This window comes from Nycticebus coucang, chromosome 7, assembly GCF_027406575.1.
Source record: "Nycticebus coucang isolate mNycCou1 chromosome 7, mNycCou1.pri, whole genome shotgun sequence".
NCBI classification, from domain to species: Eukaryota; Metazoa; Chordata; class Mammalia; order Primates; family Lorisidae; genus Nycticebus; species Nycticebus coucang.
Window position 1 is genome coordinate 76,596,595 of NC_069786.1, and position 144,179 is coordinate 76,740,773.

General features: G+C 36.3%; 1 protein-coding gene across 2 annotated transcripts; it reads right to left on the reverse strand.

Moving 5' to 3' along the window:
- Positions 1-1,855: 1,855 nt before the first annotated feature.
- CWC22 (CWC22 spliceosome associated protein homolog) lies at positions 1,856-78,817 on the reverse strand. Of its 2 annotated transcripts, none has more exons than XM_053597697.1 (20): positions 78,760-78,817; positions 55,878-56,008; positions 49,397-49,464; positions 47,835-47,945; positions 38,286-38,531; positions 35,004-35,132; positions 31,000-31,168; positions 30,277-30,330; positions 27,656-27,791; positions 27,360-27,566; positions 27,209-27,271; positions 23,173-23,277; positions 21,760-21,841; positions 15,433-15,493; positions 11,545-11,622; positions 10,579-10,731; positions 8,218-8,345; positions 7,516-7,617; positions 7,203-7,423; positions 1,856-2,703 (listed from the first exon to the last, which is right to left on the reverse strand). In XM_053597697.1, exons 2-20 carry the CDS (start codon positions 55,902-55,904, stop codon positions 2,117-2,119), a joined length of 2,727 nt encoding a protein of 908 aa, XP_053453672.1. In that variant the 5' UTR covers positions 55,905-56,008; positions 78,760-78,817; the 3' UTR covers positions 1,856-2,116. The 2 variants fall into 2 exon arrangements, with proteins under 2 accessions (XP_053453672.1, XP_053453671.1); XM_053597696.1 differs by having other exon boundaries at positions 38,286-38,546; positions 78,760-78,799.
- Between the last annotated feature and the right edge of the window lie 65,362 nt (positions 78,818-144,179).

A 144,179-nucleotide genomic window follows, 5' to 3' on the forward strand; every position in this document is an offset into this window, starting at 1 on the left:
TGCACGCAAAATACAACTTAGTTGATCCTTAAGAGATGCTAGTTCTAGAACTAGTGTAAAACATTGGAAATAGCAAACACAGGCAACACCTTGGCTATATATTAAAAGAATGAAGGCTGAAAAGACTGCAAGTGAACACAAACCAGTTGGTGCTGGAGAAGTGCATTTTAAAGGCGTAACGGTGCAATTCTTCACTCCAGCTCCGACTCACCTTCTCCTCATGACTCACTTATACTCCATACTTCTGCTGGTCACACTTAGGTATTCTGCTAATTGTTTTTCTAAGAGTAAATAAAATAGGAAAAAAAAAAATCTAAATAGAAAAAATTAGCAAAAATTTCCGGGCAATATTTACTATCAATAAACATCTGTACCTCAGCTGTTCCTATGTCTAGAAGGTTCTTTCCCCCAGGAATACACAAAGCTCAAACCCTACTTCCTTCCGATACCTGGGCAAACATCACCTTCCCAGAGAATTTTTCTAACCTTTGCACTCCCCTCCAACCCCAGTCACTCCCTCACTCCTTTTTCTGCTTTACTTTTCTTCATAGCACCTGTCATCACTGGATGAGAAGCAGATTTATTCATATCCTCCCTCCCCTGAACTGTAACGTAAGTCCTATAAGACAGGAGACTTTGTTCACTGTTTTATCTCTAATATCTAAAACCGACCTGGGCACATTGTAGATACAGAATAAATACTTGTAATAGTTTTAAAATAATCTACTTTAAAATTCTTTAAGGGCTTAAGTGCTCAATAAAAAGTATGGTTTCCCATTTTTACATTTAGAAGTTAGGAACTAAGGTTAAACTGAAGAAAGTAAACTAAAACTTCTAATCTACTAATTTTTCTTTTTTACCACTCTTGAAGATCAGGGTTCAGGTAAAAAAACAAAATCTTATTTACTTCCTTTAGGGCTCATAGCCACGTGTTCAGCGCATAGTTGTGTGAAATGCATCTATGCCTCTGATAGTCCCTTACCAATGACACTCACCACCTTGTAACCACCACGACAGGAGAAAACACTAAAAAGAATTTTTCCAAGCTATCTTACTCAATTGGAGAGAAGGAAAGGCTAATATATTTTATTTATACATGGACTTTATTATTACTTATATAGAAAACATAAATCAGCGTATGCCTGAAAGCTAAACCTAAAGATGGTAGTTATACTATTTTCAGATCCACACATAGGCAAAAATGCACTGAATTTTAAGAAAGGTCAAATATTTGTCAGCAAATCTAAGATCTCAGAGACAATATTTTATTTCAAAAGTAATAAATAATATGATCACATATTAACTGGTGAGAGGTACAACTCTTACAAAAAACTGGAATTAGTTCACAGGCTGCTCACATAGCTTATGACTCTGTTTTCCAATGACCTATTAAATTCAAAATTAAGTACACATTAACTCACCAATAATGACATAATTTTAAGGCTGAGAAAAAGCACTGATCACAAATCATTTCAGTTAATTATCAAGCAGTATAGAAGTCCTAACTATCAACAATACAGTGCATAGCAGTTGAAAGACTTAATATACACCTAGCTTCACCAAAACATGTTTGAAAAAAATATGTTATCTATTTTGTTCAAAATATAATATAAAATTTGTAACAAATTTTTTTTTTTAAGGGTGATCACCTGAAAAAGGTTTCTTTTTAGCACCATTCTGATACCTATCTCATAGCAAAGTAAAAATGTTTTAAACCAAAAAGGATTCACCTATTTTGGCCTTCCGTTACAACTGAAAAGCAACTAATATTCATTATAATAATTTCATAAATAATTAGAAACATTATCAGAAAGACACTTGACACTTTGTCCATGAAAAAAAGTCTCTGATTCAATGAGTATTTGATCATTTTATTCACAAAATATAAGCAAGACTTACATCCTTTTCTGATGAAACTGTTCTCTTCAAATAATTTTATGGGGAGGGCCTTGAGATGTATCAGTTATAAAACATGTTATAAAGAAAACATTTTAAAATTTACAAATACAAATCAGTACTTTATACAAGAATTCTCTACAAAGTTTACCAATCAATGTAAAAAATAATCTGTTTCAACTTAATATAAGGCATGCCCAGTTTATGTCATTTTGTAGAATTATTTTTGCTTTGTGGGAGACTTTTCTCTTCGCCAATCCTGATTTTTCCTTGCTTCTCTGGAATGTTCAGCGTATCTGCTAGATTTTTCCCAATGCCTCTCTGAACCATTCTGATATCTATCTTCATCACTTCTAGAGCCTGAATGCTTTCTATCTGTTTCCCTTGACTTTGATCTATCTCTTCTTCCAACATTTTCACTGTCCTTATTTCGATGTCTGTGCTTCTCATTTTCAGAAAAAGAATTTCTTCTCTCTCCTCTTTTCTTTTTGTGATCACCACGCTTATTCTCCAAATCTCTGTGCATTTCTTGATCTCTGTCATTCACAACTCTACTGTAATTATTTCGTTCAGGGGGAACACTTCTGTTGAACATGTGCTTTGTTATGGGATCTCTACCATTTGAATCTTTTGAATTTCGATCTCTGTGTTTTTCTGACCGTCTGTCTCTGTCAGTCCTTGTTTCCTGGTGCCTGTGTTCTGGTCTTCTTTCTTCATGTTTTCTATCATTTGTTTGTTGGCTCCTGATGAATTTATCTACTCCTTTACTTCTGGTCTTCCTTTGTCTCTTCTTCTTTATGTCTTTAGCTGCATTTGTAAAATAAAACAAAGTTAGCTTTTGTTTTAATCTTAATTTCATAATTTCACAATCAGATTTACTGATACAATATAGGCTTACTAATTCATATATACTAGATGCAAAGTTAAGGTGATTGAATAGAAAGTCTGATGACAGAACATTTTAAAAAATGCATAATTTTTAAACATATACAATAGCTCAATATTAGTTAACCAAAATACTATTTTGATCCTTAGACTCAAAAGAGTAAGCAGAAATTTTAAATAAACTATAGAAAATGTTATAAAAATGTGTATGAAGTGACTAGAATGGTACATTTCTTTTTTCTTTTTAGAATGGTACATTTCCACTTACAAAATTTAACTAAAAATGAAAATCCTAGCCAATGTACATATAACATATGAAATATTATGACAGACTTGGTATACCATTATACACACCAGCAATGTCACTTCCTGAATGTGAGAGGAGGAGGACTGGGTGTGCTTGGCACTTCTCAGAGGAAAACCTCTTCCTACAGAAACAACAGTTCTGCTCTCTGATGCTACTGGAAAGGCGCTGACTGCAATGGTAAGAGAAGATATGTGGAGATCTAATCAAGGCCGCAAGGCCTTGGTTCTGAAAGAAACTCTTCTAAAAAGGCCTTGGATAATTTATTGATCTAGTCACAAGTATAAATACAATTATACTGAAATAACTTACTACTTCAAGCAGTAAAACAAATTTAATCACTTCATCTGTTTTTTAATTTGGGTATATAAATCAAGGTGTTGAAATGACCAAGATTTCTGTCAAGCTCATATATGCACAGAAAGAAGAAAATAAAGTAGAAAATTGCCTTTTCTCATCCTAATTCTGCCCCAAAACTCACTGTGCCAACCCATTTCTTCTGCTAAATGCCTACCTTTGACACACAGTATAATTGGTTGGTTTGCCACTGAGGACCTGTTTCTCTGGTTCCTATCAGACAGCTCAGCTGAGCTGCAGCTCCCCAGCAGAAACCATCTGGCTCTGTGCTCAACCAACATCTCTCTGACCCTGCTCTACATCACTTTCAGAGCTTTACTGATATTAAAATCCATCCATTTAACAACATAAAATTTCCTCTCCCTTTGTTATGCTTGCTTTATAATTTCCTAATTTGGGGACAGTTTATACTGCTTTCATGCTATTTAATACTTTATTAATAAAACAAAATTCTCTACTGAAATTGTATCATAAGTTGAATTAATTTTGAATCAGCAAGCTTCCTTATTGCAGCAATTCATGCTGTGTTATCATCTGTTCTCAAACGGATATGATGAAATAACAAATTCTGTAGAATTTTAAGAGGAGAATGTTAAATGAACAATGTTTGTATATTTCAATTCAAGAATAAAAGTTCTTGTAAGCAAATGAAATCTTGCTGTGATAAAACAAAACACAGAGAGCTCCATATTTCTGGTTGCCATAGAGTACGTATAAAAAAATCTTTGAAATGTGAGTAACAAGCGAGGGAACACAAGTATAAAGATCAGCCTGCTAACTTAAGGCTCCAGGGAAAGTACTACCTCAATGAAGCAGGGCACAAAAAGAGCAAAACAAGAAGGATGTGCACTTTGGACAAGCAGACAATCCTCACTTGGATCAAGATAGTATAATGAAAAAAAGCACAGTTGACCTTGTGCAAAACAACACAGACCTTTTCAGAAAATGTGAACCAGAATCAAACTTTGAAAAGAATCGTTTACTGCAGCATTTCTACTTCTAAGTAGGATAGAGAAGACAGAAAATAAAACCTGTGCTCCTTTTGAAAACAACTGGAAATGCCAGATACATTATTTAAATCTTCCCTTGAAAGGCACTAAAGATCTGAATAACTTGTAATACTATAATGGAAGGAAGTACTCAAAAGGATGGGGATAGGTCAAAAGTACACAGAAGTCATGCTGAAGGAACTCCTAGCTGTCAAACATGAAATGATTTGAACAAATGACTGTACTGAACTTAACCCCCCCAAATAAAATAATCTTGAGTCCACAGTGATATAAATATATAGTTGAATAAATAAAAGAATGAGGGAAGAATAACTCTTTCTTACAGAGGAAATGCAATTACTAAATGTAGAAGAAAACAGACAAACAGAAAATCACCAAGTGAAAAACATCATAGCAATAAACATTGCAGACAAGATCCAAAAATGAATATCAAAATTAGTAGGTACAAGCTGAAAGAGAAAGATTTGCACAGTATCAAATTATCTCCCTACAAGGTATTAATTTTACAGTGAACAGTTTCCATAAAGACATCCAACAGACACCACCTTACTCAAGTGATCAAGGTCAAGGTCACCAAAAAAAAAAAAAAAAAAAAAAAAAAGTATGAATATTATAAACCTCTTGATGAGATGCACTAAGAAGGATACACCATTTCTATGGGTTCTTGCCCCAAATGCCTAACCTCAGTCTAATCATGAGAAAACATCAAACAAACCTCCATACTGAGGGACAGGCTGCAAAAATACATGACCCGAGGACTTCAGAAGTGTCAAGGCAAATCAAAACAAAGGAAGACTAGAAGTATCACATACTGCAGAAGAGAATACAATTAAATGTAAGAATCCTAAAATAAGAAAAGGACATTAGGGAAATACTGGTGAAATTCAAATAAGATCTGTAGACTACTTTAAAATAATGTTTCCCAATGTTAATTTCCATCACTGTAGTATGGTTGTGTAAGATGCTACCATTAGGGGATGCTAGATGAGGGGTATATGGAAATTCTCTATACTATCTTTGCAACTTTGCTATAAAATTAGTTTAAAAAAAAGTTAAAAAGGAAAAAATAAGTTAAGTCATCAGAGAACTAGTGAAATAAAATGAGACTAAGAAGAGCCAAAAATGATGAGAAGGCAGAAGCATAGAGAAGCTGACATTCTACAATCACTTTCTTCCTGGCAACATCTGCTGATTCAGGGCTGGTGCTGAGGGGCAGAAAGACAGCAGAGCTCTGGCAGCCTCATAGGGCCAGAAAGACAAGAACGAGGCTAGTTATTTGCAATATGTACATATGCAAAGGATGCATATCTGAAACACATAAAGATCTCCCACAAAAAAAAAAGACAATTAAAAAATTGTCAAAAGATTTGAGAAGTCACTTAACAACAACAAAAACTCAAATGGCCAACAATATATAAAATGGTGCTCAATTTCAATAGTGATCAGGAAATGCACATTAAAACTAAACCACAATGTAATATCATTACACACCAACAGAATGGCTAAAACAAAAAAAGACAGCCAGTTTTATGTGTTACTGAGGCTGAAAGCTACGGGAACTCTCCCATGTGGCTGGTGGGAGTGTATAAGGGCATAACCACATGATAAACTGGCAGTATTTACTAAAGCTAAATATATGCATACCCTACAACACAGTGATTCTGCCTATAGGTATATACCTAATAAAAAGCATGCACACATAAATAAATACATAAATACTACAGAAGAGTACACGTGATTTGTACATTTAGATTTACAGAGTGAAAAATATAAAGATACTATGGTATATTCATAACTAGAAAACCCATTACACAATATTGAAAGAAATAAGCCAGACATACAGGAGTTCATAATGTATAATTCTAAAGTTAAAAACAGGCAAAACTAACCTATGGAATTATAAGTTAGAACAGCAGCCACCATAAGGATGGGAGAGTAGTAAGTGGGAAAGGGAACATGAAGTAGCTCTGGGGTACTGGTAGTTCTTCTGGGTGCTAGTCATATTAGATGTGTTCTCTTTATGAAAATTCACACACTATGTGAGGTATATCCCAAATGTGTGGGACATGTCAATTACAAACATAAAGCTTTACTATTAAAAGAAACCTTAATATTTATGTAATATAAAAATATCAGGGTAGCTCTTATAAACTAGATTATACACGATTATGCATGTTATAGGCATATGGCATTTCAGTCAACAGTCCAATAAATATTTGCCAATGAAATAATCTTCTTTTCTATGAAGAGGATTCCAAAAGATAATCTCAGCATTTTAGATGTTGTAAGACACTACAGACTGTGACAGTGATAGATGAATATGATCATTTATATATTATTAATTGTGGCTTTTAATCAACTGAACTATAAAATAAATAAGCAGTCAAATTTTCTTCTCTTATTATAAATATCACAAGAAATATACTTGTTAGAAAAGGGTGGTGCCTGTGGCTCAGTGAGTAGGGCACGGGCCCCATAGACCGAGGGTGGCGGGTTCAAACCCAGCCCCGGCGAACTGCAACAAAAAAATAGCGGGGCGTTGTGGTGGGCACCTGTAGTCCCAGCTGCTCGGGAGGCTGAGGCAGGAGAATCGTGGAAGCCCAAGAGCTGGAGGTTCCTGTGAGCCCTGTGACGTCATGGCACTCTACTACTCTACCGAGGGCAGTGAAGTGAGACTCTGTCGCTACAAAAAAAAAAAAAAAAAAAAAAAAATGAAAAGAACAAGATACGTTATAAATGAGCTGCACTACCTGAGGCAGAGCTGTGACTGCTGGTAGATGAAGAATCACTCTCTTCACTGGAAGACTCTGAGCTGCTATTGCTGCTGTCAGAATCAGAGTCGGAGGAGTCAGACTCTGAAGAGGAGGACGCTGAAGAGGAAGAAGATGGGGAGGATTTATTTTTCTCAACATCTGGTTTCTGTGCCACGATGACCTTTGGCGTATTTTTGAGATGCTCACGCAATTCATCCCTAATTAAAAACATAATCTGTTAGGTTTTGCTTCAAAGGCAACTGTGAGTAATTTTGCAAGTTGAAAATGAAATTACAAAAATAGTTCTTACGTTAAACCCCCAAGACCTATCGAAGTAAAGAAGTTAATTGCAAATCGAGTGTTTCTTGGATTATCTCGGGGTAATAATCCTTCAAAGAATGGCTGTAGAGTTCTAAAAAGGAAAAAAAAATGAACAAAAGAGTAGATTGCTTAAAGTCAAAAAGGTAAGATTCTTTACCACAGCCCATTTTCAATTTTCTATATATTAAATCAGTAAATGGAAGTTGTTTATTCCACTTATTAGGAATGAAATGAATACATGAAATGAATAGATCAAGCAATAATTTACTAACTGATTTCTATAGTTATGCAACAGAGGTGATTTTGTTAACAAATTTTTTGTATGCAAACTACCCACACATAAAAAGGTAAATGTAGAGACACATATATGCATATATACATGTGAATAAATGTACAGTATGTATACATGTATATGTATATAGTTTGTATGAAAAATCTTAAAAACCTCTATAGTGTGTGCATATATTATATATACACACATAGCACTGTGCAAAGTACTAGAGGAGAAGGGAAGTAGTCAACAAAAGGGGATGTCAAAGGTGATAAACACATCCACTCACATCTACATGACTAATGGATGACGTCCTAGAGGACTTAACATTTGCTTTTGTAATCAGAGGTGGACTTGTACCTGTTAAAGAAGGGGAAAGCCCAAAGTCAGGAGGAATACAAAGAGCTTAATGAAACTTACTCATCCTTTAATCTTGCATTCAGTTTAGGGAGACCCATGTATTCACATAGTTCCTGAAAAAATATTTTGACGAAAATTCTACTGGATGATGTGGTGGTTTCTTCGCTCAGTTTTATACATTCAAGAACCTGAAAATTTAAAAAGGATAATTTTATTTTGATTTTCAAAAGACAAGACATAGTGACCAATATGGATTAAGTTTAAGAGTTTCCCAAAATTATGATTTTTCACCTTCAAGCACAATCATCTCTGAATACCTTCCCTTATAGTGACAAAGTTTAAGATTAATTCTCTATACTAATTTTCAAAATGTTAACATGTTACAGAAATAGATTTCATTTTCTTTCTTGAGTAATGTGCTTTTTATAGCAGGAAAGTTATCTACTCTTGAGCATATAAAGTTGAAGAAAAGATTATAAGCCCCTAAACCTCACTCTTCAAAATGTGGTGTATATGAGGTCTTGGGACAAATTGTCACTTACAGTATTAGGCAATAGTTTTGTATAGTACATATAATACACAATTAAAGTAGGCAGAAAGAATGATTGTTTATTCTCAATACTAAGATTGGGGCTTGAAAACTGAAACTCCCTAAAGATATTTTAGGGCAAATAAAAATAAAAGTAATCTCCAATTTTTATGGGCTATGTGCTCTAGAAACCTATTTGTCAATTGTTTAAAACTCTGACTTCATTTTCTCAAAGAAGGTTAAAAAAAAGTAAAAAATTATTATAATGAGGCTCCAGTATTAGCTTACAAATATCTATTAAAGTAGCTGTCCAGGATTAGATGGCTGGACTAGTACAGGGATGGAGCTAACATTCAGGAATTGCAAGGCTGGTGTAGTAGGCTGAAAAGCAGACCCACAAAAGATAACTACATCCTAATCCCTGGAACCCTAGGCAGCCCATCCCAAAAAAGTCTTTGTATAAGTGGTTAAGCCAAGGATCTTGAGAAGGGGAGATTATCCAGGTTTATGTGGGTTGTTCCTCAAAGCTACCATGTGTACCTTTGTAACAGGGAAGCAGAGGGAGATACTATACACCCAGAATAGCAGAAGGCCATGTGACCATAGAGGCAGAGACTAATACAAGGTGGCCACAAGCCAAGGAATGCTGACAGCCACTGGAACAGTGGTTCTCAACCTTCCTAATGCCACAACCCTTTCATACAGTTCCTCATGTTGTGGTGACCCCCAACCATAAAATTATTTTCGTTACTACTTCATAACTGTAATTTTGCTACTGTTATGAATTGTAATATAAATATCTTATATGCAGGATATATTCTCATTGTTACAAATTGAACATTAAAGCATAGTGATTAATCAAAAAAGCAGTATATAATTATATATTGTGAAATATTTATTTCTAATTACAAATAAATGAAATTTTGTCTTGAAAAAATAAAAAGTAGCTGGATATACTCAGTACTTAAAAATACTACAAAACTTATCCAATGTTTATAAGCTTGATGACATTGCCTGGTTATACCATTAGGTATGGTATTCTACAATATGATCCTCATATTTCCTCTTAGATGTAATCCTCTTTTCTTTTTTTAAAAAATAATTCCTTTAGTAACTTAGTTTTTATAAAGTACCTATACACTTTTTTTTTGTACTATCACTGAAGGCATATTTTACCTCTGCTCTTGTACAGTAACCTTGAAAGCAGGGACCATATATAATTTACTCTAAATATTACACAGTATCCTTCTCTGTGAATGGGAACACAGGCTAAATAATGATGGTTGAATGAACAGTAGCTATACAACAAATGCCAGCTTAATGAATACATTTGAAATTCTGATCCAGAGCACATTTCCGCATCAAGAATGTATCTTTCCTTATCTAACTATCAATGCAGGATATCTTCCCTACCGTTTACCCAACCTCAACGTCTGCTAAAAAAGAAAACATTCTGTCAGGAAAGTCATTTTTCTTGAACCCTAACAAGAGGACTCAGGGAGAATTACTCCCTTAGGATACAGGGACAGTAATTCAGAGACACATTTGTCACCAAAATAATGTCATAACTGGAGTGGGCACACGTACGTGTATACACAAATCAGATGAAAATCTGTAATATTGTCCCTGAAAATATTCCTAGCCATCACTATTGAAACATACTGTGATGTTTAGTCTAAATATAAGAAATAATATTCCTTTTATATTATTTACTTTGCTTTTTGATTTCATGTTACATGAACAGAATCTCAAAGACAGCAGTTCTACTATAAGTTTACTATACATTGCATTTTAAAGCACATTTCCTAACGGGAATACTGTGAGCTTACACTACTATTTATTAAATAACAGGAAATTAGAAAGCAAGTATAAATTTTGACCCATCTACTTACACTCCATGGAAGTGAATCAGTGTACAAAAGGTGAGCAAACATCTTAGCAACATTTCTCAATTTGTTTGTTTCCAAGCGATGGATGGTATCATATTGTTCTTTGAATATACTTTCAAAGGATTCCATGTACTCTTTTTTTAGCATACAAAATCTCTAATAAATAAAAAAACTGAACATCAGCACCATTAGAAATTCAATGTCAATATAATCATGAACACATTAAACCTTTCTATATTTACTGAATCAAACAAAAATCGATATATGTATCATCAAAGAACATAAATCATATCACTAAATCTTTTTGTAGTGTATGATGGCTTCATGTACCTAAGATTTGTATGCTAAAACAAAATGATACATGTAGCTGATCAGAGACACATACATTTGTATATATACACATATATTTTTACCATCCTGTGGGCAGCGCTTGGATTTAAAAAAATATTTTAGCTCATGCTTTACTTGTGTTGCTTGAACATGTGCTTAACATTGGTAACTACTGTGAGAGTTTGACAAGATAGCATTTAATTGTCCTCTTGGGAAATTGTTATGAAGCATTTAGATGTCAAAAAGTTCTAGAAAATGATATGCAAAGTTAAGGCACTGCAAAAATAAAGTGACAAAGGAAGATGCTGAAGACACTGGGAACCCCAAGAAAAGAGAGAATAGTTTACTTTTAGCAAAGATATGTCATTATATTAGGTCATACCACAAAAAGAATCATTAATTCAAAATATTCACGTTAAGAATTCCCTTTAGTAGGGAGGGGGGTGGGGCTTTGGTGTGTGTCACACTTTATGGGGGCAAGACATGATTGCAAGAGGGACTTTGCCTAACAATTGCAATCAGTGTAACCTGGCTTATTGTACCCTCAATGAATCCCCAACAATAAAAAAAAAAAAAAAAAGAATTCCCTTTAGTGCATCTATTAAATTCTAGCATTAAAAAAAAAAGAATGGAACTCACCCCAGCTAATAAGCCAAAAAATTTCTCATATGTCCTTTGTTGAGCACAGCAATCAAGTATCATGTTGCAGAGTTCTTTCTGTTTGGATAAAATATTACATTAATGATTTGAAAAACAATGGGGATGTATACTGTATGATAATTTACCAATATGATAGCAGTTGATAGCAACTGCCTGCATTTTTAAATAAGGCTTTAAAATACTTTAAAAATTCTGTGAACTTCAGTAATTAGAACAAAATAAAAACGTCAGTCAGTGATAAGCATACTTTTTGAAAGCCTTTGGTCTGACAGCTTCTACAGTCATTTATGTTAGTTAGATTAATTATAAAATCCTAAATTTGCATATGTATGAACCACTTCAAACAAACCTAGGATATGAAACAGATACATCAGGGAAAGATGGCATATACTGTATTCTTAAAGGATCCTATGTAGAATTCTCTTAAATATAGTTTCACCAACACAACATCTAACAATACATATCCCAAAAATACAGACTCAGCAGCTGAGGAATATATTTAGTTAGTATGGGAACAGCAGAACATGACGAATCTATACAGAAAACTCATAAATGGACACAACTTCGATGTTAACATAAATTACCTTTGTTTGATAAAGAAAAAAATGTACACTTGTACTTGAATGTCTATTGCAGCACAATTCACAATTGCAAATTATGCCCATCAATACGTGAACAGATTAATAAAATGTAGTATATGTATAACGAAGTACTACTCAGTCATAAAAAAGGTGAACTAATACCTTTTGCAACAAACTGGATGGAACTGGAGACCACTCTTCTAAGTGAAATACCACAAAAATGGAAAACCAAACACTGTATGTTCTCACTATTAAACTGGAACTAATCAATCAACATTCATGTGCACATATCTAAGTAAACTCAACAAAGAGGGAATGGGTAAAATTACTCCTACTGGGCACAATGCACACTATCTGGATGATAGGTACACTTATAACTTTGATTCTAACTGTACAAAAGCAATTCATGTAGCCAAAACATTTGTGCTCCCTTTAGTTAACAGTCTGAAGTAAATAGCACTTCCAGGATAAAAAAGAAAAAGAAAAATGTATTTAAAGGAATAACAACAAAAAAACCACCTCTGGCTGAATTTTCTCACCTCGAAGTAAGTATTATGCGTGTAGATCTATCTATACATAGATTTATACAGATAATCATTGTGTAACTGCTAGAATAATATGTCGTCCAATCAGCTATTTAGCTACCTTGACAACCTTTCTGTGAAAATTCTGTTGAATTAATAATCAGGAAGTACCTTCACCACAAATGATTCATACTTAATAAGAAATTTTTAATTAACAAATATTATTAGTTCCTGAAATAATCCTAATAAAGTATTGACTATAGTATTTTCACAGGTGAAGAAAATCAAGTAACATAAAATTAATAGAGACAAAATGAAAAAGTTACATACTCATTCTCTGATCACCAGTATACAATCAACTAAACCTTTTTCCTTTAAACACTTATCAGAAAGTTAAACAAATGTTTCCCCAAACATACAAACTGCAACATATTTATTTACTTTCTATAAACAGAAAACAAGTCTATAAAAATGTATATTCTTTTAGTTAATTTTTACCTTTATATTTTCAATTAACAATTTTAACGTACTGTCATATTTAAAAATATGGAATGCAACCTAAGTAAAAACTGTAAATATTAAAAAAAGCAAGGTCAATAGGTATTTATTATACATATCTATATAAATAATTGTGTCAGAGACTCCAAAGGAAGGAGTTCTCAGGGCAAGAACCCAGAAGCAGCTCAAAATTGTGCTAACAGGGTAGCCACTAGCCACATGTGGTTATTTAAATATAAATTACCTATTTAAATTTCAGTCTCTTAATCACATCAGTCATATTTAGATTACTAAAAAGCCATATATGACTAGTGGCTACAGTAGTGGATGGTACAGAATATATTAATTTCCATCACTGCAAAAAGATCAATTGGATGGCACTTGTTCTTGGTATTAGTTTACTCATGGAACCATCCACTCAAATGCCTCATGTTAAAACATAGGGTGACTTTCAGATGCCATTATACTGCCAGATTTTAAAAACAGATTAATTTCAAGCTATTTCAATTAAAAAAAGTTTATAAATACGTAAGTTCTGAAAGGTGTACTGTATCAAAATTTTATACAGTACTAAAAACTTTAAAAAATGAGGCTTTTCTAAATTCTTCCCCATTATGTTAACTTGATATATTAAATTAAACTTCACTTTCAACTTTTTCTACCAACATTATGTTTTGTAATAGTATAGCAGTTAATTGGGTTTTAAACAATAAGACAGGGTAATATGCTGATAGCACTGCTAATAGTACTTGCAAAACAAATTACTCTCTTTCCTAGACTCAATGCAATTATAAATTATTCCCTCTGGCTTATAATTAAATATTTTAACATTTTAATTAAATATTACAGCAACGTTAGAAGTCTTCTGAGTGCATGAAAATAGAAGCACTAACATTCTTACAAATATTATCAAACTATGTTGAGGTTAGTTCTGGGAATAACTATCTTCTAGATTAATATTAATAAAATTTGTAATTACTTGGCTATATTCCTTAAATGACAAGATCATACACTCATTTTAGTGTCAATTATAATTTTAAAGATAATTTACTAATTTATTTCCTTCCAATGATGATATACCAAGGGCATGCAGCCAGAGTATAAATAGGTACTATATTATTAATATACTAATAAAGGAAATTTAAAAGGGAAAAAAAGAATGCTTTAAATTTGGAAAGAATAAACTTTCCTTAAAATTCTACACCACGGCATTTCCAGAATTTTCCACGAGGGACCAGAAAGTAAATATTTTACTTCTGATAAAACTACTTATTCATGCTGTGATACGAAAATGGCCACACACAATACATCAGTGACTGAGTATAGCTATGTTCTAATAAAACATTATTTGTAAAAAAAGGCAGCAGGCTTGGGCAACACAGTCTGTCCCAATAATACATCATATTTAAGTTTTTAAGACAAAGAACTTATATCCAGAAGAACCAGAAACTAAATGGCCTATTAGGGCTCATACATTCACTCTGGCATCTGTGCCAGGTCTACCTCATGTAAAGCAAGGTGTGAAAAACAAAATCACCTGAGTGTTGGCACAGGTTCTAAAGGCCTAAAGTCTGGATGGACAGAGAGCAATACATACACAATATGTACAAAAAAGCTAGAAGAAAAAATAAGATAATCTTATCAACTGTTCTTTATTATCCTTGTCATTAAATTTGATAATTTGAATAGAGAAGTAGACCAAGACAATGAGTTCCACAAGGCTAAGTGGGAGCTATATTTACTTTACAGACTGCTAAATCATTGACATCTTGCACATTGTATAAACTGAATACATTTTTTTGTTGAATGAACATGATGAATGAAAAAAATAATACAGATTCCTTTATATCCAACTATAGCAACATTAACAACATGTGCTGTCACCTTGTAATTTCTACCACAGAAGAATGCTTTTTTTAGTGTATAAAGAAGATGGATCAGGTAATTCATTAAAGAACAAATTTTCTATTGTAATAATGTTACAACTTGATTTATAGGAAAGCGTTCAAATATTCTATGTAAAGTGTCATGTTTCAGGTCTTTTTCTCTATTCCCACATCTCATTCAAGCAGACAAGGTAATTCATTGGAGTAACTTCTACACCCCAGTTTTTAGTTATTTTAAAATTATAATAAGCTACTTTTAAAAATGAATATTCAGGACAGAGGATTGCTTCAATTCATGAAACCTAGCTATTAACTCTCTTAAATGTTTTTATAACCAACATATATTTCCCAATAGGAAAAAAAAAACTATTAACATACTGTTTGACTTTCAGGGAATTCCATTTTCAGCAATTTGTGAGCACATTCCTCAAAATCTAAACTGTGGGGATAAGAACACAATAGGTTAAAAGCTTACAGCATAAAAGGTAGCGATCTTTTATATATAAGAATCTTGTTTTAATGATTGTTTTGAATAATCTTTTAACTACAATTTCACATAATTATATTATGTATATAAATAAAGCATAGCTCTTAACTTTAAAAGAAGGAAGTACCAACATGGGTGAACCTTGAATTATGTTAAGTAAAAGAAGCCAGGCACAAAAGGCCACAAAGAGTATAATTCCATTGACATAAAATATCTAGGCAAATCCACAGACATAGAAAGTAGATTAAGGAAACAAGGAGTTCAAGGTGTTTCAGAATGATCAAATGTTCAGGAATTAGATAGTGGTGGTGATTGTACAACTTTGTGAATATGCTAAAATCAGCCATAATCATGTATCACTTAACGTGATTTCACCGTTGTGCAAACACCACACAGTCCACTAAAATAAACCTAGATGGTATGATCTGCTACAACACATAGGCTATATGGCACAACCTGCTGTACTGACTATTGTAGGCAACTGTAACACAATGGTAAGTGTTTGTGTATCCAGACATATCTAAACACAGTAAAGTTATAGTAGGGCAGTGCCTGTGGCTCAGTGAGTAAGGCACAGGCCCCATATACGGAGGGTGGTGGGCTCGAACCTGGCCCCAGCCAAACTGCAACCAAAAAAAAAAAAAAAGAGAAAGAAAGAAAAGGTACAGTAAAATTACAATATGATAATCTGAAGGGACCACCACCGTACAAGGGTTCTGTTGTTACCTGAAATGTATTATGTAGAACATGAATGTCATCATACATTACATTTTAAAAGGGTACATTTTATGGTATGTGAATAAAATCTGAATTTAAAAGAAGCAAAAGTAAAAATAAAAAAGATGAAAATACATATTTTTTTTATTATTCCCTCAAAACAACCAACCTCAAACCATAGCTAGTCAGAGAAAAAGGTTTGTATTATATATGATTTTCTTCATTTTAGTTGGAAAAAAGCAATAAAAAAGTGTGTAAGTTCTTTTTGTTACTGCAATCATGTTATGGTTATCTTCTGCTCGAACTGGTCACTGAAGGACAATAGTAGTAAATTCTGAGATATCAGCCATATCTTTTCCTTCCAACATTATAGGGTAACAATGGCACATGAAGAATTTATTAACAATTCTGATTTGAAAATCTAGTGTTATAAGACAAACCTAAGAACACTAACTCTGGGTAACTAGGTCTCATATCTCAATGAGTGCTTTCTAATGCTCAGGGTATTCATGAGAGTTAGGTACCCTGTTCAACATTATTTTGGTAAATCTAAGAAAGGAAAAGACTAATAACTATATTCAAAAGCTTAGATAAAGCAATGGGTAGGATGCTTAACACAAAAACAAAGAACTAAAAGCTTTAAAGGGTTAGTACTTTCTTCTTAAACATTTATAACTATCTAAAATGTTTTTTTTTTTTTAAAAACAGTCACAAATACACACTTAAATTGCTAACAATAACTGGAGGTAAAAACACCTATCAGATACTATCTTGACTTAGGTTTATACAGTTAAACAATTTCAGTTTTCAGAAGGTTTCAGAGACACTCTGTGCAATCCTCTCATTTTTGCAGCTGAGACAAAAAGAGATCAACCATAGATCAAGTCTCTCACACACTAAAATTTCAGTGTGGAAGAGTAAACAATATATTCTATCATACTGTGACCACATCTACTTTTACTAGATATTGCAAACTTATGTATTTCTCTTCCAAGTTGGGAAGAGGTGAAAGAGGTTTCAGATGCTCAGCATGATATTCACTGCTTAATTACTGTTTTTACAAGTTATCTTGGTTCACACCCAATTACAAGGGTTCTACATTTTATAAAAACTAACTATAAAAATAGTAAATAAAACAAAATAACTTGCAAGGAAAAAATACGCTTTTACAGCATTCATATGAATTGAATTGAAAATATCTTCAATATACTTCACCTAAGAAATTAGCAAACTCAATTTGCTATTTGCTTAGTGATTCAGAAATAATGCTAATATATTTATATCTTCTGTAGAAAGTTCAAACTCTCCTTTTCTTTTAATACCAGCAGTTTAAAATCATCACCCACTGAAATATAATGAATATGAATTTAGTTTTGCCATTCATCTGTATTTCTCAGCTTCCATTACTTATTGGGTTTCATAAGCACAACAAGGTAATAATCCAGGATGGTATAAGGCAATCAAATAAAAAACTAGCAAAAATAAAAAAGAAAGTTACTAGGTAAGAGATTTTATAACAGGTAATATTAAATAATAATTTAACAATATTAAACTATAGTTGACAACCTTCAATAATAAAGCAATACCAAAAGTATGAAAAAAAGATGTGACTTTTTTCCCTAGCTTTTGTTAAGAATAGAATTAGTATGCACACACAAACATTGAAATTTATGAAAAACAGGCTGTTATGGTCAGATTCTGTTATAAAATGCCATCCCAAGGAAAATAGTCTTTTTTACACATTAAAAAAAAAAAAAAAAAGAAAGAAAGAAAAACAGGCTGGGGCATGGTGGCTCACACCCATAATTTCAGCACTTTGGGAGGCTGAGGTCAGGAGTTTAAGACTAGCCTGGGCAACAAAATGATACCTGTCTTTACAAAAAATTAAAAAAAAAAAAATTAGCCAGGCATAATTGTGAATGCCTATAGTCCTAGCTACTCTTGAGGCTGAAGTAGGAGGACTGCTTGAGTCCAGGAGTTGAAGTCTGCAGTGAGTTATTATTGTTCCACTGCACTCTAGCCCAGGCATATGACCTTGTCTCTCAAATCCAAACAAACAAACAAAAAAAAATAACCAAAAGAAAAAAAATAAATTTGTGAAAAGCAAGTGATTGATGAAGAAACTTACTTTACTACATTCTTTTTATCTACTAAGTATCAAAGAGAAATGTAAATGTAGCTAAATATTCCTTTTTGTTGTTTTATTTTAATGATCCCCTACACCAAGATCATTTTTAAGTTACAGCAACTATAAATATTAAATGAATTAAAATTTCTTGGTATTTCAGTCTTAGGTTACTAAATGAAATGTATTCCAAGTTTAACACAAATTCAGTGATTGAAGGAAGGGTAAAGAAAAAGAAGACATTTACTAAATTACTATCTTCTTTAAATGATGCCAGTTTTTAAGTTGTCTGTACAAACAGTTTTGCTGATTTGTCCAACTGATATAAATTTATACTGGGGGGGAACACAGTGGTCCATCTGCCCCAATGTTACAGCTTTGATACTGCAGTCAGACTAGAATATCATTTAAAAGCAAGAACAGAAAAACATTATTTTCAATAGCAAAGACAATTGTGTAGTTTTATGCAAATAGAGTAATTTAAGGAGCCATAACAGTGAGAAGGTAAGAGTATTGGAGAGATTAGTCAACAAAAAGAAATAATGAAATCCTCACACAAATCAGTTGCTAGAAACAGTTTTGTTCACAAGATTTTCTTTTCTTTTCTTTTTTTTTTTTTTTGAGACAAAGTCTCACTGTGTTGCCCTCAGTAGAGTGCTATGGCATCACAGTTCACAGCAACCTCAAACTCCTGGGCTCAAGCAATTCTCTTGCCTCAGCCTCCCCAGTAGCTGGGATTACAGGTGCCCGCCACGATGCATGTCTTTTTTTTAGAGATGGGATCTCACTCTGGTTCAGGCTGGTCTTAAATCCATGAGCTCAGGCAACCCACTCGGCCTCCCAGAGTGCTGGGATTACAGGTGCCTGCCACAACATTCGCCTTTTTTTTGGGATTTGGCAGGCTCATTTTCAAAGGTGAACTGATTATATGAGATGCCCTCATAGTCATCTGACTTGAAAATTACATTCTATTCTTAATTCCTAGCCTGGTTATTATAAAAATAACATTTTTAATAAATACAAAAAACTTGGGAAAAAGACACTATAAAATCTATAATCCAACCACCCACAAGATTTCTTCTGTTGATATGTTTATACATTATTTCTAGAATCTGCTTATTTTTATAGTTAAAATAATATCATAAGCACAGTTCTACATATAGTTTTTCCTCTCTTTAACACTATATCAGACCATCTGTCCACATTTAAAACCATTCTCCAATAATTTGATTTTCACTGGTGGCAGAGATTGGACACTTTATTTTTGCTGAAAAATAAGATTCTCTCCCTTTTTCTTTTCTTTTTTTTGGCACTAAACAATTCTGCATATAATACCCTGTCAATATTTATTTCTTTAGAAAACATAATAATGAAAAACAAAAGTCAAATGGCATGGACAGTAAGTCCTTGGTTCACATTACACAGCAGGGTGACTTAGGAAATAACAATGTAACCAGATGGGAAGATTTTTGAATGCTGACACCATAAAAAAAAGAAAAATGTTTAAAGTGATGATTTGGTAATTACCCAGATTTGATCATTATGCAATGTATACATATACTGAAACATTACACTGTTCCCCATGAATATGTACAATTATGTCAATTATAAATTAATAATTTAAATAATTAAAATTAATAATTTTTAAAACAAAAAAACCCCCAACATACAAGATAGCAATAACTGCTACTAGAACCGGTACCATTGTATAATAGTAGCTGTTACTTGTTTCTTTTTTTTTTTTTTGAGACAGAGTCTCAAGCTGTCACCCTAGGTAGAGTGCCATTGCATCATAGCTTACAGCAGCCTCAAACTTTGGTCTTAAGTGATTCTCTTGCCTCAGCCTCCCAAGTAGCTGGGACTACAGGTGCCCACCACAACACCCGGCTTTTTTTCTTAATTGTAGTTGTTGTTGTTTGGCAGGCCTGGGCTGGATTGGAACCCACAAGTTCCTGTATATGTGCCTGGCACCCTAGCCGCTGAGCTATAGGCGCTGAGCCTGTTACTTGTTTCTTAATGTTTAAATTTTTCAAGTCTATTGTGTAATTCATGGATTATCAAGGTTAGGATTCTTTTAATTAACTATTCAAAGGGCTCCACTGCAACCCTTCAAACTTAATGGTCATAGTGATAGTAGATATTAAGTCTGCTGCTAAGAACTGATTATGATTATATTTCTAAAAAAAGCACAAATGAAAGAACAAACCCTACTGACATATACCTATAATAAACTACTTATCTTTTATTTTAGGTGTATATGAAAAAAATTTAATAGTTTTCTTTTTCATATGATGAAAAAAATGAAATAAAGATAAATCCCTCACCCCCCCCCCAAATTCCAATCAATGTTTTGCTGTTTAACACTCTTCTATTTGAAGATGTATCTAAGCCAAAAAATTTTCAGACTGAAAACAAGACAACTCCTGCTCATGAATCATTATTGGTATTACATCATGCTAAACAAAAATATACTTAACCTAGTAACAAAACAAGAACACAGGCTCAGTGCCTATAGCTCAGCAGCTAGGGTGCCAGCCACATAGACCAGAGCTGGTGGGTTTGATTCAAGGCTGCCAAACAATGACAAGTTACCCAAAAAATAGCCCAGCCTTGGTGGCGGGAGCCTGTAGTCCCAGCTACTTCGGAAGCTGAAGCAACAGAATTTCTTAAGCCCAAGAGTTTGAGGTTGCTGTGAGCTATGACAGCTAAAGACTCTTCTCCTCCAGTGTAAAATGTAAACACTGTGCCCAAAATTAATAGTTTGATTTGTATACAAAACAGATGTGGTAAGAATTTAATATTCTCATTTCTCTTTAAAACCAAATTCACAGCCTTCCAAGGGAATAGGTTTTGTTTTTATGATATCATTGTAGTTCTCTTAACATTACTTCAAAACCTCAAAACCTAAACCTGATTCCTATTTCCATGTACAGTATATGCATTTACATCTACATAGCAAATCAGTGTTCAAAAGTCATCAAAATAGCACTTCTCTCCTTAGAAGCAGAATTAGAAACCAAATTAGGAAAAAAATTTACATTTCCTGTGCTACCTTGCAATAGAGTTGTTTTCAGATTTTTATTAGTGATATTTAATTATAAGAAATGACACAGTTAAAAAATCATTTAATTCTGTAACACAAGTAGACTTTCCAAATAAGTAAAGCATTTTTTAAAGCAAAGAACTAACTATAGGAAACTATGTGTATGGGTAGGGGATAAAGGTAGAGAACTACGTGGTTTGAGAATGCTAAAATGGTATTTAGTTTTCTGTTATCATATTCTAAAATGTATCCCTGATCTCCTTATCAATAAATAATATCTATCAATTAATCAATCATTCAATAAATAAAGGATCAACTAAGCTAATGTCTTACCTTGACTGAATAGCAAGATAAATTGTACGACGAAATGAGACCAGATTAATTTCTGTTTTGTCATGAATAGTCACTTTTTGTCCTGAAAGAAATTCAACATAAAAAAATTGCAAAATTGCAAGAATAAATGTGAAGAACTTAAAATGTATCTCTATATTATTTTCTTTAATAAATCTACTAAGAATTTCTCAAACTTAGTAATACAGGTAGCCCCCAGGTTACAAACGAAGACAGGTTCTGTAGGTTTATTCTTAAGTTGAATTTGTTATGTAAGTTGGAACAGGTATATTTACATATTACCTGTAATAGCCTCCATTTGTAAATGCTAGTTGTATGTAAGCTGGATGTTTGTAACTTGCAGACTGTACTCTTTTCTGTTAGTATTATAGTACAAAATCAGTTATTAGTAATATAATTAATATTTATAGAATTCAAAGCAACTATTTCAAGTCTTTTGCTTTATTATAATGTTAGTGCGAAGTCAAAAAAGCTATTTTTGTTTCTGTGTCTCATCATTCACACAAAAGGCCAGACTCATGCTGCTGTTCGGTAAAATATTATTTTGAGAGTTATAAACAATATATTGATAATTTGGCAGAAGTGTAATTTATGAGTAGAAATTCAGTTTCAGAAAACACTGGATTATCATGACAGGTAAAATGGATCCAATATATAATAAATACACGTATTTGTCAAAATGTTCTCATTTAAAACAGGAAAATTTTCCTTATAAATATTTATATGTACACATAAATATAAATAGTTTTATTTGAACAGTATCTTCACATAAAACACAGAAATTCTGAAATAAAATATAGTACATGGATAATTAAAAGATGATTTCAATAAAGAAATCATTAAAAAAAACTTAAATAGTTTTTACAAAATGTTATAACAGAACTACATTATACCCTAAAAGAGAAAGCTATACTTTTTATATTTTCAAATATATAACACACACAGTACTGACCAATTTATGCATATTCTCATGTTTTAACTATTTTTCTGTGAAATAATGTAATCAAGACTGAAAAGAGAGCGAGCGCATCACCACGTCTGCTTCTGCAGATGTAGCTTTTAGCTCCCCCCACCCTATTTTGCCAAATCAATGGCAAATATCCAGTCAGTTCGCACTGTAATCAAAACCATAATATGCCTTTGATACTTTGAGAGCAGAGTTTCTCAATTTTGGCAATACTGGCATTTCAACCTGCATCTTTTTTATTGTTCAGCACAGAGTCCTGTCACCTGTGGGATGTTTCACAGCATCCCTCATCTTTACCCGCTAAATGCTGAGCCGCATTCCTCCCAAGCCCCCTCACAGATTGAGAACCACTATTTTAGAGGGTTACTTTAGAATTAGTGTAATTTTAGGGTATTTTACAATATTATCTGAATAAACTGCACTTTCACCTTCTTCATCTTCTTCTCCTTCTTCCTCCTCTTCTTCCTCTTCTTCCTCACTACTTCCAACATCTTGGTCTGTGTTTGAATCACTGTCTCCTTCATCAAGAATTTCTGTATGAACAAAGTGTAGGAAAAAAACAATTAAGCAACAAGTGATATCCATGTATCCCATTCTGAAAAGATAGTTCTCAGTTCACTGAAATCCACCGTGGTGTTAACAGTTTACAAGTCAACAAGGATGATCATATAAGCCTTTTGTTGTTGGCTAAGTGGTTAGAGAGCATTTTAACTTACTGGACTAGAAAGAGCCGTATGTCATTTTTTTGCCAGATAAAAATGGGTATGAAACAAAGAGGAGATGAGAAAAACAGAGAAAAAGTGGATGAAGGTTTTCCAAAAGAGCAAGAACACTGGAAAAATGCTGGAAACTGCATATGGGAATGAAAATACTATTCTATCCTAAAAAAACAAGACAGTCTATTATAAAAAGTTAAGCTCATATAAAGGAAGCAGGAATTTAGGGTAAGAATATATTTGGAAAGACAAAAAAGACAGAGGAAATAATTACATAATTTAGTGTTCACTTTAAATAAATGAGATTTTTATTAAAATGGATACCTGAACATTATGAATCAATCCAAAGACTTTTTATGTGTAAAACAGAAATACAAGTTTAAAAGCCTTTAAGAAAAATGGTAAGACAGGACCTTTATTGGACTGCTTCTTAAAATACAACTAAACTTGAATGAAAATAGCAATACATATAGTCTCTTAAGACTACATAAGACCAGTCACTATGACAAAAACTAAAATTATATTTTGCTTAATAGTGTTCTGTTAGCTTAATAAAGATTTTATAAACCTGGCTAATTCTTCACTTTTGCATTTCTACTATAATGAGAGAGCTGTTGGGGGCCAACTCACTTTTAGAAAAATTCTATAATCTTTACACTTAACTAAATAGCATAAATTAGAAGACACATACTTATTGCTGGCAGAGAACTTCATCCTATAGGAACAAATCATTTTACGAGAATGTACAGTTGTCCTTCTGCCCTCATCTGACAGATACATCTCAAGAATATTCCTGACAAATGTGAATTCAAGAAATAACATGAAGAATCTAGTTTATTATTATGCAACACGGCTTAGACTTTTAAAAGAAGTAATTATTTAGTATTCAACAGTAGGAAGACAGGCACTCCTGCTGTTTTCCCAGATGCTGTCATACTTAAAATACAAGTATACCTGGGTCACTGTAAGGTGCTAATTACTAAAGCTGTGCCTACTTCCTGCTGTGGCCATTTTTTATGCCAGCTCTAGAAGCGCATCTTACAAAAGAATGAAGGTCAGATGACTTGTCTTATCATTTACATCATGCTCTTCTCATCTCTCCACTTTAGAATCTACATATCAGAATCACTTAGGCAATTACAACTGGATTTCATTAACTGAATAAAGCACTGCTTTCAAAGAATGGTCTATGAGTCCCTGGGGATCACTGAGTACTGTCAGTGGTCTATGAGATCAGAATTACTTTCATAAAATACTAAGACATTATCTGCCCCCACTGACTGCTATGATAATAGTTCAAAAGCAATGGGGTTAAAATTGCTGTCATCCAAGCACCAATCAAATCGCCAAACTGTACTAGCAGTCAGTGCATTTACTGCCATGTTCTTGCAAAAGGAAAAAAAAAGTTTCACTTAAGAAATGTGAAAAAATAAAATATTAATTTTATTAAATCTCATCCCTTGAGTATAGGCCTTTATCTTAATTTGAGTGACAAAATATGCAGTTCATATAGACAGTACTTCTGTTGAAGAGATACATGCAAAGGTGATGGTTTTCTCAGTGAAAAGCACTTGGGTGATTATTTAAATTTCAAGATGAATTAGCTACTTTATTACTATTTTTAAATAACTGGCCCACAAACTATAGTTATTAGGCATTTGGCAAACATTTACTCAAATGTAAATAAGAGTTTTCAAGAGAAAATTCAAATTTTGAGAAACCTGCATCCATCCTTCGAGCTTGACAGCTTGCTGATACATAGAATTTTCAGATAAGATAATTGGTAATATCAATAAATGTGATTTTTGATAGTATATCCATGTGTTAATTTGATTCTGATAATGTTAACATGTTAACATTTAAAATAGAAGTTCATAACTCAGTGAATCAGTACTCTCGAAATGACTAATGCAACATTACAAAATCCCAAATAGGTAAAAGATCTATTCAAAGTGACAAGCAATGGATTTTAATGTAACAGAGAATGAAAATTCATTGATATTGTTTCAAATTTCACACTGAAATTAATCTTTAGGAAACCACTAGGTGTTAAATATTGGTATAGTATCAGGGAAAAATACAATTATTTGACACGACCATTAAAATACTCTTCCCTTTTCTAAATACATCATGTGTCTAAAGCCTAGATTTCTTTCATGTACTTCAATCAAAGTAACTTACTGTAATAGATTTTCTGTAGAAAGAGACATGAGAATACAGCTGTTTCCTATTAGGCCAAACATAAAACTTATGCCATTTTTCTCACTAATTTTCTTTGTAAGATTATTTTCATAAAAATATATAATTTATGTTAACATACACTAAGTTTACTATTATTTTGAAATGATTTAATAAATATTGTTTTATATTCTGTTTTCTACTATAGTAAATGTAAATAGATGTGACCTACATAAACAAAAGCTCTTGGGAGTCCTCAATAATTTTCAATAGTGTAAAGGCTTCTGGAGACTGAAGAATTTGAGAACTGCTGTAATAAAGGTAGTGCTACTTTCCAGGTATTGGACAATTGCCTAGACTCTAATGAAATGAGTAAGAAATTCCCAAATTTAAAAAAGAAAAAATCATTTACTAGGAGTGACAAGATTTCATAAAAACTATTTGGCATCTTTTAGGGAAACTGGAAAAAAAAAGTTCCTGGGCGGCGCCTGTGGCTCAAGGGAGTAGGGGGCCGGCCCCATATGCGGAAGGTGGCGAGTTCAAACCCAGCCCTGGCCAAAAACTGCAAAAAAAAAAAAGGGGGGGTGCGGTTCTTGAGAAAAGAAGGCTAAATGGGTCTAAGGAATCTGGCCAGTTGCAGTGGAAAGCCCTTAGGAAATTAGCATCTTAAAAGTCCCAGACTTTTAGGGTAATGTATAGAAATGGAAGACTTCTACCCTTACCTTCTCCTTCTAAGCATGACTGAAGCATAGAATATAGGCAAAGGGAGAATCTAGACCTCTGCTTTCTCCTCCCAGGAGCTTCCAGAGCAGTAAATACTTCTCAGGCAAAATCACAACTCAAGGGAAATAAACTCATAAAACCATTAAGTTTGCCCGAATACTAGCTTTAAGAAAAAAACAACAATGTGAAAATTGTAACAGCCATCATTGCCTATGGCAATACAAAGCACTGTATTTTACTTATTCTTCCATTGATTAAGTTAACATTTACTATTGCATAAAACAAGCACCTTTTACAGGTATCTTAGCTATTAACGTCAAAGGCAAAATAAAATCCAAAATCTAGTGAAAGTTAGTACTTATACTACTGATGTATAAGTGATAATAATTAATTATCAATTTATCAGGCACCAATAGTGTAAATCTTATCAGAAGGATGTCTACCTGACCTAAAGGAATATTAAAGTATAGCATCTTACAATAAATTATACCACCTAATCAATTTTATTAAACTGGGTAGCATATGCTGTGTGTGGTAGATAAGTTAAACAAAGGCTACTAGTAATCTGTGAAGATTTCTTAAGAGGGATGAGACTTATGGATTGCATACTTTAAATAGAGGAAAAGAGAAGTACAATGAGATAAATAATTTAGAATAAAGCAATACCATGGCCAAGTATTAGGAAAAAAATAATTCCTGGGGAAAGAGTGAAGAGAATGACATTAGAAGAACAGAGATTTCACTGGTGGGGATTGGTGATATATACATATTTCCCTTTCACCAGTATTATATAACTACCTAAATTGTTCCTACTTTTTCCAAAATAATTTTATAAAATTTTACATACCCTTCTTAATAGTTTTGTACTTCTCTTCATTCTCCATAAAATTAGGATCCATCTTGAAAACATCTTAAAAAAAAATTAAAAGTTAAGTGTTTATTTTCTGTTTACATTTATTGGTGCCCCTCCTCCTGTCCCCCAACCCACCCCAACTTACTAAGAACATCTTCTGGATTGTAGTCATCCTCCAAAGGGAGCATATGGGTGAATTGATCATCTTCCTCCACTAAGTCAAGTCCTTCTAGGATAATGGGGTGGTCCTTGAATCCATCCTTCCGTACAGCGAACATTACTTCAATCATATATTGAACTCTTTTATCAATTTCAGACTCATGCAGAATGTTTCGAAGGCGTTCAAATATAGCTAAAGTTAAAAAGAAAGTCAGTAACATAAGCAATAAATATTATAATACTCAAAAAAGGTTCAAGATCAAACTAAGAATATACCCTTACCATTGATTCCTCTTGGTGACACTTGTGTTAATTTGAGGCCACATTCCTTGAGAAAACCAATAGCTACTTCAACACTATCATCTGTTGGTCTTTCCAGGAGCAAAGTGAGCATCTCTAAGCATAAAACCTCATGTGCCTTAAAGAGAATGTAGACATACGGAAGAGAGAAAATGCTTTTACATACATTAATATACTGTCGAAAATAATTTCCATAAATTAGTAAATCTGTTTGTAATAATTATATTGCACATATAACTGGCAAAGTTTTATTCTGATATTCAAAATATGGCACACAATTTTTCTATATTTTCATTATATATCTGTTAAAATTTTTCAGATTACTCTAAAAATCTTGTTTACTATGCTGAATACAACTATTTGAATTATCTCCAGAAGAGATTTTTTTCAGAAGAAATAGTTTTCTTAGACATTTTGTATAGAAAATGTCATCAAACTCAAAATTCAAGTTAAAAAATCATATGCTAATTTTTAATCTGATAATTATTTTCATAATCCCTGTATGAGGAATAGTAATGATTCTGATTCTTTTTATAATACTTTTCTCCATGACCACAGATATTTATTTCCATTCCCCAATTTATTCTGTCCAAGACTCTATTAGCAAATAGTCCTTAATTTTATCACAAAATATTTTAACAGTTTCTGGCACACAGTAACAGTTTTGAGTATTTCCTTTTTCTTCACATTAAATCAAACTATTTATACTGGTTATGTTAAAAAATTAACACTAATAGACAACATCAGGTAGAATAGGAACACAATTCTACTGAGAACCTTTGCTGTAAGATAAGAAGAAAATGAACCAGGAAGAATGTTCAAAACACCAAACACATGCCTTTCTAAAACACTTATTTGAGACTGAGAGGGTAGTCTGAATTTCGCCTCAGGAGAATACGCTCTTCACACAGTGCACAACATCAAAAATACATACAGGATTTTTTCCCATGGGGAAGAGTACAAACAGTCTTAAATCAGTGATAAGAAAATACTGCCTAGCACCACAGTTGGGAAGATGTAAAATATTTACCATTTTAACTATTTTATAGTAATGCCAAAAATCTCTCGGTAACAAGGCTGGCCAAAAAGAATCCAGCCACTGTTAATACCGGTTTTCACTTGGGCTGTGCTTGTGGCTCAGTGTGTAGGGCGCCAGCCCCATATACCGAGGGTTGTGGGTTCAAATGTGGCCATGGTCACCTAAAACAGCAGTGAGAACCGCAACAAAAAGTAGCCGGGAGTTGTGGCGGGCTCCTGTCATCCCAGCTACTTGGGAAGCTGAGGCAAGAGAATCATCTAAGCCCAAGACTTGGAGGTTGCTGTGAGCTGTGACACCACAGCTCTCTACTGAGGGCAACAAAGTGAGACTCTGTCTCAAAAGAAAAAACAACAACTGTTTTTCACATTGCTGGATACTTTCCATACATCCCTCACAACATGCATTCAAAAACAGAAACAAGGCTGGGTGCGGTGTATCACGCCTATAATCCTAGCACTCTGGAAGGCCGAGGTAGATAGATTGCCTAAGCTCACAGGTTCAAGACCAGCCTGAGCAAGAGGTGAGACCCCCATCTCTAAAAATATCTGGGTGTTGTGGCGGGTGCCTGTAGTCCCAGCTCCTTGGGAGGCTGAGGCAAGGGAATCACTTAAGCCCAAGAGTTTGAGGTTGCTATGAGCTGTGATGCCACGGCACTCTTACCCAGGGTGACAGCTTGAGACTCTGTCTCAAAAAAGAAAAACAACAACAACAACAACAACAAAACAGAAACATTATCTCTTTCATTGTTATAGACATGGAAAATTAAGTTTCCCTGGTCTTACGTAGCAAGGTATCATTGTACTAGGACTACTAATTAGGTTAAAATCTGTAAGATTTCTGAGAAAGATCACTAGAACCAATTTCACAGTAAGAATTATAATAGTGTTAGAAAAATAAAATTAAGGACTTCAAAATCTTGCTCTTTTATATTGATATTAAATTAAAAATGATAATATACACATAAAGGAAATCTCTGAGTATGAATAAGGACAGTTTTACTTTTTTAAGGTGAAACAGAAGCTAAATCTAAACCATGAAATAGTGGATGAATACAAATAAAATGCAAACTGAATAAAACTATAAGATTATGTGCATTTAAAATAGATTAAAATGATTTAATCTATTGTATTTTATAAACTGATTCTAATAATATTATGTTTATACCTATATAGTTGTAGGAAACAGAGGTTTTTGTAGAATACCAGACATTAACTAGGTTTTCATGAACACTGGGTACAGGGAAAGAAATAAAAGAGATACCAGCTTTATTGTTTTATAAAAAGGATTAAATTTTATCCTTCGAAGGCATAATTTATATTCAAGTAACTATTTAACCCAGGTATTAAGTTAGATCAATTTGAAAAATATCTAGAAGTATTCCAATTCCCCTTTATGCTAAAAAATACTAAATATTCTTACTTATTTTCATTTTAAAATTAAAATATCTCCAAGATACTTACACTAACAAATATAAACCAAGAAATAGAGAAGTATCACTGATGTGACATCAAGGCTATAGTCTAATGCCACCGAATGGGACAGAGTTCTAAAGATAATTACTTACCACATTTTGGTTAATAAGATGTGCCACAAATTTTGAAGCAGTCAGGCAAAGTTGCTAAAAAGCAAAAGTGGAGCGAGACAGATTTAATCTATAAACTAACAACAATTTTCATTCATCTGTTAGAACCTACAGTCTACTGATATATTCTTTATTTAAAACATGTAACACACAATGATAATTTTTATATTATAAAGTTACAAAATAAAAATACTACACACGAAAATATGCCATTTCTGCCTATGTAGTTATAATTCTATAGTGATAGGCATCATAATTGTGGCTCACGATTAGTGGTCAGGGATATTTACTAGAACCAAAAAGTTCTCATCAAGTTAGTTTTTAAAACACATTCCCATGTAGAAATCACTATAGCTTATTCCTTTGTTTTTTTGTTTTTGATACAGAGTATCACTATGCTGCCCTCGGTAGAGTGCCATGGCATCACAGCTCACAGCAACCTCCAATACTTGGGCTTAAGGGATTCTCTTGCCTCAGCCTCCCAAGTATCTGGGACTACAGGCACCCACCACAATGCCTGGCCCTTTTTTGCTGCAGTTGTCACTGTTGTTTTAGCTGGCGTGGGTTGGGTTCAAACCTGCCAGCCTGAGTATATATGATTGGCATCATAACCACTGTGCTACAGGCACTGAGCCAATATTGCTTATTCTTATTGACACTGTTCCCATGAGTCAGTCTAAGTGCTTACAAACTATTCATATATACCTTATCATTTCTTCGATATCCTTTTCGAAAATTAAGAATTAACCTTCTGAGGATTAATTCCCCAATTTGTGGAAATTTTGAGTTGATAATTGCCACTAATGCTGCATAAACATGGGTGAATATTGGAGATGCACTCTGTGCTTGTAAAATAGATCTCGACAGCAGACCTCTGTTTAAAAAAGAATTTTTTAAAAAAGAGTTAATAACAACCAACAAATTAATTAGAAGAAAGAAACGTATTTAAAACCCAGTAATAGTACTCCTCTGTAAATTACCCTAAAAACTAAATCAAGACTAAATGGAAAGAGCTTGTCGTATTAATAAATAAAAACTGCATTTCAGAAAATGCAGTTGAACTGCACTTGAACTTGTAATTCTTTAAAACAAATGAGGTCTTACTCCAATTTTTCTTCCAATTTTTTTCTCTCTAAAGAGATTTTTCTTTTTCTAATCTATTATATCTAATCATGAATTTGAGGCTTTTTTTTTTTTTTTTGTATGAAAGGTTTTTATTGGTGAGGGAGGGATGTTGCAGAGCAGCACCAAGAAGGAGAGAAAGGGAGAGAGAGAGAGGAGAGAAAAGAGACAGAGAGGAAAGGGGGGGAGGGGAAGAAGAGGAGAGAGAGAGGAGAGACCAAGAGAGACAGAGAGAGAGAAGAGAAAGGAGAGAGGAGGGGAGAGAGAGGAATTTGAGGCTTTTTAATGTCCATAAAAATAATTTCTTTAACATATCCAAGAAAGTGAAGGAAAAAAGGCCTATTTCACAAGTACAAAATTAAACAATATGAAGTTTCTACTACGGGTCAATCATCTATATAAAATTAATTAATTCTGTGATTAGAGATTAATTGGGGTTGTTTACATCTTTTAGACTAAATACTCCGATAAGAGATAAAGACACAATAAAATCACTGCAAGATTAATGCTAAAACAATAACAGGAAAATAAAAGGTGCCTACTTGTAAGTCATTTTGAAATGGTCGTGCATTTGATGTGAAAGGGAAGAGATGCAAAGTAGGATATCTGAAGTTATTTTTAGAAATGGAATGAGAAATAATTATTAGATTGCTAAAAGTCAGAAAAAATGCCTTAATAGTTAGGTTTAGGTATGACAATTGAATCACTAGAGTAGAAAATGAGAAAAATAAACTCAGTTTGTGAATTATACTACCTTAAATAATCCATATAACTTCTCTAAGTCTGCTTTTTTTCTAAGTAAAATAGAAATACCACTGCCTACCTCTGAGGATAATGGCTACCTCTTGGTCAATTTTCTGTATCTTTGCACTTAACTTTATATCCCCAATTTTTAAAAGATGGATCAAGGTTATGTGAAATAACATGAGAAAATAGGCTTCAAATTGTAAAATAAACAGAATACGAAACATTTCTATTTTCTGAACCTTTTAAATATCAACAGCAAATTAAAACCATATACAATATGGTGATTCCTTTTTGCTTTTCTAAAATAGATTGCTTATCTTTTCCATTTCTCTCACATTCTTACTTTGCCTTCATTAGCAAATAAATTGGAATAAAGGCCATATCAACAAGACCAAAGATAACGTACTCAAGAGTAAAAATTAAAAAATTTTCCTTTGAAATCTGAAACAAGAGAAGGAAGCCCATTCTTACCACTGCCATTCAACATAGTACCAGAAGTTCTAACCAGAGTAATTAGACAAGAGAAAGAAAGAGCAAGTCTGTTTATAGTAGACATAATCTTATATAGAGAAACTCTAGAGTCCACCACAAAACTGTTAGAATAAGCAAGTTCAATAAAGTTGCAGGATACAAAATCAAGATAAAAAAATCTAGTGTTTCTCTATACTGATAATAAACTATCTGAAAAAGAAATCAAGGAAACAATCCATTTACAATAACTACCAAAAAAATACTTAGGAATAAATTTAACTGTAGCAGTGAAAGACCTGTATACTAAATACTGTAAACTGTTGATAAGATAGACAAAAATCCAAAATTCATATTGAACCACAAAGACAATGAATAGCCAAAGCAATTTTGAACAAAATTCCAGAGCAAAGCTTTAGGGCCAGAAAAACTGGGTATCCAAGCAGAAGAATGAAAATCAACCTTAATCTCACACCATATACAAACATCAACTCAAAATGGATTAAACATAAGACCTGAAGCTGTAAAACTACTAGAAGAAAACAAGGGCAAAGCTCTATGACACTGGTTTACTCTAAGCAATAATTTTTTAGATATGATTCCTAAAGTACAGGCAACAAAAGTAAACAGACGAATGGGACGGCTTCATCTAAAAAGCTGCATAGCAAAGGAAACAACACGGTGAAGAGACAACCCAGAGAATGAGAAAATATTTAGAAACCGTACCTGTGATAAAGAGATTGATATCTAAAATATACAAAGAACTCAAACAACAACAGTATGAAAATAACACAATTTCAAAAATTGGCCAAAGAACTAACAGTCATTTCTCAAAAGGTGTACACATGGCCAGTGGGTATGTGAAAAGATGCCAAATATCACCAATTATCATCAGGTAAATGCAAATTAAAACCACAGATAGATATCATCTCACACCTGTTAGAATGTTATTATAAAAGTAAATAATAGCAAAGTGTTGCCTAAGATGTAGGGAAAAGCAAGTATTTGTGTACTGTTGGTTGAAACATAAATTAATACAGTCATTAAGGAGAACAGTATGGAGGTTCCTCGGAAAAGTAAAAATAACTGAACAGTATGGAGGTTCCTCGGAAAAGTAAAAATAACTACCATATTATCCAGCAATCTAATTACTGAGAGTGTGTATGTGTGTATTCAAAGAAAACAAAATTAGTACAGATATCAAACAGATATCTGTACTGCCAGATTCACTGCAGTAGCAAAGAATGGAAACAAGCTAAGTGTCTGTTGATGGATAAACAGACAAAGAAAATGTGTATATACATAATGAAATACTATCCAGCCTTAAGAAGGATATTTGCAACATGGATGAGCCTGGAGGACATTGTGCTAAATGAAAGAAATCAGACACAGAAAGAAAAATACAACAGAACCTCCATAGCAGACCATCTCCCTACACTGATCACCTCCTTGGAAATCAGACATAGTAAGAAAAATACAGAACCTCCATAGCTGACCACCTCCCTACACTGACCACCTCTTTAAATTGACCTAATTTTCATAGACCAGGCATGCACCATATCTACATATCAATACAGAAGGCCTAGTTCCTTATGTTGACTACCTCTGTATGTTGACCAGTTGGTTACAGTCCCTTGGGTGGTCAACTTACAGAAGTTCTACTGTGCTGCTTCATCTCACTAATAATGTAGAATCTAAAAAAAATTAAACTCATAGAAACAGAGTGTAAAATGGTGGTTACCACAGCCCGAGGTGGGGGGAGTTGAGAAGATGTTGATTAATGCAAACATTTCAGATGGACAGGAGGAATAAATTCTAGAGATCTATAATATAGTATGTTGCCTAAAGTTAATAACAAAATATTGCATAATTGAAAACTGATAAAAGAGTAGATTTTAACTGTTCTCATCACAACAACATGATGGGTGTATACATATGTTAAACAGCTTAATTATGCATTCCAGACTGTATACATGTATCAAAACATCATGTTATACAACACAAATATATATAATATTTACTTGTCAATTAAGAAAAGAAAGAAAAAAATTAGTTTGGGGTATTACATATTAATATTTATTATTCCTCGTGGGTTTAAATTACTGGAGGCATTAAGTAGACAAAAGTCTGCGCAAAAATCATTACGTGAAATCAAAGTTTTTCAAAAGGAAAAAGTCTAGGTAAGCTCTAATAGAGAGGCTATATCTTTATAGCCTACATTTTTATAAGAACTGAATTTTAAATAATTATTCTCAACTACCCTTAAAATAAAGTGGCACACAAAACACACTGATTATTGTTCATATAGATATTATTATGTTCCTTTGAATAAATTACTTATTTATACTACATAGAAAGTAGCCAACACTTACCTTCCTCTAACTATATTTTCTTGAAGAAGCTCTTGAATAATAATACTTATATTGGAAATGTTGACTTTGTTGATAAGACCATTGATTGACTTCTTTAGGGCCTCCCAGCTCATCCTCTGGTATGCTAAGCTAAAAAGAATTGATTTCAGTAAGTATTAAAACTTTGTCAACAATTATAACAAGAGTCTATATAATAAGAATGTAAAACTACATATTGTTCCTTTATTTTTAAAATTATATTCACCAAATTACCCCAAAGTGCATGCAGGAAACTATATGATGTCTATAAAAACAAGCAGATTATAACTCAAAGCATATTTTATCTTTTTGTACATATACTGCTTAATATAGACCACTTCCTTTTAGTAAAACTGTAAGATTATGTAAGGACAAGGATGTTTTGTTCTTATGTCAATGCCTATGAGTCATTCAATTTATGCTTATTTTACATTAAAATGCTTCACTTTAATTATCTTTAATGGAAACCTTTTAAAATAAATATAACTCAAAAAACTTTTGAATTACAACATGACATACTCAAATAGAAGCCACAAAAAGGAAATGTTTATTATGTTCTTTCTCATAAACAGGTAACAGAGACAACAAAATTAAATGTTTTAAACCACAAAAAAATGATAATAACTACGAGAAAAAGAAAAGTCTGAATTTTAAAGACTATCTCTGTATTTCCATAGTAGTCTTACACCTGTACCTGCTGATGCTATTTTTCACCTTAGATTTTGGGTCAATTAACAGGGAGTTCCTTGAGATTGAACTGATAATGCTTACAGTCTTTTCAAGCTACATAAGTCAATGGAAATTAAACTCTTTCTGTGGAATCTGATCTTAGGTGCAGGAAGTTTTAACCTCTTCTCTTCCATATATATCTCCATAAGTTTGGTGAAGCCAGTAAATTTCTCGGAATAATGTATACATGAAAAGAACAGAAGTTGCATGTAGTATTCTATGTACTTAACACATTAAATAACAAGAAGTGGTGGTAGGTCTAATAACTACTCTGATTTCCAAATAGCACAACCATGAACAATATTATGAAGTATCCACAATAAATAAGACTGTTAATACTATGAAATGTTGCCTCCATTCTCAATATGAAAATAATGCTAAATGTTAGAAAATAGTAAAAAAGAAGGTTCAATTTTTTTCCCATACATGTTCATGGACTAACTAACTGAACTCTACCCATAGACCCCTCGAAGGTCTGTATGTTAAGAATCCCTGTTCTCATGTATTACCAAGGAAAGATACACAGATTAGCCAACAGACAATGAGGACAAAAAAAAAACAAAAAAAAAAACAGACTAACTTGCAGTTAATCTTATTATTGTTTCTAAATTTTCTATAAACCATGTATCTCTTTACTATCTATACCCAAGACCACTCTGCTGTCCCACAACTCCAACTCTTTGTTATGCCACTATCTCTAGAAAAATATCACCTAACAACTAGATTGATCAGTAAGATGCTGCTGTTATGTAATTACAACCTCTCCTATTTAACTGATTATAAGACTATTATCAAATACAATCATATAATCTAATTAGGAAACCTACAATTCACCTGATTACAGCAAAGACGCTAGACTTCTCTTAAAGAAGCCTGCTTCTCCCTTGCACCCTCTGAAGCCTATGAACCGATCTTTGCTGTCTATAAAATAATCTTCCGGGAATCTGCTTAAAATTGCATATATTGCTCACTCGCCCTTGCTCATTTTATTTATAAGGAAGTAAGACTAGGATTAAAATTTCTACTCTTTCACAATTAGGACTGCTTTGGACTGGATTAGAGAAATTGAGTACTTCTCACTAATGCTCCCAGTACTGCCTACTGCCAAGAGCAAAATACCTATATAATCATAAAGTTCCCCCTAACTACATAGCTATCTCCAAATTCCTTCTCACACAAAGTTCCAAATACTACTAGCAAGTGCTAGAATATGACACATAAAGAGAAACTTAATTTTTAGTTTTGAATTTGTCATCCAATGCCCCTTTCTAGCTCTTTATATATTTTGTTTTAATTTATTTCAAATATTCAGTTTCTTGTATATAAATGATATTTCTATTTCTAGCCAATCCTTAAAACAAATTTAGAATATATAATATTCTAAATATTATAGGCAAACAAAATTCATACATGAACAATCATACTCAAAACTGATTTCATTTATATATGGTTCTCAAGCACTTTTCAAGCTGCCATTGAAACACTCATGAAAAGATGTGGAAACATTCCTCCTGGCTCACCTTAAATCTGCTTTTTTTTTTTTGGTTTTTGGCCGGGGCTGGGTTTGAACCCGCCACCTCTGGCATATGGGACCGGCACCCTACTCCTTGAGCCACAGGTGCTGCCCAAATCTGTTTTTTTGAAGTGTAGCTACCTTCTATCTCAATCTTTTTACTGACTAGCAAAGACTGACTGACGTTTTACTGACTATTGTCCATGGCTGAGTAACTATTTCAATCTATTTTCCTAGCTATCATCCTTTAAGTTCATCAGAGGAAACATCTTTAAGGATTTACCTATACTTTCCTAAATAGTTTCTCATCATCTCAATTATTGTGAAAAGAAAAGGGTGTTTTGAGTATGAATGTCCATGTATGAATTTTGTTTGCTTCAGAGTAGACTGAGACATTATGGTCCGAGAAAAGGTAGAAACAAAGAAAACTGCCAACTTATTTTTATAGATTAGTATAGAGGTTGGCAAACTATACCCATGAGCCAAATGCAGACTACTACCTACTTTTGTATATAAACCTTCACTAGAATACAGTCACACTCACTTGTTTACACATTATCTGTGACTATTTTCACATTGCAATGGTGGAGTGAGCAGCATCAACAGAGAAAAAATGACTCATAGCCTAAAATATTTACTATCTGGCCTTCTATAGAAAAAGTTTTCTGACTCCTGCTTTAATACAACTAAAAAGATCCAGTAAGACCTAAATTATCAATAGAACTCTTGATTATCTTGACGCTATGAATGCACATTTATGCATGAGATAGTGAAAGGAACAATAATTTGAAAATACTAAAAAAAGAGTAAGTAATCTTTTCCTCCAACTCCTTAATTCATTCATGCCAAATAAATATATAAATAAATAAATAAATAAATAAAAGATTTATGAGCCACTGCAGTGCTTGCTCCTAAGGAGCTTATGGAATCTAAAGAAAAGGGGTCGCCAATTTGAGGTCTCCATCATTGTGGACTTTCTATGAGCATACCAATGCCTTGTGTATTAAGTGATATCAACATGCCTGTTTTTATCTGTAATCTGTTCTTGCATCATCCTGAGCTTTGCAGGGGGAATGTATGCTCCACCAGTGCGAGTAAGGAGAGGATCCAGCTCATCTTTTTTCTTCTTTGCAGTAGGTTCATCCTGAGCAGAGGAACTCTGGGTTACTGACGATTCTGGGCTTCTTCTCCCAGGAGATGGAGATTTCCGCAACCTTTTCCGATCCGCATTTCTTTCTCTTTCTCTGCGTTTTTCTCGGTCTCTATTACTATGATATTCATTTTTTTTAAAAAAAAGAAGAGTAAAGACAATCAATATAAAATCCATTCTTACAATGAACTACATATCAAGTGAGTGAGACCATAGGTAGAACCCACAAATTCAGACTAGAAAAAGTTGTTTATAATGGTAAGGAAGTGTTTCACAGAGAAAATGTTAACTTAATTAAGTCTGGAAGGCTTGATAGGATTTAAGCTGGGGGCAAGTGGGGAAAAAAGGTAGAGAGGAGGGTAGCATTTTGCAACTAATAGAAAAGGTGATTAACTACTGAAAATCTAAGGAAGGGAGTTAAGGTCAGAATGAGGAGAACAATCAGAAAACAAAGAAGAATATATTTGAAAAGATGAGTTTAAGTTAGACTCTGAAATTTTAAAAGACAAGCAGATTTTTACACTTAACACCTTAAGATTTTTACACTGGAGGTGACAGGGAGTCATAGAAATTTGTAAATAGGAGAATGACATGAAAATAGTGTTTTGAGATAGCAAATTGGCCGATAGGTATATATAATAAATTGTATAAAAGAGAAACCAGGGTTTAATTCCAACAGTGACAATTTCAGGTGTAACACTGCAATAAAAAATGCTTTGTTTTTAAACTATTTCTTGATGGAATTGGTATTCTTATTAGGTAACTCAAAACATCAGAACCTACTGGCTATTTGCAACAATGTGAAAAAAATTTCTAACCACAGTAACTATTTTCTGCTAACATAAAGTGATTACCCTTTCTTAAACTAACACTTTTTAAAATAATCAAGAGAGTGCAGCCTAAGACTATGCTTATTCCTGGAGATGTCTTAGGCGATGCAGGACACTGTTGGTGTGTAGACTACAGCTGGAGTAACAAGATCTCCTTCCTGTAACTTCCAGTCTATCAGAAAAGGAAGACAAGAACATGCATTGCAGTAACACAGTGACTGCCCGGGATCCTGAGAATCCAAAGGACAATGTTGCTGCATCCCAAGTAGAAAGGAAGGCCCGCCCGGATCTCTGTAAAAGCTGCACCAGACCGTGATCGGTGCCCACCGGGAGCTCTGTAAGAGCTGTGCCACGACCGTTATCAGCGCCTGCCCGGACCTCTGTAAGAGCTGCACTGCAACCTGTGTCAAACGCCCTGACCAGAAACTGCGGGAGGGACACAACCGCGTGTCCTCCCTCCTGTACCCTCACTGCCTCCACACTGGCCCGCTTGTCTGCCAAGGGACTCTGTTAGCTACATGCCCTCCGGAGCCCTCCCTACCTCTGCCTGGAGCCCTTCTCCTGGCCAGAGACTGCTGAAGCCTTGGGTTCTCTGTGCCAAATGCACTGTGCACCAGACACTCCCAGAACCATGTGCACCACACCCTGCCCTGTTGCTGGATCCAGGTATGTCACACTCCGGACCTGCTCCCACAAACAGAACCCCCTGGCTGGGGCAGCCCCAAAGGAGCTACACAGGGTCACTCCCTACAAAGATCCAGCAACAATAGAGTGATCCTGCCAGGGTCTAACTTAGAGAGACGCCTCCCCAACTCTGAGGACGGACAGAGGCAACGGTGAAAAACAATCATGAGGCGAAATCAACAGAAAAACTCTGGCAATATGAATAATCAGAGTAGATCAACTCCTGCAAGGAACAATGGGGCAGACACAGCACAAGATCCCATGCACAAATAGCTGAGATGTTAGAAATCGAATTCAGAATCTGGACAGCAAATAAGATCGAATTGGAATTCCAAGCAGTAACCCAAAAGATACCTCAAGAATTCAATGAATTCAAAGACCAAATGACCAAAGATTTTGAAACATTGAGACAAGAAGTTGCAGCCCTCAAAGATCTGAGAAACACAGTAGAATCCATCAGTAACAGAATGGAGCAAGCAGAAGAAAGGATTTCTGATATTGAAGACAAAGCTTTCGATGCTCCCAAACTCTCAAAGACAAAGAAATGGAGGGCAAAAACAGATCATTCTCCCAGAGAGCTCTGGGATAATTAGAAGAAAACCAATATTCATCTCATAGGAATCCTCGAAAGCGACAAAGTGGCTTCACAAGGCACAGAGTCTCTTCTCCATCACATTATGAAGGAGAACTTTCCAAACATGCCAAGTGATTCTGAAATCCAGATAGCAGACAGTCTCAGAAGTCCAGCACGACTCAACCCAAATAAGACATCCCCCAGACACATCATAATCAATTTCACTAAAGTTAATATGAAGGAGAAAATTCTGAAAGCAGGCAGACAAAAGAAAACCATCACCTACAAGGGGAAGAATATTAGAATAACTGCAGATCTCTCGCTGAAACCTTTTAAGCTAGAAGAAGATGGTCGACTTTTAATCTCCTAAAACAAAATAATTTTCAACTCAGGATCCAGTCCCAGCTAAACTGAGTTTCATTTATGATGGAGAAATTAAATAATTTAATGACATTCACATGTTGAAGAAATTTGCCATAACTAAACCAGCACTCCAGGATATTCTCAGACATATACTTCATAAAGACCAGCGTAATCTTCCACCACAAAAATAAACCCACCCAGAAAATATTGATCAAATTCCAACTCCCACAGTCGCAAAAGAATTAAAAATGTTCACCAGACTCTTGAAACGCTTATCAATATTCTCAATTAAAGTGAATGGTTGTCTTCTAAAGAGGCACAGGTTTGCTGGCTGGATACAAAACCTCAAGCCAGATTAAAAGACAAATATAGATTCAAGGTGAAGGGATGGTAATCTATACTCCAGGCAAATGGAAAGCAGAAAAAAGCAGGTGTTGCAGACGCAATAGGCTTTACAACAACCAAAATAAGGAAGGCTAAGGATGGACACTTCATATTTGTTAAAGGTAACTAAATATAATGAGATTTCAATTATTAATATTTATGCACCCAACCAGAATGCACCTCAATTTATAAGAGAAACTCTAACAGACATGAGCAACTTGATTTCCTCCAGTTCCATCGTAGTTGGAGATTTTAACACCCTTTTAACAGTGCTGGATAGATCCTCCAAAAAGAAGCTAAGAAAGAAAGTTTAGATTTAAACTTAACCATTCAACATTTGGACTTAACAGACATCTACAGAACATTTCATCCCAACAAAACTGAATAAACATTCTTCTCATCAGCCCACGGAAATACTCCAAAATCGACCACATCCTAGGCAACAAACCTAACCTCAGAAATTTAAAAAACAGAAATTATTCCTTGCATCTTCACAGACCATCATGGAATAAAAGTTGAACTCAATAACAACAGGAATCTGCATACACATACAAAAACATGGAAGCTAAACAACCTTATGCTGAAGGATAGATAGGTTATAGACAAGATTAAGACGGAAATCACCAAATTTTTGGAACAAAACAAAATGAAGACACAAATGATCAGAATCTGGGATACTGCAAAGGCAGTTCTAAGAGGGAAATTTATAGCACTGCAAGCCTTCCTCAACAAAACGGAAAGAGAGGAAGTTAATAACTTAATGAGATATCTCAAGCAACTAGAGAAGGAAGAACATTCCAACCCCAAACCCAGCAGAAGGAAAGAAATAACCAAAATCAGAGCAGAATTAAAGGAAATTAAAAACAAAAGAATTATACAACAGATCAATAAATCCAAAACTTGCTTTTTGAAAAGATCAATAAAATAAATAAACCTTTGGCCAAACTAACCAGGAAAAAAAGAGTAAAATCCCTAATTTCATCAATCAGAAATGGTAATGATGAAATAACAACAGACCCCTTAGAAATTCAAAAAATCCTTAACGAATATTGCAAGAAACTCTACTTTCAGAAGTATGAAAATCTGAAAGAAATCGACCAATACCTGGAAGTACGCCACCTACCAAGACTTAGCCAGAACGAAGTGGAAATGTTGAACAGGCCTATATCAAGTTATGAAATGGCATCAACTATACAAAATCTCCCTAAAAAGAAAAGCCCAGGACCAGATGGCTTTACATCAGAATTCTACCAATTCTACCTAAAAGAAGAACTAGTACCTATATTACTAAACCTCTTCCAAAATATAGAAAAAGAAGGAATCCTAACCAACACATTCTACAAAGCAAACATTACCTTGATCCCTAAACCAGGGAAAGACTGAACAAGAAAAGAAAATTATAGACCAATATCATTAATGAATATTGATGTAAAAATGCTCAATAAGATCCTAACAAACAGAATCCAACAACACATCAAAATTTATACACCATGACCAAGTGGGATTTATCCCAGGCTCTCAAGGCTTGTTCAATATAAATGTACAAATGTAATTATACATAAATGTATAAATGTATTTACATTTGTAAATATAAATCTATAAATGTAATTCAGCACATAAACAAACTAAAAAATAAAGATCATATGATTCTCCCAATTGATGCAGAAAAAGCTTTTGATAATATCTAGCATCCCTTCATGATCAGAACACTTAAGAACATCTATACTAAAACTGGTATAGAAGGAACACTTCTTAAAGCAATAGGCCATCTACAGCAAACCCATAGCCAATGTCGTATTGAATAGAATTAAATTGAAATCATTTCCACTTAGATCAGGCTAGGTTGCCCATTGTCTCCATTGCTCTTTAACATTGTAATGGAAGTTTCAGCCATTGCAATAAGGGAAGAAAAGGCAATCAAGGGTATACGCGTAGGGTGAGAAGAGATCAAACTTTCACTCTTTGCAGATGATATGATTGTATATCTGGAAAACACTAGGGATTCTACTACAAAACTTTTAGAAGTGATCAAGGAATACAGCAAAGTCTCAGGCTATAAAATCTACACCCATAAATCTGTAGCCTTTACATATACCAACAATAACCAAGCTGAAAAAACAGTCAAGGACTCTATCCCTTTCACAGTAGTGCCAAAGAAGATGAAATATTTGGGAGTATACCTAACAAAGGATGTGAAAGATCTCTACAAAGAGAACTATGAAACTTTAAGAAAAGAAATAGCTGAAGATGTTAACAAATGGAAAAACATACCATGCTCATGGCTGGGAAGAATCAACATTGTTAAAATGTCTATACTACCCAAAGCAATATATAATTTTAATACAATTCCTATTAAAGCTCCATTGTCATATTTTAAAGATCTTGAAAAAATAATACTTCGTTTTAGGGCGGCGCCTGTGGCTCAGTGAGTAGGGCGCCAGCCCCATATGCCGAGGGTGGCGGGTTCAAACCCAGCCCCGGCCAAACTGCAACCAAAAAATAGCCGGGCGTTGTGGCGGGCGCCTGTAGTCCCAGCTGCTCGGGAGGCTGAGGCAAGAGAATCGCGTAAGCCCAAGAGTTAAGAGGTTGCTGTGAGCCGTGTGACGCCACGGCACTCTACCCGAGGGCGGTACAGTGAGACTCTGTCTCTACAAAAAAAAAAAAAAAAAAAAAATAATACTTCGTTTTACATGGAATCAGAAAAAACCTCGAATAACCAAAACATTACTCAGAAATAAAAACAAAGCAGGAGGAATCACCCTATCAGACCTGAGACTGTAATATAAATCGATAGTGATCAAAACAGCATGGTACTGGCACAAAAACAGAGAAGTAGATGCCTGGAACAGAATAGAGAACCAGGAGATGGATCCAGCCACTTACCGTTATTTGATCTTTGACAAGCCAATTAAAAATATTCAGTGGGGAAAAGATTCCCTATTTAACAAATGGTGCTGGGTAAACTGGCTGGCAATCTGTAAAAGACTGAAACTGGACCCACACCTTTCACCATTAACTAAGATAGACTCTCACTGGATAAAAGATTTAAACTTAAGACATGAAACTATAAAAATACTTCTTAAAGTACAGGGAAAACTCTTGAAGGAATTGGCCTGGGTGAGTATTTTATGAGGAGGACTCCCCAGGCAATTGAAGCAGTATCAAAAATACACTACTGGGACCTGATCAAACTAAAAAGCTTCTGCACAGCCAAGAACATAGTAAGTAAAGCAAGTAGACAGCCCTCAGAATGGGAGAAAATATTTGCAGGTTATGTCTCCGACAAAGGTTTAATAACCAGAATCCACAGAGAACTCAAACGCATTAGCAAGACTAGAACAAGGGATCCCATCGCAGGCTGGGCAAGGGATTTGAAGAGAAACTTCTCTGAAGAAGACAGGAGCACGGCCTTCAGACATATGAAAAAATGCTCATCATCTTTAATCATCAGAGAAATGCAAATCAAAACTACTTTGAGATACCATCTAACTCCAGTGAGACTAGCCTATATCACAAAATCCCAAAACCAGAGATGTTGGCGTGGATGTGGAGAAAAGGGCACACTTCTACACTGCTGGTGTGAATGTACACTAATACGTTCCTTCTGGAAGGATGTTTGGAGAATAGAGACCTAAAAATAAACCTGCCATTCGATCCTATAATTCCTTTACTAGGTTTATACCCAGAAGACCAAAAATCACAATATAACAAAGACATCTGTACCAGAATGTTTATTGCAGCCCAATTCATAATTGCTAAGTCATGGAAGAAGCCCAAGTGCCCATCGACCCACGAATAGACTAGCAAATTGTGGTACATGTATACCATGGAATATTATGCCGCCTTAAAGAAAGATGGAGACTTTACTTCCTTCATGTTTACATGGATAGAGCTGGAACATATTCTTCTTAGCAAAGTATGTCATGAATGGAAGAAAAAGTATGCAATGTACTCAGCCCTACTATGAAGCTAATTTATAGCTTTCACATGAAGGCTATAACCCAACTATAGCACAAGAATATGGGGAAAGGGCCAAGGGAGGGGAAGGGAGTGGGGAGGTTAGAGTGGAGGGAGGGAAAGAAGTGGGGCCACACCTACAGTGCATCTTAGAATGGGTACAGGCGAAAGGCAGAATCCAAATGTCTACATACAATAACTAAGAAAATGCCATGAAGGCTACGTTGAACAGTTAGATGAGAATATTTCAGATTGTATATGAAACCAGCACAGATTGTATATGAAACCAACCCCTTGATTGCACTAATGAATACAGCTATGATTTAACAATAAAAAATAATAATAAAAAAAAGTCTTTTGTAAAAAAAAGACACATAGACCAATGAAGCAGAATAGAAAACCCAGAAATAAATGCAAACATGTACAGTCATCTAATTTTTGATAAGATCACCAAAAAAACAGTGGGGAAAAAATAGTCTATGAAATAAATCGTGGTGGAAAAACTAGATCTCTACATACAAAAGAATGAAGTTGGACCCTTCTCTTACACACAAAAATTAACTAAAAATGGATTAATGACCCAAATGTAAGACCTGAAACGCAAAACTCCTAGAAGAAAATGTAGAGAAAAATCTCCTTGATAGTGGTCTTGGTGATGATATTTTTGGAGATCACAGCAAAACGATAGGCAACAAAACCAAAATAAAATAAGTGGGACTACATCAAACTAAAAATCTTCTGCACAGCAAAGAAAATAATCAAGAGAAAAGGCAGCCTGGGGATTGGGAAAATATTTGTAAACCATGTATCTGATAAGGGGTTAATTTCTATACATGGAAGTCACACAACTTAATAGCAATTGATTAAATAATCCAATTTTTAAAAAATGGGCACAGGAACTTAATGGACTCTTCCCCCAAGGAAGAAGTAAAAATACTCAACAGGTGTATGAAAAGGTGTCCGACATCATTAATCATTAGAGAAATAGAAATCAAAACCACAATGAGGTATCAGCTCACACCTGTTAGGAAGGCTATTATCAAAAAAAGATAACGTTTGTTGGTTGAGGGTCAAAATTGGAAATAGAACTAATAGAACCTATAACCCAGCACGCCCTCATCAGAGGAAATGACATCAGCACCTGAAGAGGTGTATGAACTCATAGCAGCATTCTTCACAATGGCCAAGATACGGAAACAACATATGGAAACAAGAGATATGAATGAATAGAGAAAATGTGCAATCTATCTACTCATCTGTCTTACAAAAGAAGAAGATGTTGCCGTTTGTGATAACATGATGAATCTGGAGGCAAGCAAGTTAAGTGAAATAAGCCAGACATGGAAAGAAAAACATGGCCTGATCTCACGTCTTTGTATCATCTAAAAAATGCTGAGTATTTACAAAAGAGAATAAAATGGTGCTATACCAGGAACAGGGAATGGGGCAGCAGACAAAAATGGGAAGTGGTAGATCCAGGGATACAAACTTGCAATTATGCAGGATAAACAGGTGTAGAGATCTAATGCGTACAGCAGCAGCATGAGGGCTGTACGGTTAGCAATATTGTGTACTGAAACTCTGCTAACGACCACAACAAAAAGGCAATCATGTGAGGTGATGCATATGTTAATTTTCTTGACTGTAGTTATTTTACTACATGTATGTATAAACATCATGCTGAAAGAAAAGAAAAGAAATTAATCAACAAAAAAAGAGCAAATAATCCCATCTATCGCTGGGCAAGAGACATGAACAGAATCTTCTGTGAAGACAGACAAATGACTAACAAACAAATGAAAAAATGCCCATTGTTCCCCTGAGATATCACCTAACCCCAGTGAGAATAGTCCACATCACAAAGTCCCAAAGCTGCAGATGCTGGCACAGATGTGGTGAGAAGGGAACATTTTGTACACTGTCGTGGGACTGCAAACTAATACAGCCTCTTTAGAAAGAAGTGTGAAGAATCCTCAAAGAACTCAAATTAGATCTCCCATTTGACCCAGCAATCCCACTACTAGACATCTACTCAGAAGAAAAAAATCATTTTATCATACAGGCATTTGTAGACAATTTATTACGGCTCAATTTACAACTGCCAAAATGTCCTGTCATTATGCAGGAAAGTCAATTTACTTCACTTTATATCACACAATAAAAATTTCTTTCAATTAGTAAAATGTCACAAAATAAATCATATAAGCCAACCCTTTTTGCAGTACAATTAATTAGTAACAGCTTTGGTTTTAGAGTCAGACGAACCTGGACTTGCCAGTGTTATGCTTCAGAAACACAAATAAATTACTAAACCTATTTAGGTGCCTAAACACAAATAAGTCATAAACTTATTTAAATTTTATCATAGGTATGTTTGATTAATTTATTTGTGTTAATTTATTTGTGTTTAGGCCTAATGATAACATCCCTGTGATAAAGGTTTAGATATAACACTATCTACTTCACCTACTTACTGCAATATGGAGTTAATTCACATGAAGTGCTTATTAGGAAGTCCAGCACCTAAGAACATCTAATTATTGCTGTTATTGTTATTATTTTTATCATAAAGGACTAAGGAAACTTAAACAAATACAATTTCTGTATAATTAAAATTCCCAATACTAACCGTGACTCCATGCTACCATCATGAGAATGACCTCTTCTCGAATGCTCCTGGTCTGACCTGCTGTAATCAAAGTAATCTCTATCCCGTGGGGATCTTTCTTGTTCTACATATCTAAATATAAAGTAAGAAAACCAAAATTTTAATTTTAAACAGTTAAGTTATAAATACTTAGGAAAGTCATATATAAATACTTAGGAAAGTCATATACTGACATTAATGCTGCTCTAAGAATGAACAAGATCTTGTCAAACTGTTTTTTGAGAAACGTCTCATTTTGCTGATACTCATTAAGTCAGGATTACAAAAACTTTCAGTTTATATACAGTTAAACATTTCTTAGAATTCATCAATCTTGTTCATCTTGTTTCATACTACTATCCTTAGCAGGAGACATAGCTGCATATCATATATGGTTGGCAGAAAAAAAGGCTATCTTGCAAGTAAGTCCTTTTATCAGTCAGCTCATTTATCAAAATACTGAACAAATGAGACCAATGACATCAGTCGGCCTAAATAAGGACCACTTTACTCCAAAAAACTGTATTTATCAGCTGTTACTCTTGAAAATGCATTATTAGATAGCAGTGAGACTAAGAGAATAGATTGAAATTATTAGCAAACAAGGATGGATAGAAACAAATCTGTTACTTGAATCTTAAAATGATAGAGCCTTAAGAAAAGTTAAAAACATATATAATAAAAATACATAGTGACATAATCCATATTTTATGTACATATCTGCAATTAAGTTATACACACACATATCTATGTTTATGTATATATGTGTGTGTAGAGAAGAAGATACATTTTTTTTAATGTAGGGGGTACATAGATAAGTGGTGAAGGGCAGTAAGTAGTCACAAACCAGGGAGGGCAATTAATCTGATATCCATAAAGCAAAGGTTTTTAGAGATATTTAGTAGAGTGAATAAGAAGAAAGTAAACAGGAAATAAGGAAGAGCTCAGACAACCAAAAAAAGTTTAGAGGATCCTTCTCCCTTCATAAATTATTTTTAATAGTCAGAAAAAATTTTTATAAAGTCACTATTTATAATAGACCATATTTTTGATGATCTTTTAATAGTCCAAAGTGAAATAATGGTAGTCCTAATATAAATGCATGATGCACATTAAAAGTAACATTTTCGAATCATTGATCTTAACATAATTATAAGATGATATAATATGCACAAAAATATTTTGAGAACTATAAAGAGCTACATAAATTTAATGGGAAGCAATAACAGCAAAAAAAGCACTTCAAAGTAGTATAATTTTAACTCCATTTTCCATTTTATAAACTCTCATTCTACTAATATTTGAGATACTAAAATTATTCCCTTTCACCTAAAAATTATGTAAAATCTAGAATTGTTTACAGGAAACTCCCAGAATAGTCATTCAATGATGATTCCTTTTTTGTAGCTCACTCCAGTAATATTAGTTACAACACCATTAAAAACAAGTTGTTCACCCTAAAATTAGAAGCAAAGAGCTAAATTATTATATAAGCTTACCATGAAAAATTAAAATTGCATTCAGAATATATCAAAATCATTTACCTGTCTTCTGGAGAGGAGGTCCTCTGATACGAATTATGGTTTTCCCTTCTGTCATGACCAGAATAATGCTTTAAAAGTGAAAAAGGGAGAGGGAACATTTCAAAAATTATTTATGTTACATATACAGACCAAGAATATATGTCTCAGAAAACTGAAGTACTTTAGAAATTACAACAAAACTTTTTTTTTTTTTTTTTTTGTAGAGACAGAGTTTCACTTTATTGCCCTTGGTAGAGTGCCGTGGCATCACACAGCTCACACAACCTCCAACTCCTGGGCTTAGGCGATTCTCCTGCCTCAGCCTCCTGAGTAGCTGGGACTACAGGCGCCCGCCACAACGCCTGGCTATTTTTTTGTTGCAGTTTGGCCAGGGCTGGGTTTGAACCCGCCACCCTCGGCATATGGGGCCAGCGCCCTGCTCACTGAGCCACAGGCACCACCCAACAAAACATTTTTTAATCATAGGAATAGTTATGTTCAGGCCATCCTAGATGGGCATGTCTGTAGCAGATAAAAAAATTCAAGGCAGAAGAAGATAATTCTCAAACTTTTGACAACACTTAGTTCATTATTTTATTTCTATGTAAAAAGTTATAAATTTTTAAAACAGCATTTTTATAATGGCCTCCTCCAGGTGAAAAATAAGACCAAGGCCAGAGGTTTTCTAGAAAGAGGTCAATTTTACGGTTATGCTTAAGTTTCACAACACTGCACTTACCTTCTATCTCCTTTGGCTTATGAAAACCAGAAGAAACTAACTGACTCTAACATATTTACGAAAATTCATTTTTGTTTTCAACAAACATTACTTTTTTTGAGACAGAGTCTCACTGTGCCACCCTCAGTAGAGTGCCATGGTGTCACAACTCACAGCAATCTCAAACTCTTGGGCTCAAGCAATTCTCTTGCCTCAGCCTCCCACGTAGCTGGGACTACAGGCAGCTGTCAAAATGCCCGGCTATTTTTTTATTGCAGTTGCCATTGTTGTTTAGCTGGCTCTGGCCAGGTTCAAACTCACCAGCCTCGGTGTATGTGGCTGATGCCCTAACCACTGTGCTATGGATGCTGAGCCTTCAACCAACAAAATGTGAGTGTCTGATATGGCTAGTACTATGTTAGGCTCTAGGAATTGAAAAAACAGGTCTTTTAATATAGAAGTTCTATGTCAAATCCTTTTAAAAATAACTGATACACAAATATAAGAAACTTCATGTAACATGAGATTGGTAAGACCTGTATCACGAGGCAGAAATATAAAACATCCAGTTTGAGAACATATCTTAATCTAAAAATACAAATATATTGAAGAAATCAAAAGACTTACCTCCATATATAGGCAAAATTTTTTATATAATTGGCCAATGTTAACACTGACAAGCTTTTTTTAAAAAATTAAAATAATTTTAATTAACCTTACTGGAAAGAAAAACAGTGTTAAGAAAGTCTAAGAAAAAATAAATCAAACAAGTAACTTGTTCTGGAAACTCATATGCTTGACTTCCTAATGAGAAAAAGATGCATTTTAAAATAGAAAATTATTTGGAGTAGAAATGTAAATAAGATCCAACTTCCTTTGATTTTATGACTATCTAATTAACAGCAGTTTGAGGCTAAACAGTCACAAGTATATTGCCAAAAGAGTCTCATTAACTATTGAAATTTTTTGAACAGTATGCAAAAACTCATATATGCAGGTGAGTAAGTAAGTAATCTACGTAGGTAAGTAAGTAAGTAATCGATATTTATAATTTAAAGTAGCCATAGTTTGGCTGTTATTTTACATTCAATCCTACTATCTTAAAATCTTGTTTCTTCCCAGTCCTGCCACTTAAGACATGTTATGTGGTAAAATACAAGAGGGCACACAAGAAAAGTCCCACTTTCCGTCTCCCAATCAGCAATCCTCTCTTGGAACAATCATTGTTTAGATACTTCTGTATGTATCTTTTTAGAAGTATGTTAAGCATATGCAAAATTTCTTTCTCTTTTTGTACATAAATGGAATCACATCATACATAGAGGCTGTACCCTAATTTATTCAATTTATATGTATCTTATCATTCCACATTAGAACACATACACAGTAGATCACTGTGTTCTAATTAACAATCCCCTACTATTGGACATTTAGGTTGTTTTCCGTCTGTATTACCTTTACTTGTAAAAGCTATTTAAAAGTCTAGGCTCATTTGCTTTTATGCAAACAAATATGTCCACATATATTACATAAATAAAATTGTGGATTAAAGAATATGTATTTTTTAAATGTGATAGCTATTGACAAATCACCCTTAAGTGAATATCCTACCAATAGTGTATGAGTATACATGTTACTTTCCAATTTTTATGTTACAAATATTTTGATCAAAACTACACTAGAAAAAGTTGCTTGAAGAAAAAAAATCACTTAGGGAGACAGTAAATTAAAAAAATCACCTATGCATACAGTATACCTTTTTGATACTGGCATTTAAGGATTTAGGGCCAGGCAAAGTAGCTCGTGCCTGTAATCCTAGCACTTTGGGAGGCCAAGCAGGAAGATCACTTGAGGCCAAGAGTTCGAGACCAGCCTGAGCAAGACTAAGAAACTTTCAGTACAAGACATAGAAAACAGCCAAATATGGTGATGTGAGCCTCCCTGCTATTTGGGAAGCTGAGGCAGTAGGATTACTTGTGCCTAGGTGTTTGAAGATGTAGTGAGCTATGGGGATGCCAGTGTACTACAGCTCTGCCTCAAGAAAAAAAAAAAAAAGAAAGAAAGACAAGACAAGACTTAGGAAACAAAAAGCAGTCTTCTTTTTTGAGGCAGAGTGTCATTCCATACTCTGTCACCCCAGGTAAGCATGTGGTGGCGTCATCATAGCTCACAGCAATCTCCAACTTCTGGGCTCAATCAATCCTCTTGTCCTGCCTCAGCCTCCCAAGTAGATGGGACTACAGGCCCACCATGCTACGTCCAGCTAATTTTTTTCTAAAAAAATCAGTATTCTTAGTATTGCAACTTATAAAATGGTAAAAAAAAATGCACAAATACTAAATGATTCATTAAGAAGAATGACAGAATGTGACTAGAGATTTTCAAGTTCCATTTCTCACATTTAGTTTTTTTTGTTAACTCATTTGGTGAGTCTTGTGTTTAGGTATGTGTATATGTATGGTGAGAGATAAATAAATAATTTTTGTCCATAAAGAGCATAATCATTTATTGATTATTCTACCCTTCTGCCTTTGCTTTGACTCCCTATATCATATATCAAGGACTCATTGAGTTACCTTTTGGGCTTTATTCTGCTCAATTTGTCTGCTTGTGATTGATTATTGTACAAATATTTATTCTGTAAATGGCAATAAATACATATGTGTACATGTGTATTTATTGAGATTTACATAATGGCAATATTATAGGTTCCAGATAAAGACAAATCTCCTTAGTTAAAAAATATTCTGTTTCTAAGACATACAAAAAAATTTTCAAAATTATTTCATTGAGAGATACAATGAAGTAGACTTATTAAATATGTACTATATAGGTTTCTATAAAGCTTAATATCAATGTCTTAAGCCATAAAGAGCACAAGATTCACTCAATTCAATGGTAACATAAAATATAGTATTTATACTGATTATTTCTTATAAGACATAGTCCTTCCTATGTAGAAATTCTGAAGGATACAAATGATATAAAAGACCCCCCAGGCGCTTATGAGCTTGTAGGAAAGAGATGGTTATTTTCACAATTAAACACATCAGATTTTATGTTCCAGGGGTGAAGGTTGTGGGGAAAAGGAAGAGGAGAGGAAGCAGATAAAGAGGAAGAAAAGAGCGGGGAAGAGAGGCGAAAAGAGAAGAGAAGAGACTGAGAATAAGAGGGAATTATTTTGATTATATTAGGGAGAAAGCCTCAATTCTGTGCTAATGATTTTTAACACATCCCCACAACATATGTTGTGAGCAAGAGGGAGAAACCAAAAATATTGAAGTCGTGAATCAGAGGATTTCATAAATATTACCAAGTAACAAATGACTGGCATGCATAGTAAATGCTAACAGGAAATCTTGACTAGATTTCACTGAGGCAGAATACTAAGGGATGAAAGTAAAGGGGACGTGAATTTGGCTTCAGTGAATGAGGAAGTTAAGAGTCATTTGGGGGTTATGGTCCAAATATTAAGAACCTAAGTCTCCCTAGTTCCCTTATCATAGAGTTTGGATTATAAGTCACAGCAATAGTTCAAAAATTTACATAGTACAAATTGCCTTTAAAAATTTTCTAAATTGTTCATTAAGCAAAACAAATATGATGACACAGGGAGTCACTCGCCGCCTCTAACACAGAGAGCAGTATGAGACCAGAGGGAAAGGAAGCCAGAGTCCAGAGGTTCTGAGGATCCACTAGGCTCAGAGAACAAGCCTTTCTTTTTTCTTTTTGGAGACAAGAGTCTTATGATATTGCCCTCAGTCGAGTGTCCTAGTGTCACAGCTCACAGCAACCTTAAACTCTCGGGCTTAAGCTATTTCTCTTGCCTCAGCCTCCCATGTAGCTGGGACTACAGGTGCCCACGACAACACCTGGCTATTTTTTTGTTGTTGTTGTAATTATCATTGTTGTTTAGCAGGCCCGAGCAGGGTTCAAACCCACCAGCCCGGGTGTATGTAGCCACTGAAGCTACAGGTGCCAAGCCAGAGAACAAGTCTTTAAGAGGAAGAGAAAGGAGGGCCGAAAGAGGCAGAGAGTTTGCTTCCAGCTAGCTAAAGAAGCTGCAGTAAGGTTCAAGGGAAAAATGGATCCTCTGCTGAAGACTTATGCACCTGACAGATGAGTCTTCAGAACAACGGAAGACATTTACCTGAAAAAAGAATGGGCCCCAACCCAGCTAGTGGACAGGCTGTGGCTAACAAAAAGGAGAGATGGGCATGCTGACTGAAGTCACCCACTCCTGGGCCGACAGGCGATGCTACAAAGGACCCATCAGGACCACAAGCAGGAAACCTAGAGCAGCAGAACAGGATTCTGAGAAAGACTAAACATTTCTCTGTTAAAAGGCACCAGTCTAAACACTGTAGTGCTCTTGTCTGTGTTCTGGACATGGAGTCTTCTCTTTTTATCCTTAGCTCTTAACACAGAATATGCCACTTACTGGGCTCTCAATAAATTCATTGTTTAAGTAACAACAGACCAAAAAGCCCCAAAGGGGCAGATTTCAGAACAATATAGGAGGGTATCTACTGCCAGACAGAACAAGCTTAGGAGACAGCGAGACCCTTGGCAATGGAGGTCCACAAGCAGAGGCTGGGAGTCTAACTAAAAGGGAGCCTGGAGAGTGTGTTCTCACACTAGAGGGAGGTTGAAAAAGATGACAACAGAGGCTGCCTCAGTCTACAAATCTATCAGTTCTGTTTAATAGCACTTACCACATACCAGGTCTTATACCTAATGCCTGCTGCCAAGGAGCTCTACTGGTTCTCTTCAAAGAAGGAAGTTTAGGGTGCACAGCTAGTGGAAGAGAGGTAGTGAGACACGCCTATGTGTATAAGCAAATAAAAATACACCTTCCCCTTTACTGACTCCAAAGCCCAGGAAGTGATATGCTTGTTTGAAAAGAAAAGGAAGTTGAGTGGTTTGCTCTTCTGCCAAGTCCACTCACAGGCTTGAAAGCAGATGGAATTACTGGTCGGTCACTGCTCAGACATCACATCCTACAACTTTTCCCTTCTCATAACTCCAGACTCTCTGCCTTTGTACTTGCTGGTCCCTTTGCCTGGCATACTCTTCTCCTAAATATCTGCATGGTTAACTCTCATCTCCTTCAAGTCTCTACTTAAATGGTTACCTTTGCAATGGCCTCATACTTTCTCTCAGTGCTACTGATCCCTCTCACCCTATGCTATTTTTCTCCATAGCAGAAAGTACTCTTAACACCATATAACTTACTTATGTACCAAGTTTATGATTATTTTCTGTCCTACCAACTAGAATGCAAACCCTATGAGAATAAGAATTTCTGTTGTGTTCACTATTTTGCTCAAAGTTCTTAAAATAGTCATTGTAACAGTTAGAATTCAGTATGTATTTGTTGACTAAATTAATGGGTATTATCTAAAGTACATCAAAGAATAAAGAGCTCATCTAAGCATATGAAATATGTGACAAGAGGGTCATGTTGTTAAACAGACATGCAGGAATTTTCCCACATTGTATGTTATTTTTCTTTTATATGTGGCCACACACGATTCACGCAGGTACAGATGTGGTATGTGCAAGTGTGTATACACACACAAGTCCCCTGTATATTTAACTGCTTTCTTGCTCACTGCTACTCACATCTGGCCAGCTATCTACATTTGAAATTATGTGAGGTGTACGCATGATGGCATTCTACTGTCTGATTCTAATGTTCTAATTCTTTAAATGCATTTTTATTTAAAGGATAGGTAATTGACTAAAAGTTTGCATCTTCTATTATCAGTTTCAAATACTTACTTTTATCTGTGCCACACTACTTTTCATTTTCTGTTGTGGTTGATAAATAAATCAAAGATTCCTCAAATTGGTACAAGTACTCAATGGTCTGAATTCCTGGCCAGTTTACTTCTTCTGTCTGCAAATATCACCTGCAAAATATACCAAAGAAAGCTTTATTACACTGATAAAGTGTATGAAATAACAATATATTCTTTCAACATAACAAACATTTGACCACTTTATTTTTCTTAATTAGCAAGTATATAATTAATAAACATTTTAAAAATCTTTAAATAGATCCACATTGCAATCTATACAGCAGAAAAATTCCATGAAAAAGAGAGCAAATAGAAAGTTTTATCCTAATAACTGAGAGAAACAAAAGGTAATTTAAAAACAGATGTCCTAGTCTTTAGCGAAAATGTTCTCTCAGTAAGGGAGACCTATTCCTACATCATGAAATAGTACTGTGATATTATAAAAAAAGAAACTGAGAAAACTAATAAGAGAAATTCTATATAACCTGAGTAAAAAAAATCCAATGTTCCTATGTAAGCTAAGAATGAAATATCCAATGTTCTTGTAATAATGCTCATTCAGAAATAAATATACTTTACACAGAAATATGTGATCTATTAAAGGCACAGGCTTCAGCTTCAGATGTATATACATATGAGAACTAAGGATAGCTGAAAATAAACCAAGATATCAATGTTAAATGCTAAAATGTCTTTGAATATTCTTCTGGTAAGTAAATTGTAGCAATTCTGGCAAAATGCTGAATTGACAAATATGTTCACAGAGAACTGCCATTCAAGCATGTGGTATAAAGTAAAGAAATCACAAAAATGAAATGAAATAGAAGAGGTTTGAGTGGTTTGCTCAAGAGATGGCTGACTGAAGCCAGCTTTCCACAGAGGCTCCCATCCAGAAGGAGAGTTAAAGGACAGAAATTTAGCAAGTAACCAGGTGGATTAGAGCTGCACCAAGAGAGAAGGTTGAAGAACTAACATCAACCTCGCTGAGGCGAGCTGTGACCCCAAGGATACAAACAAAAGGTACAAAATCCATCACCAAGTGGGCGGGAGTCCACTGCTCCATGAGAATGGCTCGGAGTGCCCCACAAACAAACGAGCAGAGTTCAAAATTCCTCCCACTATACTCCACGGGAGAGATCCTCTAAAAACTGGACCTACCTCCCTACTAGGGTGCCATGGCGCTCTCTTGCCAGGCATAAAACTGTGTAAAACTATATATATTCTCTACCTGCAATTCTGAGCTCCCAGAACTCCCCTCCACTCTTACTCTGAGGTCTGGAGACCTGTCCCCCAAAATCCAGATTCTTGGGTGATTTCTCGAGGGGTGTGGATAGGGCCTGGACTGCAGCTGGTCAGTGCTGATTCTGCGGCATGAGAGTGAGGAGAGGATGGTCGGCTGAGAGGGAATCACGCCAGAGCGGTGGTGGCCCAAGGCACAGAGCAGCAGCCATTTTTGGCAATAATAGGGCTCACCTGCAGATATTCCAGAGTCACACCCCCTATCTCTCTGGGCAACCAGAGGAGGCCAGGCATCTTCTTAGGTGGCAGCCACCAGGGAACAGATCTGGGACGGAAATGCAGGCCCCGTGAGTAAAGGGTTTGCCTGAGGCAGTACCGGCCTGGGTGGGGCGCGGGGACTAGAAAATGCACACGCAGAGCTGCGAGATTCCCAGGGAGGGGCTGACCTAGAGGACCACTTTACTGAGCCAAAGATGCACTCAGCCCCCAGGGGACCGTCAGATAAAACAAAGGAGGGCAGGCAGAGGCTGGATCTGACAGGTAACCGTGCTCTGAATACAAACTACAGCTGAGACGGTACAGCAGCACAGACAGGGCCTGAGGCACAGGTTCTGGGAACTCAAAACAGCTTCTCTTCTGCAGGGAAATTTAGGTGGGACAGAAATAAATTCCCTCAAAGTTGTTCTGTTCTGTCAGTAACATCAACCATGGGCAGGGCTGGAATTGAGTGAACAACCCCAGCCTCCCAAGGTTGTTAGGCCTCACCTCCCCCTGCCAAACAGAGGCAGAGTGCAGCAGCCTGGCAGAGCAGAAATAGATCTCCTTGTGATTTAGGCAAGTGCAAACTCCTAGAGAATCTGCTCATTGGAGGCAAGTACGTCACAGCCCTGTGGGGTTATCAGTGACTGGGTGTGACAGAGGTGCAAGGTGGGGTAAGACGCATCAACCTCCCCAGACTAATCTATTTGCTGGATGGGTCCTCTTGACTTCACGGAGCACCGAAGCAAGTCATATTGAGTTGTCAGCAGACCCCTGCAATCTAGTTGCCAGAGACCTTTTAAACTCTTCCACCTGAGACAGGTGCTGACTGAGCCAATTGATTTGGACCTTTTGAACTGAGCCAATAGCCCGAGGACTATCCAAGTGGTGCCCTGGGTGTGTGGTTGTAGGAAGGTTTGATTTTCCTTTTCCAATTGTTACCTGTGGGGGGCAGGGTGACTTAATTACTGGTATTTCTCCACAGTTGAGACTTTAACCCAGAGTAACTGTTTCACTAGGGTCGGACAGAGACCAGCTGAAAATAAGACAAAGCCACTAAGCCCCACAACACCAAACAGGTCCCAAGTTTCTCAGGCCGTAGCACTGTATGGGTCCTTGACAAAGCCCCACAGGAAAAGTCAAACGGTGTAAAATAATCATGGGGCGGAATCAGCAGAAGAATTCTGGTAACGTGAATAACCAGAATAGATCAACCTCACAAAGGAAAGATATGGCACATGTAACTGGAGATCCCATTCATAAACAGCTGGCCGAGATGTCAGAAATTGAATTCAGAATTTGGATTACAAACAAGATTAACAGAATGGAGGAAAATTTGGAATTAGAAATTCGAGCAGCAATTCAAAAGTTGTCTCAAGAGTTCAACCAATTTAAAGAGAAAACCACCAAAGATTTTGACACACCGAAGCAAGAATTTGCAGCCCTCAAAGATCTGAAAAATACAGTAGAATCCCTCAGTAACAGAGTTGAGCAAGCAGAAGAAAGGATTTCTGACATTGAAGACAAAGCTTTTGAACACACCCAAACTCTCAAATAGGAAGAGAAATGGAGAGCAAAAACAGATCATTCACTCAGAGAGCTCTGGGATAATTCAAAGAAGGCTAATATCCACCTCATTGGAATCCCTGAAAACGATGAAGTGGCTACGCAAGGCACAGAGGCCCTTCTCCGTGAAATTATGAAAGAGAATTTCCAGACATACCAAGAGATTCTGAAATTCAGATAGCAGACAGTTTCAGAACCTCAGCACGACTCAATCGGAATAAGACATCCCCCAGGCATATCATAATTAACTTCACTAAAGTTAATATGAAGGAGAAAATTCTCAAAGCAGGCAGATGTAAGAAATCCATTACCTACAAAGGGAAGAATACTGGAACGACTGCAGATCACTCTACTGAAACTTTTCAAGCCAGAAGAGGGTGGTCATCGACTTTTAATCTCCTAAAGCAAAATAACTTTCAACCCTGGATCCTGTATCCAGCTAAACTGAGTTTCATTTATGATGGAGAAATTCAATACTTTAATGACATTCATATGTTGAAGAAATTTGCCATAACCAAACCAGCTCTTCAGGATATTCTCAGACCTATCATCCATAATGACCAGCCCAATCCTCTACCAAAAAAGTAAACTCACTCAGAAACTTTCGATCAAACTCCAACTTCCACAGTGGTGACAGGATTAACAATGTCCACTGGACTTTCAAAAAACTCGATACCCAAAATTTTACCAGACTTATCAATATTCTCCATTAATGTGAATGGCTTAAACTGTCCTCAAAAAAGGCACAGGTTGGCTGACGGGATACAAAAACTCAGGCCAGATATTTGCTGCACACGAGAGTCACATCATACCTTAAAGATAAATGTAGACTGAGGGTGAAAGGATGGTCGTCCAAATTTCAGGCAAATGTAATCAGAAAAAAGCAGGTGTTGCAATTCTATTTGCAGATACAATAGGCTTTAAACCAACAAAAGTAAGGAAAAATAAGAATGCTCACTTCATATTTGTAAAGGGTAATACACAATATGATGAGATTTCAATAATTAATATTTATGCACCTAAACAGAATGCACCACAATTTATAAAAGAAACTCTAACAGACATCAGCAACTTGATTTCCTCCAGCTCCATAATAGTCGGGAGATTTCAACACTCCTTTGGCAGTATTGGACAGATCCTCCAATAAGAAGCAGAGCAAAGAAATTTTAGATTTGAACCTAACCATCCAACATTTGGATTTAGCAGACATCTACAGAACATTTCATCCCCAAAAAACTGAAAACACATACTTCTCATCAGCCCACGGAACATACTCCAAAATCTAACACATCTGAGGTCACAAATCTAACCTCTGTAAATTTAAAGGAATAGAAATTATTCCTTGCATCTTCTCGGACCACCATGGAATAAAAGTTGAACTCAGTAACAAAAGGAATATGCATACTCATACAAAAACATAGGAGTTAAATAACTTTATGCTGAATGATAGCTGGGTCAGAGATGAGATTAAGAAGGAAACTGCCAAATTTTTGAAACAAAACAACAATGAAGACACGAATTATCAGAACCTCTGGGATACCGCAAAGGCAGTCCTAAGAGGGACTTTTGTAGCACTGCAAGCCTTCCTCAAGAGAACGGAAAGAGAGGAAGTTAACAACTTAATGGACATCTCAAGCAACTGGAAAAGAAAGAACATTCCAACCCCAAACCCAGTAGAAGAAAAGAAATAACCAAAATTAGAGAATTAAATGGAATTGAAAACAAAAAAATTACACAACAGATCAATAAATCAAAGAGTTGGTTTTTTGAAAAGGTCAATAAAATAAACCTTTGGCTAACCTAACCAGGAAAAAAAAAAAAGAGTAAAATCTCTAATTTCATCAATCAGAAATGACAAAGATGAAATAACAACAGACTCCTCAGAAATTCAAAAAATCCTTAATAAACATTACAAGAAACTTTATTCTCAGAAATATGAAAATCTGAAGGAAATTGACCAATACTTGGAAGCACGTCACTCTCCAAGACTTAGCCAGAATCAAGTGGAAATGTTGAACAGGCCCATATCAAGTTTGGAAATAGCATCAACAATACAAAACCTCCCTAAAAAGAAAAGCCCGGGACCAGATGGCTTCACCTCAGAGTTCTACTAAACCTTTAAAGAGGAATTAGTACCTATATTACTCAACCTGTTCCAAAAGGTAGAAAAAGAAGGTAGACTACCCAACACGTTCTATGAAGCAAACATCACCCTGATCCCCAAACCAGTAAAAGACCAAACAAGAAAATTATAGATCAATATTACTAATGAATATAGATGCAAATATATTCAACAAGATACTAACAAACAGAATCCAGCAACACATTAAACAAATGATACATCATGACCAAGTCAGTTTTATCCCAGCGTCTCAAGGCTGGTTCAATATATGTAAATCTATAAATATAATTAGCACATAAACAAATTAAAAAACAAAGACCACATGATTCCCTCAATTGATGCAGAAAAAGCTTTTGATAATATCCAGCATCCCTTCATGATCAGAACACTTAAGAAAATTGGTGTAGAAAGGACATTTCTTAAACTAATAGAGGCCATCTACAGCAAACCTGCAGCCAATATCATATTGAATGGAGTTAAATTGAAATCATTTCCACTCAGATCAGGAACCAGACAAGGCTGCCCATTGACTCCAGTGCTCTTTAACATTGTAATGGAAGTTTTACCCATCGCAATTAGGGAAGAAAAGGTGATCAAGGGTATCCATATAGGGTCAGAAGAGATCAAATTTTCCCTCTTCGCAGATAATATGATTGTATATCTGGAAAACACCAGGGATTCTACTACAAAACTCTTAGAAATGATCAAGAAATAAAGCAGCATCTCAGGTTAAAAAATCAACATTCATAAATTGGTAGCCTTTATATATACCAACAATAGTCAACCTGAAAAAAACAGTTAAGTACTCTATTCCATTCGCAGTAGTGCCAAAGATGAAACATTTGGGAGTTTATCTAACCAAGGACGTGAAAGATCTCTATAAAGAGAACTATGAAACTCTAACAAAAGAAATAGCTGAAAATGTTAACAAACGGAAAAACATACCATGCTCATGGCTGGGAAGAATCAACATTGTTAAAATGTCCATACTACTCAAAGCAATATACAATTTTAATGCAATCCCTATTAAAGCTCCGCTGTCATACTTTAAAGATCTTGAAAAAATAATACTTGGTTTTATATGGAATCAGAAAAAACCTCAAATAGCCAAGACATTACTCAGAAATAAAAACAAAGCAGGAGGAATCACGCTACCGGACCTCAGACTATACTATAAATCAACAATGATAAAACAGCATGGTACTGGTACAAAAACTGACAGGTAGATTTATGGAACAGAATAGACAACCAAGAGATTAAACCAGCTACGTACCGTTATTTGATCTTTGACAAACCAATTAAAAACATTCAGTGGGGAAAAGATTCCCTATTTAACAAATGGTGCTGAGTGAACTGGCTGGCAATCTGTAGAAGACTGAAACTGGACCTACACCTTTCGCCATTACTAAGATAGACTCTCACTGGATTAAAGATTTAAACTTAAGACATGAAACTATAAAAATACTAGAAGAGAGTACAGGGAAAACTCTTGAAGAAATCGGTCTGGGTGAGTATTTTATGAGGAGGACCCCCAGGGCAATCGAAGCAGCTTCAAAAATACACTACTGGGACCTGATCAAACTAAAAAGCTTCTGCACTGCCAAGAACACGGTAAGTAAAGCAAGCAGACAGCCCTCAGAATGGGAGAAGATCATCTAACTTCAGTAAGATTAGCCCATATCACAAAATCCAAGACCACAGATGTTGGCATACACTGCTGGTGGGAATCCAAATTAATACATTCCTTTTGAAAAGATGTTTGGAGAACACTTAGCGAACTAAAAATAGATCTGCCATTCAATCCTATAATTTCTCTACTAGGTATGTACTCAGAAGACCAAAAATCACATTATAATAAAGATATTTGTACCAGAATGTTTATTGCCCAATTCATAATTGCTAAGTCATGGAAGAAGCCCAAGTGCCCATCGATCCATGAATGGATTAATAAATTGTGGTATATGTACACCATGGAATATTATGCAGCCTTAAAGAAAGATGGAGACTTTACCTCTTTCATGTTTACATGGATGGAGCTGGAACATATTCTTCTTAGTAAAGTATCTTAAGAATGGAAGAAAAAGTATCCAATGTACTCAGCCCTACTATGAAACTAATTTATGGCTTTCATATGAAAGCTATAACCCAGTTATAACCTAAGAATATGGGGAAGGGGGAGAGGGAGTGGAGGGAGGGTGATGGGTGGGATTACACCTGCGGTGCATCTTACAAGGGTACCTGTGAAACTTAGTAAATGTAGAATATAAATGTCTTAACACAATAACTAAGAAAATGCCAGGAAGGCTATGTAAATCAGTGTGATGAAAATGTGTCAAACAGTCTATAAAACCAGTGTATGGTGCCCCATGATTGCATTAATGTACACAGCTATGATTTAATAGTAAAAAAAAAATAAATAAAAATAATAAAAAAAAAATAGAAGAAAACAAAAGAATTAAACGATATGGAGAATACAGAGAAAGATCTGTGCTCCGTACCAAAATAACTGAATAAAATTAGGTAAAAAGTTTAATTTGGGTATTAGGAAGGGTATTACAGATTATTTAACCCAATTCCTTCCGTTTAAAGATGACAACAATGAAAGTCAGGTAAGTTGTTTTAATGTCCTAAGTTATATTACCAGTCAGAACTATAATGGAGACCTAGAATAAGGACAATGAGTTCAGTATTCTTTTTACTAGATCATGCATACAGTCATGACACTATGAAGTAATATAGGCTATCATTTAATTAGATGTGGATATACATAAATCGCTAAGTCAAAGAAAGTTTATATTACAATGGTGAGCATGGCATCAAGGTTAGTAACAGAAATATATACAAGATTCTTTACAAACTTGCCAATTTATGAAATATAATTGCAATGTAAACCACTCCAGAGCTCATACATCTGCAGCTACACTTAAATAGACTCCATGCCTAACTTTCTCTAGTGAGCCCACGAGCAGCCTCTTTTCTTCAGTTACTACTGGAATTGTGTGCAAAGCTTAGCCTTATTGTTCTGGGCTAATTGTCCCAAAACCTTCCCCCACCCTTTTTTCTTTTTTAAAAAGCTGTTCTGATCCTAACAGGCACATAACAGACCAGTCTCCCTAGGACTTCATTATGCCCAGTACGATCATAGTATTGTTTGAACTTAGTTTCAGAGTAACTTTTCCTACTGGATACTATACTTTACATAAACAAATTTTTGAAAATCTCAGGATAAGTTATGTAAAACATTGCATAAAATTTGGTTCTGTGGTGGTAGTAGTAATGAGAGAAGAGGCATGTCACCTTACTTCACGTGGTCTATGTTGACATAATACAGAAGTTACAACCTTAATAAATCTGTGTTACTGAAAGTCAAATAATGAAAATAACTGTTGCAATGGGGAAAGAAAGGTTAGAGACTAGAAAGTTTCAGACATAGGATAATTATACTATTTTCTATAAGAATTTAAATAATAAAAAGGGTTGATTTCCAGGGCCACTGCATAGCCTATGTGGCAACTTTATGCAAATTTTAAAAAAGGGTACCTTGAATTTCCATTTCTGAAATGTTAAGAAATTCCTATAGGACCCAGTCCTTTCACAGATAACCATAAACTCTTGACAAAACACACCACCACCACCACCACCACCACCACCTGACGCTCTGGAGAATGAATTAAAAAGAGGCTGATCTGAGAGGGGAGTAGATAGATGCCTGGGAGAAAGTAATGACGTGAGTGAGTTACCTCCTTTAATATGGCACGAGCCTGAGAACAAGCTGCAGTTCATACCATGCATGGGTGGCTATAACTCTGACAGAACTGTTGTAGCCCTTCTCATTTGAAGAACAGGAGAACAGAGTTTGAGGTAACCATAGCTGCTGGAAAGTGAGGGGGAATCCAGGAGGGGAGGAAGCCAGCAAAGGGGAACCCCACGTGCTGGGTATGAACTCCCCCCAAATTTCCAACTACCTTTGAACCAACACATGTACAAGACAGATACCTACTAATGAGTATAAGAACTGAACTAAAGATTTGAACTACTACTCAAGAGACTAGAGTTAATAAATGTAATTCCAACCAAGTTAACCACTGAAAAAGTCACTGCCCCTCAGGGGAGTGTAAAAGAATCCAAAGTCTCTAAAACATAAAGTAACAACATCAGGGGACAATTAAAAATAACTCATCAAAAAAAATGTGGCCCAATCTTAAGGGGAAAGACAATCAAAGAAACCAACACTGAGATGACCCAGACACATGAATTAGCATATAACGTTTTTAAAGCATATGGAAATATGCAAAGGAAAATACACCTGGAAAGTGTCAACAAAGAGAAACAATAAAACAGAAACAAACAGAAATTTCCAGTATGGAAAATATATGAAATAACTTCACAGCATAATTCACAGTCTTCAATCTAAGGAACAGAGACACCAAAAGCTGAACAGTATTAGGGATGCGTGGGACAATATTTAAAGGACGAATATATGTGTAATTAAAGTCCAAGAAAGAAAAGAGAGAAAGCCTGGGACAGAAACAAATGGTCCCCAAATTTGGTAAAGGATATCAATTTACAGCTCTGAGAAGCTCAGAGAACATCAGGCAGGATAAATATAAAGAAAACCACATCTAGTCAGATACACAGTCAACAGAGTCAAACTGCTGAAAACCAAAGCCAAGGAGAAAATCCTGAGAGCAGCAAGAGAAAAAAAACACATTGCCTACAGCAGCAGTTCTCAACCTGTGGGTCATGACCCACAGGAACTGTATTAAAGGGCCACCATGGCATTAGGAAGGTTGAGAACCACTGACCTACAGGGAAATAACAATCCAAATTACTGGTAACTCTTCACCAGAAAAGACAGCTGAAGACAGCGGAACAACTTTTATAGTGTTTAAAAAATAAAATGGTAACCTGGACTTTAACTTCAGAAAACACAATTTTTAAAGCATGAAGACAAAATAAAGTCGTTGCCTGATTAAACAAACAAATAAAAACAACCAAGAAAAACAAAGAAAATTTATCTCCAGCAGTCCTGCAGTACAACAAATGCTAAAATAACTTCTTGAGGCCAAAGGGAAATGCTACTACATGGAAACTCAAATTTTCAGAAACAAATGAAGATCACCAGAAATAACTTTCTCAGGAAATATCAAAGACTACCTTTTATATAAAAGAATGTTTATACTGTCTTGCATTATAATATTATAACGTATGTAGATGGAGTATATATTAGTACATACGTGTAGAATGGGGAACTAAATTGGACCTATACGATGCAAGGTTTCTACATTTTTTGTGAGATTATGCAACATTAAGTTGCATGTTAATCTCTAAGAAGCCTGAAAAAAGTTAAAGATATAAACAGTGTTCCTGACAGAAATGACTAAAACTGAATTTAAAAAAATACAGCTTAAAAGTCTATAAATAAATCAAAATGAAATTTAAAAAAATTCAGAAGCAGGAACAATCCTTATCTCAGCAGGACTTGAGGCCCTATTTGCCTTAACGAGATGACTTTGTATCATACACAAATTTCCTGACTGTTCAAAGGTCTTATTTCTGTGGCTACAAAGGTTTAGAGCAGGGATCCTCAAGCTACAGCCCGCAGGCCACATGTGGCCTGCCGAGGACATTTATCCAGCCTGCCAGGTGTTTTTACCACAGCTGCCTGTCCTGCTTAGCAGCCAACTCGTCCCAACCCGCCAGATGTTTTTGCTGCCCTGCTTGTCCTGCTTAGCAGCAGGCTCATCCCAGGCCACAGTGCGCATGTGTGGAATGTGCCCCACACTATCCAACTCCCCTCCTTCTCTCTGTCTCTCGACTCCTCCTCTCAGTCTCCGGTGTAATCGGAGGAGTCACCAGGTTGCCTGTGCAGAGCCTGCTGCTGCCTAAGGACCAAGGTAAGAACAAGTTAGGATTAATTTCTTTTTGAAGTTAGGAGGTCTATTTTTTTTTTGCAGTTAGGGGGGCCTTTTTTTGCAGTTAAGGGGGGCCTTTTCTTCTGAAGTCAGGAGGTCCTTTTTTTTTGCAGATAGGAGGCGCCTTTACTTTTGAAGTTAGAAGAGCCTTTTTTTTGAAGTTAGGAGAGGCTTTTTTTTTAAGTTGGTTAGTTGGTTGGGGGTGGTTTCTAGGGGGGTTGCATCACAGTGATAATGCAAATGGTCAGAGCTCAGAGGTAATGCAAATAGTCAGCACTCAGTGTTATTGCATCGGGGCCCCAAACTGGTAATCTGCCTAGGGCCCCATGGGAACTTAATCAGGCTCTGCAGACAGCCAAGGAGTAGGAAACCCAATTTAATTGACAGTAAGTGCATTTATATTCTGATTCCTATTCAGTTGTATATGATGTTGTATGTTGTGTGCTGTGTAAGCCCCGGTTCACACTGTTGCGATCTCTGAGCAGTGCAAGTTCAGCCATATGCTTGTGTGTCTGAACTCGCATTAGATTCAGAAGAAAAAAGGCATATGTGTCTTCTTTTTTCCTGCAGTGGAATCTGATCACATGGGTCTTCTCAATTGCCCCCCTTGGCAATTGCAGCAACACCAAAAATAAATAAATGGGACTTAAACTAAAAAGCTTCTGCACAGCTAAGGGTATAATAACTAAAGCAAACAGACAGCCTTCAGAATGGGAGAAGATATTTGTGTGCTATGAATCTGACAAAGGTCTGCTAACTAGAATTTATTGAGAACTCAAATTAATCAACAAAAACAGAGCAAACAATCCCATTTATAAGTGGCCAGGAGACATGAACACAACCTTCTCCCCTCGAAGACAGATGAATGCCCAACACATGAAGACATGCTCATCATCCCTAATCATCAGAAAAATGCAAATCACAACCATCTTGAGATGTCACCTAATCCCAGTAAGAATAGCCCACATCACAAAGTCCCAAAGCTACAGATGCTGGTATGAACACGAAGAAGGAAACATTTCTACACTGCTGGTGGGATTGCAAACTGATCAGCTTCTATAGAAAGAAGAACGGAGAATCTGCAAAGAGCTAAAAGTAAACCTTCCATTTGAATCTGCAATCCCATTACTAGGCATTTGCCCCAGAAGAGAAAAAAAATTGTTTTACTATAAAGACATCTGCACTAGATGTCTATCACAGCTCAATTCACAATCACCAGATGTGGAATCAACCCAAGTGACCATCAACACGTGAAAGGATTAATAAACTATGGTATATGTATACTACAGAATACTATTCAGCCATATAAAAGATAGAGTCTTTAATCTTTTGTATTAACCTAGGTGGCGCTGAAGAACATTCTTTGTAGTAAAGTATCACAAGAATGGAAAAGCAAGTATCCAGTATACACAATACTAATATGAAACCAATAGATGAACAACTAACTATATGCCCACCCAAGAGAAAAACACAATTAAATTCAAGTGAGGGGGAAGGAAGGAAAGGGGAAATGGGAGAAGGGAGGAGGACTGGTAAACTCTCACCTATTGTGCAATATAAGGGTATACAGCCCACCCCTTAGGAGAAGGGCTCAACTACAATTTGAACTTACCAAATGCCAACAATGTAACCTAATCATTTGTATCCTCTGAAAATTTAAATCTGTATTAATCTGAAAAATTAAAAAGACCAATCTATAATCATAAGTACAAGAGTAAGCCACTTAAGCAAGGATGAAGGATGAAAGGGAAATAATGATGCCTATCACCTTGGTGGTTGGGCTTCTGTTTCCCAATATGTCAGCTTCAGATCATTACTTAAATCTGTAAAACGTCACTAAGTCACTATGTTAAAATCAATTTGTATTGTGAAAATGTGCATCAAAGGAGAATTACTTGTACATATATTGTGGCCACCTGAAGACCGGTGGGATAGGGAAGAAGACAACTTGGGCACACTTGTTTTATGAAAACATTCCCACATCCCAATATCCAACTCTCACCCTAGTCTCCTCAGCTTTCCAAACGTAGAAGAAAAACACTGCTTTTCAATTGTTCTAAACCATGAGCCACTTAGGTAGAATATAGAGACCTCACTGCCTACCTACTTTATAGTGAAGAATTTAGTCCAATTCATGAACCTTATAGTGAAGAATTTAGTCCAATTCATGAACCATTGGAACAAGACATAAATTACAAATGTATCAATCAATAATTCACTGGCAAGAAAGTTACAGATATATATAGAAGAGTAACTATCAGTACTTTTTAAATCTGAGAAATTATGGGCATAATTTATGCAATACTATTTAATCCTTATAATTATCCTACCTGGATATTTTTTCAGCCTTGATTTTCAATGTGAGAACTGAGGTAAAGAGAGCTGAAGCAAAATGTCCGAGTAAATTATAGCTAGTAAATGACAGAGCTAAAATTCAAAGCCAGGTTTATCTGATGCCTAAACCATCTAATATTTTGTCCCAATGAAAATGCCAAAATTAATAAATTAAAGTCAAACTGAGAATTATAAAATGTAAACAGGTATGGTCTCTACTATCCTGAAAATAGTTCTTTTCTGAAATGATCCATTCCTTCAAAATCCAGACAGCAAAGATGGTATTTCATAAGCATACCTAGAATTCACTGTGCCCAGATATAATATAACCAATAATTATTATTATAATCACTTGACTCTACTGTACAAGATTTAGAATTGTCCTTTATCCCTCTGGGGTCTTAAACCCAGTTGCTCTTCCCAACTTGCAGTTTTTAAAAAGCAATTTTTTTACATCTTATTTCACATTACCTTACTTATTTAAAGAGTTTTCTTATTGATCAGTATCATCTTTCCCCTTTCATCTTTCATCAGCAAGTAACTTCTGGCAATCAAATACAAGTTGTTACACATCTGTGTTCTCAAAATGTTAGTGTGAAATTGACAATATTGTAAAGTTGACTATTTAACTGCAGTTCTAACAAAAAATGTATAATGTACTATCACTGTCCAGATTTATATAGAATGTGCCTGTAGGGGAATTCTGAGAGTTCAACATGTGCATACTTAGAATAATTGGAAATTCCTGCAATGAGAGCAATTCATCTAGAGTTAATAGCTCTCCCTGCTCTTCTTAGTATCATTATGTGGATTGTATGAATTATTAAATTTCTCTCCCCTTGTCACAAGCAACTCAGCAAAACCACACTGGCTCACCTCAGCAAAGAGAATATTTTACAATAGGAGATGTACCAGTTTAAAAATCAGGGAAATTTTTCACTTAATTTTAGCAAGCATCAGAAAGAAGAATATTTAATAACATTTGTAAGAAGTACTTTGGCTGAAATGCACTGCTTTCTAAATTATTTCAGTAGTATAACAACTTCTACCCCTGTCACTTTGGAATCCTCAATTCAAGTCAAAGGAACTCACTGAAACACACTGTTATAAAGAAAATGGGAATCGACAAAGTGAATTCCTTTTAAAGTGTTCCCTATATTCTACAGAATAACAAAAGCTTTGGTGAATTTCATAACAGGGTTCTTAAACAAACAAACTTAGATGCCTAATAGGAAGAATGCTAATATTAAAACAATGTCCAAACTAAAAACTATCTTAAATTTGCTCTAAATGCCAAAATGTAACGGGAGGAGGGGGGAGAGTAACAGGGTTCTCAGAAAAATCTCCCAAAAAGCCAAATCTGTGCCCTTCCAAATAATAATTTTCCTTCTCAGAAAACAAACAGGAGGAACAAACTAGTCACATGTCTTTAATAATAGAAGATTGCCATGTATTTCCCATATCTGTACTGAAGCTAGTCCCTTTTATTTAGGAAAACTATTTCTTGATATATTTTCTTGCTATTTATTTGTTGTGTACATATTAGTAAAAAATGTGTTCTATGATATACCACATAACAAAAAAATGATTTGTAATTTGATTTCAGCATAGATTCACAATTTTAAGATAATAAACAGGTCAAAACCCTCCTGTCCCTTTCTAGATTGGTTGACAATTCTGTATTGTAATTCTGAAATCTGAAAAGCTCTAAAAATACAAAGATTTTTCTTAAGCTTGTGGCAACTTATTTAGCAGCAAAGCTTGACATGTATCGACCTGAGATTTAATGTGACTCTTGACACATGGAGATATTAGTATGTTTGATTAGAGGATGCTGCCCTGGGCCTCAAAAGGCACTTTATTTAATGAGCAGTAAAATCTAAAAGATTTTGAAATTAAAACAGCTCTGTCTCCAAGAATTAAAAATAAAGAACTGTCAACCTGTACTTCCTGCCTGTCATTGCATTCACCAGGTATGCTCTCTGACTCATAAATAGCTGAATGATTAAAGATTCCTATGTTCAAATACAGGGCTACAAGTACAGAAAGTTCTGGATATTGTTTGGTTTTTATGTGGTAAGAAATATCTCCCTGGTCTTCAATTATTTGTGCAGAGATTACGGCCCAAATTTTGGGATACTTTTAACAATAAAACTCTGAGTGGAAAAAAAAAAATAAAGGACTTGTTAATGAACTTAGTGATACCAATATCTATATTGAAAACTACCCATCAAAAATGGGAATGAGGTATTAGCCCCCATTCATTCCCTATGTCATGAAGATGGTCCTTATTAGTCTGTATTTAAGCAACCAAAGAGTGATACAATCATTGAGATGCACTATTAAATTATTTTGAATTGTTTTGTTTGTTTTTTGGTAGATAGGAAGTGTGCTCAGGGTGCTCTGGGACCCCAGTATGCTCCCTTTCACGGGGATTTAGGATCTATGAGAACAGGAAGTTGTCTATTTTTATTAGTTTAACAATTCCATCAGCTAGCTCTTGACTTACAGTATAGTATTGATTTCCATGTGAGTTAGTTTTAGTGCATGTACTGCCAAAGCAGACATGTTTACTTGAGTTAGTTTTAAAGAAAAACTCTACAAGTTGAACTTCCTTACTGATTAATTTAAAAATAAACTACGAAATTTATGGGGTAAATTCCCTTTAATGTGTGCCCTCTCTAGTTCCTCTCTTTCCTTACTTAGCTGAGATATTTTTGAGTAGTCCACACTGATGTCTCTAATTCTTAACCTCCCACTAAAACCTCTTACCCGTTGTAACTTGGCCTTCTATTTCCACAGAGTTTACCAAGGTTACAGAAAAACCTTCTTGTTGCCAAATCTGGGGCAACTTCCTTCTTTTATCTCGCACTGCTGTAGCATTTGCTACTACTAATTCACTAATCCCCTTCTTGATGTTCTCACTTCCAAACTTACAGGGGTATCACCTTTTTCCTCCTCTCTTCACCATTTTAACATTTACTATATCCCTTAGAGTTTAATCTTTGCTCACAGATTTTTGTCTTTTTTGTTCATTGCTATATTCCCAACACTGGAGGCTCTTAATACTTATTTTTTAAATAAATGAATAATCTATGTTTATTCTTCCTCCATATTCTTCTAATACCACAGTTTCAACTGACATGTGAGAACAACTTTTAACTGCAGCCCAATCCTCTCTTTAGAGTTCTAAATCTTTGTGTCTCCTGTGCAGATGCAACCTAAAGGCACTTTGAACTGAGACATTCAAACTGGAACTCCTCATTTCTTCTCCCTACCTCAAACCAGCTCTTCCTCTAAAACAAGCTCTATCAAGCTTCCAAGTGGCAATTTCCTTTTCTTCACTCCCAGTACATCACCAAATCCTATTGATTATACCCCCTTAGTTAACAGAAGCAAATCTGCCCCCCCCCATCCTTTCTATTACTGAATAAAACAGTAGAATCTTTATCAGCTGACTACCCAAGGGACTGTAACCAACTGGTCAACATATAGAGGTGGCCAACATAAAGAACTCGGCCTATTATTCTGATAAGTACATGTGATGCATGGCTGGTCTATGGAAATTAAATCAACTTAAAGAGATGGTCCATGTAGGGAGCAGGTTCTACTGTGTATGAGGTTGATGGAAGACTCCATTTAGGGAAGATCCCATCATGAGACAACCTTGGCTTCAATTCAGAAGCAACTGAATTGTTTTTGACCTCTCTAACTAGATTTGTCACAAGGTTATAAGAATCTTTCCAACTTGCCTCTACAAATATAAATTCCATATGTATACTACTAACTGGTATTCCATCCATCCAGGACAAAAGAATCCTTTTAAATAGGTACAAAGCTCCCCATAGGAAAACCCAGGCTTTCAAATTAAAAGTTCTTTCCACTACAATATATTCAATACTACTTCATATTTTCCAAATGTCCTTTCTAAAGTTCTTAAAATGGAAATTTTGTTTCTGTGCCTATCACCTCAATGTGCCTATGTATATTAGTTTTTTTCTATTAAAAGAGTTCCTCAGTAACAATCCCTCTGCTAATGAATAAGTCAGACCCTAAGGGACACCCTTCCTGCTACTATACCTTCAATACCTTGTGTTTATATCCTCCTAGGCCAGTGGTTCTCAACCTTCCTAATGCCACAACCCTTTAATACAGTTCCTCATGTTGTGGTGAAATATTTAAAATTAAATAATTTTATGGTTGGGGGGTCACCACAACATGAGGAACTGTATCAAAAGGTCGCGGCATTAGGAAGGTTGAGAACCACTGGCCTAGGCCCACTTCATCTTGCTTTGAGTTTCCCTATATCTTTCTTGGTTCACAGTTCAGCTGCCTGACAGTAAGATTTAACTTTTCTCAATAACTCCAGTACCTCATTCATTGAACAAATAGCATCATTACTTTTCTTAGTCTAGTGATTTATACCCATTTTCATGGTAACAAAAATGAAACAGATCTTTAAATTTCAAGCCTATATCACACCCCACAGCACTTTGCTTAACAAAAGCCTACTGTTGAAGAAATAGCTCTAGTACTTATAATCACCCACTGAATGCAGAAAAGCCTTTATTAGGCAGTAACAATTGAAAAACTTTGTACAGGAAAAAAAAAGACCAAAAAACACTAACTTAGAACCATAATTTATATTATTACATTATATTTATATTAACTGGTTCAAAAAAGTACTCATGAGCCAGAGATGATGGCTGGTGCATGGCTATTGTCCCAAGTCCCAGCTACTCAAAAGGCTTAGGTGGGAGGACTGCTTGAACCCAGGAGTGTGACAGCAGCCTGGGCAACAGAGCAAGGCAAGACCCCATCTCAAAAAAAAAAAAAAGAAAAAAGAAAGAAAGAAAGAAAAGTATTTGCAAAGAAAATGAGGGAAATATTAAGCTTAAAGAGTATGGTCATATTCTTTTAAGTAAAGGTGGTTGGTACCTATGTAGAGTGGGGAGATACACAGTACAATCTCTGTAAGTTGATCACCCAAAGGAATGTAACAGACATGTCAACATATGGAGGTGGTCAATATAAGGAAGTAGGTCTACTGTACTGACACATATATGTAGTACATGTCCAGTCTATGAAAATCAGGTCAGCTGGAGGTGGTCAATGTAGAGAGAAGGTCAACTATGGCATTTCTACTGTATACGCTAAACAGCACACAAGGCATCAACAATCCTTGAGTGTGGCCTTTTGACTGAATCCAAATTTCTGTGAAGTTTGGATTTGATCAAGGGGCTGCACTTGGGGATCTGGTAGGCCAGCTATGGCCTTGAGGCTGCAGGTTCCCCACCCCTAGGTGAAACAGCAGTGTTATTAACACAGTACTACTGGAAAAGAAGAGGTATAACTAAGTGAGTCTGAGACATACAGAAAGAAGTGGGTCTTGAATCTGATTTCTGAAGGACAAAAAGAACTTATAAATGAAAAGATGATTCTGCAACTGAGAAAAGAGACAGAAGAGAACATGAGGGATCCCAAGTTCTTTGACTACAGTATATATATGGAAAATTAAATGTGAATGAAATAAACCATGAGAGACTCATGAAGCTATGAAGTATAAAAGGCTTTGTATGAGAACACTGGCTCCTGGAGGTTCTTGGTCACTGCTATCTCTCCAGAACCTAGGACAGTGCCTGCTACTCAGTAGGTTCTAGTTCTAAAATAAGATCAAAAAAGACAAGTGTAGAGTTTTGATGATTATTCCTATTTCTTCCTAAATAGAGCACCCTATAATACCATTTTGCCAACTTCCTTATCAAGGAGTACAAGAATACAAGAGCAGCCTTGTCCTATCTATTAACTCCTACTTCTTGGAATCACCGAGCTCTTTGTTAGCAACTGCTCAAGATAACACTCTGAGGTGCCACCCCTATTTATCTTCACTCCATGTTAACCTGGAAAGTAGCTTGAATAAACTTTCGTTAAGTAACATGGGGAAAAAAACAGTTTCTTTGCAATCACTGCAAAAGGAAATGTGACCCTGAAGGTGCAGTTCTTTCAAATTACAAAAACAAACCTAATTACTGAGTATGCCATATGCCTTGATCATACATTCACACCACTCCCCCCCACATCCCAAAACTGTTCCTTAGCTTGTCTAATTAAATATACAGGCTGAATACAGTCTACCAACTCTCACAGCACAGCTTTGAAAACGGCCTTTCTGATTAATTAGAGAGCCATTTAGTGAACCATATTCTAGTTTAAAGAAAACTTGGAGGTGTTGTTGGCCTCCACAGAGAAATTTAGGGTAGCTCCTTGACACAAAACTTTCTATTACAGAGGCTCCTGTCACCAGGTATAGGAATAATCTGTCTTGGTAAACTAAATTAAGGTAAGGAGTCACTAGGTGACTTTTCAGGTGGAAATGCTGAACTCTGCTTAGCTTGATCCGTTTATGAGTTAAGTTCAAAAATAGGTTAAACATGAGCCACCACTGGGTCTCTTCCTCACTAGCTAACCCATTCTACAATCACAAGAGCTCTCAATATATCTCCAGGCCAAGTCAGTCCATACCCCCTTTTTGGTATCTGTTCCCTGTGAAAGACTTAGCCTGGTTACAAATAGCAAAAGCTTGCTTTAATATGCTTCCTCTCCTGATACACTATTTTTGAAGAAAATGCTTTGAAAGTTTGTGTTTTGTTGTAACCATTGAAATGTCTCTTCCAATGTCCACTTCGGAAATATGTATAAGTGTGGAAGTTCGCTGAAAGTAGTACGCTTGAGGCTTTACCGTTCCATCACCTTCCCGTGGTAGGATTCTGACTTAAATAGAAAAGTAGGGAAATTCAACCATGGAACCCTCAAAGTCATCAGTAGAATCAGCTGTATTAGCAATAACCACTTCTTTCTCTACCTCTAAGCCAGCTACAAACAAGCCACAACCAAGTTAGGAATGCAGCAGGTAGTACAAAATTCAGTCTAAATACAAGTGGGTAATAAACAAAAAATACTGTTCAAGTTAAGACATGGGTATTTCAAATATACAATGTGCCACTGTGGTCTCAAGTACAAGGAATTTAGGTCACTCAGCAATGTACAATCATCACAGAAGAGAATTAACCTCTAAAATCAACAGCTGGGAAAGCTGACAGAGCTAAGAAAGTTGATCCAGAAAAGATTCAAAGTGGGGAAGGATGTGGTGGCATAATAATAAATACTGCCTGGCCAAGGATCAAATACTTTGGAGCAAGGAGGGCAGCAAACCTGATTCTGAGAGGGGTGAGGAAAAGTAAAAGTTAGCATATCCCTAGGGGAAGAGCTAGAGCAGTATTTCTCAAATTATTGGCATGAAAATCACTTGGATAGTTTGGTAAAAAAAAAACTGATGACCCCCAATCCCCAGCTTTTGGGGTGAAGCCCAATAATTTACATTGCTAACAAGTTTCAAGAAGATAACAATACTGCGCACTCTGAAGATTACATTTGGTAGCACTAGGCCAGGGTATTAGATTAAGGTTCTTGACCTTTAAAGCGTGAGCAAGACAGAGACTCAGAGCCCCAGCCAAATGAATTGGTAAAGACTCCTGAAAGGTGGCATGGACACATACAAGCAGAAGAGCAATATGCAGAACCAAAGAACAGAATTGAAGAACAGGGAGAATTATTATCATCTAAATTTTTTTCAGATAAAGAAGATAAGACTAGGGCAGCGCCTGTGGCTCAGTGGGTAGGGCGCCGGCCCCATATAGGAGGGTGGCGGGTTCAAACCCGGCCCGGCCAAACTGCAACCAAAAAAAGCCAGGCGTTGTGGCGGGCGCCTGTAGTCCCAGCTACTGGGGAGGCTGAGGCAAGACAATCGCCTAAGGCCAAGAGTTGGAGGTTGCTGTGAGCTGTGACGCCACGGCACTCTCCCGAGGGTGATAAAGTGAAACTCTGTCTCTTAAAAAAAAAAAAAGAAGCTAAGACTAGAGATGCTAGGTAACTTGCCTCAAGTGATAAGCCTAATAAATGCTAAACTAAGACTGAAATATTTGGATTACAAGTCCATCACCCAGCACCAACACAAGCAGCTTGCTTCCTTCTACAGATACGGCTTTTATCAATATCTCTCCTTGTCAAAACCATACTTTTTTTTTTTTTTTGTAGAGACAGAGTCTCACTTTATCGCCCTTCGTAGAGTGCCATGGCATCACACTGCTCACAGCAAACGCCAATTCCTGGGCTTTAGAGGGTTCTCTTGCCTCAGCCTCCGGAGTAGCTGGGACTATAGGCGTCCGCCACTAACGCCCAGCTATTTTTTTTGTTGCAGTTCGGCCGGGGCTGGGTTTGAACCCGCCACCCTCGGCATATGGGGCCGGCGCCCTAACCCCTGAGCTACAGGCACAGCCCCAAAACCATACTTTTAATATCAATTCAAATCTACCTTTCCATCATGGATGATAATTTATGTTAGCTCCTGTGTTCATAGGCAACCCTCAAGCAAGGAAAGTCTAAATACAGATAAGGAGAAAACAGGCTAACTGATCTTCTGAAGACCAAGTCTGCTTGCAGTTTATCTGCTATTTCTAGCCTGTGGAAACCTAAAAATGCGAAGGAAACCTTAGTACACTCTAAATCACCTAATTCTTGATGCAAAACGATGTCTCAAAATCCTTCATTCTCCACTTACTCTAAAGAACTGTGAGGATTATGTGAAAATGGGTAAAGTGGTTACTACAGTTAGAGTCGGTGAAATTAAACTATTACCGTTGTATGTAAGTATACTGTAGGACCCAAAGTAGAGAGGTGGAGACTGGAAACCCAAGTTTGGGAGTTATCATCCCATTGGAGGTAGTTATGGAATAAAAAAGGATACCACTAAATGAGAAACGAAGTGTCTCCAGAATTAAATACTTGAAGATAGCAGTATTTACCGGACAAATAAAAGGTAGCGACTGATGACATTTTAAAGCAGTTATATGGGTATAAGGCCGGAAAGAGGCATAAGAGTGACAGCATTTCCACTACTTTTTAAATCAACTACAGTTTGTTTATACCATCCTTTTAGCCCTGGGAACCAGCCACTAGGGAACGGTCCTTGTCAAGCCCAATCGACTCGAGCGAGAGGCTCTAGTCTAAGTAATCTGCGCCCGAAACACAGTGTACACGACAGGAAAGAGAACCAGTGTTGGTGCCGGATTCGGGAATACAGACAGAGGCTGAGGAACCTCCCTAAAAAGCTAGGTCTATCCGCGCAGGCGGAGAGCGAGTTCACGGCCGCCCACTCCCCACCGCCTGTGACTCCCCGGCCGACCCGTTCGCACACGGCAATCTCGCGGGCCCGATTATGGAGGGAGAAGACCCTTGCGCGCCCCAGAGCGTTCACAGCCATATTACCGCGCCTGCACCCACTCCTGGGTCTCTTTCACTTCCCACCCCATCCAGCAACCCGCCACCCCTAGGTGTCTGCCTTCGGCGGGTCCACGGAGTTCGATAATTACCTGAAGCTCCACCGCGCCGCCATTACATCGGATGTGCGTCACTTCCCCTTCCTGGGCACCAGCAGTGGGGAAGAAGGCGGAGCTTGAAATACATGATTAGCAGACACGAATTGGCTTTGATACGTCATCCTGTTAATTTATTTTAAATACCATAGCGTAGCGCCAGGTTCAAATTAGCCTGCGTGGCTACACCTCCTTACCAAGACGGAGACAAAAAGAGAAGCTGACACAAACTACAAAGTCCAGCATCCACCGCCTGTGAGGACGGAAATGACGACGCGCAATTGAGAGGGCCGCATGCACGCAATGTACGCTGGGAATTGTAGTTCTTACAGAGAAACGTCTGCGAATACCTTCGGTACATTTTCTCTGGAAATCTGGTAAGATTTCGCACAACATAACGTTCATATAAAACTGTAGAAATATCTCTACAGTTAGCCATAAAATGAAATAAAATGTAGTCCTTGGTTGCCATTCTTTCGTGAGAATATTGACAAGAAAGAGATCTCCAGACACTTTAAAACAGTTTGACCAAGAGCCTCGTGCAGCACCACTTTTTATGTAAAGTGGGTCCCCGTTGTATTCTGTGTTATATTGTATTCCATGCCTGTGAATCAGCATTGTGTAAACCCCCGGATACTGGTGCCATATGAATCTTAGTGAGCATAAAAGTGCAAATGCATATCCCAGATAATTAATCTGCTCCCATAAGATAGACCTGCTGCCCCTTCTAGGATGAAAAAAATTCCAATGTAGTCTATTTGCCATGAAGTGTCCATTTGATTTCCTTAAAAAAATTATGTCACGTCAAGGGCTCGGCATGAAAGCTTGAGCTTCAGATGAAGCAGAAAGTAGGTAGGTCAGTTGTGGTAGGTGGGCTGCATACAGATAGACCCCTGCATAATCTCTTTCTTTTCAGACTTCTGACTAGCCAGCCAGGCTGTTTGCCATTTCCTAAAATAAATATATTTATATTCTAACCTCGCGCCACTTCTTCTTCTACACAAAGTGGATATCCAGGTGCACCACTTAAAGCTCTTCCCAATAGGAAGACTGTTTCTCTCCACTATCTTCAAGACTATTTATTTCTCAGTGATGTAGCTGTAACATAGCTGCTGTCCAATTTCAGCTTTCATCCACATATTTAGCCAACCCATCCATAAATCGAGCTCAGCCATTTTTTTCTCTCGTTCAAGACCACACACTCTGCCCCTATGGTCATCAGTATGAGCTGAGGGAAAGACGTTGATGCACCTGTGATGTGTGATATCTAATTCTGCATTGTCTTCTCATGTAAAGTGCCTTTTGGTCTTTTTTGTGCTTGGTCCTAAATGTAACTTTCATCTTATGATGGATTGTAGCTGGGCTTCCCAGAACTTATGACATGGTGGGTCCAGCAAGGCACATTTCATTTTGTATCACTGAGTGTTACGTAGTCAAGCATGTCCTCTTTATCAGTGTGACAAAAGCTGATTTTCAAAAGACCTTCAGCCTTGATCCAGAAACCCAAGCACCTGAACTGTGATTCTCCTACTAAGATACCCATAAATTTCATTCCACTCTTTTTCTATTACTGACATCTCTAACATCATAGGATCTGCCAGATGTTACAGCCCAGACATCAAGGCTGTTTACACCACAACTCAAACCTGCTGCAGAATCCTTTCTTGTGCCACATTTCAGAGCTAGCAGTTTTTTATGTCACCTGGTGTATGAGTGGGAAAAATATTCCTACGTATGGAGTATGTTGCCTACAGAACCCAAAGCAGCCTCCTAGCCAAAGCTTTCTCCTTTCTTGGAGAGGATATAAGATGCAGCAATTTTTGTTTTAGTTTGAAATAGATGTCCTAGCAGTACTCTGACAATTAGGCTCTTAAAACTTTTAATTAAGGGGCAGGTCTTTGATTCTTCATAGGGCTTATTTCTCATTCTCTGAAGCACAAACCTTCAGCATGCTAGTCATCTCTTGCTTGACCTGTTTGATCAGCATCATGCCATTGATATAAGAGACCAATATAATATTCTACAGGATTTCCTGTAGAATCAAGATCTCTTTGTACTATATTATGACAGAAAGTAGGAGGGTTAACATAGCTCTGGGGAAGATGTTTCAATGCATATTGATGGCTGTTTATTTCATGTGGGCATGAAGTATTTCTAATTGACTTTCCTGATTAGGATGGAGAAGAATGCATTCTCCAAATTAATGGCCTCATACCACATACCTGGGGACATACTGTCCTGCTTTAGCAATGATACTATGTTTGGCATGACAACTGCAATTGGGGCTTCTACTTGGTGAACTTGTGTAGACTACTCTGGTTTCTTCAGGGCATGATGGCATGATGGAGATGTGATGAGGTCTATAATTCCTGTATTCTTGACATACTTAGGGATACAACTTATCTATACCATCCCCTTGGCATGTAATATTGTTTTAGATTTACCCTCTTGCGTAAGTGGGGCAGTTTCAAAGACTTGTTAGACTTCTTCACTATGATAGCACTCAAAAAGCCAAGGACACTTATGGAAGTTACTCCAAGTGTGAAGTATGTATACACATGAAGACTTGGTAAATGTCTACTGGGTTTACCTTGTAAACTGAGTGGCCCCATGTGAGACAGACTCTGGACAGACTCATGGACACGACCTCTATATATTTCTATTCCAGAAGAAGAGCCTTTATGTTGTTTCAGAAGTCCATAAGTCTGACTTTGTATCCAGTAGTTTCTAAGATCTGTGGATTCTCCCTTTTCTCAGGGTACTCCCTTTCAAGTAAATGGAATTGGATCTCTTTGGGGAATGACCAAGGGAATCGTTATATTATTTACTTGCACACTGTTGCAAGGTGTTTCTTCCTGAGACCCAGCCAAGTCTCAATTGAAGTCTTGAAAACTGTCAGAAATCCAGGTCCTGGAAAAGAGATTGTGACTTTTTATTAGAGTAACCACCTTGAGCTTTCTGACCATCCATTCTTTCTTTTAATTATGTGTATTAAGCAGTACCCTCATTGGATGCCCTTATATTTTGTTCCTAATGACACTGTATTTATTAACCACCTTCACAACTCCCTTTGGCTGCTGCTCTGAAACTGCTAGTTGCTATGATAATTGTCACCCCATAGCTTTGGGGGTCAAGTATTACCTCAGCCTCTGTTACATCAGGGCCCAATCATTCTCTTTGCTACTAATGAGCCAAATTTCAAGACATCCTCTCCTACAGCCAGCCCTGACCTACAGAGAAAAGTCAGCATTGGACATCTTGGTAATGATAATGTACTGTTTAGCAAATTCTTGATGGTCCTAGGGAATAATGTGTCCCCTCAGCCCTCCAATGGAAAATAATTTTCTGATGGATTTTCTCACACACTCCAGCATGTTCACCTTCCTATACTTTTTTTTTTTTTTTTTTCAGTTTTTGGCTGGGGTTGGATTTGAACTTGCCACCCCCGGCATATAGGGCTGGTGCCCTACTCCTTTGAGCCACAGGCTCCTTCCTATACTTTTTACTTCCTTCCTTCATGGTCAGCCATGGAAATTTAGGCATTTTAATTTTCTTTATCAGGTAGTATTACTTCCTCCAGGTGTATAGAGTCACCCTAGCAGAAAATTTACTCCATTTTCTTGGATCCTCTATAGCAGGGGTCCTCAAACTACGGCCCGCGGGTCACATGAGGCGGTGTGATTGTATTTATTCCCATTTAGTTTTTTTAATTTAAAATAAGATATGTGCAGTGTGCATAGGAATTTGTTCATAGATTTTTTTTAAAACTATATTCTAGGGCGGCTCCTGTGGCTCAGCGGGTAGGGCGCCGGTCCCATATGCCGGAGGTGGCGGGTTCAAACCCAGCCCCGGCCAAAAAAAAAAAACCACAAAAAAAAAAAAAAAAAAAAACAACTATATTCTAGCCTTCCAACAGTCTGAGGGACAGTGAATTGGCCCCCTGTTTAAAAAGTTTGTGGACCCCTGCTCTATAGGATGTTTAATCCTAGATCCCAAGAGAGTGCCCCAGACTCAATAAACATGTCCTTATCTAGTAGTATGTTCTAGTGTTCTCTTCCAGTGGAAAGTTTTACTGATTGGAATACTGTATTGCATCAGAAACCAATTGGATCTCACATACCACCTGGGGTGGGCTCTTCTTTGCCGTTCAGGCAATGAGGGATCTAGTCTCAAAATCTCAACTTACCACTTGCTTTTTCTGATCATTCCTGGTACTACTGTGTCAGCTGGATCATCTGAGAAGCAAACACTGAGACACAGACAGAAGTATAAAAGGTAATTAGAGAGGAACACCTGTGAAAGGAAAAGGCAGAAAAGCAAATTGAGCAAGAAAGCTGAACTCACCATAACGCAAATCTGAAAGTCTCAGAAAGCCCAATAGAGAGGTCCACAGCAAGGATTACCTATCAAAAGAGTTTCTCATTGGGTGAAATTTTAGGCCCTTGTGCCACAATTACTTGGTCCTTGGTCCTTGGGCCACCCCAAGAAGAGTATGAACTGGGTTTGAGGAAGATCTGAAGGAGTTAACAGTTGGAGGCCCAAATCAGAACATTTGAAGGGTATATTTCTTTATTACAGCAGGTGCTAGCACTAGACAGATGCTAGAAAAAAAATTAGATCTTTTGGTAAGCTCCATATTTCTTAATTAGCTCAATACTATTATAAGAGTTGCATTGGAAGAACTGTCAAATCAGAAGAAATGCTCAGTCTTTGCCCGCCTCTGACACTTACCTAAAAACCCTATTTTAGGCAACAGGCTAGTCTTTGTGTCTCCAAAAAAGATAGTTTCTGACCCCTGTAGAGAAGGCGATAGCAGTACTCTAATTTGTAGTTATTGCAAAGAGTAGACCTTTGGGTATGTTCTTCTGAGACGAGATTGCTTAGAAAACTTTCAGGCTGTAGCAGGGGGACCAAGTCAGAATTCCCAGGACTCTTTTCTTCCCAGAAGAAGTCATACTTCATCACATCCAACTGTTGAACCAAGGTCCAGTGTAATAACTAGTAACAATGGACTTAATAAACTAAAGAATTGTAATGTGTTTATTTATTCAGAATACTTTTGGTATTATTTGTGTTCTATTTTTTGTGGCTATGTGGGAAGATTTCTTTCCTTTTCTTCAGAAACAATTTCAAATCCTCAGTGTTGTAGACCTTGCCTTTGGGATCTGAATCTCACTGACAACTAAGAATTGAGAAACAATTGTCTCCTTGCTGTCATAGCAATGTAATTTTTGCACAGGATAAATAAGAATATTTCTTCCTTTGTTACCAGGGTAAAATTGGACAAATCATGTGTGCAATAAGGCCAGACTGGAAGTGCTACATTCGAGAGTAATTTTCATTTCAGCATGTGTCAACAAGGGTTGATTTTATATGTGGAGACCATCTTATGAATGACATTAATTGTTGATATTACTGTGAATGCCAGTCAGCTGAGTAATGACCATTGTTTTGGAGACCAGAGGACCCAGGAACACTGCACTGATTTAAGGAGCCTCACTAATCCCTTTGTCTGTAAAGCTTAGATGGCACCTTGGAGAAGAGGTAGGGAGAGTAGATGCATTAGGCATATTAAAAGGTTTACCAAAATACCTTAGCATTATTTAGGTGTTTTTGTTAAGGGAGGAGGACAATATTAACCTACACGGGGATATTTGGCAATATGTAAGAGCAATTAAGGTTGAGGTTATCCACCTACCAGGAGAGGCTGCTGCTGCTGGCATTTTGTATAGGAAGAAGGTAGGAAAAGGGAGATCGTAGGAGGTACTAAATGTCTGCATAGCTCTAGGAAGAACTGTCTCACTCAGCATTGTATACCATGGAACGCTGTTCAGCTGTAAAAACGGAGATTTTGTATCCTTTGATACAACTTGGACAGATCTGGAAAATACTCTCCAAAGTAAAGACTCACAAGAAAGGCAAGACAGATATCACATGTACTCAATACTAATTTGAAACTTGCAGATTAACAACCATGTGCTCACATGACTGAAAAACTCAATTGAATCTAACAAGAGGTTAGGGGAGAGCTGATGGGTTCCTTCCCAGTGGGAACAATGTGCAGGTGTATGGCACACTTCCTCTTTGAGGGACAGAGCTACAATTTAGACTTTGCCTCACAAATGCAAGCAAGATGGACTAATTGTACGTACTCTTGTGTTAATCAGAAAAAATAAAAAGATTTCTGTATTGACCAAAACAATTAAGAAACTGAGAATAAAACTAATAGTAATATAAAAAAAAACTTTTGGTTTCCAAATTTTAAAAAAAAGGGAGAAAAATATGAAAAGGTGTTGTTTAATCTTACCACCCATTTGTGTTGAGGAGAGTGGCTTAACAGTTTTCTTTTTTTCCCTGCATGCAACCTAGTGGGTGGAGTTCTTGAGGAAGACAAGATTCCTTTAAAACAAATAATTACCTTTGTTTGCCATATCCAGTTCATAACATGTCTGGTCCTGCTACAGCTATATTTAAAAGCACAATTACTCCAAATGCAAAATATTTGTAGCCATATTTTTAAAATCCAGGAGTATATATTCCTAAAGATACAAAAGGTACACATTAACTGTTTTTTTTAAGATATGTTTTTTTGCAGAGTGCCCAAATCTCAAATGATTATGTTAGTCACATTGAAAAGCTAAAGCTTTGACTCACTGTTGTGTCACTTAATTCATATCATATGTTCGATGTTTTAACAAGTCTCCGGTGCTTATGTAACCCACATGTAATAACTTAAAAGTGCTTTTGGCCCTGTTTCTGACAGTTTCTACAAAAACACTTTAATTGGGATAGCCAACATCTTTTAACTGCCACAGAGGATGTTTTGATATGGGAGGTGGGTGGGAACAAAAACAAACAAACAAAAAAAACATTAAAAAATGTTCTCTTGCCCCACCCCAAGAACCCCCAACCTATGTTTTTCTTTCTGACAGTTTCCAAAATGCTGTTTTATTTTCAGACAAATGTTAATATTTTCAGAAAGTAAATAGTGCCTTCTTCTGTAAGTAAAAGCAGAAGAGAGAAAATAGTTTATATGAAAGGGAATGAAGAAGAAAATGGAGTCTAAGAATAGAGATGAACAAAAAGGAGCATAGGAGCAGTGAAAAAAGAGAAAGTAGAGAAATGGACATAAACCAAAATGGTAACAAGAACAGATATATCTTTGGTATAGTCCAAAAGGAATTATCAATAATAACCTTGTGGTGCAAGCAAGAAAACAGGACTCTTTCTTTAGTATGAAAGAAAAAATTGATTATCATGTACACTGTGTGCTAGAAGGTTGGCACCACCTGTGCCCTTGGGAAGCAGAGCGCACCTGATAGGCCTGGCTGCAGATGGCCGCTGGGAAAGTGGCTAAGAGGAGCAATTCCAAGTCATGGGGAGTAGGAGAACATGGCGGTTAAACCATGATGTCCAATGCCAGATCATCTAAGCTTAAATTTATCAGCTGTATTAGTTATTTATTACTATATAAAACATTAAAACATTATCTCACAGTTTCTGTGGGGGCAGGACTTCAGGTACCACTTAGCTAGTTCCTCCAGGGAACTTGACCTCTCACTTGGCTGCAGTTAAGGTGTCTGCCAGTGCTGCAGTCACTTCAGGGTTCAACTGGGAAAGGACTGCTTCTGCTATGGTCTTAATGTTTGCATTCCCCCAAAATTCATATGTTAAATCCCAAGGTGTTGGGATTAGGAGGTGGAGACTTTTAGGAGGTGATTAGGCCATGAGAGCCAAGCCCTCCAGAATGGGAAGAGTGCTCTTGTAAAAGAGGCCCAAGGCAGCTTGTCTTCCCCTTTCACCATGTGAGGATGCAGCTAAAAGGTGCTTTCAGGAAAAGACACTCACCAACCACCAAAGCTGCTGATCTTGGACTTCTAGAACAGTGAGAAATAAATATTTGTTCTTTAACCAGCCAGTTTATGACATCGTTGTTTCAGCAACCTGAACAGACTAAGACAGCTTCGAAGCTCACTCATGTGGTCATTGGCAGGCCACACCCAGATCCTCACACAGAGACATCAGAGCCACACCACTGGTGTGGACCTCTCCCTCGGATAGCTCACAACATAGCACCCGGCATCCATCAGAGCCAGCAAGAAAGGAAGCTTCACCTTGAAGTGACATGCTACCATCTGTGCCATATTCTGTTTGTTAAAATCAAGTTATTGGGATCAGCTCCTGTTCAAGGGTATGAAAAGTCTTCCCTCTGTATCCTCTCATTCTGCATCCAGAGATTCATCCAGCTTCAGATAGAAAATATTTGGGGGTGGGACCGCCATACAATAACAAACAATACAGGATAACAACTATTTACATAGCATTTACATTGTGCTAGGTATTATAAGTCATCTAGAGATGATTTAAGGTATAAGTGAGGATGTATGTTGGTCATAGGCAAATACCTAGGTGACGTAAGGGACCTGAGCATCCTTGGATTTTATTATTCACAAAGATTTGTTTGGAAACAATTTCTCATGATACCCAGGGACAATTGCATCAGGAAGTCATTTCAGAGGCTGTTATATCACAACATCTAGGTAACACAACCTAGTAAGCTTCAGTTTCCTTAACTCTAAAATGAGGATGAAATAATAGCATTTACAACATTAAACAATATTATAAATAAGTTAAGGATGCATTAAGGTTATGGACAATGCTGAACATGGGATCTTACACAGAACTTTTTTCAAATAGTTACAATTTTTTCCTTCTGGTTTCTTTTCCTTTCCCCCATGCAAGCAATTGATTTACTTTGCTCATTCCTCAGAAGTGGGATATGACACAATGAGACGCTGAAGTCTTGCTGGCCTTGTTGTCTTGATTTAGTTGCCAAAATCATAGGTCATCATAGGAAAAAAAAGTTTGAGTGGAGACTAAATATTTGGGGGAAGCAGTAGACAAAGAACATGTCCCAGGAAGGAAGAGTGGGTGAATGCTCTCTCCTACTTCAATCATGTAGAACATAATAAAAAGGGTTTTGTTTTATGTTTCATTTGAATGAACAATTTGATGCCCATTATGGACATTTGAATAAGCAATCCAGGGAAGGAAAATGCTCAAACTATATCATGAAGAAGGAAGAGCTCTACAATCTCATTTGATCCTACAGCATGTATTCCATAATCCTTGGATTAGGTCAGAATGAAAATGCCCTGTGAAAGCTATAAAGGGGATTTTTACTACCTGGTTTAGGTTTAGATTGAGTGAAAAGTTAATATCACTTGGTAGCATTTTTAAAGTCAGATATCTGTAGTCAGCAAATTAGTCAATCCTACATCCGAATACTACAAATACTCTATCATACAAACAAAGCTGTGCTTGGAAAAATGCTGAACCAAAAGTCAGTGTTCAATATCCTTGGACATTTGTGTATTAAAAAGAAATAAAATACATTTTCATATCTCTATGTTTCATCTGTAAATAGGAATTATTACCAAGCACAGGTCACAGTAAGGGGCACCTTGAGGTTTGGGAAATTGTTCTCTCCTTTCAAATTTTCTACCTAGCTGAGAGCTTTTGTGAGAGAAGGACCTGAGCTTACATATGGTATCTAACTAGTTTCACCCAGATTTCTCAAATCTATATGAAATATGTACTTTTTCTAAAAACCTGTCCTGGAAGACAGGATAGTATACTGGTTAAGATTACTAGTCTAAGACTAAGTTGCCAGAATTTGTACCTTGACCCTGCCACTATCTTGATTGACTTACTTACATCTTCATACCTCAGTTTCCCTAGCTATAAAACAAGAATAATAGTATTAGTTAAATTATATGGTTATTGTGAGAATCAAATGAGATAATCTATGAAAATACTTGGAACATGTTAAGAAGAAAGGTGAACATGTTATTTTTAGCTGGTCGTGGCCAACTTTTCTCCACAAAATGACTGTTTCAGGTTTTCCCACTCATCACTCATTGCTGTAAACACTTCATCTGGTTGCTCTTTGCTTCCCACTATAATTATGCTCCAAAGATCATATAGCTCTTAACCCTTAATTGCCTAAAGCACAGCTGTAGCATTTTATAAAATGACACATGCATAGATAAGCATATAGAAGACTATAATTTAGAAAAAGAAAACTAAAATAGAGCATCAGATGGCTTTTCTCCTAGAGTTCATTAGCCATGCCCTTCCAAAGAGATTCCTCCTGGGCCATCTCTGTCCCTTCTTTTGCTTTGCTGTCATGATCCAGGGCTTGGTTCATTTTCCCCTTAATTTTGTCCTCCAGGGTTCAGGGTCCCCTGCAAATCAATCAACATCATCATAATTTCTATGGAGATTATACTCACAAGGAAAATACAGAGCAAATTTCTTTTTGTCTTAAGCATATCTATTCCCAGTTTCTTCTTTGCTTTGCATAAAGTCCCGGAGAAATGCACTTTTATTAAAGAATTGATTTTCCCAAAATATGAATTTTCTGCCACCCCCAGAACAAAAGGCACAAATTTCATACTGAATTTATCTATACCAAACCCCATCCATCAAACTGTCTTTATGATCTGTGTCACAATTTCTGAATTAGTGTTTCCAAGACAGAGGAAAGTGGGGAAGATAGTAAATCAAAATCTATATCCCAGTAACTTTTATCCTATATTAAGTTCAAGTCTTTTTTATAAATTGGTATCTAAAGACAGTTATCAGTTATGTCTTTTTATAATAGCCTGCACTCCTGAGTAAGCACCTTCACTTTCTTTACAGACCAGACTAGGAAAGCCACTCTTTAGTTCTACCAGTCCATGAACTCTAAGTGAGGTGGAAGTTAGTGTTTGACCTGAAGTGAACTTGAAAATTTTCTTGGATTCTACTTTTAATTGTATATGTCTTTCCATATTTCTTTATAAGAAGTTTCTCCTTTGTATTAGTAGGGTATAGGCTAAGCAATTGTCGCAAAGAGATCTAAAAAACACAGTGAGTTAAATCAGATAATTTACTTCCCTTTCACTGTAGAACTTGACTGGTCCATGCTGGTGGGGTGGCTCTGCTCCAGGAAGTTCAGGAGTTCAGGTTCTTCTGCCTTGTGTATCTGTTCCCTCAGGGCCCATAACCATCCCCAAGTTTGATAATTTACTAGAACTACTCCAAGAACTCAGGAAAGTGCTTCATTATTGCCAGCTTATTGCAAATTCTACACACTACTCTGAAAAACCAAATGAAACAGTTGCATAAGACAAGATATGGAGTTAGGGGGTATAGAGCTTCCAGGTCCTCTCTTGCTGTTCTACCCTCCCAGCTTGGATGCATTCTGATTCCACCATTTAGAGATTTTTATACAGGATTCTTTATGTAGATATGATTGAATCATTGACCACTGGTGATTAACTCAATCTCCTATTGCCTCTCCTCTCCATACAGGATGAGGGATGGTGCTGAAAGTTCAAGTGTCTCATCCAAACTTGGTCTTTCTGGAGCCTAGCCAGACCTTGAAGTTCATCTACTACCCTCCCCGCATCATCTCAATATCATACAAAAGACACACTCTTCTTTCCCTCTAGTGATTCAGGACAAAGACTAAAATATCTTCTTATGATATCATAATAGAATAAAAAGAAAAATCCTACAAGTACAGAATAGAAAAACCAAGTTACCCACAAAGAACAAAAATGAAAGTTATCTCTTCTCTATAGCAGTGGTCCCCAAACTTTATGGCACCAGGGACCAGTTTCATGAAAGACAAATTTTCCACTAATTGGAGGTGGGTGGTGAGGATGATTTAGGGATAATTCAAGTGCATAACATCTCCACATCAGACCATCAGCCATTAGATTCTCTTAAGGAGCACACAATCTAGATCCCTGCTCACAGTGTTGTGCCCAAGTCATGGGATCCCCCACCTAAATCACCCAGAGACCAAGTCTGATGCAAAAGCAAGAGGTTGTTTATTTACAAGCTCGAGCCTGGGCTTCCTGGTCCTGGAGCAGCAGGAGAGCAGAGAAGCTCCCATCTTGAAAAGGAGGGAGGTTTTTAAGGGTACAGAAGGGAAAAAAGGGAGGGGGTCTGAGGTGAGCTGCTGGGGCGAGTTGATAGGGTGTCTAGGGGACTGAGCAGTACTTGTCCTTGGCTGTCTGGGAGAGTGTTGCTATCGTTCGCAGCAGACGTTGTGCAAGAGCACGGATTATGGGGCAAGGACGGGGGGGTGGGGGAGGAAGCAGGTTGCCTAACGCCTTTGGTATGCAGCTGCAAAATGAAGGCTGAGGGACAAGTTGAAGTTAGTATTAACAAAAATGGAGTTAACTTGGTCCTTACAACAGCACTTTACAGTAGGGTTTGTGCTGCTAAGAGATTCGAATGTTGCCACTTTTCTGACAGGAGGCAGAGCTCAGGCAGTGATGCAAGCATTGGGGAGCAGCTGTAAATACAAATGAAGCTTAACTTGCTCTTCCAGTTCTTAACAGGTACTAGTCCATGGCCTGAGAGTTGTGGACCACAGTTCTATTGGATGAAATGACAGAAGACAATGATGTCTTTTATAAGACTTTTGAAGAATATGTTCTAGCTCCATCCATGTAAACATGAACGATGTAAAGTCTCCATATTCTTCTTAATAAAGTAGCTCAAGAATGGGAGAAAAAGTATCCAATGTACTCATCCCTACTATGAAACTAATTTATAGCTTTCATACGAAAGATGTAACCCAATTATAGCCTGAGAATATGGGGAAAGGGGAAAGGGAAGGGAGGGGATAGAGGAGGATGGGTGGAAGGAGGATAAATGGTGGGACCACACCTACAGTGTATCTTACAAGGGTACATGTGAAACTCACTAAATGTAGAATATAAATGTTTTCACACAATAACTAAGAAAAAAGCCAGACAGGCTATGTTAACCAGAGTGATGAAAATATTTCCAATTGTATATAAAACCAGCACATGGTACCCCATGATTGCATTAATGTACACAGCTATGATTTAATAAATAAATAAATTAATTAAATTAAATAAAACATAAGACTTTTGAAAAGAAATGTTACGGTACACCAAATTTATATCTGTTTAAATCATATTTTTCTTATTTTTTATTCTTTTTTTTATTTCAAATTAATATGAAGGTACAGATTTTTAGATTATATAGTTCTCACTTCCAAGGTAAAGTTCCAGTTGTAAAAGAACCCCTCACCCAGGGGGTGTGGTATTCACCCATGCCTGTGCCCATTAGGTGAGATCCCACCAAATGCCATCCCTCCTTCTGCCATTCATCCTTCCCCTTCACCCTTCCATCTCTCACTCTGCCCCCATACTAGACTGTGTTTGTGTTTTATTGTTCATGTGAGTATGTAATTGTTTCTATATTGGTTCACATTAGTATTGAGTACATTGGATATATATTTATTTTTCCTCTCTTGTGATACTTTATGTGAAGAATGTGTTTCAACTCCATAACATAAGGATGTAAAGTCTCCATCTTTTTATGGTTGAATAGTATTCCATGGTATACATATACCACAATTTATTGATCAATTCATGGGTTGATGGGCATTTGGTCTGCTTCCACAAATAAGTTGTATTATTGAATGAAGGCAAAAAATACCATTTATAGACATTCATAAATTAAGGTAATGTGTCTTTCATGTATCTATCTTTCTCAGATTTACTGAGAAAGAAATCAAAATTAAAATCATCTAAAGAGACTTGAGACCTATTCAATTTGTTTTTTAAATTCAGAGATTATTTCATAGATTCTCTAGGCCAGGAGGAAGCTTCCAACTGTTTCTCTCCCTGCCAAGGAGCAAGAAACCTAATTCTTCACTCTTCCACTTCAATCCCTATTATCAGAAGGAATATTTTGTGATGATACAGTATTAACTTTAGTTCCTCCAAAATCCAACAATGAGACAAAGGTATGGGATACAAGTAATTATGTGAGGGAGGAAAGATGTGAGACAAGAAAAGAAGGAAACTCAATAAAGAGTGCATCTATGATCCGGTTGTTACTGTGGGCAGTTGCAGCTCATTTCTTCTGAAGACCCTTGAGTAAACTGTATACAATGTCTTCCAACAAAAATGTAATGCAAGCCACATATATAATTTTAAATATCTACTAAGTAAAGTTAAAAAATAAGGGAAATTAATTTTAATAGCATATTATATATAACACTACGGTCATATTGTGTTATATATAATATATTAATATACTTTTTAATATATACATTAATATATATTAATTTTAATAGCATATTATATATAACACAGTGTGTCCATAGTGTTATAATTTTATATGTAATCAATAAAAAATTAATAAGATAGGTAATTATTTATTTATTTATTTAGAGACAGAGTCTCACTTTATTGCCCTCAATAGAGTGTTGTGGCATCACAGCTCATGGCAACCTCCAACTCCTGGGCTTAGGTGATTCTCTTGCCTCAGCCTCCTGAGTAGCTGGGAATACAGGCATCTGCCACAATGCCCAGCTATTTTGTGTTGCAGTTTGGCCGGGGCCAGGTTTGAACTGGCCACCCTTGGTATATGGGGCCGGGGCCCTACTCACTGAGCCACAGGCATTGCCCAAGATAGGTAATTCTTTTTTGCTAAGCCTTTTTGAAGTTTAGTGTGTATTTTATATGTAGAGTGCATTTTTATTTGGACCAGCTACTTTTCAAGTGCTCAAGAGCTACATTGGCTAATACCTACTATACTGGCAGCATAAAGAAGACACCTGAAAATTGCCCCCTAACAGGACAATATGGCCTTTTGCTAACTGGCGGCTGCTCTGCACTTGGGGCCAGCCTAGTGTTGTGGTGAAGCTTGCTCCTATAACCATAGAAAGGCCTCAGGCAGAGAAATGCTAGTGCTTGTGATTGAAAGTCATTAGGGAAACTGTCCACCAAGGTGCACCATCAACTCTTCAAACAGTAGCTGGCACCATTTTATTTCATTGCTAACTAAAAGTGGCTAAAGTAGTAACCAAAGTAGGACACTGTATCAGGAAAATTACTAAACAAATGTTCTTTGTTCTTCTCAACGCCAGAAGTTCTCACCAGTGAACATAAACCATAATGTACTGAATTTTTCTCCCTGTATTTTACATTTCCTCCATTTCAAATCTACAGAGGCTGCGCTTGACTCAGGGAAGGTTTGTATGAGGTCTGAAAATAGAAGCCTATTTTTCACTTACCCTAGCACTTTCCTGGCTTTTGTTTTCTAAAGGCAGGCACTGGGCACCACTGCAGGGGAGTGAAGAGGTAATGAAAGAGGAGAGAGTGTTACTAGTAAGAAAAGAGAGAAAGTGAGAGAGAGTATTAGAGGGACAGAGGTGAGTAAGGGGAACGTGAGCTCCATTCAGTGTTAGTATCAATTCCTTGGGGTGGGGGAGAAAGTAGGACCATGAGATCACTACAAGAATGACTGCCTTAGGTAGTGGCTTCCAAGCATTGGATTTTCGAAGTTGGCAAAGATTTAGTTACTGCTCAGCCTGGCACAGAAGTGGCAGTCATAGTAAGTCAGGTACCCTGGTCATCTCTGTAGTTGTCAGTGTAGACCATAGATTAGAAGGATCTGCATAGAATTATTGTTGTGTATGAGATTCCTGCACACCTGCAGGGCCATGGGCCCTAGCAAATTCACCCTCTTTTATCCTTTATTTCTGGATTAGTTACTTAAAGGTATCAGCATACTTACTACAGTGCTTTCAGGAGGGTTTCTGGAAGTATAGACAGGCATTTTTTAAATCTAAGATTTCATAAAATGAATGCAAAATTTTCATTTTTCACACTCTACAACTGTGCCTATATATATGTCTTTCTGGCTTCCTTAATTAAAAGAAAACCATTTATATGCCAAGTAGTTGATTTTCTATATACACAGACACATTTATAATATATCAAATAACACATTTCAGAAATAAGAATGAGGCTTTGAGGCAGTAGCTGAAAAATTGCATATGACTTTAAACGAATAGGTTGAATATTTGAATAGGAACTTTCCTTCATTGTTGCTGCTTTGTGTGAATTCTGAAATTACATTTTATTTTACTTTAATTTTAAATGAACATACTCCCAGCCTTGAAGAAAAGTTATAAGGCTAGCACAAAAACTCTTACATATTTTAATGAAGATTTTTCAAGTTTAATATTAGACCACATTTGTTTTCTCTCTCATTTCCCTGTCCACTCCATTCACACTACTCACCAAGGAGTACACTTGAGAGAAGCTCAAAAAATGATGCTAATTTAGACTTAAATATACTTTATTGAACCAAGATAATCTCTCACAAAATCACAGTGTAATTAACAAAATAAGACAACATTGACAAGACATTGTCATCTAATTTATAGATTTTTTTGCAAAGTTTTCCAAGTTTCTCAGTAATATTCATTGCAGAAAAGGTTTTCTTTTTTGTCTTTTATAACATTAATTTTTTGAAGAACACAAATCAGTTATTTTGTAGAAACCCTGTCAGTTTGAATTTGTCTGATCTTTTGTCATGACTATATTTCTAGATTTAGGTTATGTATGCATATTTGTTTTTGAAACAGGGTCTCACTTTGTTGCCCTTGGTAGAGTGCAGTGGCATTACAGCTCACATTACAACCTCAAACTCTTGGGCTCAAGTGATCCTCCTCCTCCCAAGTAACTGGGACTACAGGTGCCTGCCACACGGCTGGCTATTTTTAGAGGCCAGGTCTCGCTCTTGCTCAGGCTGGTCTCAAATTCCTGAGCTCAGGAAATCCACCCACCTCAGCTTTCCAAGAGTGCTAGGATTACAGGCATGAGCCACTGTGCCCAGCCCAATGTATGTATTTTGGTCAAGAAGTCTGCAGTGTGATTTTTCTCAGTGCATAATATCAGAAGGCACACGATGCCAATTTCATTGAAATCGACTGATTAATAAGTATCAGCTGAACTAAGCAATCTACCCAGTGACATAGTTGATGACATTCTAATGCAAGCTTTTTTTTCATGTTAATAACAAATAATTCATGATCTGGCATTTTGAGTAGAACTCTTATGTATGTATTTGTTAGTTGTATTCCCGGTGTCTATTTCCCAATTTATCCCCTTCATACTAGTATTTAGCTTTTATTTGGGGGTTAAACCAAACTCTATACAAATACGTTAAACACAACATAAAATTTATTTTAACCACTTTTAAGTGTACAATTCAGTAGAATTAAGTATACTTACATTGTTGTGAAGCAGATTGTCAAAACTTTTTCTTCTTGCATATCTAAAGCCATATATGTCCATTAAATAATGCAATGCACGTGTCCCCCTTTCCCCAGTTTCTGGTAACCAATGTTCTACTTTTTCTGTGAATTTGACTATTTTAGATTCCTCACTCATATAAGTGGAATCATTTCTCTTTTTGTGAGTAGCTTATTCACTGAATAAAATGTTTTCCAAATTCATTCATGATGTAACATGTGACAGGATTTCCTTCCTTTTTAAGTTAAATAATATCTCATTGTATGTACATGCTACATTTTGGTTATCCCCTCATCTGTTCCTGTAAATTTGAGTTGCTTCCTCTCCTAGGCTATTGTGAATAATGCTTCTATAATATGGATATGCAAATATCTCCTCAAGACCCTGACTTTAATTCTTTTGGTTATATGTCAAGAAGTAGGATTACTGGGTCACGCAGCAGTTCTAATTGGCATTATTTTGACAGACCTATATATTGTTTTCTATAGGGATTGCACCATTTTATAATCTTACCAACAAGGATTCCGATTCTTCCATCCTCTACATGTTATTTTCTGGGTTTTTAATAGTGGTCATCTTAATAGGTGTGAGTTAATATCTCATTGTCTCAATTTGTATTTCTTGGATGATTATTGATGTTGAGCATCTTTTCATATGTTTGTTGACCATTTATATATCTTCTCGGGGAAATGTCTGTTCAAGTTCTTTGCCTAATTTTTAAACAGATTATTTGACATTTTGTTGAGTTATAGGAGTTCTCTGTGTATTGTGAATAGTAACTCCTTAATAGATATATGACTTACAAATATTTTCTCCCATTTTGTAGTTGCCTTTTTTTTCTGTTGGTAGTGTCCTTTGGTGCACACAGTTTTCAACTTTGATATAGTGCCATTTGTTTATTTTTGCTTTTGTTGTCTGTGCTTTAGGTGTCATATCCATGAAAACGTTGCCAAGTTAAACATAATGAATTTTTTCCCCTATGTTTTCTCCTAAAGAGTTTTACAGTTTGGGGTCTTAGTACACTTAGGTCTTTAATCTATTTTTAGTTAACTTTTGTATATGATATAAGAGAAGGGTCCAACTTCATCCTTTTGTATGTGGATATATCAACACTCTTTTGTAGAAACTGTTCTTTTCCAATTAAGTAGTCATTATACTCTTGTTGAAAGTGTTAACTGTATTCACAAGGATTTATTACTGGGCTCTATATTTTATTCAATTAATCTGATTATTGGTCTGTTTTTATCCCAAAACTACACTGTTTTGATTACTGTGGATTTGTAATGTTTTGAAATCATGAAATGTTTGTCCTCCAACTTCATTCTTTTCAAGCTTATTTTGACTATTCAAGGTTTTCCTTATTATAATGTATTTGATATATGTATAATTTGTTGTCCAATTTTTTGTGAATAGGAGAACTGAGAGGTTCCAAGACTTAGGAAACTTTTTCTAGATCTCACAATCAGTAAATGAAAGATGAAGGATCCAAATCCAGGTATTTCTGTCTCCAAAGTCTTTCTTAGCTTTCTATCTTTGTGACTGGCCACATTTAAAATACTAAAACAGCTAAAGTTTTATCTTAAGGAAGAATGATATTCTATCTATACATAATTTCACTTCAGTCATTCATAGAATGACCCTACTTTTATTTATTTATTTTTGATTAAGAGAGAGGATCTCACTTTGTTGCCCAGGCTGGAATGCAGTGGCATGGGCATAGCTCATTGTAACTTCAAATTTTGGGACTCAAGAGAGACTCCTGCCTCACCCTCCACAGTAGCTAGGACTACAGCACGTACCACCCATCCACATAGTGATGGGGGTCTCACTATGTTACCCAGGCTGGCTTCAAATTCCTGGATTCAAGTGATCCTCCTGCCTTAGCCTCCCAAAATGATGGGATTACAGGTGTGAGCCCCAAAACCCAGTCTATTTTTTTCTTGACAAAAGACTTTTCTCTTCATGCAGACATTTGCATGCAAATGAGATCATTTTTTAACAATTTATCTGCTCATATTTTTCTTATTGCTTATGTGAAAGTATAAACCTCAGTGTGTGAAAGATGCCAAATAAAAAATTACTGATAAAAACCTGGAAGAGAAAGCGGAGCTAAGAGTCCCTGGAAACCAAAATGTGAGTCAAGAGGAATGGCATAGAAATCAGTAAGACTTCTTTACTGGCCAGCAGAGTCTCTGGGCATGTGCCTATGGGAAAGACAAGGAAAAAGCAGAGAAATTTTAAGACTTTGTTGGTCTCTAACACTTACTTTTGGAATTCCTGTCTCACATTTTATCAAACTCACTTAAATGTGCCCACATGCCACATTAAATGCAGTATCTGTGCTGTGAACAGAATGTAAATGCTTTTTATAGTTTTGTTTTTGAAATTGTTTAATTTATGGTTAGTTCCAATTTCTAAAGAATCATTGTGCTTACTAGGGAATTATTTTGAAATGAGACAACCTAATCTATAAATTTATTTCCAGGGTAATGAAATTATTATTAACATTAAATTTATTATTTTTATTTTTAAAAATTTACTTATTATGGGTACATGATAGTTGTGTATCTTTGCAGAGTATATGTGATATTTTGATATAGGTATGCAACGTGAATTAATCAGATAAGGTAATTGGGGTATCCATCACCTTAGCCATTTATCATTTCTTTGTGTTAGGAACATTCTAATTCCACTCTTATAGTTATTTGAAAGTATACCCTAACTTATTGTTGATAGTGTCACTTTGTTGTTCTATCTGATATTGTCTATTCTAACTATATTTTTGTACACATTACCCATCTACTCTTTATCTCCCTCTCTCCACTACCCTCCCAGCCTCTGGTAACCATTATTCTACCTTCTGCCTCCATGAGATAAAGTGTTTTTAATATTTAGCTCTCATATGAGTGAGAATATGTGAGATTTGTCTTTCTGCACTTGACTTATCCCATGAACACAATGTTCTGTAGTTCCATCCATGTTGTTACAAATGGCAGGATTTCATTCTTTTTGGGGCTATAGAATATATTCCATCATGTATATGTACCATTTCTTTATGCATTCACCCATTGATGGACACCTAGGTTGATTCCAGATCTTGGCTATTGTGAATAGTGCTGCACTAAACATGATAGTGGAGGTATCTTTTCAATATACTGATTTCCTCGCCTTCAGATATATGCTCAGCAGTAGGACCACCGGATCATGTGGTAGTTCTATTTTTAGGTTTTTTTTTTTTGTTTGTTTCATTTTGCCGGGACCGGGTTTGAACCCACCACCTCTGGCATATGGGGCCAGTGCCCTACTCCTTTGAGTCACAGGTGCCGCCCTATTTTTAGGTTTTTGAGGAACCTCCTTATAGTTCTCCATAGCGGCTTTATTAATTTACATTCTCACCAAGAGGTTCCCCTTTCTCTACATCTCTACATCCTTGCCAGCATTCATTACTGCCATGGTGTCATAGCTCACAGCAACCTCAAACTCTAGGGCTCTTATCTCGGTCTCCCCAGTAGCTGGGACTATAGGCGCTTGCCACCACACGTGGCTAGTTTTTCTATCTTTAGTAGAGATGTCTTGCTCTTGCTCAGGTATCATAGCCCCCTGCTGCTACTGCTTGTCAGAGCCCGGACTGGCTAGGTCCAGGGCCTGGCTTAACTAGGTTCTGGATGCGGACCGCTAAGCTACCTTGCTCAGGAACAATTTCTCTTAGGTGCCGGAGGGCTATCTACTTTAGCAGGAGAGACAGAGAAAGACTTAGAGTAAAGCAGTCTTCTTAGAAAGATAGATCTTAGTCTTTAGCAGAGCTTAGTGATCTTCAGCAGAAAGAAGCCGTGCTGGCATTCTGCAGGCAGGAGAGGAGACAGAGTAAACTGGTTCATGATAGAATGCGCATGCTCCCGGCTGCCTTCTCCTCCAGCCTAATATAAGGCTGATCTCGTGCCTCTCAACCCCACAGGTGTAGAGACTGCCAATTCACCACTGTTCTCATCTTGCGAGCTCCCATGCTTGTTAGAAGAGCTAAATCACTCTCCATCCCCTTTTTCACCAAGGTGTTCCATTATTGAGTATACAGGTATTTCTTACAACTCTCACTCCTCCTGGCCATAGGCTCTACAGGCTGCTACACTCAGGCTGGTCTTGAACTCCTGAACTTAAGAATTCGCTCACCTCAGCCTCCCAAAGTGTTAGTTAGGATTACAGAGGTGAGCCACCCTGTCCTTCTAATTACTGCCTGTTTTTCTGATAAAAGCCATTTTAACTGGGTGAGATGACATCTTTATTGTGGTTTCTTCCCTGATGACTAATGATGTTGAAATTTTTTTTTTCATGTACTCATTGGCCATTTGTACGTCCTCTTTTGAGAAATGTTTATTGAGATCCTTTTCCCATTTTTTAAATCAGATTATTTGAAATTTTTCCTGAGTTGTTGGACCTCCTTAAATATTCTAGCTATTTAGTACCTTGTCAGATGGGTAGTTTGCAAATATTTTCTCTTATTCTTTGGGTTGCTTAGAGCCTGTGCTTTGGAGATATTACTCAAGAAATCATTGTCTAGCCCTGAGACCAATGGCCTGAAGTATTACCCCACTGTTTGCTTTCCATAGTTTCATAGTCTCAGGTTTAAGTCTTTAATCCATTTTCATTTGGATTTTATATGGCAAGAAATAAGGATTTAGTTTCATTCTTCTGCATATTCAGTTTTCCCATCACCATTTATTGAAGAGCCCATCTTTTCCCCACTATATGTTCTTGGCAACTTTGTCAAAGTTCATTATAGATGTATGTGTTTAGTTCTGGATTCTTTGTTCTGCTCCATAGCCTATTTGTCTGTTTTTATGCCAGTACTATGCTGTTTTGATGACTACAACTCTGTAGTATAATTTGAAGTTATGTAATGTGATTCCTTCAGTTTTGTTCTTTTTGCTCAGGATAGATTTTGCTACTCTGGGTCTTTGGTGGTTCTATGTAAATTTTAGAATTATTGTTTTGATTTCTGTGAAAAAGATCTTTGGTATTTTGTTGGAGATTGCCTTGAATCTATAGATTGCTTTGAGAAGACATTTTAATGATAGAGATTCTTCCAATGTTTGAGCATGGAATATCTTTCTATTTTTGCATCCTCTTCAACTTCTTTCATCATTGTTTTATAGTTTTCTTTATAAAGATCTTTCACTTTGGTTAAGTTTATTCCTAGGTATTTTATTTGTAGCTATCTTAAATGAGATTACCTTCTTCATTTCTTTTTCAGATTGTTTACTATTGGTATACAGAAATGCTGTTGATTTTTGTATGTTGATTTTGTATCTTGCAATTATACTGAATTTGTTTATAAGTTCTAGGAGTTTTTTGTGTGTGTGTGCATCTATGTGTATATGTATGTGTGTGGAGTCATTATATTTCTCTAGATACAAGATCATATCATCTGGAAAGAACAATATTTTGGCATCCTTCTTCCCAATTTGAATGCCTTTTCCATCTTTTTTCTCATTGTTCTAGCTAGAACTTCCAGTACTGTGTTGAATAACATGGTGAAAGTGGGCATCCTTTTCTTATTCCAGATGTCAGAGGAGGGGCTTTCAGTTTTTTTCCGTTCAATATACTAGCTATGGGTCTGTCATACATGGTTTTTAGTGTGTTGAAGTAAGTTCCGTCTATATCAAATTTTTTAAGTGTTTTTTTTTTTTTATCATGAAGGGATGTTGAATTTTATTGAATGCTCTCTCAGCATCAATTGAAATGATCATATAGTTTTTGTCCTACATTTTGTTGATTGATTATGTAACGTTAAACCATCCTTGCATCCTGGGATGAATCCCACTTGATTATGATGAATAATCTTTTTAATGTGTTGTTAAATTGGTTTGCTAGTATTTTGATGAGTATTTTTGTGTCTGTGTTTATGAGAGATTTTGGTCTATGGTTTTCCTTTTTTAGTTGTGTTTTTATCTGGTTTTGGCATCAGAGTGAGACAGGTCTCATAGAATGATTTTGGGAGTGTTCCTTTTCTTCAGGAGTTAATTTGTATTAACTCTTCTTTGAATTATTGGTGGAATTCAGCAGTGAAGCAATCAGGATCTGGGATTTTCTTTGAAAGGATAATTTTTACTACTAATTCTATCTCATTATTTGTTGTTGATTCATTTCAGTTTTGAATTCCTTCCTGTTTCAATCTTGGTGGGTTGTATGTGTCTAGGAATTTAACCATTTCTTCTTGGTTTGCAATGGTTGGGCATTAGTTTCTCATAATACTCTCTAATGAGCCTTTGGATTTCTATAGTATCAGTTGTAATGTCTCCTTTCTCATCTCTGATTTTATTTATTTGGGTCTTCTCTCTTTTTTTTATTTGCCTGGCTAAAGGTATGTCAATTTTTTTCAACTTTAAAAATCCCAATGTTTTGTTTTGTTGATCTTTTGTCTTTTTTTGTTTGTTTGTTTCAATTTCATTTATTTATTTCTGCTTTTTACTATTTTTTTCTACCAATTTTAGGTTTGGTCTTATCTTGTTTTCCTTGTTCTTTGAGATATAATAGTTGGTATAATTTCAGTTTTTTGAATTTTTTCAGATTCATTTTATGGTCTAACTTATAGTCTACCCTTGAGAATGATACATAAACTGAGAAGAAAAATGTGCATTCTGTAGCTGTTGGATGAAATGTTCTGTAAATATATATTAAATCCATTTAGTCTATAGCACAGATTAAGTCAAATGTTTCTAGGTTGATTTTCTGTCTGGATGATCTGTTCAATGCTGAAAATGGAGTGTTGAGATCTCCAGTGATTATTGATTGTATTAGGGTCTATCTCTCTCTTTAGCTCTGATAATATTTGCTCTATATATCTGAGTGCTTCAGTGTTGAGTGCATACATATTTAGAATTGTTATATCTTTTGGCTGAATTGACTCCTTTATCATTATATAATTACCTTCCTTGTCTCTTTTTGTAGCTTTTTAATTATTAAATCATAGCTTTTTAACTCTTTGTTGTTTCACTTTGTATCTTTTTATTATTTTTTCTTTTTTTTTTAAATCATAGCTGTGTACATTGATATGATCATGGGGCATCATTCACTAGCTTCACAGACCATTTACCAAGTTCACTTTGTATCTTTTTAATGCTATCTATCTCTCAAGAAGGTGTTGTAGTTATTTTTGATATGTTTGGATTTCAGTCTTCCTCCTCAATATATAGGTGGTTTAAACACCTTAATTATAGCAACAGAGTATTCTGAATTTGTGCACTCAATATTACCAGTGAGTTGTATACTTTCAGGTGAGTTCTTGTTGTTCATTAATGCCCTTTTCTTTCAGATCAAATCATTCTTTTTAGTATTTCTTATGCAACCAGTTTGCTATTGATGAAATCCCTCAGCTTTTGTTTGTCTGGAAAAGTCTTTATTTCTCCTTAATGTCTGAAGGATATGTGTATTTTTTGTGGGATATATTCTAGGGTCAAAACTTTTTTCATTTAGCAGTTTAAATATGTCATGCTACTCTCCCTGGCCTGTAAGTTTTCCTCAGGGAAACCTGCTAGACATGTTAGAGCTTCATTATCTTTTTTTTTTCCCACTACTTCCCTTAGGACCTTTCCTTTATCCATGACCTTTGGGAGCCGGATCATTAAATGCATTGAGGTAGTGTTGTTTGGGTTAAATCTGCTTGGTGTTCTATGACTTTCTAGTGTCTGAATATTGATATTTTTTTCTAGGTTTAGAAAATTCTCTATTATTTCTTTGAATAAACTTTCTACCCCAATCTCTCTGTCTACTTTTTCTTCAGGCAAATAACTCTTAGATTTGCCAATTTGAGGCTATATTTTTTTTAACTCTTATAGGCATGCTTCATTCTTTTTTACCTCTTCTGAATATGTACTTTCAAATAGTTTGTTTTAAGCTCACTAATTATTTCTTCTGCTTAATCAATTGTACTGTTGAGACTAGGATTGGTCATTGCTTTCTTATTTAGTTCATTTGGTAAGGTCTTATTTTCCTGGATGTTCTTGATGCTCTGGATGTACATTGATGTCTGGGCATTGAATGGTTAGTTATTGTTTTTAATCTTTACAGTCTGGACTTGTTTCAACCAGTACATTTTGAGAAGACTGTCTAGATATTCAAAGAGAATTCAGTGTTGTGATCTAAGTCTTTGGTCACTGCAGTTGTATCAGCACCGAGGGTACCTCAAGCTCAGTAATACTGTGACTCTTGCAAACTCCTGGTCATCCCAACTTTTTAGACTTAGGTAAGACATAGACGAATTCCCTGGATTATCAGCCAATGTGTCTTACTCTTTTCCTTCACTCTTTATGTTGGGCTGGTGGAGTTAGGGGAGAGGTGACTTGGGTACTCCCTCATGGCCATCAGTTTCAGGTCACACCTAGAGCCCAGTCTCAGCCAAAGCCAATAGTGATTGTTCCTTGGCTACTTCTGATGTTTATTCAAAGCCCAAGTGCTCCTTAATCAGCAGGTGGTAAATCCTGCCAGGATTTTGTCATTCCCAACAGGACAGAATGTTTCCTTTTGGACCAAAATGGATCTAGTAATGCCATCTATGAACTCTGCCTGGATTCACGATCTTCAGGAGTCTGCTTTGTATTTTATTTTCCTGTGGCTGAACTGGTATGCATGTTGCAAAACAAAGTCCTCCAAGCTTTTCCTTTCCTTTCCTCAAGTGGAATAAGACTCTCTCTGTATCAGTAGTTCATTACTTACAATGATTGAATGATGTGCCCATTGTATGGATATATCACATTTGTTTGTATGTTCTTCTGTTTGGGTTGTTTTGACCTTTTGGTTATTATGAACAGTTCTGCTATGAACATCTGTGTTCAAGTAGTTGATTACCTGTTTTCAATTCTTTTGGGAATATACAAGGAGTGGAATTGCTGTGTCATGTGGCAACTCTATATTTAAACATTTGAGGAAATGCTGAACTCTTTTCTAAAGTGGCTGTGCAATTATATATTTTTACCAGTAGTGTAGTTCTAATTCTTCTGCAACCTGCCAACACTTGTTATATTTGGCTTTTAGTTCAGACCCACTAGTGGATGCAAAGTGACATCTCATTGTGGTTTTGATTTTCATTTCCTTGATGACTGATGTTGTTGAGCAGCTTTTCAAGTGCTCATTGGTCATTTTTACAGCTTTCTTGAAGACATGTCTATTTAGATCTTTTGTTCATTTAAAATTTGTGTTTTTCATTATTGAGTTGTGAAACTTCCTTTTCTATTTGATATACAAGACCTTTGTTAGATATATAATTTTCAAATATTTTCTCCCATATTATGGTTTGTCTTATCATTTTATCAGTGGTACCCTTTGAAGCACAAATGTTTCTAATTTTGATAGTGTTTATATTTACTTTTGTTGCTCACGCTTTTGGTATCATATTCAAGATTCGTTTGCCAAATATGAGGTCATGACATTTACTCTTTGATTTATTCTAATAGTTTTATAGTTTTAACTCTTATGTTAGGTCTTTAATTTATTTTAAATTGATTTTTGTATATGGTATTAGGAAAGGGAACAACTTCATCCTTTGGTGTGTGGCTGTCCAATAAACTCAGCATCATCTATTGAGAACACTCCATATTAAATGGTCCTGGTACCCTTGTTGAAAATAAGTTGACCACTGGACACATGATTTTTTTTGATTCTCAATTCTATTCTTTTCATCTATATGCATATCCTTTTGCCAGTACTGTACAGTGATGATTACCATTACTTGGTTGTAAGTTTTGAAATTTAGAAGTTTGAGTCTTCTTACTTTGCTCTTTTTCAAGATTGTTTGTTCTATTCTGGATTCCATGTAATTCCATATGAATTTTAAGATCACACTTTCCACACACTAGGAAGCTGGTATTATCATAGGGATTATGTTGAAAATGTGTAGATCAATTTGGGGGAATATTATTCTTATAACAATATTGATTTCCACCCTATGATGATGGTTCTTTTCCCATTAACTTAGATCTTCTTTAATTTATTTCAAAGTGTTTTATAGATTTCAAAGTATAAGTTTAACACTTCTTTTGATAAATTTATTCTCAAATATTTTATTCTTCTTGATGCAATTGTGAATTAAGTTCTATTCTTAATTTTATTTTTGGATTGTTCATTGCTAGTGTGCATAAATAATATTTATTACTGTATATTTATCTCATATCCTGCAACCTTGCTCAACTAATTTATTAATTATTAGTTCTAATAGTTTTTTAGTGGCTTCCTTAGGCCTTTCTGTTCACAGTATTATATCATCTGTGAATAGAGATAGTTTTACTTCTTCCTTTCTAATCTGGATGGTTTTTATTTCTTTTCTTGACTAAATGTCCTTGCTAAAACTTTCAATACAATGTTGAATAAAAGTGAACATTTTTTAGTCTTGCTTCTAATTGTGATATAGTATATGATATAAGAATAATATAGTAAGAAATATATATATATAGATATATAGAATATATAGAGAGATACATAGAATATATATACATATATAGATATATATACATATATAGAAATATAGATATATACAGATATATGTATACACACATGCACATATTGTGTTATTTTGACATAATAAGAAATACACACACACATATACACACACATATCTGTTCCTGGTTTCTGTCATAGAGCTCCTAAAGCTTGTTTAGATAGGGGTGCTGGGAGAACCATGTTTCAGTATTAGGTCATTGGGTCCAGATCTTGACACAGAGCTCCTAAGACCTTTGTAATTTTTTGAGGTATAAGAGCATGATGTCATTTAAATGAGGAAGCTTCTTCCAAATTTCTTTTTGAAACTTAATCCCCAATGCAAGAGTACTAAGAGGGATAACTTTAAAGGGGGATTTGAGTCATGAAGGAGCCATCTTCATAAATGGAATTAACTTTTGTAGGTCATTACAAAAGTTTTGAGATCCATAAAAATCAAGAAATGTAAAAGCCTCAAAGATGGAAACACATGAAGCCTTTTCAGCAACACAGATAAGCCAAGCAAGTTGAAGATTGCATGAATGAATCTGAAAGGGCACTGTCAACCATGTTTCTTGGACTAGAAATACTGTACCAAAACATAGTCTGTCTCAAAACGTTTGCAGAGACACCCACATAAAAGGGTTCAAGACTGAAAGGAATGCTCTGTTGGTCTTCCACCTTCTGCCATGTCAGGACACAGTGTTGTCCCTATTTTGCCTTCCTCCCCTTCTGTCCTTTGCTCTTCCAGCTTCTGCCATTTGAGTGCAGCAAGAAAGTCTTCACCAGACAACTAATGCTGGTGCCTTGAAGTTGGATTTATAAACCTTGAAAACTTTGAAAAGTGAATTTTTTTCTTTATAATTTCTTCATCTCTGATTTTCTGTTATTTAGCACAAATACACTAACAGCATCTTGACACAGAGCTCCTAAATCCCTTAGAATTTTTCTAGATGATAGGAACATCTGTGTTTCAATAAAGCAACTCTTACTGGGCTCCTTGAATGTCTCAGAATGAGGGTTAGTTGTCAGGGGAATGAACCATATGGTTAGAGAAAATTCTAGTCTCATCTCTCAACCACCTGGGAGGGGAGAGGGGCTGAAAGTTGAGATGAACACTAATGGCCAATGATTTAATCAATCATACTTTAATTAAACCTCCATGTAAACCCAAAGGATAGGGTTTGGAGAGCTTCTAGATAGCTGAGCCCATGAAGATGCTGGAAGGGTAGTGCACCTAGAAAGGCCATGAAATCTCTGCAAGCTTCTCCACCCCATCCCTTGTCCTATACATCTGTTCATCTATATTCTTTATAATATCCTTTATCATAAATGTAAACCTTAGTGCATCCCTGGTAAATGTAGGTAAATTTATTCCTGAGTCCTGTGAGCCTTCCTTGCAAATTAATTAAATCCAAATTAATTAAATCCATCTAATGTATAGCCAGTCAATCAGAAGAATAGATGACAACTTACCACTTGCAATTGGCATTTAAAGTAGGGGGAAATTATATGTAACAGCTCTCAACCTTTGGGATATGACACTATGTCTAGGTAGATAGTGTCAAATTATAGGACACCCACTTGGTGTCCACCAGAAAATTGGTTTTGGGGAAGAAAAGCCATACAAACTTTGGTGAGCAGAGTACTGTACTGTTTGGTGAGCTGTGTGAGAATGGGAAAAACACTTTAGTTTTTGTTTATCTCTTATATTGATCTTTGGGAAGATAACTGGTCTTTCCAGTTAGCTATATATTTTTCATAAAGACTCTTTATCGAATTGAGGAAGTTCCCTTCCAATCCTGGTCCCCTGAATGTCTTTTCATGAAAAGATATTGGAATTTTTCAAATGCTTTTCTGTATTTTTTGAGATAATCATGTGAATTTTTTATTCTATTGATATGCTATATTACATTAATTGATTTTCAGATGTTAAGCTTACTTGGTATTTATTCCTGAGGTAAATATCTCTTGGTTACTATATTGTATATATATTTTTATATATGTTACTGAATTCAGTTTGCTAACATTTTGCTGAGGATATTTGCATACATATGTATAAGATATATTGGTATTTTTTTTTGTTAATTGTTGTTGTGATACCTTTGTCTGATTTTGTTATTAAGGTAATACTGACCTCTTAAAAAGAGTTAGGAAGTAGTCCTTTTTTCCTATTTTTTGGAATAGTTTGTGAAGAATTGGTATCAATTCTTTATGTTTTTGGTTGAATTTACCAGTGAAGCCATCTGGGTAGTTTTATAATCACAAAAGGTAGTTTAATGATTACTAATTCAGTCTTTACGTATTGCAAGTCTATTCAGACTACATTTAAATAATTTTTTATTCTTTTCTTAAATAACTGGAACCATAGCTTACAACATAGTCTCTATTTCTTTTTGAATCAGTCTTTCTAGGAATTTGTTCATTTCATTTAAGTAATCCAATTCATTGGCATATTATTTTTTATAGTATTCCTTTATAGTACTTTTATCTGTAAAATTGGTAGTAATGGCTCGCCTTTAATTTCTGATTCTAGTAGTTTGAGTCTCTCTCTCTCTCTCTTTTTTTTCTTGGTTCATCTATCTAAAATCTGTAAATTTTGTTGGTCTTTACAAGCAACAGTTTTTGGTATGGTCCAAGTGCAGTGGTATTCACAATGAACTAATCACAACATGTTACAGGTTTCTTTGCTTCATCTCCTCTCCTGTTGCTTCAGTTAACTAGCTTAAAAAATTTTTAAATATTAAAAACACAAGAAAAGACATCCCCCCCAACCTCTCAGATTTTGGTGTCATGGATTTTCTCTACTGTTTTTGTATCCGCTATTTCCTTAATTTCTACTCTATTCTTATATTTATTTCCTCTGGTTGCTTTAGGTCTATTTTGCTCTTCTTTTTCCAGTGTTTTAAGGTGGGGGAAGTTAAGAATTTTTAATTTGAGATCTTTCTTCTCTCTTAATATAGGTATTTGCAGACATAACTTTCCATCTAAGCACTGCTTTAGCTAATTATATCCATATGTTTTGGTATGTTGTTTATTTTTATTTATCTCAAATATTTTCTTATTTCCTTTTTGATTTCTTCATTGACCTATCAGCTGTTTAGGAGCATGTTGTTTAATTTTCATGTACTTGTGATTTTCTAATATTTTTCTCTTATTAGTATCTATTTTAATTCCATTTTGGTTAGAGAATATACCTTGTATTATTTATTATCTTTAGAGTTTTTTGAGATTCATTTTATGAGCTAACATATGGTCTGTTATGGAAATCTTGCATGTGCACTTGAAAATGTATATTCTTTTATCACTGGATAAAATTATTATATAGATACTTGTTAAGTCTAGGGGTATACATTAGTGTTCTAGTCTTTTGTTGCCTTGTTACTATGTGTAGTTGCTTGTCCATTATTTAAAGTTGGGTATTAATGTCTCCAATTGTTATTGAATTGTCTATTTTTCCTTTCATTTTGTCAGCTAATAACTCTTATATATTCTCATTTTTCTTAGGTCCTTATATATTCCAGGTCAAGCTTACTGTGCTTGTGCCATCTAATGGAAAATTGGTACAAGCCTTAACCACTGATAAGGTATGAGTATCTTAATTGATATGAAATTATTTTTTGCGAAAATTATTGCTCTTGAAATCTCTGGATTTTCAATGACTTAATTTCCAATGATAAAAGAGGAACCCAAGATTCTGGGAGCAAAAAGCAGAGACAGAAAAAAATTTTTAGCTTACCAAAAGCTAAAAAAAAAAAAAGAAGAAATTCTATTGTGAGCTGGGGGAAAAAAAAGAGAGAGGTTTATTGCTTAGGTGTGGTGTCTGGAAACAACAAAATAGGAACAGAACAAGAAACAATTACAGAACAATGTAACATATTGCTAAGAAAAAGTACTGGAAAACCCAATCAAAAACCTTTGCTTTCATCAAACCCATAACCATCTAGACTCTATTGCTGTACTTAGATTCCTAAGAGGCACAATAAGGTTGGTTGAATGCAGTCTTTATTTCTAAACAGGGTTTAGATTTGGGTGGTCTGAATCTTTCCCCCACCCCCACATTTCTGCCAGGTGAATTAGACACAGATACATATTTTATACCTTAAAATTTCCTTAAAAGTCAGATCCAGGCATCCTAGTATCCTGGTTCCCTCAGCTAACTACAATGAGAGGTGGCTGAAACAAAAGCCGCATTTCCAAAGGTTTATCAAGAGAGGAAAAAGAGTGCAGCATGTAATGTCATATTCTTATAATCTTTTCATTCCATTCACAAAAACATTCTGTCTGCTTATATTGGGGGGAAAGATACTTTCAAGGCATCATTTCATGTTGGCCTCACTGTATGCTCTTACTATGGCAATGTGCCTTGATACATGATAGGATCTCTGCTTTAGGCACTTGAGATGGGGCTGCTGCTAAAAATTGCCTGGCCACTAATTTAGAAGAGGGCCTTTTGAAAAAATACTGTGGATCTTGTGAAGTTTTAAAATATATTAGTGCTCAGTAATAGAATCACTGAGTAATAATGTGTAGTAGATTTCAATGTCTTAGTAACAATTTTTAAACTAAAAATAATAACAGCTTAGTAAGGGTAGAATATACAACAAGTTTTTTTGTTTTTTTTATTAGAAATTACTGTGAAGTAAGAACCTAGGTAATGAAACCTTGCTTTGTATGAGCCAGTTGGAAGAGGATCCTGCACAGGAAGAGCCAGTCCACCAGGAGACATTAAGAGAGATTTGAGTACTGAGAGGTCTTCACAAGGAGACAAAGCATAAAATAAATGTTGTTTGGTGATGGCCAAAGAAAACTTTTGCTTTTTCATAAATTTGCTTATAGCTAACTCTGCCCTGTTGACATCCAACTGGGCATTACCAATTTCTGGATTTTAGGACACATAAAAGTCAAAATGTTATATTGGCTAATTAATTTTATAAAACACTATTTATTACTTTGGGACACTTTCTCAGATTGCATCATCCATGACAACAAGTAATGGTGGACATATTACTTGTAATGATCCAAATGAATGCTCCATATACTCCCATACTCAGTTACTCAGAGCAAGTCCTTGGCAGTAGAGGGATTCTATGAGACGTTCACTTTGGATTGCTTGTAGAGCTTTCTGATTTGATAAATGTCTTTAGAAACTCAGCAGTCTTTAGAAACATTTTTATTTCTCTGACTATAGCAATAATTCTAGAAGAGAGTGACCTTTTGGGGACTCTCTAATGCAATGTTCTCCAAGCCCCAGACTTCCCTAGAATATGTTGGCCCACATGTACAGAAACAAAGAATTAAAGACCAGACTTTTTGGGCATCGCCTCCAGAGTCTTAACGTACATTTGTTAAAATTTACAAATAAGAAAATTGAGTCTTAGGTGAATTCAAAGACTTTCCTGAGGTCTCAAACTGGCACCACTTAGGCTTTATGACTGAACTGCAGTTTTCTTTCCACTACACCATGACCACTACTTAACGCTTTATTATTTTATGTTTTATTTATTTTCTTAAAGGCTCTGGCCAAAGGTATTTCTTCACCAAAACACATGAAGTTACTCTGGTTCAAATCAAAGGAATGAAGTCTTGGGAAAATTCCCTAATAGAAAAAGAATCACATGATAGGGAAAAAGAAAACAAAATGGATTAAGAGTTATATATCAAAGACCAATAATAGTAAAGAACCAATAAGATGGTTGTTATATTAAATCTAGATTTAATTTAAAGATCTTCAAGAACCTACTGAACGAAAATTTTTGTCTGCCATTGTTTTAAAAAAGACATCTCACACAAAGATGGGGAGTTATGGGTTCCTTTGGCATCATCTTAGTTTGTCAAATACAATATCTAAATGAAAAACTTATAGGAGATGGCTTGCAAGGAGTACAGCATAAAAAATGATAACGATGAGAAGGCACGTCCCCTAGTAAGAAGAGTTTAGGAATGCTGCATATGCATATTTGCTTCTCTTCATTACCACAATTCCTTCCTTCACCCTCATTGCTTTCAGAGGGGCAGAACCATGTGTGTTCCCACTTATTATATATTTGTGTACCAGTTTCCTCACTATCTTGCCAACATTGGGTACTACAGATCCGTGTAATTTTGCCACTGTAATAAGGTAAAATCAAATATGAAATTTGAACATCACCATTGCACCCCTTGGAAGATTTCACACCTCACCTCATGAGGTAAATTGCAATCAAGAATGCAGGCATACAACACACAATTTATTCAGCACCTCTGAGCGAAGAAAGACCCTCCCACCCCCTTCACCTCCAATTATATCTTTTCTGCACATGTCCAGATTCCCACACACAAATACATCCATAAAGGGTAATAAAGTGGCACATGTGCAGGCCAAATGTGCCAATGACAAGTTTCCCTAATGCCCCACGTGAGCCCCAAACCTATGTGCACTATTACTCACTTTTTTGATTATTCTGTCCTCTTTGGTGTAAAGATATTTTTAAAAATGTCAAAAAGTCTGCATGATGCTCATAGAGTAATGCAAATATTCCAAAATTTGAAAAAAACCAATATCCAAAATACTTCTCATCCCAAATGTCTCAGATAAAGGATACTCAACCAATAATACCTAACACTTACTGTATGTATATACCATGACAATTATTTGCTAAGTCCTTTTTGTGGATTTTCTCTTTTTTTTCTGATAATATCCCTATGAGTAAGCTATCTAATCATCCTCATTTTATAAATGAAATTAAGGCAGAGAAAAATCAATGAGTTGTCCAAGGTTATGTATCCAGGAAGTGACACCCGAGATTTGAATGTAGATAGTTTGATTCCAGAGCTCCATGCTCTTAAGAACTATGAGGTCTGACACCTTTTTTAATGTATTTATCGTCCATTTTGGATTTTTTCTTTTGTGAATGATCTATACATATCCTTTGCTCTTTGTTGTATTTTCATAGCAACTTGATAACATTTTTCTTCCTAAATCAGAATAATACTTCTTAATTATGCTTCCAATGCCTTGGCTTTGTAGCCAATCAAAAGACCAAGTTGTTGAGGATCACCATTAAATAGCTTGAATTATTTTTGGAAATTCTCAGTCTTATAAAATTCTTATGTAGTAATATTTGTTTTATGTTTGGGTAATGGAGAATCTTCTAGGCTTTCATTCTCAATGTCTCTAAATAGTATTTTAGAAAATGTTTATGACATTTTAAAAAGGAATATTTAGTGATTAGTTCTACTTATGATATTTTAAGTAAAACATTTAAAAAACAGCTCATAGTTTTATTTTTCCAAGTATATGTAGTTGCCGAGAATATTTTAATTTTGGAGAATATTGCAAAATTTTAACTGGCAGAAACATTTAAACCAACCAAGTTAAAAATTCCTAAGAGAGGCTTCCAAGCAAAATCGTCAATCTCCGATGTTGACTTCCTTTTTCCTATTGACATAGTAAAGGTCATTGCTTCCAGTTAATGTGTTCTGGTTCATTTTACAGAAATGAATGCTGCAGACCAACTTCTGCACTCTCTTTCTCCTCACTTTCTTTTTTCTTATTAAATCATAGCTGTGTACATTAGTATGATCATGGGGCACCATACACTTTCTTGGATTGATTTGTTTTTTGGTAAACAGAACTTTTGCCTTTCAGTTACTTTGTATAGTTGGTTTTTCAAAGGAATTCAGAGATGTTATTTGCTTAACTGCAGCAACATAAACCAGTCAGAATAAACACACACACATGTTTATATGCATAGCCTTGTATTTGAAGCTAAATGAATTATTTCCAGTGTTATTCTCAGTTGTTTGAAATGTCTAGAATTACATGACAACAGAGACCATTGCTCATGTAGTGGCTATTCCAGAACATTGCTTTGGAAATGTTTAATGTCACCGCTATGATGATCACAGAGTGTCCACCGTGCATATAGGTGAGACATCATGAAATATTTGGCTGACAGTGGCAACACTGAGCTTTGGCCTCAACAGCTGATGGGTAACCCATCCATCAGAAGAGCTACACAGAGATAGTCACCTCTGCTCAGGTTTCTGCCTTTCTTCTGTCTACTCCAGTTTAGAATATTCTTTACCCTGCATCTTTCCTTTTCTCTTGCTTTTTCAAAATTGTCTCATTCATCTTTCATTGTCTCACTGTCTTTTAAGGTATGTTCTGTGAAAACAGGTGGGAAAAGGTTGAAGAGAGATGGGGAGAAAGTAAGCCTGCAAGCCACAGAGGCAGCTGCTTCTTGGAATACTCTTGTCCTCTCTGCCCTAAGTAATTTCAGATTTAAGAATATTCCTCATATCCTCTCTACAACTCTTTTCTTTTTCCATTCAGCTTCCTACCTAGAGATCATACCTCTGAACATGAGGAAAATTCCACTACATAAATCATCCATTATTTTTCTATTACTATACTATCTATAATTTTTAATATATTAAAACATTAAAGTATTACTATAAAGAATTTCAAACCTTACCCTTATTCTTATGTAACTACAATGTAATCTATTTTATTTTTACTTCTGGTAACTATTGGTAGGGTAGTGTGACTATTTGGCTATAAATAATCAAAAACTGAGCAAAAAAGAATAAGAAGAGTTTAAAAATAGCCTAAGAAGAAGAATCTTTCTTCTTTCCTGGTAATCTCCCTGCAAAATCAAACAGTAAGATGTCTTAACCTAATTTCCAAGGAGAAGTGGGAGAGAGCTGGGCACAGTTTGGAGAACTTTATGATCCAGAAATTTTACTTCTGCATATCCGAAAGAATTGAAATCAGTATCTTGAAGAGTTATCTTCATTCCTAAGTTCATTGCAGCACTATTCATAACAGCCAAGAAATGGAAAAAACCTAAGTGTCAACAGATGAATGGATAAAGAAAATGTGGCCTATGTGTATATACACAGACAGAATGTTATTCAACCTTAAAAAGAAGGAAATTCTGTCATTTGCAACAACATGAGTAAACTTAGAGGACATTATACTAAGTGAAATAAATCAGACAAAGAAAGATAAATACTGTATGATCTCACATGAACTTGAACTTATAGAAACAGAGAGTTCCTATAATGGCAGTTGCCAGGGGCTAGAGGGTGGGAAAATGGGTGGATTTTGATCTTTCTTTCTTTCTTTTTTTTTTTTTTTTACAGTTTTTGGCTGGGGCTGGGTTTGACCCTGCCACCTCCAGCATCTGGGGCCGGCGCCCTACTCCTTTGAACCATAGGCACCACCCAAAGGATATAGACTTTCAATACAAGATGAATATGTTCTGAAAAGCTAATGTACAGCAAGAGACTATAGTTAATATTAATGCATTGCACTTGTTCTTGAAATTTGCTGAGAAAGTAGATCTTAAGTGTTCTCACCACATGCTCAAAAAGGATAACTGTGTGAGGTGATGAATATGTTAATTAGTTTGATTATAGTAATCACTTTACAATGTGTATGTATATAAAAACATCAGGGTGTACAACTTAAATATATACAATTTTTATTTGTCAATTATACATGAGAAATGCTGGGAGGAAATCAACCAGTTTATTATTCAGGTGAAAATAAAATTTAAGTGAAAAATAGTATAATTTTTGTTGTACCTGTGAATGGTATCCAACAGAAATCAATAAGAACTGAGACAAGCCATGAGTTGTGAGTTAATAGGAGAGCTTTGGTTTCTTAAGTTCACAAACTTGTTGTGAGAATGGCTTTTTGAATACAGTAAGTTAGTGTTTGCTTGCATTATTCCATGTCAACTAAGTTTGGACATTTTCTACCTTTAAACTACGATAGCTTCAAAAAGTAGAAAAGGCAAAACAAAGAAAAAGAAACATAAACTTTGTGGTAGAGAATATTCTTGAAAATTGATACTGTCCATTGGCATCCTGTGCAATTTGAAAGCAAATATTTTAATTGGGTGGACATCAACTAAACGTCCCCGAAGGAGCTGTTTCCAAATATTATGTCATTAAGGAATAGCAGTTGATAAATTTTCTTAACCACAGTGGAAAATGTGAAGAAGAAATTTGAGTAAAAGGATACTTTTTCTGAATGATGTGGTTGACCTATAAAACCTGCTGTGATGTCATTCATAATTCTGCCCAGCTCATTTATTGTACTTTTGGGGATTTCAGTGGCCCTCATCACTAGAGAGGAGAAAGAAACTAAGACAGGGAGGGACCAAAACAAGAAAAGTGGACCTCTTTTTGATGGTGAATCTTAAATTTCTTATGGGCTATGGAACCTTAGGGAGTTTGAAGAAAATGCATTGGCATATGATCCAAACTTCAGTACATAAAGTTAATGATAGGCATCAATATATTGCTTAAAATTCATTCATGTGCAATGTAAAGTTCTCCAGACCTAGAGATCACAGCACTTGTTCTAGCATTTGCCTCCAAGTTGGATAATCAGCAATGTAATGTCCACTTTGACTCAATGGTGGTCCAGTCAAGAAGGCAGTGTCAGGAGGAGGTAGGCATGGATGACATGCACAGTTGGACAAGTAGAACAAATTCTTCAGATCATGACATGTTTCCTAATCAGACTGCAGACTGAAGCCAAGAGTGGAGGAGACAGAGCTACATCTCTCCATACATAAGCAGCCTCAAATAGTTATCCAAGTTTACAGTCATTAAACAGAAAGCCCTAGTAATAGAGTGGAATACAAAGCAAGACACTGAGCAAATTTTCTAGCCTACTAGGGATTCAGAGCACATGTGCTACTTGGAGGGCCCACTGAAGCTAAGGGCTTATTTCCGTATTTGTGGAAGCAAACTAAATTTACAAGCACCAAGAAGATTCTTTTTGGATTTCATGCCTTAGTTGTAATTGTCTTAGTAATTCCTGACCCCAAATCTGTAGGTAAAGATTTTCAGAGACTGTAGTTGCATTTGCCTAATGATGTAAGGAACAGTTAATGGTACTTGTACATTTTATATCTGTATGTGAAGTTGGATTCAATTATATAGAAAGTATGGGAGTAGCATCCACCCCTTTCACAGAAAGGAACACAGGAAGCCACTTTGTATAGAGATGGTATCTTAAGCACTGCTATTGTCTTGGGGTGAGAGGCAGATTAGAGCTTGTTATATTGTGCTACTTAGCGGACTCTCTATTAATTCAACTCTTAGACATAATCTTATTTTTTCCTCTTTTAAGTCAGTGACTGAAGCTGGGCTTTAGAGAGATCATATTTATTATTTGGTATTTTTTTTCCTCCTTCTAAATGGCTTGCATCATTGGACTTACCCCCAAGCATGGACTGGCTCAGCATGTCATCTGGCACATCCATGCCTGCCACACTGTAGTCCTGCTCTGTCATGTGCAGAAGTCTAAGCAACGTGCTGTCTAAATGGAGCGTGCTGACAGCTTTCTGTTCATTTGGATAACATCTGTGTGATTTGCATGGATTAACATTTAGATGATAAAAGTCTAGTTTTTATTTGGATAAAGAGATAAGGATTGGTTCATTGTAACCACCAGCCAGCACTAGGGAAGATTCATGTCTCTTCATAGGAATGAGTCAATGTCTGTTATTCTACCACAGGTTTTAATCTAGCCTGCTGATGCATTTAGGTCAGGGTTCTAGTATTTAAATACTAGAACTATAAATAAATACTATAAAGGAAACATCATTGCATATATAAGTAATACTATGTCTCATTATTGGGAAACTACACTTAACTAATTAAAAAGTGGTCTCAAGGGTCCTCTCTGCTCACTGCACTGGGAAAATCTACTTTTGAATCTTTAGGTTTGTCCCAATTCATTGTAACACTTATTGCATTCTTTTTTTTTATTAGCTGTGTACATTAATGTGATCATGGGGCACCATACACTGGTTTTATAGACCGTTTGATGCATTTTCATCACACTAGTTAACATAGCCTTCCTGGCATTTTCTTAGTTATTGTGTTAAGACATTTATATTCTACATTTACTAAGTTTCACATGTACCCTTGTAAGATGCACTTCAGGTGTAATCCCACCAATCACACTCCTTCCCCCCATCCTCCCCCCTCCCTCCCCTCCCTCTTTCTTAGGTTATAACTGGGTAATAGCTTTCATGTGAAAGCCATAAATTAGTTTCATAGTAGGGCTGAGCACATTGGATACTTTTTCTTCCTTTCTTGAGATACTTTACTAAGAAGAATATGTTCCAGCTCCATCCATGTAAACATGAAAGAGGTAAAGTCTCCATCTTTCTTTAAGGCTGCATAATATTCCATGGTGTACATATACCACAATTTATTAATCCATTTGTGGATCGATGGGCACTTGGGCTTTTTCCATTGCTAATCTCATAATTAGCAATTATGAATTGGGCTGCAATAAACATTCTGGTACAAATAATCTTTGTTATAATGTGATTTTTGGTCTTCTGGGTATATACCTAGTAGAGGAATGAAAGGATTGAATGGCAGATCTATTTTTAGATCTCTAAGTGTTCTCCAAACATCTTTCCAAAAGGAATGTATTAATTTGCATTCCCACCAAGCAGTGTAGAAATGTTCCCTTTTCTCCACATCCATGCCAATATCTCTGGTCTTGGGATTTTGTGATATGGGCTAATCTTATGGAGTTAAATGATATCTCAAAGTAGTTTTGATTTGCATTTCTCTGATGATTAAAGATAATGAACATTTTTTCATATGTCTGTAGGCCGTGTGCCTGTCTTCTTCAGAGAAGTTTCTCTTCAAGTCCCTTGCCCAGCCTGCGATGGGATCACTTGTTCTTTTCTTGCTTATATGTTTGAGTTCTCTGTAGATTCTGGTTATTAAACCTTTGTCGGAGACATAACCTGCAAATATCTTCTCCCATTCTGAGGGCTGTCTGCTTGCTTTACTTACTGTGTTCTTGGCTGTACAGAAGCTTTTTAGTTTGATCAGGTCCCAGTAGCGTATTTTTGAATCTGCTTCATTTGCCTGGGGGGTCCTCCTCATAAAATACTCACCCAGACCTATTTCTTCAAGAGTTTTCCCTGCACTCTCTTCTAGTATTTTTATAGTTTCATGTCTTAAGTTTAAATCTTTAATCCAGTGAGATGCATTCTTTAAAGGAATGAAATTGATGAAGCTGTGGAGGCTAGAATGACAATTGTCTTTTAAGAACTGATTTTTGATCATTCGGATAACTATTATTTAATACATGCTCTGTGACCTAAGAGAGGCTGAGAAGGATGTTGGAAGGAAATTTGGGGACCAAGATGCAGAACACAGGGGTACCTGTAAACTTTATCTGTTCTGGGAGCAGATGGCTGTGTCTCTGCTTTGGAGCATGGATATCCTGCAAAGAGCTGCCCAACTGCAGACCTGAGGATAGTTAACAGAGCACCTGTCATAGAGAGCATGGCTTTATCTAAACTTATTAGTGTAGCATAAGTAGGATAGTCTTAGGCGTGAAGCCTTGCTTTTTTAATTATTGTAAATGCTAAATAATAAATATAAGCCTAGACATAATCCTGAAGTTCTTCAACTCTATTTCCCAGGCCATCCCTAGAAAAAACTTCAGAGAAAGCAGTTTGTTGTCCTGCTTTCTTGTTTGTATTGTCAGTGCCCTCTCCCCCTCATATACCTGAACCTCAGGTCTTTATTTCTTCCTTATCCACATCAAAACCTGTATCTTTTTTTTAAAGTCAGATCATATTCGTATTAGTTTTAAGAATAACTGATAAGAGAAGGAGGAATGGGAGGAGAAAGGAAAAGGAGGGGGATGAGAGAAAGAGAAGGAGGGAGGGGGATGGGGTCTCTGTGTGACACATTTCATGCCCTCAATGAATCCCCAACTATAAAAAAAAAAAGTGGATGGGCGGCGCCTGTGGCTCAAAGGGGGCCCTATAGGCTGGAGGTGGCGGGTTCAAACCCAGCCCCGACCAAAAACTGCAAAAAAGAAAAAATGTGGAAACCTAATAAACACATGTATATGTAAAAAAGAAAGAATAACTGATAGATGATTTTGCTTCCAGCCAAGATGAAATAACAGGCACCTGATTTATGGTTCTGCCTGAAATAAACAAAAAACTGAAAAAAATGTGAAGCAATGGTTTCTAAGACATCAGACAATAAAGGACAATAGTTCCTTAGAAATAGGAAACAAAATAAATGAATGGGACATGATCAAACTAAAAAGCTTCTGCACGGCTAAGGGTGTAAAAACTAAAGCACACAGACAACTTTTAGAATAGGAGAAGATAGTTGCATGCTATGAATCTGACAAAGGGCTGATACTAGAATCTATTGAGAATTCAAATTAATCAACAAGAAAAGGGCAAACAATCCTATTAATAAGTGGGCAAGAGACAGAAACAGAACTTTCCCTGAAGCTGACAGACGAATGTCCAAAAAGCATATGAAAAAAATGCTCATGATTCCTAATAATCAGAGAAACACAAATCAAAACCATCCTGAGATATCACCTAACCCACATTAAATAGCCCACATCACAAAGTCCCAAAGCAGCCGGTGCTGGTGAGAGTATGGAGAGAAAGGGATACTTTTACGCAGCTGGTGGGACTGCAAACTAATACAGACTCTATGGAAAGTATGGAAAATCCTCAAAGAGCTAAAAGCAAACCTTCCATTTGATCCTGCAATCTCATTAGTAGGTATTTACCCAGAAGGAAAAAAAAAAAATCATTTTACCATAAGGACATTTGCACTAGAATGTTTATCACAGCTCAATTCACAATTACCAAAAATGTGGAATCAACTCAAGTGCTCATCAACTCATTAATGGATTAATAAACTTTGATATATGTGCCATGTAATATTGTTCAACCATAAAAAGATGGAGACTTTACATCTTCTGTATTTACCTAGAGTTGAAGAACATTCTTCTTAGTAAAGTATCACAAGAGTGGAAAAGCAAGTATCCAATATATGCTATACTAAGATAAGATCAATAGATAAACAACTATACCCCCACATGAGTGAAACATAAATTCAAGTGAGGGGAGGGGAGAGGAGGGAAGTGGGAGAAGTAGGAAGAAAGGGGATTGGTAAACTCTCTCCTAATGTGCACAATGTGAAGGTGTTGAGCACACCCCCTGGGTGAAGAGCTCAAATACAACTTGAACTTTACCTAACACATGCAAATAATGTAATCTCATTATTTGTACCCTCATATTAATCTGAAATAAAAACCAGTGTGATGAAAATATGTCAAATTGTATAGAAAACCAGTGTGTGGTGCCCCATGATTGCATAAATGTACACAGCTATTATTTAATTAAAACAATAAAAATCAATAAGTATTACACATATTATAGGCAAAACAAAACAAAACAAAACAAAAACAAAAAGGAAACAAATGAAGTGAGACTTATAATTGCCCTAATTTACTGCCTTGAGACAGTGTCATGTTGGGATAAGGACCCAGGGTCACCTGGCAGACTCCTGAGTTGAGAAATGAGGATATGTTTGACTGACTTTGTGACTGTGGATTCTATAGTGGATAGGAGTTGATGGGACACACTGAATAATAAAGAATTTTTCTAGCTGAGATATGTAAGCACCACTGATAAGAAATACTGATAGATGATCTCTACTGGCTGAGAATGCCAAGGAGGATTAGGGAATGCCTGTGACTCTATACTTTAATGACACTGTGACACTGATGACAGTACAATTTCTAAAAACATAGCAGCACACATATTTAGAGAAGAAAATATTATGACATATTTTGATGAATCTGAAGGCTTCAGGGAAATTTTCTTTGTTTAGGATATTGTCAAAATGCATGACTTTGAGACACCCTTTTGCTACTAAGACATTCTGATCTCTTTTGAATTTTAATTTTATGCTGGCATTGCCTTTTGTGAACAGGTGTCTTTAAGTAAAGAAATATATGGTTTTAATGTGGCTTCATGAGCCAGGAGTCATATTCCTACAGACAAAAATGGCATTTCAGGCAAAGTGCAGGCTGGCCACTGTGGAGCATTTTAATCATTAATTATAAGTAAATATTGTTTCCATCTTGGTGATAAATGACAAGAAGAAATTATCTTTATTTTATGACTGTATTAATTATGAAAGCAAAATACCCTCCAATTATATTGGAAAATAAATTTTTAATTTTAAAGATTATCTTGTTTTATAACTTATTAGCATAGATAGGAATACATACTTGTACATTAGCAGATGATTGACATATTCAAGAAAAATCCTTTTATAAATAACTTGCCTCTGTTAAGCAGAGTTGAGGGTAACTGTTGGCTATAGCATTTCGCTTCCTTCCCTTGAAGGAAGGAACCCATGCTTCTTAAGTGTGTTCTATGGAGAGAATAGAGCTAGGCGCTGAGAGGCAATGTGAAACAGATTCTACCATTGTCCTCTTCTTTCTATAATTTGCTATTAGTCCATAAAAGTGAAGTTTCATGATCTGGAGAGGCTGATTTTCAAGTTGCTTTGATGAAGAAAATGTGAACAGACAAATTACTCTAAAATACAGTGGGATTTGAGATATTGGGGAATAGTTCTGGACCCAATATAAGGCCTAAGTAAATCACTCTAACTCCCGGGCATCAGTTCCTTCATCTGTGAAATAAATGTATTGCTATTTGATCTCAAAATATTTTGTTTAAGTTTTAATTTTTGAATGTAGAAGATCTTATCTTTGCCCCGAGAAGAGAGTTTTCTTCCCAACTGCTGAGGCAAAGTTTATGTGCTAGGTAGAAAGATCATACTTTCTTTACATTTTCCTGCTACACCCTACTGTGCAAAGCAACATGCCTGAAATTGTGAAATATTTATTCTATTCTCTTGATCATTTTTTTTTTGTTGTTGGGGATTCAATGAGGGTACAATAAGCCAGGTTACACTGATTGCAATTGTTAGGTAAAGTCCCTCTTGCAGTCATGTCTTGCCCCCAGAAAGTGTGACACACATCAAGGCCCCACCCCCCTCCCTCCGTCCCTCTTTCTGCTTTTCCTTCCCCCCATAACCTTAATTGTCATTAATTGTACTAATATCAAAATTGAGTACATAGGATTCATGCTTCTCCATTCTTGTGATGCTTTACTAAGAATGATGTCTTCCACTTCCATCCAGGTTAATACGAAGGATGTAAAGTCTCCATTTTTTAAATAGCTGAATAGTATTCCATGGTGTATATATATATATATATATATATATATATATATATATATATATATTTATACCACAGCTTGTTAATCCATTCCTGGGTTGGTGGGCATTTAGGCTGTTTCCACATTTTGGCGATTGTAAATTGAGCTGCAATAAACAGTCTAGTACAAGTATCCTTATGATAAAAGGATTTCTTTCCTTCTGGGTAGATGCCCAGTAATGGGATTGTAGGATCAAATGGGAGGTCTAGCTTGAGTGCTTTGAGGTTTCTCCATACTTCCTTCCAGAAAGGTTGTACTAGTTTGCAGTCCCACCAGCAGTGTAAAAGTGTTCCCTTCTCTCCACATCCACGCCAGCATCTGCAGTTTTGAGATTTTGTGATGTGGGCCATTCTCACTGGGGTTAGATGATATCTCAGGGTTGTTTAGATTTGCATTTCTCTAATATATAGAGATGATGAACATTTTTTCATGTGTCTGTTAGCCATTCATCTGTCATCTTTAGAGAAGGTTCTATTCATGTCTCTTGTCCATTGATATATGGGATTGTTGGCTTTTTTCATGTGGATTAATTTGAGTTCTCTATAGATCCTAGTTATCAAGCTTTTGTCTGATTGAAAATATGCAAATATCCTTTCCCATTGTGTAGGTTGTCTCTTTGCTTTGGTTATTGTCTCCTTAGCTGTACAGAAGCTTTTTAGTTTCATGAAGTCCCATTTGTTTATTCTTGTTGTTGTTGCAATTGCCATGGCAGTCTTCTTCATGAAGTCTTTCCCCAGGCCAATATCTTCCAGTGTTTTTCCTATGCTTTCTTGGAGGATTTTTATTGTTTCATGCCTAAAATTTAAGTCCTTTATCCATCTTGAATCAATTTTTGTGAGTGGGGAAAGGTGTGGGTCCAGTTTCAGTCTTTTACATGTAGACATCCAGTTCTCCCAACACCATTTATTGAATAGGGAGTATTTCCCCCAAGGTAAGTTCTTGTTTGGTTTATCAAAGATGAGGTGGTTGTAAGATGTTAGTTTCATTTCTTGGTTTTCAATTCGATTCCAAGTGTCTATGTCCCTGTTTTTGTGCCAGTACCAGGCTGTCTTGACCACTATGGCTTTGTAGTACAGACTAAAATCTGGTATGCTGATGCCCCCAGCTTTATTTTTATTACTAAGAACTGCCTGAGCTATACGGGGTTTTTTCCGGTTCCATTCAAAACGCAGAATCATTTTTTCCAAATCTTGAAAGTACGATGTTGGTATTTTGATAGGAATGACATTGAATAGGTAGATTGCTTTGAGAAGTATAGACATTTTAAACAATGTTGATTCTTCCCATCCATGAGCATGGTATGTTCTTCCATTTGTTAATATCCTCTGCTATTTCCTTTCTGAGGATTTCATAATTTTCTTTATAGAGGTCCTTCACCTCCTTTGTTAGGTATATTCCTAGGTATTTCATTTTCTTTGAAACTATGGTGAAGGGAGTTGTGTCCTTAATTAGCTTCTCATCTTGACTGTTATTGGTGTATACAAAGGCTACTGACTTGTGGACATTGATTTTATATCCTGAAACATTACTGTATTTTTTGATGACTTCTAGGAGTCTTATGGTTGAGTTTTTTGGGGTTCTCTAAGTATAAGATGATGTCGTCAGCAAAGTTTGACCTCGTCTGCTCCCATTTGGATTCCCTTTATTTCCTTGTCTTGCCTAATTGTATTGGCTAGAACTTCCAGCACTATGTTGAATAGTAAAGGTGACAGAAGACAACCTTTTCTGGTTCCATTTCTAAGAGGAAAAGCTTTCAGTTTTACTCCATTCAGTAAATATTAGCTGTGGGTTTGTCATAGATAGCTTCAATCAGTTTTAGAAATGTGCCACCTATGCCTATACTCTTCAGTGCTCTAATTAGAAAAGGATGCTGGATTTTATCAAATGCTTTTTCTGCATCTATTGAGAGGATCATGTGATCTTTATTTTTACCTCTGTTAATATGGTGGATAACGTTTATGGACTTGTGTATGTTAAACCAGCCTTGCATCCCTGGGATGAAGCCTACTTGATCATGATGAATGACTTTTTTGATGATAAACTGTAATCTATTGGCTAGGATTTTGTTGAGAATTTTTGCATCTATATTCATGAGTGAGATTGGTCTGAAATTCTCCTTTTTGTTTGAGTCTTTTCCTGGTTTTGGTATCAGGGTGATGTTTGCTTCATAGAATGTGTTGGGCAGGATTCCTTCTTCCTCAATTTTTTGGAATAATTTCTGCAGTACAGGAATAAGCTGTTCCTTGAAGGTTTGATAGAATTCTTGTGTGAAGCCATCTGATACAGGGCATTTTTTGGTTGGAAGATTTTTTTATTGTTTCTTTGATCTCAGTGCTTGAAAATGGTCTGTTCAGGAGGTCTATTTCTTCCTGGCTAAGTCTAGGGAGAGGGTGTGATTCCAAATATTTATCCATTTCCTTCACATTGTCAAATTTCTGGGCATAGAGTTTCTGGTAGTATTCAGAGATGATCTCTTGTATCTCTGTGAGATCAGTTGTTATTTCCCCTTTATCATTTCTGATTGAGTTTACTAGAGATTTTACTCTTCTATTCCTCGTTAGTCTGGCCAATGGTTTATCTATTTTATTTATTTTTTCAAAAAACCAACTTCTTGTTTCATTAATTTTTTGAATGATTCTTTTGTTTTCAATTTCATTGATCACTGATTTGATTTTGGATATTTCTTTTCTTCTACTGAGTTTAGGGTTAGATTGTTCTTCTTTTTCCAATTCCATAAAATGGCTTGTGAGATTGTTGATATGCTCTCTTTCTGTTTTTTGAATGTAGGCATCTAAAGCGATGAATTTTCCTCTCAAAACTGCTTTTGCAGTATCCCACAGATTTTGGTAGCTTGTGTCTTCATTGTTGTTATGCTCAAGGAAGTTAATGATTTCCTGTTTTATTTCTTCCTGCACCCATCTGTTATTCAACAGAAGATTGTTTAATTTCCATGACTTAGGGTGGGGTTGAGCATTTTTGTTAGAGTTGAGTTCCACCTTTAGTGCCTTATGGTCTGAAAAGATACAAGGTAAAATTTCAATTCTTTTGATTCTGTTGATATTTGTTTTGTGTCCCAGGATATGATCAATTTTGGAGAATGTTCCATGGGGTGATGAGAAGAATGTATATTCTTTATCTTTGGGATGGAGTGTTCTATATGCGTCTATCAAGCACAGTTGTTCTAGGGTCTCATTTAAATCTCTTATATCTTTGTTTAATTTCTGTTTAGAAGATATGTCCAGCTCTGTAAGAGGAGTGTTAAAGTCCCCTGTCATTATGGTATTATCAGATATCATATTGCTCAGACTGAGTAAGGTCTGTTTCAAGAATCTGGGAGCATTTAAATTGGGTGCTTAAATATTTAGAATTGAAACATCTTCTTGTTGTATTTTTCCCTTGACCAATATAAAGTGACCATCTTTGTCTTTTTTGACTTTAGTTGCTTTAAATCCACATGAATCTGAAAATAAGATTGCAACTCCTCTTTTCTTCTGAATTCCATTTGCCTGAAAAATTGTCTTCCAACCCTTGACTCAGACCTTTAATTTGTCTTTTGAAGCCAGGTATGTTTCTTGCAGACAGCAAATGGATGGTTTGTGTTTTTTAATCCAGTCAGCCAATCTACGTCTCTTCAGTGGGAAATTCAAGACATTAACATTTATTGAGATAATTGATAAGTGTGGTAGTATTCTATTCGTCTTATTTTGTGAGAGTCCATTGCTTCGTTTTATCTTTTGCATCAGTGTGGAGGTTAGGTTCTGTCCTTTGATTTCTGAGTTCTTACTTTGCTGCTGATCCATTGTGGTGGTCAGTGTGCAGAACAGGTTGAAGTATTTCCTGTAGAGCTGGTCTTGTGGCGAATTTCCTCAATGTTTGTATATCCGTAAATGATTTGATTTCTCTGTCAATTTTAAAGCTTAGCTTAGCAGGGTACAGAATTCTGGGCTGGAAATTGTTCTGTTTAAGTAGCTTAAAGGTAGATGATCATTGTCTTCTTGCTTGGAAAGTTTCATTAGAGAAGTCTGCGGTCACTCTGATGGATTTGCCCCTGTAGGTCAACTGGCACTTACTCCTGGCAGCTTGCAGAATCTTTTCTTTTGTCTTGACTTTGGACAGGTTCATCACAATGTGTCTTGGAGAAGCTCAGTTCGAGTTGAGGCGACCTGGGGTCCGATATCCCTCTGAAAGCAATGTGTCAGAATCTTTGGTGATATTTGGGAGTTTTTCTTTTATAATATTCTCTAGTATGGCTTCCATTCCTCTGGGGGCATTCTTCTTCCCCTTCTGGGATTCCTATAACTCATATGTTGGAACGCTTCATAAAGTCCCATAATTCTGACAGTGAATGTTCTGCTTTCTCTCTCTTCTTTTCTGCCTCTTTTAGTATCTGAGTTATCTCAAGAACTTTGTCTTCTACCTCTGAAATTCTTTCTTCTGCATGGTCTAACTTGTTGCTGATACTTTGCATTGCATCTTTAAGTTTCCTAATTGACTGTTTCAGTTCCTTCAGCTCTGCTATATCCTTTTTATATTCTTCATATCGTTCATATCTTATTTGATTCTGTTTTTGGATTTCCTTTTGGTTATTTTCCACTTTATTAGCAGTTTCCTTCATTGTTTCCATCATTGCTTTCATTGTTTTCATCATGTGTATTTTAAATTCCCTTTCTGTCATTCCTAACATTTCTTTATAGGTGGAATCCTCTGCAGTAGCTACCTCATGGTCCCTTGGAGGGGTTGTTCTGGACTGGTTCTTCATGTTGCCTGGAGTTTTCTGCTGATTCTTCCTCGTGAGTGATTCCTTTATCTGTTTCCTTCCCCTAATTTTCCTTTCACTTCCTCTTGCTCTTTAAGTTCTCGTGCCTGTGGACTAAGGTTTAGGTGAGTCCTTTTGGTACAGGACCAGAAGGGTGAGAAAGTTGAACAGCAAGAAAGGGATGAAAGAAAGGAGCACCGAGTAAAAAGAAAAAAAAATAGTGAAAGGACAGTGGGTGGGTAAAAGGAATATTGACAAAAAGAAGAGAGGCACAGAAAGAGGGAGACAGAGCAATATAGCTGTACAGTAGGGTACTTTGACACAACCTTAAAAAAAAACCACCTTCTGGGTGTGCCTAGTTGGGTGGTTCCCTTGAGGTCAGCAGCTCTTTCCTAACCTGATCAAGACACAGTACCCCACCTCCACCAAGTAGAGAGGAAAGATAAAAATGCTATAAATCAAAGCAAAACAAGCAAACAGAAAACTTTATGGGATAATATTGGGTGAAAAAACAAATAATAGTGGTAGAAACACTAGCAAAAATGAAGTTCTAGTTATTAAAAAAGGCAGCAATGGGAAATTATAATTAAACTAGAAAAATTGAGAAAGAAAAAAGATTTGTATGGAAAAGGTTGAAATTAAAAAACAGAACAACATCAACAACATCAAAATAAACAAACAACAACAACAACAAAAAAACACAACACAACCAAAAAGAAAGCAGTATGTATATGTTGTTGAATATTGTCTGGGCAACACGTGGTCTTCTGGGGTATGAGATGTTAATCACAGTTCTGATACGACTAGAGGCTGCTGATTTCTCAAACCCCAGCAGGTAGACACCCTAAATCTCTCTTCAGCCCACTTAGAAGGCACTTTGAACTTGTAAACTTGCTGAGCAGAAGCTTTCCCAGGAAAGTGCTTGTCGCTGGAATCACTGCTGAAGTGGCTATCCACTTACCCAGTGTGCCAAAACCGGTTTCACTCTGCCCCTGAAGGTTAAGGCTGCAAGGCGGCTCAGACCCCACCCTTAGGCTACTTGGTCGCTGGGTTACCCGCTCCCACCCGATTCTAGCTCTGCAACCCTGAGGGCGGAGCTTGTCAGGGCAGATCACTCATAATGGCTCCCTGTGGCCCACAGCCAAACACTATTAGCTCCATCTGGCTCAGTGGCTCAGACTGGGGCCCTAGACAACAGCCAAAGTTCTCCGCATTCCCACTCATGCTCTCCCCAAGACAGTTCAACTGAGTGCCAAGTCCAAAGACACCAAAACAGTTCACAGGTAAGGCCTTTTTGTTTGCAGTCTCGCTGCTACTGAGCTTACAGTTTCCAGCGGTTTAGACGATTGAACACATGTGACCACTTGCCGGTTTTCCACTGTTTTAGTCCTCCTCTTGGGGTCCAGAAGTCTCTTGCTGACTCTCTGTATCCTCACAGGGGTGATGATAGGCAGATCCCACCAGCCAGAGATGCCTGGAGTCCTATCTCCCTGAACTCACCATGCCCAGATGCAAGGAAGCTGTTTCTCGGCCGCCATCTTGCTCTCCTCCCTATTCTCTTGATCTTTTTCCCCTAAGGTGAGTGCCATAGTCATTTTAGATCCTTAGGAGGCTTTTCAGAAGACTGAAGCCTCTTCCTTTCTAAATATTGTTCATACGATGTTTGAACAGGTCCAGTCTTTCTCCATATGCAATTTGTTAACAGTATCACAATCTGACTTGGCCTAACTTAATACATTTATACCTTTATTTAGTATCTTCTCTTTTATTCTATGTTAGCATTTATGCCTTGTAATTGCTTTTACATTTTCATCTAGGCATAAATAGCCTTATTTATGTATTTATTTGTCATGCCAATACTTTCAACAATGCCCAAGATGTTGTAAGCATTAGGTAAATGGTAGTCATTATTTTTTTTTATTTTCCTGATTACTAAATGCTTAGAATGCTCCAATATTTGGAAGGACAAGCATGCCTTCATATTTTAGTTTTTAAAAAATATTTATGGTGGGCTTGTAGCTCAATGTGTAGGGCGCTGGCCACATGCACCAGGGATGGTGTGTTCGAACCCAGCCACAGCCTACAAAAAAAAAAAAAAAATAGCTGGGCATTGTAGCAGGCACCTATAATCCAAGCTACTCAGGTGGCAAGAGAATTACTTAAGCTCAAGAATTTGAGGTTGCTGTGAGCTGTGATGCTACAGCACTCTACCAAGGGCAAAAAAGTGAGACTCTGTCTGAAAAATAAAATAAAATAAAATAAAATAAAATGAAATAAAAAATATTTACTATTATCACTGAATATTCTTTCAGATAACCTTAGCATACTTTCATCTAAGACCCAAGGGAGGAGCAGAAGACTGCAGAATGTTTCCCCTTCTGTTTCTTTTACCTATGACTGTGAAACAAGTCACCCCATTGTTCTTGTTTATAAAGAAGAACAACATACTGTTTCTCACAGTTCTGTGGGTTAATCAAGCTCAACTGGGCAGTTTTTCTGCTCCATGTAGTAGATGGATGCTAAGGCAGCTCACATGGCTGTATTCGATGAAGAGCTCTGTAGGAGCTGACTAGAAAGACCAAGAAGGTCTCTCTAACACTTTTGCAGCCATAGTATTCACTGTTTCTAGGATAATTTTACAGACTTGTTCCCCCCTCCACCAAATTAACAACTTAGAATTTTAACCCCAAGTGTTATGGTATTAGGAGGTGGAGTCTTTGGGAGACATTATAATTAGGTGGAGCCCTTATGAATGAGAGTAGTGTCCTTATAAAAGAGACCCCAGAAAGTTTGCTTGCTCTCTTTTCACCCTTTGAAGACATGAACCCAAAGATAAACTCTTTAGCCTGGAAGAGGGCCCTCCCTAGAACTTGACCATACTGGCATCCTGATCTCAGACTTCTAGTCTCCAAAACTGCAAGAAATAAATTTCTGTCATTTGTAAGTCACCAAGTCTGTGGTTCTTGGTTAGAGAAGCCACTGACTAAAATAAATGCTTAGGTCTTCTCCATATGGCTTTTCCCTTCTGCTAGATAGCCTGGACTTCCCTACAGCATGGTAGCATGCTTCTAAGAGGACTAAAGTAGAAGTCACCGGTTTCTTAAAGTCAGGGCTCAGGGTTTCTCAGCATCACTTTCACTGCATTCTATTGGCCAAATCAGATTACAAGTTTTGACCAGTGTCAAAGGGAGGAGAAACAAATTCTACCTGTTGATGGAAAGGGCAAAATAATGCATAAGGTAAAAGGGAAATTGATGGTGGCTCTCTTTGGAGACTACCTATCACAGTCTGTGGGTCTGCATCCAAGTATCTGGTGATGGGTGGGACCAATATTGGTGAGAATGACTAGAAGTCAAGGAAAAGAGGAGGTCATGGAGTAGATGAGAGTGAGGATAATCTGGAACTTATCAGAATCCTTGTATCTGTTCATCACTGCAAATAACTATCAGCCTCAAAGGGCCATGGATAGTGGTTAACTTTCACCTCTCAGATTTTATGCAAATACCCTTTTTGACCAGTTAAAACTCAGAAGTATGCAGAGGAGATGAACCTTGGAACCAACTAATATAACCAACTTTTGAACAGGTGGTCCAGCATACTATTCAAGGATATGGCTCATCTCTCTGTTCCTTCAAGTCTCCATTTATACCACTTAGTGGTGCTTTATAGCTTTGTTCATGTAGCTGTCTTCAACTTATTCACATGTATTTCATAAGGTTGTGTTGTCTTTATTGCTTTTCTGAATGGCATTTTTGGTTGATTGTTACATAGTGTTTTCAAAGCATATATTTATGTGTGTTGAAGGTTACTGAAATAATTCTTAACAGCATTTTAATCAATACAATTATATTGTCCAGGCAGATAATCATGTGTCATTTCAATTTCTTCTTCTCAAAACTTACACTGCCAAGGAGGCCCTCTGCTTGAGAGTCATACTTTATAGGACTCTTCCTATCTCAAGAATACACAAAAATAAATTTATTAAAGAGCTTATGAGTATTACTACCACTTGAGAGCCTATTCTCAGTGCTGATGGAGAATAATTTGTAAATTTAAACAGCTGTTTCAGCCTATTTTATGACACTGTGATGGAATACTTGAAGCTGAGTGATTTATGAAGAGGTTTATTTAGTGCATAGTTCTGCAGGTTGGGTGGTACAGAAGCACAATACCAGCTTCTCAGCTTCCAGTGAAGGCCTATTCTGTTTCCACTCATGCCAGGGAGTGGGCATGTTCAGAGATCACATGGAGAGAGAGGAAACAAGAGAGAGAAGTCAGGCTCATTACAGATGGATGCAAACACATTGAGATTGGCCTGGTGCTGAGGCCTCTGGAAAAATGACAGGGGGAAAATCCTGGAAAGTGCTTAGTTGCAATTGAGTAGTGATAAAGGTTTATGGCATAGAATCTTAGGCTAACAATGTTGTCAAAGAATACTTTAAATGTAAGAAGAAGACAAATAAAAACTTGTAGCTCATGTTAAAAGAGAAAACAGAGAGAACCAGAGTAAGTCAAATTCTTTTTTTAATTTTTTTTTTTTTTTTATTTGCTGTGTTTGGCTGAGGCTGGGTTTGAACCCACCACCTCTGGAATATGGGGCTGATGCCCTACTCCTTTGAGCCACTGACTCCACCCAGGAAGTCAAATACTTTTTAACATGCTGCTCTCACAGAAATTAACCCATTACTACAAGAGGGAGAATTCAATCAACCCCAAGGGAGGGCATTAACCTATTTATGATGGATCTTCCCTTACCATCTTACCCCCACCATCAATACCTACTGCTAAGCCCCACCTACAATCACTGGTACATTGGGGATCAAATTTCAACATGAGTTTTGATGGAGACAACCCCATCCATACCATAGCAACCCACTTTTCTGAAACACTGCTCAGGCCCTAGAGAAATTCTCCCAAACTCCTCCTGATGTTCTTGAAATGAAAGTCAATGAAAAGTTCTGTGCACTGGGTCACTGTGAAGGTTTGGGGATTGTGCCACTGCAGACATTGGATGGCCACTGCTTTGTAATGAAAGAAGACTTTAAACAATATAAATTTTTGATCATATAAGAGACATTAATTCAAAAACCTTCTCTGCCACATTACATGGATGCGATAGAATTTAGTGCAATTTTTATTTCTTTGTGGGGCTGAGCATCTATTTTCTCACTTCCTTTCATGATCTAATTCATAGTTCTAAAGGTACTTATGAATGAGCACATTTGCTACTGTTGCATATAGTAGCTGAGGGATATTTTACAATATTAAACAATTCATTTAATATATATATTTTGTATAATGTAGATATAGATATAATGTGAAGCACAAATATTTTTTACACCTGATACTGTTTTAAAGATGAAGAAAATTGTAATGTGTTATGAATTGCCATTATGAAAATAAAAATAAATATTTTGTAGTATTTTCTATAATGACAATTTTTAATATATTATCTATACAATGTTTGAACATAATATGGAGAATTCACAGACATTTCTAAATCCAGATGCTTTAAGATTTTTATCAACAGTTCCAGTTACTATTGTTAGGGAAATTTCTCCAAATTGATATTGTCAAAAAAAAAAATCTAAGATCTATGATGACTCAAAGAAGTTGTACAATTTACTGTTACTATTAATATAGTTATTTGAAAGTCTTGACCATAACAATGTAATTAGTGATTTATTGAGTTGAAATAAGAGGATGAATTTATAGAATGAATCTATAATAATTTATACATCATGTATTATTTTTATTTTATTACTTATTCAAATGTCTTTATTTCATCAACACAATACCAAGGTAGGTCCATCAATAGTTTAATCCAACTGTCTTTGATATTTTGATGACTTTTAAATTAACTAAAATCATTGATTTACATATAGTTCTTTACTTTTACTTTTTTGTCATCAGGATCGGTAGTAGGTGGGACCAAGAAGAGATCCTGAACCACAGGTGTGCCTGTGAGTCAGTTTCAATGGATAATAGTAATGCTGTGCTGGGAAGCATCCTCAGATAGTGACCTCACTCATTTGGAGAGGTATATTTGTCAACCTAAGTGGTAGAATATATATATACATATATATATTCTTTTTTGTTGTTGTTGGGGATGCATTGAGGATACAATAAACCAGATTACACTGATTGCATTTGTTAGGCAAAGTCCCTCTTGCAATCATGGTGGTAGAATATATTTATATTAAAATAATTTTACCGTGATTTGTGACTTCTGATTATTTATTTATATTTATATTTTTCTTGTTCTAATACCCACAAAGGTTGGAGGAAATACTTGCTGAGCCTAAATTAAATGAAATTAACATGGTTGAGTCCTTATTTTGTTTCTTAATTTGTTAGAAAGGATTTTATTATTTCATAATATTATCTTGGTACTAACACTCAGTTACTTTAATTTGTTATTTGATCAATTATTTTTAGTTACCAGGATTATTTCTTTGAGTAAACGTTTTACTAAGAGTTCATTATTGTTATACTTCCTGTATTACCAAGTATCTGAGCACCTTTTTTGCCCTCACAAATGATCTTTTGCTTGACTATTGAATTCTTATGTCATTATCTTTTCCTTTAAAACATTTCAGTTGCTTTTATATTTTCAGAGGACATAATAAAGCCAATCTGATATTTTTTCTCTTTCTTTCAACAATTGCTCATTGTGAGCCTATCTCTTGTGTGGACAATTGGATTGCTTCTTCTGGGATGTTTATAATTTTGATCGTTGATATCTAATTTCTTTTTAGTTGCTATGTTTGTATCTTTATTTTTTCTTCTGAGTTTGAAGATAATTTCTCTAGATGATCTCATTCATGTGCAGTATTTCTGTAGTGTGCAATCTGCTGTTTGCTCTCACCATATTTGTCATTCAGCCCTTGCTTTCATTTAAAAGCAGATTTTTCCTGACAGCAGAGTGTTCTCCTTTTATAAATGAAATACCCTCTTCAAGATCTTTGGGGATGATGAACTGATATCTTAATTATTTATTTTTTAGAAATTAATCTGTTTCATAGGAAAATATTTGCCTTATTTATCATTCATTCAACAAGTTTTACTGCATGCCTATTATGTGGTAGGCATTGCTCAAGGCACTGGGAATCTATCAATGAGCTAAAGAGATTTTACACTGATATATTTTTATTGATAAATGATGCATTGATGAGCTAAAAGCAATTTTAAAATCCCTGTTTTGAGGAGCTTATATTCTAATGGGGGAAAGAAACACTATGAGAAATGAATAGAATTTTTTTTATTTTTTTATTTCTTAATTTTTCATTGTTAAACAATAGCTGTGTATGTTTGTGCAATCAAGGGGTAAAATGTGCTGGTTTTACATACAATCTGAAATATTCTCATCAAACTGTTCAACATAGCCTTCATGACATTTTCTTAGTTATTGTATGTAGACATTTGGATTCTGCATTTAGTAGGTTTCGCCTGTACCCATTCTAAGATGCACTGTAGGTGTGGCCCCACCTATTACCCGTCCTCCACCCTGACTTCTCCCCTACCTTCCCTCGCTTGGCCCTTTCCCCATATTCTTGTGTATAGTTGGGTTATAGCCTTCATATGAAAGCTATAAATTAGCTTCATAGTAGGGCTGAGTACATTGGATACTTTTTCTTCCATTCCTGAGATACTTTGCTAAGAAGGATATGTTCCAGCTCCATCCATGTAAACATGAAGGAGGTAAAGTCTCCATCTTTCTTTAAGTCTGCATAATATTCCATGGTATACATGTACCACAATTTGCTAGTCCATTCGTGGGTTGATCGGCACTTGGGCTTCTTCCATGACTTAGCAATTATGAATTGGGCTGCAATAAACATTCTGGTACAGATGTCTTTGTCATATTGTAATTTTTGGTTTTCTGGGTATAGACCTAGTAAAGGAATTATAGGATCGAATGGCAGGTCTATTTTTAGATCTCTAAGTATTCTCCAAACATCCTTCCAGAAGGAATGTATTAGTGTGCATTCCCACCAGCAGTGTAGAAGTGTGCCCTTTTCTCTGCATCTACGCCAACATCTCTGGTTTTGGAATTTTGTTATGTGGGCTACTCTTACTGGGGTTAGGTGATATCTCAAAGTAGTTTTGATTTGCATTTCTCTGATGATTAAGGATGATGAGCTTTTTTTCATGTGTCTGTAGATCGTGCATCTGTCTTCTTTAGAGAAGTTTCTCTTCAAGTCCTTTGCCCACCCTGAGATGGGATCACTTGTTCTTTTCTTGCTAGTATGTTTGAGTTCTCTGTGGATTCTGTTTATTAAACCTAAACTGGAGGTATAACCTGCAAATATTTTCTCCCATTCTGAAGGCTGTCTGCTTGCTTTACTTACTATGTTCTTGTCTGTGCAGAAGCTTTTTAGTTTGATCAGGTCCCAGTAATGTATTTTTGATACTGCTTCAATTGCCTGGGAGTCTTCCTCATAAAATATTCACCCAGGCCCATTCCTTCAAGAGTTTTCCCTGCACTTTCTTCAAGTACTTTTATAGTTTCATGTCTTAAGTTTAAATCTTTTATCCAGTGAGAGTCTATCTTAGTTAATGGTGAAAGGTGTGGGTCCATTTTCAGTCTTCTACAGGTCAACAGCCAGTTCACCGAGCACCATTTGTTAAATAGGGAATCTTTTCTCCACTCATTGTTTTTAATTGGCATGTCAAAGATCAAATAATGGTAAGTAGCTGGATTCATCTCTTGGTTCTGAATTCTGTTCCAGACATCTACTTCTCTGTTTTTGTGCCAGTATCATGCTGTTTTGATCACTATCAATTTATAGTATAGTCTCAAGTCTGGTAGTGTGATTCCTCCTGCTTTGTTTTTATTTCTGAATAATGTTTTGGCTATTCGAGTTTTTTTCTGATTCCATATAAAACGAAGTATTATTTTTTCAAGATCTTTAAAACATGACAATGGAGCTTTGATAGGAATTGCATTAAAATTATATATTGCTTTGGGTAGTATAGACATTTTAACAATGTTGATTCTTCCCAGCCATGAGCATGGTATGTTTTTCCATCTGTTAACATCTTCAGCTATTTCTTTTCTTAAAGTTTCATAGTTCTCTTTATAGAGATCTTTAGTGTCCTTTGTTAGATAAACTTCCAAATATTTCATCTTCTTTGGCATTACTGTGAAAGGAATAGAGTCCTTGACTGTTTGTTCGGCTTGGTTATTGTTGGTATATATAAAGGCTACAGATTTATGGGTGTTGATTTTGTAGCCTGAGACATTGCTATATTCCTTGATCACTTCTAAAAGTTTTGTAGTGGAATCCCTAGTGTTTTCCAGATATATGATCATGTCATCTGCGAAGAGTGAAAGACTGATCTCTTCTGACCCTATGTGGATACCCTTGATTGCCTTTTCTTCCCTAATTGCAATGGCTAAAACTTTCATTACAATGTTAAAGAGCAATGGAGACAATGGGCAACCTTGCCTGGTTCCTGATCTAAGTGGAAATGATTTCAATTTAACTCCGTTCAATACGATATTGGCTGTGGGTTTGCTGTAGATGGCCTCTATTAGTTTAAGAAATGTCACTTCTATACCAATTTTCTTAAGTGTTGTGATCATGAAGCGATGCTAGATATTATCAAAAGCTTTATCTGCATCAATTGAGAGAATCATATGGTCTTTATTTTTTAGTTTCTTTATGTGCTGAATTACATTTATAGATTTACGTATATTGAACCAGACTTGAGAGCCTGGGATAAATCCCACTTGGTCGTGGTGTATAATTTTTTTGATGTGTTGTTGGATTCTGTTTGTTAGGATCTTATTGAGTATTTCTGCATCAATATTCATTAGTGATATTGGTGTATCATTTTCTTTTCTTCTTGGGTCTTCCCCTGGTTTGGGGATCAAGGTGATGTTTGCTTTGTAGAATGTGTTGGGTAGGATTCCTTCTTTTTATACATTTTGGAATAGGTTTAGTAATATAGGTACTAGTTCTTCTTTAAAGGTTTTGTAGAATTCTGATGTAAAGCCATGTGGTCCTAAGCTTTTCTTTTTAGGGAGATTTTGTATAGTTGATGCTATTTCAGAACTTGATATAGGCCTGTTCAACATTTCCACTTCATTCTGGCTAAGCCTTGGTAGGTGGTGTACTTCCAAGTATTGGTCGATTTCTTTCAGATTTTCATATTTCTAAGAGTAAAGTTTCTTGTAATATTTGTTAAGGATTTTTTGAATTTCTGAGGGGGTCTATTGTTATTTCATCATTACCATTTCTGATTGATGAAGTTAGAGATTTTACTCTTTTTTTCTTGGTTAGGTTGTCCAAAGGTTTATCTATTTTATTGACCTTTTCAAAAAACCAACTTTTTGATTTACTGATCTGTTGTATAATTCTTTTGTTTTTAATTTCATTTAATTCTGCTCAGATTTTGGTTATTTCTTTTCTTCTGCTGGGTTTGGGGTTGGAATGTTCTTCCTTCTCCAGTTGCCTGAGATAACCCATTAAGTTATTAACTTCCTCTCTTTCTGTTTTCTTGAGGAAGGCTTGCAGTGCTATAAATTTCCCTCTTTGAACTGCCTTTGCAGTATCCCAGAGGTTCTAATATTTCATGTCTTCATTGTTGTTTTGTTCCAAAAATTTGGTGATTTCCTTCTTAATCTGGTACGTAACCCATCTATTCTTCAGCATAAGTTTATTTAGCCTCCATGTTCTTGTATGGTTATGCAGATTCTTGTTGTTAAGGAGTTCAACTTTTTATTCCACGATGGTCTGAGAAGATGTAAGGGATAATTTCTATTTTTTAAAATTTGCTGAGGTTAGATTTGTGGCCCAGGATGTGGTCAATTTTGGATTATGTTCCCTGGGCTGATGAAAGAATGTGTATTCAGTTTTGTTGAGATGAAATGTTCTGTAGATGTCTGTTAAGTCCAGATGTTGAATGGTTTAGTTTGAATCTAAGATTTCTTTGCTTAGCTTCTTTTTGGAGGATCTATCCACCACTGCTAAAGGGGTGTTAAAATCTCCAACTATTATGGAACTGGAGGAAATCAAGTTGTTCATGTCTGTTAGAGTTTCTCTTATAAATTGAGGTGCGTTCTGGTTGGGTGCATAAATTAATAATTGAAATATCATCATATTGAGTATTACCTTTAACAAATATGAAGCATCCATCCTTATCCTTCCTTATTTTGGTTGGTTTAAAGCCTATTGTATCTGCAAATAGGATTGCAATGTCTGCTTTTTTCTGCTTTCCATTTGCCTGGAGTATAGATGACCATCCCTTCACCTTGAGCCTATATTTGTCTTTTAATGTAAGCTGAGATTCTTGTATGCAGCAGATATATGGCTTGAGTTTTTGTATCAAGTCAGCCAACCTGTGCCTCTTTAGATGACAGTTTAAACCATTCACATTAATTGAGAATATTGATAAGCCTTTTGAGAGTCCGGTGGACATTTTTAATCCTTTTGCGACTGTGGAAGTTGGAATTTGATCAAAATTTTCTGGGTGGGTTTACTTTTGTGGTGGAGGATTATGCTGGTCTTTATGGAGGATAGGTGTGAGAATATCCTGGAGAGCTTGTTTAGTTGTGGTAAATTTCTTCAACATGTGAATGTTGTTAAAGTATTTAATTTCTCCATCATAGATGAAACTCAGTTTAGCTGGGTACAGGATGCTGGGTTGAAAGTTATTTTGTTTCAGGAGAATAAAAGTTGATGACCATCCCCTTCTAACTTGAAAGGTTTCAACAGAGAGATCTACAGTTATTCTAATATTCTTCCCCTTGTAGGTGATAGTTTTCTTTCGTCTGGCTGCTTTCAGAATTTTCTCCTTCATAACTTTAGTGAAATTGATTATGATGTGTTTGGGAGATGCCTTATTCGCCTTTAGTCATGCTCGAGTTCTGGAACTGTCTGCTATCTGAATTTCAGAATCTCTTGGCATGTCTGAAAAGTTCTCATTCATCATCTCATGGAGAAGAGACTCTGTGCCTTGTGAAGCCACTTCATCACTTTCTGGGATCCCTATAAGAGAAATATTGGTTTTCTTTGAATTATTTCAGAGCTCTCTGAGAGAGTGATCTGTTTTTGCCCTCCATTTCTCCTCCTCTCTGAGAGTTTGGGAACATTCAAAAGCTTTGTCTTCAATGTCAGAAATCCTTTCTTCTGCTTGCTCCATTCTGTTACCGAGGGATTGTACTGTGTTTCTCAGATCTTTGAGGGCTGAAACTTCTTGTTTCAATGTGTCAAAATCTTTGGTCATTTGTTCTTTGAATTCATTGAATTCTTGAGATATCCTTTGGGTTACTGCTTGGAATTCTAATTTGATCTTATTTGTTATCCAGATTCTGAATTCAATTTCTGACATCTCAGCTATTTGTTTGTGCATGGGATCTTGTGCTGTGTCTGCCCCATTGATCCTTGGGGGAGTTGATCTACTCTGATTATTCATATTGCCAGAGTATTTCCTTTGATTTCATCTCATGACTGTTTTTCACCATTGCCTCTGGCCGTCCTCAGATTTGGGGTGGTGTCTCTCCGAGATTAGACCTGGGGGATCATTCTATTGTTGCTGGATCTTTCTAGGGATTGACCCTGTGTAGCTCTTCTGGGGCTGCCCCAGCCAGGGAGTTCTAGTTGTGTGAGCAGCTCCAGAGTGTGACACCCCCAATCCAGCAACAGGGCGGGGGTGGTGGTGTGTGCACACGGTTCTGGAAGTGCCTGGTGCCCAGTGACTTCGGCACAGAGGGCCCAAGGTTCTAGCAGTCTCTGGCCAGGAGAAGGGCTCCACACAGAGGCAAGGGGGCTCTCGAGGGCATGTAGTTACCAGAGTCCTTGGCCAGATGAGCAGGTGGTGTGGAGGCAGGGAGGGTACAGGAGGGAAGACACGGTGTTGCATGGCTCCCGGAGTTCCTTGTCACCTTGTGGGGAGGCCTGGCAGGCAGGTAGTGGGTCCCTGTGCAGCTGTTTCCGGAGGTGGGAGGGTGCAGATCACAGGTCCCGGCGCAGCTCTTCTAGAGGTCCAGGTGCAGCTCTTCCGGAGGTCTGGGAGGGTGCCGATCGCTGGTTCCAGCACAGCTTTTCTGGAGGTGGCAGGGTGCCATTCATGGTCTGGCGCAGCTCTTCCAGAGGTGGGAGGGTGGCAATCGCAGGTCCCAGCGTGAATAGACTTTTTTTAAACATCCTACAATCATTCATGTTTGGTGACTTTCTGGAAGGACTCCTAGGACACAGAGTTATGCTCACAGTTATAATACATATCAGGGTCTGCAAGGAGAAAACATTAAGCAGAACCTGGAGACATCCAGGCATAGCCTTCCAAAGTTCTCTCTTCCAGGGGTTACCTGGCAGGAGGAGCAGGATAGGTGGGAGGTACAAGGTGTCACATAAAACTTTCATCTTCCTTTAGCAATGAAATACAGCAACAGTGCTCTGTGGCATTGTTTCTTGTCAGGGAATTCTACTTGAGACTCAGAGTCCACAGTTTTTACTAAGGACTCATCATGTTGGCACTCTTCTTATGCAACCCGCCACAGTTACTAAGAATTCTAGACTCCCTGAAGGAAACCAGGTGTTTGTTTTCATAAACAGCCTAGGTAAACAGAGCTCAGTGTCCCAGGCATACTAAGCAACCTCATCAGTGAGTGAAATAGAGAACTTTGCACAATTCAAGTTCCTGGGCCCTGCCAAAGGTCAGCACCCAAACCCAAAACAGGCACTTCTGAAAAGCAGTGTGAGGTTTTCTACGTCAACCCTGCACAATAACAAGTAATTGAATAGTATGGTTTAATACATGATAAATGCCATGAGAAAATAAAGCAGGATGTGGGAGATTAGAAGTGCCAGAGGTGGAGGCAATGGGAAATAGATTTTGATTTTAAATAGTTTGTCAAAGATGGGTTCTTACAGAACGTGGTATTTGATCAAAGACATGAAGGAGGGGAGGTGGAGGGCTATGTGGGTAGCATGCATGTTCCTCTGTGTGTCCTGCAGAGGAACAACCAGTGCAAAGCCCCATGGCAGGGGGTGGAGGTTCATAGTGTTCAGAGGAGAGCAAGGAGAAGAATGTTGCTAGAGCACAGTGTGAAGGAGAGTTTAGAAGATGTGATCAGAAGTGCAATTCTTTGATTTTCATTTGATGGAATGTTTCACCTACTAGTTTTTATGTGCTAGTTTTGGTTCTGCTTATTCTTACATGGAGCATGGAGATGTCTATTGGTAAAAATTACTGCTGGTTCTGTTGAGATTGTATGACTTCTCGTGAAAGTTTTAGTCCTGAATAGAGGGGAATTAAAATTTTACATTTTTAAACTTTTTACTTTGATGGATTGAAGGTTTTTTCTTGCCTAGAGTACAGAGGAGAACGGAACTGGGAGCTGTTTATAGTTGGGGGCACCAACATGATGCGTGGCTTAATTGTTGTGGAAAAGAAGATCTCTGTCATTGCCTTCCCCACTGGGATCTGCCACTCCTTGTGCTACTTCTGTTACTTTCTCTAAAACCTGGCACAGGCTTGACCTCTGCCTCTACTCTTGGACCAGTCCTCACATCAAGCAACTGAGCTAGGAGTGTTTAAGTCTGATTAACCACAGTCCCAGGTGTCTGAGGGAACCAGTAGAGGTGGTCAGAGAATGAGTTTTAGAACTCTACTGACTGTTTGCATCAGTCTGGAACCAGCTGGACCGCACCCTCTTTCTCTAACTGACAGCACTGCCCTTGTTTGGAATCTGCAATGGCAATTCTCCCATGGCTTTTTCAGTAGGTAGAAATCTCTAGATTACGGATGTTCCTGGGAGACTCCTGCAATATATGGACATAGTGTTGGTTGGGAAGATGCAGAGAATACTGTAGTTGAAAACTGATGGGTGCTGTGACACAGAGAGAAATTTCAGGCACTTACCTTCTGGGTATCTGTCATCTCTCTGACAGACCTAAAGAAAAATATGACGACAATTGAAGTTTTAGGCACTGTTGAAAACAAATAAAGGAACCCTCTGGAAACTAAAAGAATCTATTGTCATAGTCCTCAAATGATAGCACTGGGTGACTGTTTCATATAATCTTCAAGTTGTGTATAGTCCCAACAGCAGCACGAAGCTTTTTTGCAGTTAATCCCGAAAGCCATAATTTCATATGACTGGATCCTGCCATTCAATAAGGGGGCAGAGATCCAAGAGTCCCTGCAACTGTTAAGAAACAACACAGTGCTCAAAGAGAATCCAGTTTATATTGGTATGTAAGACATCTGGGAGAAAACGTCACCAAAGACCAGAAGGAAAGCTGAGATTTGTTCTAGTTGTCTGTAGTTAGAAGGCACTTGGGAGAAATTTGGGTTAGAAAGAGAACAAATCTTGAGTTGGAGGTTTATGGAAACCTAAGTGGGTACTTAACTCTTAAATAATTCTCTTACATGTCCTAAGCAACAAGCCCCATAGGGTAACACCAGGGTCCAGTTCACAGCCAAGCTTTCTGCAGGCATTCAGTACACATTTGTTGAAGGGTAAGTTCTTGTCAGCTAATCCCATGGTTCTGAAAGTCTGAATTGATCACTTGGTTCAGGCATTTTTTCCACATAAAGAGTTTAGAACTATGCTATGGAAAGATTGTTGCTCCCAGGTCAGTCTTTTTCAGTCACATCAATAAATAGCCTAGCACCATTATTTTAGAATGTGACATCCCACATCAGAAATCTAAGGAAAGCAATATATTCCTTGCAGGGTAATTACATGTGTTAAATGAGATAATTCACAGGTTTTGGCACTGTGCTGGGACATAATAAATGTTAGTTTCCTTTCCTCCTTTCAAACATGATGACTTAAGGAAAAATATAGCATAATCTGCAAGAGGAGAATAAGGTAATAAAACTCAAAATGGCTTGAAGTTTATTAAGGTCGATTACTCTTGCCTAGATATACTTTTGCTTTTTTTTTGGTTTTGTTTGAATGTAGCTCATATCAAGCTAAGAATCAGTCCAAACAACTTT

Excerpts from the sequence above, each read along its gene's own strand:
- CWC22 (XM_053597696.1), bottom strand. The coding sequence starts at position 55,904 with ATGAAAAGTAGTGTGGCACAGATAAAA. Across the intron at positions 49,465-55,877 it reads GTAGTGTGGCACAGATAAAA|CATTATTCTGGTCATGACAG; the intron begins GTAAGTATTTGA and ends TCACTTTTAAAG. Across the intron at positions 21,842-23,172 it reads AGGAGAAGAAGATGAAGAAG|GACAAAAAGTGACTATTCAT; the intron begins GTGAAAGTGCAG and ends AATTTCTTTCAG.